This window comes from Capricornis sumatraensis, chromosome 8, assembly GCF_032405125.1.
Source record: "Capricornis sumatraensis isolate serow.1 chromosome 8, serow.2, whole genome shotgun sequence".
Lineage (NCBI taxonomy): Eukaryota > Metazoa > Chordata > Mammalia > Artiodactyla > Bovidae > Capricornis > Capricornis sumatraensis.
In genome coordinates, this window is record NC_091076.1 from 42,835,090 (window position 1) to 42,979,268 (window position 144,179).

General features: G+C 42.5%; 1 protein-coding gene across 1 annotated transcript; it reads right to left on the reverse strand.

Annotated features, from left to right (window-relative positions):
• Window positions 1-35,373: 35,373 nt before the first annotated feature.
• On the reverse strand, window positions 35,374-98,818 carry RAB38 (RAB38, member RAS oncogene family). The gene is made up of 3 exons (XM_068978890.1): window positions 98,617-98,818; window positions 73,241-73,521; window positions 35,374-35,526 (listed from the first exon to the last, which is right to left on the reverse strand). Exons 1-3 carry the CDS (start codon window positions 98,816-98,818, stop codon window positions 35,374-35,376), a joined length of 636 nt encoding a protein of 211 aa, XP_068834991.1.
• Between the last annotated feature and the right edge of the window lie 45,361 nt (window positions 98,819-144,179).

A 144,179-nucleotide genomic window follows, 5' to 3' on the forward strand; every position in this document is an offset into this window, starting at 1 on the left:
AATCCTAAAGTTGGAAAATGCGGTGCTGTCAGATCAAGACAGATAAACCCTTACTCACTGTATACACATTTTACGCCCTGGGCGAGTGTGCATGAAGTACCTAGGTGCTGCTGAGTCGTACTCACTTTGGACAACATATCATCTACACTTTGGGTGTTTTGTACTATTTTTTTAAATTATGTTAACTTTTACATGTGGAGGCATTGTCTGATCTTGTGAACTAGAAATAAAGCAATCAATATCTGAAGAACTGTTAGAACCTTCAGAAACCTCATATAAAAACAGTAAATTTGAAAGCTAGGATGTAAACTAGGATTGAGACAGAAAATTAGGGATTTCCAGATCCTCTGAACTGTCATTGTATTTAAGCTTCTGTTTTTTCCTTTTCATTTTTCAAAACAACTGTTTAGTTTTGACTGTGCTGGATCTTTGTCGCTGCCAGAGCATTCCTCTAGTTGCAGATACGACTACTCCCTAGTGGGGGCGCACAGGCTTCTAACTGCGGTGGCGTCTCTCGTCGCAGAGGACGGGCTCTAGGGCGCGTGGGCTTCAGTGTCTGCACGAGCCGGTTCTAGAGCACAGGCTCGGTCGCTGTGGGGCCAGGCACACCGTCTGCGGCAGGTGGGAATCTACCAGGACCAGAGACTGATCCTGTGTGTCCTGCCACCTCTGGCAGATGGATTCACTGAGCCACCAAGGAAGCCCTCTTCCTTTTTCATTTAACTAATATTTGAACAAAACCAAACACAGTGACACTTTTTATATTAAAAGTCAAGAATTTTGCTAAAGCTATTATAGAAATACATTGACCTAAATCAGTACTTTATATTATTATAAAGTGAAAGTTGCTCAGTGGTGTCTGACTCTTTGCGACGCCATGGGCTATACAGTCCATGGAATTCTCCAGGCCAGAATACTGGAATGGGTAGCTGTTCCCTTCTCCAGGGGATCTTCCCAACCCAGGGATCAAACCCAGGTCTCCCACATTACAGGCAGATTCTTTATCTCTGAGCCACAAGGGAAGCCCAAGAATACTGGAGTGGGTAGCCTATCCCTTCTCCAGCAGATCTTCCTGATCCAGGACTTATACTAGTATAAGTTTCCCCTAAAATGGCAAGTCAACCTTTTCAATCAGGCTGTGCTAAACAAAGTACTGCTGTCTGTATCAGGGAATTATAAAATCAATAAATTGAGGACACCGGTTGAAGTCAAAGCATCTTGAACTCTGGCACCAATTCATTCTATTTTTGATGAAATAGTCTCTTGAGTAGGGCACTAGGAGGCAACATGGACCCGAGCAATTTAAAAAAAGCTTTCCCAGAAATTAAAAGTATGACTGTTCTCCTGATGACAGGTAATACTTTCTTAAGTAATATCACCTAAGAAAAAGAGAGAGAGGGAGAAAATTTAAAAAACAAAAATAAAAACACTGAAGACTATCAAGAATGACATACTAGTCATCTCCCGTTACCGGACTTCAGGATATCAAGATGAGTAAAATGGGCTTGGCAGGTGGCCCTAGTGGTAGAGAACTCGCCTATCAATGCAGGAGACATAAGAGACGCAGGTTTGATCCCTGGGTCAGGAAGAGCCCCTGGAGGAGGGCATGGCAACCCACTCCAGTGTTCTTGCCTGGAAAATCCCAGGGACAGAGGGGCCTGGCGGGCTACAGTCCATGGAATCACAAAGAGTCAGACATGGCTGAAGCAACTTAGCAAGCACACGCTAAACACATTGGACAAAAATTCCACTTTCACTCTGAATGGAGAAAACTGAAAAAGAATGTTCCTCTCACCACCACCACCCCCACTCCACACACACACACACACACACACACACACACACACAAAAACCAACCGGGGGGGGGATAAAAAGCAATATACAAAATTACAGCTTCTCTTGAGCCCATCAGATAGCTGTGGTTTCAAGACAGTAAGACCTGGATTGAATTTCTAAGAGTGATAAGCTCCTTCAAGGAGAGACAGGACATGTGAACTGTGTCAGTATTTCTAGAACATGGGAGGAAGAAGTGGATGCTGTAAAACTGGTAAGAAAATGTCAACTAAATTTTAAATGATTTTTTTTAAAGGCCAAATATGGACTAGCATGAAAAGTTTTAAACAACTGGGAGCCCAAAAGACTCAGGAGGTGTTCTCAAGGACACATTTAGAATTCTCACGGGCCTTGACTAGATACTCGAAAGAAAAAAGGAGCTTAGAGGAAGAGAGTGGAGACAGTTGGTGACGGACAGGGAGGCCTGGTGTGCTGCAGTCCATGGGGTTGCAAAGAGTCGGACACAACTGAGCGACTGAACTGAGTGAAAACAGCCCTGCTCGGTGGTGTAGGCATGCAAGGCACGATTGATCCGGGCCACTGGAGGATAAGCACAAGACCTTTCCTGTCCTCCAGGACACACTCCCCATAGAAGGCAAAAACCTGTTATCATTGGGAGTGGGTAGAACGAACTTTGCATCCAGGTACACACACATATACATACAGCCCACCTGGACTCGGGCAGAGAGATATTATTCCCTGGAGAGGGATGGAAGCAAAATCCACCTGTCCATAGCAGAGGGATGGGAAATCCTCTCCTGCACAGAATCTGCCAAGACTTGCTGCTCCTGGGACAGTGGCAGAGGAAAAAACCCGTCTAACCTTGGGAAAGGGCAGGGAATTCTCTATGGCTGAGGATCCTGCACGGATAGAGAGCAGATCTTGGCTACCCCTGCAGGAACTGCAGAAAACCTTCTGCACCTAAGACAAGCCACAAATGAACAAATCCTAGGAAATGTACTGTATCATTAGGAAAGAAATTGTGAATGACACAACAGGCAGTTCATATTGTCAGACTCGTTCCCGTGGAAGGTAGTTTGGCTTAGTGGTTGAGAAAAAATTCAGTCTTGAATCTGTTTTCTCTTTCAATAGCTATATGAACTCTCAGTGTCTCAATTTGTAAAATGGGAATAATTGACCCACATCAAGGGGTATTGCTGAGGACATTAAAAGAGATTATGTATGGAAAATTCTTAGAATGCTTCCAGGTGTGTATAAATGTCAACAAAAATGGTAACTATTCCTGCAAATACAGATGAAAACAAAATGTTGATTTGTAAAAACAACTGAAAAGTCATTATGGTAATCGTCCGAATCCTGAATCTCTGGCTCAGTTTTCTGCAAGTTTATTCTGAGAGCTTTAAATATAGGCATTTTACCTGTTGAATTTTACTTCAGTGGTTTAGACTTGCATTTTTAAAAATGATTTATTTATTTTTGGTTGTGCTGGGCGTTCACTCCCCCATATGGGCTCAGCAGAGGCTACTGTCACTGCAGAGCACCGGCTCTAGGGTGCGTGGGCTTCAGTGCTTGGGGCTCAAAGGCTCCAGAGCGCAAGTTCAGTACTGATGGCACACAGGCTTGGGTTGCACTGCATTGTGGAATCTTCCTGGACCAGGATCGAACCCATGTCCCCGCATTGGCATATGGATTCTTTACCACTGGACCACCAGGCAAGTCCTGGAGTTGCATTTTGAGGTGCAGTCATCTAGCTAAGAGTGGGGCAGTACTCTCAACAAAAGAAACTAGAAAGAAAAACAATAAAGTATAGAAAATAGCTGTTAGAAAGTAGCAGAAAACTTCTGATGTGACTAGAACTGCAGGGACTGAATTTCTGGAAGGAAAATGCCCAATCACCTGGACTCACCCTCTGTCACTTTCTTCACCCTGGGGGACACTGTTGGTTCTGGGCACAGACAGGAAGCTCACAATTCAGGCTTTCAGTCTGTGGAGGGAGCAGCAAAACTGGCATAGTATTTTGAGGAGACTTGAGGGCCTTCAAACCAATTTCCGGCTTTCCCCTTGAGACTTGTGCTGAATCTCCAGCTACACGGGGCTGGAGCCAAGGCCCTCATGGAAAGATTCTGAAGAGCTGAGCAGGAGATTTCTCTAGTCTCAAACACAGAGATGACATTTCTGTACTCACAAGGAGGGGGAGTAAGGAATATATCAGCTCCCAGGTGAAAACCCGAGGGGAGTAGGGAGGACCGGGGATAAATTGTTCAACCTTATAGCAGCTGCAAAAACCCAGCCTTTCCTCAGAACGGGCCATGATTGGGTTAAGGCCCCCACCCTAACTGGCTAGAAAGAAAAGGGTGAAAGATAACATCATCTGAAGTCTCTGTATTTTTAATAAGCAATCAAAATTGTTTAAAAATTAATAAGACCAACAAAGGACAGTCTGCATAACTAAAAACAATGGAATAATTAAGTCAGCAGAAGCTGCTGGAGTGCAGTAATGAGAATTCACAATGATAAACATGACTAAGCAAGAGAAAATGCATGACAGAGAGATTAAAAATTTAGCTAAAAACTGATCTTATGGAAGATATTCAAATGAAAATTCTGCAATTGAAAAGTACAATATTAAAGTACAATACAATTTTGATATTGTACAAAAGTACAATATCAATTGAAAATGAAATCAAACTGATTGGATTAAACTGAAAATTTTAACATAGACCTAAGGAGACCCCTTCCATCTCATTTGTATGCAGTGAGATCCTGACGCTGGGTGTAGAGTGAATGATGATGCATTGACCTTTTCCCCTGTCACTGTCCTTCCTCCCAGCCTCTGCCACTCAGGTTCTGTTATTAATTCAAAAATAAATATGACAGTCTGTGCTATATACAGAGGCCCAAGCTGGGTGACCGCAGGTGGAAAGAGCAGCTGAGAGTTCGAGAGGAATGATTGCTAAGGCCTGGTCTGCACCCTCAGAGGAGACCACTGTATAATGAAGAACATTAGAAATTCAGGAGAGTGGCTTCTAGTCTGAGCTTCTTATTCACTAGCTGTGAGGCCTTAGGAAAGACTGTTTTCTCTAGACTTCAGTTTTGTTCCATGTAAAACAGGAGAGTGACCCAAATATCATGTCTAAGATTCCTTCCTGTTCTGAGATTTAAAGCACACTGAGCCAACCGGACAACATTCAGAAATCTCCAGATTAAGCACAGGAGAATCTATTCATGGTTTTCCTAAAGATGGTATCAAATCAGGTTTCTTGAGGTGTAACTTATATAAAACTAGTTTCACCCATTTTAAGTGCAATGTTTCATACTTCTTGACAAATATACATATAGTTATGTAACTGCTACTGCAATCAAGATATAGAACATCTCCAACAACCCCAGAAGTCCCCATGTCTCTTTGTAGGCAATGTCAGCCTTGGGTAACCACTGATCTGATTCATGTCAGTGTGGTTTCACATTTTCTTAAATATCATATAAATGGAATCATTACAGTGTTGTACTCTTCTGTGCCTGGATCCCTTCCTTCAACATAATGATTTTCAAATGTATTCATGTTGATGCATTTATCAACAGTTCACTCATTTTGTACATTGCTGAGTAGTGTTTCATTCTAAAGATTGAGGGCAGGAGGAGAAGGGGACGACAGAGGGTGAGATGGTTGGATGGCATCATCGACTCGATGGACATGGGTTTGGGTGGACTCCGGGAGTTGGTGATGGACAGGGAGGCCTGGCGTGCTGCGGTTCATGGGGTGGCAAAGAGTCGGACGCGACTGAGCGACTGACCTGAACTGAACTGAACTGTGCTTTGTTGATTGGTTTGTCAGTAGACAGATGACTGGGTTCCCAATCCTCAGTGGAGTCATCGTGCATGAAGTAACTATGGCCAGCAGTGCACGATTTTTCTACCTAGACATGTTGTTTTGAATTGGGGTAAATACCCTGATGTAAGATATCTGGTTCACATAACAGCTGTAATTTTTGCTTTATGAAAACTCTACTAACCTGCTTTCCAAAGTAGCTGTACCATTTTGCATCTCAACCAACACCAAATGAGAGTTACTGTTGCTCCATAGCCTCTCCAACACGTTCATGTGATTTTAATTAATGCTAATTAGCATTTTCTTAATAGCTACTGATGATCACTATCTTTTCATATCCTTACATGCCATGTGTAACCTTTGGTGAGATGAATGATCTTTTAAATCCTTTAGTTCAGTTTTCTAATTTTTAATTGAAATTTGTCCTGAGATCTTTATAGATTCACATAGAGTTGCAAGAAATAATGTAGAGTGATCCCTTGTAAAATTTGCTGTTTCAGATAAGAGTAGCAGCTTGCAAAGCTAAAGCACATATTACAATCAGCATATTGACATTGATATATCTACCCATCTTTTTCAGATTTCCCATGTTTTAGTGTGTATGTGTGTGCATTTGTGTGAAATTCTATACAGTTAGAACCTATACTGGTGTAGGTTTGTGTATCTGTCACTCATGTTAAGGTACTCAACAGCTCCAACACCACAAGGATCACTCCTGATGCCCTTTCCTAATCACACCTACCTCTCCCATCTCCTCCTCTCCCATGCCTATACTTGGCAATCCCTAATCTGTCCTCCATTTCTAAAATAACTTTCTAAAAGTTATATGATTGGAATCACATAGTGTGTAAGCTTTTGTGATTGACTTTTTCAACTAGTATGTTCCCTGAAGATTCATGTAAGCTGTTGGGTGTTTCAATAGTCTGTCCTTTTTTATTGCTGAATAGTATTCCATAGTAAGGCTTACCCACAGATTGGTTAAATGCTCACCTAAATGACATCTGGCTTGATTCTAGATTTTGACTATTGCAAATACAGTTGCTGTGAACATTCAAGTATATAGGAGCGCAGGTAGAGGAATTCCACTCCACTCTCCCATCAAGAGACACCAGGTGACCTTGCCTGATGAAACCCCTTCCACCTCCCCAGGCAGCATCAGCAGGGTTTCTATCACTACGTACAGCACTACATCTTATGGGTTGCTTTTAACTGTCTATTGTAGCAAAGACTTTTTTTAAATCACAAACTCGCCTTGCTTCCTCTTCATTCTTGCCTCACAGCCTTGGCAAAAATTACCTTGAAACAGAACATGGTCTAAAAGTAAAAGCTAAAACTCTAAGTAAACATTGAAAAGCATCTTTATGAACTTGGGTTATGCAAACATTACTTAGGCTACAAAACACATGAAACATAAAAGACAAAATTAGAAATTGGTCTTCAAATAAAATGAAAACGTTTGCTCTTCCCCAAACACTGACAACAAGCTGAAAAGGCAAGCTCTGTATTAGGTGAAAATATTTGCAATTCATAAAAGTAATAAAGGACTTATGTTCCGAGTATTTCAAGCATTTTTATGACTCCAAAGTCAGAATACAATGAAATATCAGGCCAAGTTAGGGCTGGCAAAAGGAAGAAGTAAAATGAAACAGTTACAGCAAGGACCCAATCCAGGCGGTCTCTTTCACTCTTGGCCCAACACTGTACTTTCCTGCTTAGAGAAAACATTTCCATGTTGAAAGGAACAGGCAACCATTGGAACTTGAGCTTGTTCCGTTAATCCCACTGATGCATCCAAGTGGTATATGGGCACCTTGGGGTCCATTTTCTCCCATATTCAGCTATCTCCTGGACTGGTTCTCTCTGTGACCCCCTAACCCAGAGAGAGGTGGGAAATATGGAGAATTACTTACAAAATGCTCCCTTTTCTAATCCATTAACTCCTTTTTTCTCTTCTTCCAACATTTCCCTGCAACAGCATCCCCTTAAGCCACAAGAGGGTGGTGGCCTCTGACAGGACGGAGTCTGGTTATGCAATGAGTACCAGCCCTAGGGGTCGTCCTCAGTAGGGGCTTAGGCCCTCAGGCTAAATCCAGGTGCTGGCATAGTCTTTTCAACAACTGATGCTTGAATGACTGGAATCCACATGCAAGAGAATGAAGCTGCATGGCATCCTCATATCATGCTCAAAAACTAACTAAAAATATATGATGGATCTAGACATAAGAGCTAAAAGTATAAACACTGTGGAAAAAATATAGGAATACATCATCAGGACCCTGCATTAGGCAAAGCCTTCTTAGCTATGAGATCAATCACACAGGAGAGAAAAGAAACGATGAACAAATCAGATGCCATCAGAATAAAAACCTTTTAGACTTCAAAGGATGCCATCAAGAAAATAAACAGATAACCCATAGGAGAAAATGTTTATAAATTTGATATGAGATTTTATATAGAATTATATAAAGAAATCTTTTACAATTAAATAATAAAAGGACAGTGGCTCAGATGGTAAAGAATCTGCCTGCAAAGTGGGAGATCTGTGTTTGATCCCTGGGTGGGGAAGATCTCCTGGAGAAGGAAATGGCAACCCACTCCAGTATTCTTGCCTGGAAAATCCCATGGACAGAAGAGCCTGGTGGGCTAAAGTCCAAGGGCTCCAAAAGAATCAGACACGACTGAGTGACTAACACTTTCAATGAAAAGACAAGGGGCCAATTTAACATGGGCAGACCATCTGAATAGATATTTATTTAAGGAAGGTATGCAATTGGCTAATAAAAATATGAAAAGATGCTTTTTATCGTTAGAAATCAGTTAAATCCAAACCAAAACCACAATGAGTTACCACTTCACATCCACTAGGGGAGCTATAATCAAAAACAGTGAGACAATAATAATTGTTGATAAGGATGTTGAAAAATTGGAAGTCTCATATATTCCTGGTGGGAATGTAAAGTGATACAACCATGTTGGAAGAGAATTTGGCAGTACCTCAAAAAGTTAAACATAAAGTTACTATATGAGCCAGAAATTCTACTCCTAGGGTATATATCCAAGAGAACTGGAAACTGATGTCCACAGAAAAACTTGTACATGAAGTGAAGAAGCCAGTCATAAAAGACCACATATTCTATGATTCAGTTTATTAAAAAATGTCTAGAATAGCCAAATCCAAGAGATAGAAGGATTTTCCCAGTGGCTCGGTAGTAAATTATTCCCTGAATCCCTCAGATGGAAAGATTCCCTGGAGAAAGGAAATGGCAAACCACTCCAGTGCTCTTGCCCAGGAAATCCCATGGAGCAGGAGCCTGGTAGGCTACAATCACTAAGGTTGCAAAACAGTCGGATATAACCTGAACAACTCAACAACAATGGAGATAGAAAGTAGATTAGTGATTGCTAGGAATCCCAGGGACGGGGGAGCTTGGTGGGCTGCCGTCTATGGGGTCGCACAGAGTTGGACACAACTGAAGCGACTTAGCAGCAGCAGCAGCAGAGAACAGGGAGGGGGTTATAAATTGAGAGTAACTGCTCATGGTAATGGGGTTTCTCTCAAGGGTAATGATAATGTTCTAAACCTGATTGTAGTCTTTGTCAAAAGACTGTATGCAAGACAGCAAAAGAGACACAAATGTATAGAACGGACTTTTGGACTCTGAGGGAGAGGGAGAGGGTGGGATGATTTGGGAGAATGGCATTGAAACATGTATACTATCATGTAAGAAACGAAGTGCCAGTCTATGTTCGATGCAGGATACAGGATGCTTGGGGTTGGTGCATGGGGATGATCCAGAGAGATGATATGGGGTGGGAGGTGGGAGGGAGATTCAGGACTGGGAGCTTGTATACACCCGTGGTGGATTCATGTCAATGTATGGCAAAACCAATACAGTATTGTAAAGTAAAATAAAGTAAAAAAAAAAAAAGATTTTGTGGATATACTGAAAAACATTTAAAGATACGGTTTAAAAAATATCAGCTGCAACCTTATACACTCACAGCCATTCTTCTTGCTGATTGAGACCCTTGCCAATTCTTACTTGGGTTATTATAACAACATCCTAATTTGTTTTCCACCTCCAGGGCTGATTTCAACCCATCTTCCATACAACTGCCAGACGTTTTATAAAATCTAGACCTGGTGGTCACTCCTTTGTTTAAAACCAATGGTGACTCCAACTGTTTACAACATGAGGCATCCTTACCATGGCTTCAGCAGACCCAACTCAACAGCTTCTGCTGCTGCTGCTGCTGCTGCTGCTGCTATGTCGCTTCAGTCGTGTCCAACTCTGTGCGACCCCATAGACGGCAGCCCACCAGGCTCCGTTGCTGGGATTCTCCAGGCAAGAACACTGGAGTGGGTTGCCATTTCCTTCTCCAATGCATGAAAGTGAAAGTGAAGTCGCTCAGTCGTGTCCGACTCTTAGCAACCCCATGGACTGCAGCCCAGCAGGCTCCTCCATCCATGGGATTTTCCAGGCAAGAGCACTGGAGCGGGGTGCCATTGCCTTCCCCAACAATAACTTCTACTAATATACTAGTTACACAGTAAGTGCGTGCCCTGCCAGTTAACTCTCCCCTCACAATTCACTTCATTTTGGTACACTTTCTGTCTCTGCCAGATGCCCTAACCTCTTTATTTGTCTTGAAAGACGTATTTGTCCTTCAAAGGACTCGCAGCTACCTTGTCTGAGAAGGTTCCTCCAACTCCCTCCACTCTTTCGCTACTGACTCCATGGCTGGTTGATCACATGGAACACAGTTTTAATGATCTGTTTTCCGTCCCTTCCACTGGTCAGAAGCCCGGGTAAGCAGACTCTTTCTCTCACACGTGTTTGCCTCTCCATCCCTGGCACAGTGAAGACTGAGTGCATGAGTGAATGAGTGAAGCCAGCTTGAGTGTTTATCCAACACTCCCCCATTCCTGGAGAGACACAAACTTCCAAAACTACTCTTCCTTTTTATTTAAAGATTTTATCCTGTGACTCGCCATGACTTTCTAATTCCACCTGTGTGATAATACTTTTCATGATTTAAATAGACACACAGATAGCTTTTTTAATAGCATGGACTTCATCTTCTTTAGGGTCTTCCCAGGGGACTCAGAGATGCAGGTTCAGTCGCTGGGTCAGGAAGATCCCCTGGAGAAAGAAATGTCAACCTGCTCCAGTATTCTTAGCTGGAAAATCCTATGGACAGAGAAGCCTGGCGGGCTACCATCCGTGGGGTTGCAATCAGCCGGACAGGACTGACCGTGTACACAGGCAGGCATACCTTTAACACATGCTCCTTACTGTGCCTCAACTCCTCATGTCTTCACTTTCCCCCTTACCCACTGAAACTCCATTGCTAATTACTGTCTGAATTCTCACATGCACTGTGATTTCCATTGTCCCTCTTTTCCTAAGTCGCACTTTCGCATTAAATTACAATGCAGGTTGAATCTAAATCTCTTCCTACTCTCACTGAACCTGTGTGGCATATGCGCCTGGGAAACAATACTGGATGACCTCATTTTAAATTTACAACCATCAACTTCAAATGAGTTCTCTGTGCTGGCAGGCTATTATGTTTTTTTGCTCAAGTCATCCTCCTCCCTTCTTTGACTATTTCACACCTTTTCATTTCTACTCAAACCTTCCTTCACTGCCTCCCTGACTGAAGCCAGCATCATCACTCCCTTGGATTATCATCACAGTGATCTACCTGCTCTCTCTGCTGTTGCCTCTGGTTTTATAACCTCTTCTCCATTCAGACCTCAGAGAGGTCTTCCTAAGATCTAATTAGATCATGCCACTCTTCTTCTCAATATTGTCTAATTACTCCCTATCTTATTCCAGTTAAAAGTCAAGGGAAAAAACACTGTATCATCTTCTCCCTTCCCAGTTCTTATCTCCTATGCTGTTCTTCTCCTTTGGCTCAATATCCTCAAGTCACACTGGCCTTTTTGAGATTTTTTTTTTTGGACACTCCAAATACGTGCAAATCTCAGTGCTTCTGCATTTCCTATTCTTTCCATCTGGAATTTTCTTCTCTCAGACATTTTCATGGCTTAGTTTTGCTTTGAAACCCTGCTTAAGTCTCTGCTCAACGGTTGCTGCATCGTAGAAGACTTCTTTGACTATTTTATGCAAACAGGACCCCAACAAAACATTCTCTCTCCCTCTTACATGTCCTTATTTTTCTCTGTGAAATTCATTAACACTGAACATCTTGTATATTTATTGGCACGTTGTTCACTATTAACCATTAGGGTGCAACCTCTAGAGAACAAAAGAAAAAACATGATCCATAGCAACTCAAAACTGCCGGCAACTTGTTGAATAAATAAATTGAGCTTGAAGAAAGGATTCTATTACAGTAACAATAATGAAGTAAAGAAAGAAAGTGAGGATAAAATGAAGGAAGGAAGCAAGATTTTCTTTTAAAACCTGTTTTTGTTTTTTTTTAAAGAGGTTCTGTACAGAGGAGAAATTATCTTATTTAGGGTAACATTCCAAAAATAACTTGATGCCACATTTTAAAATTTTTAAATTGAAAGAAAACATGTATACATAGAAAATAGTCTAGAAATATATGTATCTTAAAATATCACCAGAGTGTATCTTTCCGTAGTATGAATGTGGTGAAAATGGTTTTTTATTTAGCTTGCTGGGGAGGGGGTCTATTCTTTCGTCTGTTATTTTGTCTTTCTAAAAGAAAAAGCAGAATTTATACCTGTGAAAATTTTTAAACAGAAAAAATTCTTAAGAGTAAAATACAAGAAAGAAGACAGAAAGCTGGATCCCCATATTTTAGAAGTTCATTTGTCTACACAGAAACCTCAAACACAGCACAATCTAAGTCAAGACGGACTTGGTTTTACACATAAAGGAGTCTTTTCTTTCCATCCTTTTTCCCTTGGCCATGAAGTGGCTGTCATTCTGGAGGGGTCAGAGTGTTTCCAGTCCAGCTCCAGACGCACAGCTTGGGCAGACTCAGACAGTCAGCGGACCTTCAGCATCTCTCTGGTTGTGAGCTGGGAACGGGAGAAACACACCACTCCATCTGTGCCCCAGAGAGCTCATCAGCTTGGGGGAATGACGCCAAGTCTGAATTTGGAAAGAAAAGCAGTCTTTTACTGTGAGTAACGCATGTGCCTTGTTCTGCAGGAACACGGGGAAACGAGTGGCCAGCGGTGGGGACGGAGCCTCGGCAGGCACAGCCAGGATGCGATAGGGCTGCTGCGACCTCACAGTGCTGGGGGCCGCACGGTGGCCTCAGCTCTGTCTCTCGTGAAGGCGTGGCGGGGAGGTGATGAACGCCCCAGGACCAAATTTATTAAATCCTACACACAGCTTCGGAGTTCCTTCATGCTTTCACCTCCCCATTGGCTCTACATTCTCATAGCCAACCTCCATGTCCAAACCCGAAAAAATTCCTACACAAAGTGAAGCCTGGATAATTAGAAAAGGACCGATGAGGTTTCTGAAGGTGGAGGGTAAGTTCTGATTATGTTTCTGAATAGCTGATATCTTAATTATGTTCAAATATCAGAGCCTCAGTTTTCTTATCAGTAAAATAAGTGGTTGTCATACAATTCAGCAATTCCACTTCCTAGAATATAGCCTAAGGAAATGAAACACTAACTGCAAAAGATATCTGCACTTTCATTTCATAGCAACATTATTCATAACAGCCAAGACATGGAAACAATCTAAGTGTCTGCTGATGGCTCAATGAATAAAGAGGTTGTAGTATATATATATAATATATATTATTACTATATAATAATAATTATTACTGATGGAAGGAAATCAAAAGTACAAACTTCCAGATACAAGATAAACAAGCACTGGAGATATAATGTATAATATAGATGACTATAGTTAATACAATAATGTGATATAAAGGATTAAGAGGGTAGATCCTAACTTTTCTCATCACAGGGAAAATTTTTTTCTTTTTTATTGTATCTATATAAGATGCTGGATGTCAGTTAAACTCTTGTGGTCATCATTTGCTCGATTTGCTCAGTTACTTCATTTGTGTCCAACTCTGTGCAACCCCATAGACGGCAGCCCACCAGGCTCCACTGTCTCTGGGATTCTCCAGGCAAGAACACTGGAGTGGGTTGCCATTTATAGATATCACTCAGTCGTGTCCGATTCTTTGCGACCCCATGAATCGCAGCACGCCAGGCCTCCCTGTCCATCACCTACTCCCGGAGTTCACTCAGACTCACGTCCATCGAGTCAGTGATGCCACCAGCCATCTCATCCTCGGTCGTCCCCTTCTCCTCCTGCCCCCAATCCCTCCCAGCATCAGGGTCTTTTCCAATGAGTCAACTCTTCCCATGAGGTGGCCAAAGTACTGGAGCTTCAGCTTCAGCATGATTCCTTCCAAAGAAATCCCAGGGTTGATCTCCTTCAGAATGGACTGGTTGGATCTCCTTGCAGTCCAAGGGACTCTCAAGAATCTTCTCCAACACCACAGTTCAAAAGCATCAATTCTTCAGCACTCAGCCTTCTTCACAGTCCAACTCTCACATCCATACATGACCACAGGAAAAAGCATAGCCTTGACTAGACGGACCTTAGTCGGCAAAGTAATGTCTCTGCTTTCGAATATGCTATCTAGGTTGGTCATAACTTTTCTTCCAAGGAGTAAACGTCTTTTAATTTCATGGCTGCAATCACCATCTGAAGCAATTTTGGAGCCCAAAAAAATAAAGTCTGACACTGCTTCCACTGTTTCCCCATCTATTTCCCATGAAGTGATGGGACTGGATGCCATGATCTTCGTTTTCTGAATGTTGAGATTTAAGCCAACTTTTTCACTCTCCACTTGCACTTTCATCAAGAGGCTTTCGAGTTCCTCTTCACTTTCTGCCATAAGGGTGGTGTCAACATGGGATAGCTCCTTAGGCCCTCCTGTGCCTGCGCAGCCACTGCTCCTTGGACGTTGGGTTGCTCCTCCCACCCACCGCCCCTGGCCTCAGAAATATATATAAAAATGTATATAAATAAATGTATATAAAATATATATATAATAATTGGAATATTTTTCAACTATTTAAAAGGCAAGGGAATCCTACCATTTGAAACAACACAAATGAATCTTGAATCCTACCATTTGCAACACTAATCCTACCATTTACAACAACATGAATGGGCCTTTGAGGCAAAATTAAATATATCAAACAGGGAAAGACAAATACCATACAATCTCATTTATAGATGAAATCTAAAAAACAAAAACAAACAAACAAAAAAACCTCACCAAATTCATAGAAAAAGAGATCAAATTTATGGCTACCAGAGAGAGGGAGGTGGGGGTAAGAAAAATAGGAGGAAAGTAGTCAAAAATACAAACTTCCAGATATAAGATAAACAAGTGCTAGAGATATAATGTACGGTGTAGATGGCTATAGTCAATACTGCAATGGGATATAAAGGAAAGTCGTTAAGAGAGTAGATCCTAACTTTTCTCATCACAGGGAAAGTTTTTTTTTTCTCTTTTATTGTATCTATATAAGATGCTGGATGTTAATTAAACTTTTGTGGTCATCATTCCACAGCATATTAAATCAAACCATTATGCTGTACCCCTTAAACTTATACAATGATATATGTCAATTATTTCTCAAGAAGACTGGCAAAAAAACACAAGCCAAAATATTTAAATGTTAAAGCATTATTAAGCCTTCTAAATGATAATAGGTAAGACTGCCAACTTTAAGATGTTAAGATGTTGATATTTTGAATACTATTATGCTGAAATTGATTCTGGTGCTATTTATGTAAATAAATGAATAATGAGTTATTTATGTAAAAAAGAAATATTTGCTTGTGAACACTGAATATAGTGAAGATCCAAAAACATTGAACACAGTGTCACTGTAGCAATACTCCACTGCTCAGGACTCTCTTTTGTGAAGTCAGCCCCTCTACACAGCCATCAACTTGCCTTTCCATTTGATGTATCAAGGAGAATGGCTAAGCACCTTTGACATTTGCCCAGAGCCCCCTCTGAGCCAGTACAGACCAGTAATGTTAGAGAGGCAGGTAATACACATTACTCTATAATGTATGTTTTATATGTATGTATTTTTAATATGTAGGTATCACATATACTCATATTTGCAGTGCCTGCCTGACTTCTTATTGGAAATTTGGTACAAACCGGACAGAAGCACAATGAAAGATACTTCAACAGTTAGAGAGAGCAAGATGGACTAGAGAGGCTGTTGTGAAGGAGATAGGGCAGTGTACCAGAAAGACACCCTGCTGAGTCAGAACTGGATTTGAACCTATTTTTACTTTTGTGTGACCTTACGCAATGTATTAGCCTCTCTCAGCCTTGTTTCCTGTATTTGTCAAACATAAATTTAAATCTGCATTGCAAATTTGTGATGACAATTATGTAAACTAAGGTGAGTGGAATGGCCTGTACCCAATAGACACTCAGTGGCAGGAAATATCACTAGAGGAATGGTGGCGATATAGTTTTTAGCCATTATTCTCTATCTTACCTTGTTGCATGACCTCACATATGACACTGACCTCCCTGAACTTCAATTTCATTTGTAAAATGAATGGCTTGGGTAAAACCCTAAAGACATCGCCACTCTATGTTTTTAAAGCAACTTAGCTTTGGGGGACGATACAGAAAGAAAGTTATACTTTGTGCTTTTGCTAATGTCTTACAAAAGGGCCTCTGGGACGCACAGAAGAGTCAAACCCAGGGCCAGTGCTATTAATGTGCATTTCAGCTGACCTCGGTGGGCTGCTCCTATTAGAAGTCTGATTTAACAGTCAATGACTAAGGATATCCTATGTATTATGTTTATTCCTGACATCCCCACCATGTCCTAGAGAGAACAGACCCCTACATTGTGTAAAAACAGTCCATCTTCAACTTGTGTCTTCTTAACAGGCATGAAACCAAAAAAAAAAAAAGTAATAAAATAGATTTTTTGTAGAGAGGCTAGTTCTATCCTGAATCTTTTCATTGTTTTTGCTTTTAACTGAGCATAGAATGGAACAATAGAAATGAAAATGCTTCCCTACTTGTTTGTTTCAGATAAAGCTCTTTAATCATTTTTATTGGTTTTAATGATTATTAAAAGCCAAATAGAATTATAACTGATCTAAAAAATCAAATGCAATCTCAATAGAATAAGAAATTTGTCTATGTAATTTTCTCTTATGCAAACTGATTATGTGTAATATATTAAATTGGTATAAAATGAAAAATAGACTGGGATTAAAACAAAATCTGGTTTGTTATTAAATATTCAATGACTTTTATGCTCTAGAGTTCAAGGAAACCCTTTCCCTTGTTATATTATTTTGCTTTTCAGTTTTCACAGAATTCATTCCCTCTTGAGTCCCTCAAGTTGTTGTGTGTGTGTGTGACATTTCAGAAATCACATGAAGAGAAGGAGAAAGAGAACTTCAAACTGACACAGGAAATTCTGTTTAAATCATATTAACATTCCATTGCCTTCAGTTAGAATTGCCTAAGGAGAGGAAACGAAGCCAAAGTGTAAGCATACCTAAATTAAAACTCAGTACAGGGACATGTGGGCATGCACACACACACACACACACACACACACACACACACCTCACAAACTCGGAGCTCCCAGCTAGGAGGTTAATGAATGGGAGCATGTGTAAAGGTATGCCAGATGAGCCTCCTCCAGCACTTGCAGCGCTTGGCATCCTCTTAGAACAGGAGTGTTGGGCTCTAATCTCTCTAAATCGAAATACATGGTTGCCACAGAAGAGACCCTTGAACATAGTATCCAGTTATGACTTTTGCCTTGTGACAACTTGAATTTTAATTTGTATCAGAATAATAATAGCTAACATGTCCTTAGTTTAAGATTTCAGACACTCTGCTTCAAGTGTGTGTATGCTTAGTGCTTAGTAATGTCCAACTCTTGGTGACCCTATGGACTGTAGCCCTCCAGGCTCCTTTGTCCATGAGGATATTCCAAGCAAGAATACTAGAATGGGGTTGCCATGCCCTCCTCCAGGGGATCTTCTCAACCCAGAGATGGAACCCAGGTCTCCCACATTGCGGGAAGATTCTTTACCATCTGAGTCACCAGGGAACACCTGTTTCAAGTAAATCCTCTCATTCAATCCAGTTAGAAACTCCGTGATTAGGAATTTTACGCTTGCTGTTTTATTAGAAAGTATTTAATCCTGGCAACTTCTGATGGCGTCCCTTAACAATAAATCACACACGTCCCCTCCTCTCCACACAGACACAAATAAAAGAACTCATCCCACCCTCTATCTCAAATCCCCAAGAATGAGGATAGAATAATCTCATAGATGTTGTAAACTCTGAATTAAGGTCAAAGTAAAGCAGAGACATTACTTTGCCGACTAAGGTCCATCTAGTCAAGGCTATGGTTTTTCCAGTAGTCATGTATGGATGTGAGATTTGGACTGTGAAGAAGGCTGAGCGCCGAAGAATTGATGCTTTTGAATTGTGGTGTTGGAGAAGACTCTTGAGAGTCCCTTGGACTGCAAGGAGATCCAACCAGTCCATTCTGAAGGAGATCAGCCCTGGGATTTCTTTGGAAGGAATGATGCTAAAGCAGAAACTCAAGTACTTTGGCCACCTCATGCGAAGAGTTGACTCATTGGAAAAGACTCTGATGCTGGGAGGGATTGGGGGCAGGAGGAGAAGGGGACAACCCAGGATGAGATGGCTGGGTGGCATCACGGACTTGATGGACGTGAGTCTGAGTGAACTCCGGGAGTAGGTGATGGACAGGGAGGCCTGGCGTGCTGTGATTTATGGGGTCACAAAGAGTCGGACATGACTGAGCGACTGAACTGAACTGAACTGAAACTGAGAAGCATTTACGGAATGACTGTTTTCTAGGAGGCTAGCGACACGACTGAAGCGACTTAGCAGCAGCAGCAGCAGCAGCGTTCTTCTGGGGCTTCTGTCGTGGCTCAGTAAAGAATCTGCCTGCCAATTCAGGAGACTCAGGTTCAGTCCCTGGGTCTGGAATATCCCCTGGAGAAGGAAATGGCCACTCCTGTATTCTTGCCTGGGAAATCCCATGGACAGAGGAGACTGGCGGGCTGCATTCCAAGGGGTCACAAAAAGGTTGGACATGACTTAGCAACTAAATACAACACAACAAGCATTCTTCTGAGGGAACAAAGAAATGAAAGGGGATGGTGAGATGATGCATAACCTGGGGCGGGGGTGAACAAGAGATAGCATAAGAAAATACTTTAAAATGGCGTGTTAAAATTATAATGCATACCCCACTAACCCTTAATGTTTCATAATTTATGTTCCACTAATCTATCAAAGAACCTGGTTCCCTTTTTAATTAAAATAGAAGACTGAATATACTGAGGGGAAAATTGTCATGCCTGTATATATCTTGTTTTTAGAATTCTAGTTTGTGCTAAGTTAATGTATGAACAACCTCAGTAGTTTCACTTCACTTCAGTTCAGTCGTTCAGTTGTGTCCAACTCTTTGAGACCCCATGGATTGCAGCACGCCAGGCCTCCCGGTCTATCACCAGCTCCCGGAGTCCACCCAACTCATGTTCATTGAGTTGGTGATGCCATCCAGCCATCTCATGCTCCCTTCTCTTTTGTTTTCAATCTTTCCCAGCATCAGGGTCTTTTCCAATGAGTCAGCTCTTCGCATGAGGTGGCCAAAGTACTGGAGTTTCAGCTTTAGCATCATTCCTTCCAATGAACACTCAGGACTGATCTCCTTTAGGATGAACTGATTGGACCCCTTTGCAGTCCAAGGGACTCTCGAGAGTCTTCTCCAACACCACAGTTCAAAAGCATTAATTCTTCTGCACTCAGCTTTCTTCACAGTCCGACTCTCACATCCATACATGACTACTGGAAAAATCATAGCTTTGACTAGATGGACCTTTGTTGGCAAAGTAATGTTTCTGCTTTTTAATATGCTGTCTAGGTTGGTCATAACCTTATTTCCAAGGAGTAAGCATCCTAATTTCATGGCTGCAATCACCATCTGCAGTGATTTTGGAGCCCCTCAAAAATTAAGTCAGCCACTGTTTCCACGGTCTCCCCATCTATTTGCCATGAAGTTGGGACCGGATGCCATGATCTTAGTTTCCTGAATGTTGAGTTTTAAGCCAACTTTTTCACTCTCCTCTATCACTTTCATCAAAAGGCTCTTTAGTTCTTCTTTACTTTCTGCCAGTAGTTTGGGGAAGTATATTTTATTGCCATGGATTTAGAACAAACCAAAATAATTCAGCAGTCCAAATTGTAATGGCGCTTTTGGTACCATAGATGTACCATGATACTGACTATAAAACACAATGACAACTTATTAATTTTAGTAATATTATGGGCAAGCAGGTTTTGCAAGAGCCTGCAGATTTCACCAATTTAAGTAGACAAAATACTTCTTAGTAAACCCTGTTTTCTCCTAAATTTATTTTTATTTACTGCCATAATAGTTTGACTGATAGAGAACAAACTGATCTTTCTCAAGGGTATTGCAGGAGAGGGGGAGAGAAAAGACTTACATTTGAATTTAATCTGATCTCCAATAGAAAGTGACATTGCTGTAATCTGACATCATGTTTTCAGTGTCAGCAAAGCCTTCTCTTCTATTTATATATTTACTACCCATCCCCCAAACACATTGGAAGACCTTCTGCAGGGGATCTGCTGTGCTTGTGAATATAAATAGGAGCTATAATCATATCTTACTGTGTTCTTTGGATATTTCAAAATATCACTGATGAGAGTAGAAATTGGTACACACTTTCCAAAAGCAATTATAAGATTGCTTTAAAATTTTGCTTAACTTTTGATTCAGCAATTTCACTACTAGGAATTTATTCTAAAGAATTGATCATGGGTATGCATGAAAATTTATCTTTGTAGCACTGTTTAAAGGCATCAGTCAGTTCAGTCACAGCCCTGTCCAACTCTGTGACCCCATGGACTGCAGCATGCCAGGCCTCCCTGTCCATCACCAACTCCTGGAGCTTGCTCAAACTCACATCCATCGAGTTGGTGATGCCATCCAACCATCTCATCCTCTGTCGTCCGCTTCTACTCCTTCTTTCAATCTTTCCCATCATCAGAGGCTTTTCCAATGAGTTGGTTCTTTGCATCAGGTGGCCAAAGTACTGGAGCTTCAGCTTCAACATCAGTTCTTTCAATGAATATTCAAGGTTGATTTCTTTTAGAATTGACTGTGGGATCTCCTTGCAGTCCAAGGGACTCTTAAGAGTCTTCTCCAACATCACAGTTCAAAAGCATCAATTCTTTGGCACTCAGCTTTCTTCACCGTCCAATTCCCACATCCATACATGACTACTTGAAAAGCCATAGCTTTGAATAGACAGACCTTTGTTGGCAAAGTAATGTCTCTGCTCTTTAATATGCTATCTAGGTTGGTCATAGCTTTTCTTTCAAGGAGCAAGCGTCTTTTAATTTCATGGCTGCAATCACCATCTGCAGTGATTTGGGGCCCAAGAAAATAAAGTCTGTCACTGTTTCCATTGTTTCTCCATCTATTTGCCATGAAGGGATGGGACCAGATGCCATGATCTTAGTTCTTTGAATGTTGAGTTTTAAGCCAGCTTTTTCACTCTCCTCTTTCACTTTCATCAATAGACTCTTTAGTTCCTCTTCACTTTCTGTCATAAGGGTGCTGTCATCTGCATATCTGAGGTTGTTAAATATTTCTACCGGCAGTCTTGATTCCAGCTTGTGCAAAGGCATAGCTACTGACAGTAACTTAGATGTCCAGTATTAATGGTTTAGTTTTTAAAAAACACATTTCATATATATATACATATATTCAGTTCACTTCAGTTCAGTCGCTCAGTCGTGTCCGACTCTGTGACCCCATGGACCGCAGCCCGCCAGGCCTCCCTGTCCATCACCAACTCCCAGAGTTTACTCAAACTCATGTCCATTGAGTTGGTGATGGACACAGACATTCAGACAATAGCAGATGGCAACTAGCCATTTCTGCCACAGAGATGTTAAGTAGATTCTTCAAGAGCAGTGAGTATTGAGTCATAAGGCTGGAATATGAATGTAGGTAATATCATTTCGGGGAGAAGGGGAAGAAGGAGAATGGGATAACAGAGGATGAGTTGGTTGGATGGCATCACCAACTCAGTGGACATGAGTTTGAGCAAACTCTGGGAGTTAGTGAAGGACAGGGAAGCCTGGCGGGCTGCAGTTCATTGGATCACAAGGGTCAAACATAGACTGAGTGACCGAACAACAAATATCATTTTGGAAAGAAAGCATGTCTTGAACTTCAAGTGTACGAGTTAAGCCAAATGGGTGTGATGATGCTCCTTAGGTAGGCACCTAATGAGCATTTAGGGCACTATTTCTCCCCCTCCCTGAGCACACAACTGTTCAGTCAGTGTTACATTATCCCTCTCTTCTCTTTCCTTCTTTTAGTCTCACAAACACACATCAGATTCTGATACATCCTTCTCCTGGTACCCTCTCTACCTTCTATGTATCACTCCCATCTTCCAGTCCTTACCATCACAAATCCGTGAGGATTTTTAAATCTTCGGAGATGCCTATTATAAAAATATTAGATATTTTATTTTTCCAAATATAAAACAATTAGATGAAGTATTTTCCCCATTATCAGCATCTTTTTTGAGGTTTTAATGCCTTATCCATTCTCTCTTCTATCCTTGATGATGACTGATTTAGACAATCTAATATTTACTGAATATCTAAGTAGGTACTGAATACTAAATGGCAGGATCTAAGTTGCATTGATCATGTTGTTTAGTGCTTTATATAATATTTCTTTAAGCCCCATGGCATTCTTATTAGGTAAATATCATTACCTTATATGATACATAAGTTCATTAAGACTCTGAGAGGCATAACAACTTATACAAGGTTACTGCTAATAAGACAGAGCAAGCATTTGTTATCTTATGTAGCAGAGACAAGCCAATGTTCACTCTCCATTGTTTTTTTTCTCTGGTTCATTCCCAGCTGCTCTTACAAATAGATGGCATCTTCTAAGTTACGGTCAGTCCACTGTGAAAGTGAAAGTGAAGTCGCTCAGTCGTGTCCGACTCTTTGCGACCCGTGGACTGTAGCCCACCATGCTCCTCCATCCATGGGATTCTCCAGGCAAGAATACTGGAGTGGGTTGCCATTTCCTTCTCCAGGGAATATTCCTGACCCAGGGATCGAACCCAGCTCTCCCACATTGCAGGCAGACGCTTTAACCTCTGCACCACCAGGGAAGCTGTAGGCAAATGTGATATGATGATGTACAGGATTGGCTTGAAAGCATGGTCCTCTGTCGCCTATGTTTTTTTTCTTCCCATTTGCAGAAGCAAAAGACTTCCAGGAGATGGAGCTCCGCAATGGAAGAACTGTGGTTGAATTTCTGCTTATAGAAGAGTAACCTTGTAGAGTCTCTTGATCGTGATTTCAATGTCATGATCATTATTATTGTGAACCTGACTTAGAGTTCTTTGTTCTCACAATTATCATGACTGACCCTAATTAATACACTGTGCCCATCCTCAACATATCCTTGGTCCTCCAAATACACCCTCTTTCCCAGGCTTTTCGATTCTAGATCTGGATGCTGTAAACATCTCCCCTTTTTGCAGACAGCACAGTATATGACTTTGTCAGTGGAGGGTGCTAGAGGAATGCTGGAGGAAGAATGGGATTCTGTGCCTGGAATCGGTGCTTTTCTTCTCGCTTGTATGGTGCACTGCCAGAGGGCACCTTCCTTACCAGCAGAGAGAGTGGTTGGTTTTTTTTTTTCCAGAAAGCATTGGCAGTGATGGAGAGCAAGTAGTGGATGCCCTCTGGTGAGTTTCAGTGGTACCCCAGCAGGCAACTTCCCAGAGACCGGATTCTTGTTCACCAGCTCTGGCACGAGGTACCTCAGCGAACATCACCATCCTATAGGCCTCAGCAATACCTTCTCCATCAAGGTCTGAATCACACTGGAGTCGAGAGGTAGGGAGTGGGGAAACTGCCAAGTGTTTTCCTTCTTTGGATGCTCTTCCTAAAAGTGGAAGTTTTACCCTGAACCTTTGACTCAGTATTTTGGGGGGTTCTTTCTAATTTCTTTTTAATTAATCTCTTTCACTAATAATTCCTTATATTAGATATTCTCTGTTCAGTTACTGTATAAGTATAAGTATTAGTCGCTCAGTTGTGTCTGACTTTTCGACCTCGTGGATTAGAGCCTCTGTCCATGGAATTCTCATCTCTTTGCTGAACCTTAACTGATAAATTCACAAAATAAATATTCAATTTAAAAATTGGTGCCATCTAAACTATGGTGGTATGAAAATATGGTCACATCAGCCAGTCTTAAGCTTGACTGTTGGCTCTATCACTTGCTAACTGTGTGATCTGGGGAGAGGTTTTAAATATCTCTAACCTCTAAAGTTGGGTTGACTCTGATTTGTAAAATCGGGTTAATAATGACCTTGTGGGATTGTTAGGAAGATAAGGTAGCATACATACAGTAGTGGGCACAGTTAGTTACTAAATAAGTAGCATTTTAAATAATAATTTACTATGGTAGCTTTTTTATTTATTTATTTTTTGGGGGCTCCAAAACCACTGCAGATGGTGACTGCAACCATGAAATTAAAAGATGCTTGCTCCTTGGAAGAAAAGCTATGACCAACCTGGACAGCATATTAAAAAACAAGAGACATTACTTTACCAACAAAGGTCTGTCTAGTCAAAGCTATGGTTTTTCCAGTACTCATGTATGGATGTGAGAGTTGGACTCTAAAAAAAGCTGAGTGCCGAAGAATTGATGCTTTTGAACTGTGATGTTGGAGAAGACTCTTGAAAGTCCCTTGGACTGCAAGGAGATCCAACCAGTCCATCCTAAAGGAAATCAGTCTTGAATATTCACTGGAAGGACTGATGCTGAAGCTGAAACTCCAATACTTTGACCACCTGTTGTGAACAATCGACTCATTTGAAAAGACCCTGATGCTGGAAAAGATTGAAGGCGGGAGAAGGGGACGACAGAGGATTAGATAGTTGGATGGCATCACCAACATGAGTTTGAGTAGGCTCTGGAAGTTAGTGATGGACAGGGAAGCCTGGTGTGCTGCAGTCCATGGGGTCGCAGAGTCAGACACGACTGAGCGACTGATCTGAACTGATGGTAGCTTTTCAGTTCCTGTGACTTAGCATTAATTTATTTGTCATAGTCACGTGATTGTGTTCCTCCATAAACTCCCCATGGTTCTTTGTGTGCTATGTCCAAACAAAGCATTTCTGATTGTAACTTAATCTTTGTCCTCTCATTTTTTCCCTTAAAGGGGATACCTGAATATCACTTTTATTAAAGTTAACCAGAATTTGAGTCATTTATCAAATTCCTTCTCATGCTTCTTTGGGGAGGGTCCATGATCCCACACTATTTTGCACTTTCAAAAAATTTTTATTTTCCATGTTTTTTGGAGTCCTCTCAATGTTCTCTTTCTCTCTCTCTCTGTAAAATAGAGATTCCCAGAGCTCACATTATGGAATTTCAGTAATAACTGTCTCCTGATTCCTGATTTGCAAACTCCATCTGATTAAAGCATTTTTAAATTTAATTTTTTGTTGAAGTGTACATAGTTGATTTACAATGATTCAGGTGTACAACAAAGTGATTCAGTTATGTATATACATGTATAATAAATATATAATATATATACATTCTTTTTGAGATTCTTCTCCATTTTAGATTATTTCAACATATTGAATATAGTTCACTGTGTTATACAGTAGGTCCTTGTTAGTGTCCTTGTTAGTAGCATCTATCTGTTAATACAAATTCCAATTCAAATTAGAATTTTTTAAAAAGTGTTCTTATATTAATTTCAAAATATTAATTTAAATATTACAAGTGGTATATTATGCCTATTAGAACTCATCTACAGTAATTTCACAATGTCATCTATTCCCCAAAAACAGTTGTATGCTTTATTTCTAATCTATAGGCCCCTTGTCACTATTTACCTATTTACTTTGGGGATACTGACTGTTTAGTTACTATTAACATAAAACATTGTTCTTCCATCAGTCATGACTCTACCTATTTCCCTACTAGTAGAATATTTGAAGTAAAGCCTCCAATGCTTATAAAAATCTCCTTTTTACATGAGAGCTATTATTTCAAGTAAACTTTAGACACCTGAAGGAATCCTCATCTGCTTTTCGTGGGAATGTAAATTGGTGCAGCTAGTATGGAAAACAGTATGAAGATTCCTCAAAAAATTAAGAATAGAACTACTATGTGATTCTGGGTATTTATCCCGAGAATGTGAGAACAGTAATTTTAAAAGTTATCTTCTCCCCTATGCTTATTAGCACATTATCTACTGCAAGTAAGATATAGGAACTGCCTAGGTGCTCATCAGTGGGTGAATGAATAACGATGTGGTATGTGTGTGGGCGTATATATATATATGTATAAAATATAATACAAATCATCCATAGAAAAGAAGAAATCTTGCCATTTGCAACAGCATGGATAGACCTTGAAGTTATTACATTAAGTAAAATAAATCAGGTGGAGAAATAAGATCACAGTATGAGTTCACTCAGTTGTGAAATTTAAAATAATTAAAATAAAGGAACACAGCAAACACATAGATACAGAGAACAGAATAGCGATTATCAGAGGAGAAGGGGGATAGCTGGGTGGCATGGGTAAGGGGATCAACTGTATGATGACAAATGGAATCCAAACTTTTGGTAATGAGCATGCTATCGTGTAGAAGTAAAACTATAATATTCTATTCATAAAACTTATATAATGTCATAAACCAATAAAATTAGTTTAAATGAAAAAACATGGGCCGGTACACAGATATGTGACTACAAAGCCACTTTTAATTGTGTGGTTGTATTTTCAGTAGAGTCTGAGTTTCAAGTGGCAAAAGAGCAATTCAAAATGCCTCAAACAGATGAACAAAGAAACCAAAGAGGATTTTACTGCTTTGTGCGAATTGGCAAGCTAAAGTTTAAATCAGGGGTCATACACAGCTGGGCCAAGTCCTATCACTTCTCGCAGCCCTCCTCTCTCTCAGGCTGGCCTCCTCGTCTCTCTGTGTAAGGGAATGAAAGAAAGTGTGAGTCGCTCAGTCGTGTCTGACTCTTGCGTCCCCATGGACTGTAGCCCGCCAAGCTCCTCTGTCCATGGGATTCTCCAGGCAAGAGTACTAGAACAGTGGAGTGGGTAGCCATGCCGTTCTCCAGGGCACCGTCCAGATCCAGGGACTGAACCCAGGTCTCCTGCACTGCAGGCGGATTCTCTACCATCCGAGCCACTGTGGCTCATCTGTCATCGGTCGCATGTTACATGGGGTGAGAAAATGATGGCAATTTCCTGTGGCCCCCTTTCCTAAAGCACTGATGGAAAGTGGCAGGAGGCGCAGGAGAGGATTCTGCAGGTCGGTTGGATCACAGGCTCCTCTCTAGATCTGTTACTTTAGCCAGGAGGGATGAGGGCCTTTGATTTGGAGGACATAAAGGAAGGCGTGTTGACTAGAAATCCTGCCAGAATCACGTAATATATGTGGATATTATTTTTTATCATTCTCTTTTCTTATCCATAAAATGTGAAATCACTCTCCCCCCAGTAGGGTGGTAGTGATGATGAAATGACATTCTGTTTGAAAGTTACAGTACAGAACTGAGCAATAAATGATGACTATTAATAATTATTATAAGAGTGAAATAAAAACGAGGACTCTTTATGTAGCGGAAACAGAAACCATCTTCATGTCTTGAACTGTAATGGTATCTTTTGCCTGTCTCATTACTCTCCCCAAGGAAAGAGCAAATTCAAAGACCAGGGACCCATGACTTTTATTCCTCATGTTTCCATGACAACAACTATCACAGAGAAAGGAAAGAAACCAACATATATTAAGCACTCTGCATTTAAGTAGAGACCTTAACATGTGATCTACTTAAATGCACAGCAACTTGCTCAAGCAGTCATATGATAACTGTTCAATGAATGCAAACTGATTGATGTTACACATCTGGCATAAGGTAGCTTCTTAAAAGTTCAGCTGAAGATGAAACAGAACAATCACATTGTATTGTATTCGAAGTAATAGCAACTCTTTGATATTTCACATTAAAACAAAACTTTCATCAGGTTTCTCTAAGCTCTTTCGAAACAAAATTTTGTCCTAATAGAAAGCATAATCTAGGCCAACTGGAGCTTTGAATTTCAGGATTTTATGTCTACCATGACAGTTTCAGTGAGGATATCGCACTTGCATGCCGTGTGCTCATTCGTGTCTGACCCTTTGCTCCTCCTCTGTCCGTGGAATTTTCCAGGCAATAATACTAGAGTGGGTTGCCATTTCCTCCTCCAGGGGATCTTCTTGGCCCAGGGATCCAACCAGCGTTTCCTATGTCTCCTGAATTGCAGGTGAATTCTTTACCCACTGAGCCACTGGGGAAGTAGGTATATACTAAAGCCTGTGCCTGAATATTAACATTCTGAGAGGCTATCAGTTAGTTCAGTCGCTCAGTCGTGTCCGACTCTTTGCAATCCCAGGGACTGCAGCATGCCAGGCTTCCCTGTGCATCACCAATGCCCAGAGTTTACTCAAACTCATGTCTGTTGAGTCAGTGATGCCATCCAACCATCTCATCCTCTGTCATCCCCTTCTCCTCCTGCCTTCAGTCTTTCCCAACATCAGGATCTTTTCAAATGAGTCAGTTCTTTGCATCAGGTGGCCAAAGTGTTGGAGCTTCAGCTTCAGCATCAGTGTTTCCAATGAATATTCAGGACTGATTTCCTTTAGGATGGACTGGCTGGATCTTCTTGCAGTCCAAGGGACTCTCAAGAGTCTTCTCCAACATCACAGTTCAAAAATATCAGTTCTTCAGCTCTCAGCTTTCTTTATAGTCCAACTCTTACATCCATACATGACTACTGGAAAAACCATAGCCTTGACTAGACAGATCTTTGTTGGCAAAATAATGACTCTGTTTTTTAAAATGCTGTCTAGGTTGGTCATAACTTTTCTTCCAAGTAGTAAGCATCTTTTAGTTTGAGAAACTATCAGATTGAACAAAATAAGTGGGTTTGTTGAGATGGAAAATTCACTCATCAGTGCAGCGAAATACTGTTCATTTGCTCCTCAGAGGCATTTGCCCTCATCTTTGAGAGTTACTTTGACTAGTTCATCAGCACTTCTGACCTGTTTATTGGGATTTCTCGTGAGTACTGGGGAGTTGTGTGGTGCTTGGGGATCCCAGAAAGGCAAGAATATTTTTCAGACAGAAAAAAACTGAGATGCATCTAAATTTAAACCCATGTATAATGCTAGTTCCAACATCCCAGTGTGAGTCATGAATGGAGAAGTGATGAAAAAATAGGTCGATGACAATAGTGGTATAAAGGATTCCTAGGATTTCTTCCTGTGGAAAAACGCCAGGACTATGCTCCATAATGTCACTAATGTATTGCTGCGGGGGAAACAATAATCTCATACTGCTTTCTCCTATGGCCCTACTCTTTTTCTTGTCACAGTTGTATTCCTATGCGTTTGCATACTACACATTTCACCCATTTAAAGCATGATGGAATTAAGCTGCTGGGTTGGAGTCCTTGCTTTGCCGGTTGGTTTCTGTGTGAGCTTTGGCAAATTGCTCAATATCTGTGTACTTCAATATAAAATGAGGAGATGAATACTTTTGTGTAGCGTTGCCATGGGAATTGAATGGCATAACAAAGTTGCACATCAGTGATTGTCCTATAGTATGTGTTCTATAAATAAAAGTTGATACAGCAGTATAAAGCGGTATATGAGTGTTGATGACAGAATCAATCAAGAGCTGTGCAAATTGCAAGAAAATTGGCATCATTTACAGAGACAGACAGGCATCCCAGGTGGCGCTAGCGGTAAAGAACCCACCTACCAATGCAGGAGGCGTGAGACCCAGGTTCAAGCCTTGGGTAGGGAATGGCAGGAGGGCATGGCAGCCCACTCCAGTATTCATGCTCGGAGAATCCCTTGGACCGAGGAGCCTGGTGGGCTATGGTCCACAGGGTCACAAAGCGTTGGACACGACTGACTCGACTTACCATGCACTCACAGAGATAGGCGAGACTAAAAGTCTGTGCCATAGTGCTCGTCTTTAAGGAATGGGTAGGATTTCCACACAAAGAAATGAAAAGAATATTGCAGACAGCAGGAAGAGCTAGCTGAACACAGTAGTCTAAAGTGGCTGGATCCCAGTGTTCCAGGAAGAATGTATGTAGGCCCTTATATTCTGCTTCCTTAAATACGTTTGTAGCTGCAGCCTCTGCATTTAGAAACAAATCGTGTTTTCAGAAGAGATGTCTTGGTTTGGACATCTGACTTCTCTCTTGACTCATGGTGAATTATTTACATGTCTGTGTCTCCTAGCTGATCATAGCACTTTAAGATCTGAGACCATGACTTAGTTATTCACATGTCCACAACAGTGCCCAGCCAAGTGTGGGGATAGTCATTGTTCAATGAATATTCGTCAAGGGAGAGAAGGAGTCTATGAATATTCATTTTGCAGGCAGTATACATAACAATTTTCTGTGATGGATGAGGGTTGTTATACTTAGTTCTGATCTCACCATGCATATCTTAGATATCACGTTTCAGTGCATGTTTAGATACAAAAGCAGTGGGCTAGCGATTGCATGGAATAAGGGCTATTGTCTCGATGCTCAGACGTTTTAAGAGCCACTGCAACTATAACTCAATCAGACATGAAAAATCTCTGAACTGGGAGGTGATCTTTGGGAGCATTGATAGAGGAGCAGCGAGACTGGGAAGGAAAGGAAAAAACAGGGTGTGATAATGCTCAGGTTGCCACTGAGTGAAACTTGACTCAGCAGTGCTGAGGGTCTCTGAGTGAATACAGCGAGGCTCAGGTGTATCCTGCCTGAGGGGTGAGGAAGCTGAAGTATTTATCTACCAGTTTACATTAGTCTCAGATGAGGCTGCTCCTTAAAGGCATTAACTCTGTAGCACTCCCATCTGTCCAGCGTGTGAAACAAATATGCTTCATGCACCTAAAGACCATTTTAAGGTAGAATCGCGGGGATGTCAGGGGACCGCAATGGATTGTTCACCTCCCCTGGTTCTCTTGTTATTCAGTCGCTCAGTCATGTATGACTCTCTGCAACCCCATGGACTGCGGCATACAGGCTTCCCTGTCCTTCATTATCTCCCGGAGTTTGCTCAAACTCAAGTCCTTTGAACCCGTGAGGCCATTCAACCATCTCATCCTCTGTCGCCCCCTTCACCTGCCATCAGTCTTTCCTCTGCTATGGTCGACCATAGCCCACTGCATGCATTACCCAGGTTCACTCATGTTGCAGGTCAAGTTCATTCTGTCTTTTCACTGATTTTTTTTTTTTTTAGATCACTTGTTATAGTTCCAAGAGACCAAGAAAGAGAGAACTTAAAACAGGAAGCCTGTAGTCTCCTGCTGTAGTTAATCCTGAAGCCATAAGTGATATTCATCGTTTCCCTCCTGTATTGCTTCCATTCTGTAGACCAAGCTGCTTCTTGTCTGGTTCGTTGTGTGGTGCAGTGAGTCAGTTTTCGAGCCCTTAGAGGACGAGCCCCTGGTTGCCTGTCCTCATCAAGATGTTGTAGCTGCAATTGCCGTCTCGTTTCTCACCAGGGACGCATCAAGACGCAGGCCAGCGAGTCCCATGATTTCCAGACATACTCCGTCCTGCTCCATTATTTAGCAACAACTCCATGGCCTCGTCACAATCAGGATGAATTACCCTTGTCCATACAGTAACTGCCTTCTCTGACTGCTGGCCACTGGGCATAAGAGCCAAGAGCGATCAGGCTGCAGCCGAAGTCGTAGATTTCCTGTGTCCCCTGGTGGAACTATCAAGAGTTCTAACCCAGCAAAACCTGAAGTTATACAAAGGGAAAGACCACATTCTTTTACTTTTTTTCCCCAATTTATTTTATTGGAGCATAGTTGATTTCCAATGTTGTGTTAATTTCTGCCGTACAGCACAGTGATTCAGTTATAAATATATACATTCTTTTTTATACTCTTTTCCATTATGGCTAATCACAGGACATTGAATATAGTTCCCTGGGCTACACAGTAGGCCAGGAAGCCCACTTTCTTAAGTAGATTATTGAAAGTGATAGCAGAAGGCTTTGTTCCCCCTTTTGATGATAGCTACCTAGGACTCAGCACTACATATACAGTATCACTTAAGAGTACAACCACATTTTGAACCATGCAGTCTCAAGACTGGATTACGGGGAACGGGCACCACTGACCTTCTCACTGAAGTTGGCATCCCTCTTTTGGGGATATGCCTTATTGATTTGGGGGGACTTCTCTGGTGGCTCAGTGGTAAAGAACCCACCTGCAATGCAGGAGATGTGATTTTGATCCCTGGGTGGGGGAGATCCCCTGAAGAAGGAAGCAGCAACCCACTCCAGTCTTCTTGCTAGGAAATCCTATGGACAGAGGAGCCTGGTGGGCTATAGTCCATGAGGTCACAAAAGATTTGGGCATGACTTTCCCTGGTGGCATAGAGGTTAAAGCATCTGTCTGGAAAGCGGGAGACCCGGGTTCAATCCCTGGGTCGGGAAGATCCCCTGGAGGAAATGGCACCCCACTCCAGTACTCTTGCTTGGAGAATCCCATGGAGGGAGGAGCCTGGTAGGCTACAGTCCATGGGGTTGCAAAGAGTCAGACACGACTGAGCGACTTCACTTTCGCTTTAGTGACTAAACAACCTTATTCTTCTAGAGAAGCGAGTGTCATGTGGGCTCTCCCGGGGAACATAATCAGTTGGTAGTTTTTTTGACATTACAAAATAAATACATTATAACATGCCCACCTCTCCGAGACCTTGGAACTCTTCTCCAGTGCTTTGCCAAGGTGGTTCTGGCATAACCACATCATTTATTTTAGGCCAACATCATTTCCAAGCTTTTAAGGGCTATTCCAGTAGCATGTTGGGATCAGCTCCAGGTGTACTTGCCAGAATGTTAAAAATTAACTCACATAAGAGTGCTCTCAAACAAATAGATTGTTACCTGATCTTACGTTCTGTTCTCTCTGATCCAGTGTCTCCAGACCAGTTCTTCAGAATATCCTCCTGATTCCTAGAAGCAATCATTAGCCAGGTTCAATAGTTCATTTGATTAATAATCCATCTCATCTTGAAACATGGATCACACTTTTCCACTCAAGTCATACTGAGATTCGATCCTAGTTATTTGTCTAGGAGCAATGAAGGGCGGTGGGAGCAGAGCTTGAGAAGGGAAGTTCAGTTCAGTTCAGTTCAGTTGCTCAGTCGTGTCCGACTCTTTGCGACCCCATGAATCGCAGCACGCCAAGCAAACATCACCTTATAAAACATCCTGCTGAGGTGGGGTTTTAACGTGGTAACTGGCTGTTCTCCACGGGAGAGGGGTAAGGGCCTCTTTTTCTGGAGCAGAGTTTCAGAAGACTCCCTGGGTTCAAGCCTCTTAAGAGCATCTTCCCAAATGTTTCCTCACATGTTTCAGCATCCAACTCTTTCCCTATAAAAACCCTGATTTTAGTGGAGAAGCCTTGCTAGCTCTGTGAACTTGGCCTCCTTTATATTTTTCTTTTCCTAAAATCAAATCTTAGGCCTGATTTTCAGCATGGTCTATCCTGGAGCTGAAGGAAGTGAGGGTCACTTTGATCGTTGGTTGGAAGTCTTTAAATTTTTACACCAAATCTCGAGTCGAGTGTTGACTGACACAAGCCTGTAATTTTTTTTTTCCCCTTGTAGAGTTTCATGGAAGTTAATGAACTCTGCAATTGCATGTCTTTCCAACACAAGAGCAATATAAGATTTACTTTTGACTATATTCTATCTCAGTCCCCCTGATGAGACTGTTAGTAATTATGATGCTATAACTGGCCAGGGACTGGTTCCCCCATATTATCCACCAGTAAGGGGGTCCTTGCTACCACCTAGGTAGTGAGTCATCTGGTTCAAAAGCTGGTGTCAAGCCTCAGCTTCCTAAACCACTTCTGTCCCAACTAACTTGGGCAGGTTTTGGTTTCTACCATAAGACCCTGAAACAAGGACTTGAGTGAAAGTAGCTTATCTAGAAAGTGACCCAGGAAGCACTTGTGGAAGAGTGAGGCAGTGAGGAAAGAAGGAAATGAAGCTAATAAGGATGAAAGCCAATAAGGATGAAATAAATACCATAAAGGATGAGGCAGCTGGAAAGGTCTCCCCTATGGGAGCCAAGGGCTATTAATCCCACTGTGGGCGTCTAAGAGACTGCAGAGTGCATGCTCAGAACTGGTCTTTCTGAAAGAAAAAGAACCTAAGGTATTTATCCCCCAATCCTTGCTGTCATTGGTTGAGGGATGCTCTGGAGATATTAACTCACTGGCCTGCCTGCCTCATGGATCAAGAGTTCCAGGGGCCAGAGAATGCCCTTAGGGAAAGGATCACAAGCACAAATAATAGGAAGCAGTGTGGTTGGTATTTATGGAGACAATGAATGCCAAGATAATATGGGTAGGACACCCACAAAAAATCTGTTACCAAGTTCCTATGAGTATATTATCAACATCAATGAAAACTAATGCCCTTCAAGAGTAGTAGCTACCTGCAGCATACCTGCACCACAACCATCGTGTAAAGCAAGATATCAGCATGCGTGTTTCGATTGTTTCTCTGTATGTTGATTGGTTTGGCAGCTTTCCTGACCAGAATATATGAAAATATATTCCCCTGCTTAACCAAACGCTGCTTGCACTCTTGGCCAACATGCCAATATGAACTGTAGATACCGATGAGATGCATTACTCATCTCAGTTGTAACAGTTCCCTTCCTTTAAATGTGCCCCTCACATCCCCTTTTTGAAATTAAATTTTAGAAATGGGTCGAGAGAACAATGGACACACAGTCAAAAGGAAAAAAAAAAGTTCAGAATACTGAGAAACTTGAAGCACTTGCAGAAATAAGGAAACAGCATCTTTTCATGTTTTATTTTTCACTTGTGAAAATATATATAATATATATTACACATACGGAAGAGTCCCACAGCTCGGGTTAGAGAAAGCTAACAGAAAGGCACATACCAGGGGAGGTCTTTTCATAAAGTTTTCAGAGAAACCAACATTCAGGGCACGGCAGTTGACAATAAAAGCAATGAAAGCACAGGAAGCCTGTGTCCAAGACTCTGAAGAGCTAAATCAGAGACAACTCCGGGTCTGCTGGGAATGGAGGTCATCTCTGGAGAAAGGACAGCTTCTACTTAATAGGCCTGTCAGAGCAGCAGAGGATGTGCTGAGGTCTGAACAAAGACACCAGGGGCAGAGTGAAAGCCAGGGCTTAACTTGACAGCTAGTCTCTTCTTGTCCCCTTTCTCTTTCAGACCTGAGGCCCTGGCTGACCCAAAGAGGCAAATAATAGGGCCAACTCTGTTTGTGCAGAATTACAGTCAGCTACAAGGCAGAATTTTGTAACAGACTAAATATTTTAAAAGCTTGTAAACACTGCGCTGATGCTGTTGGGGTGGGGGGAAACATAAAAAGGAACATTTGCTATTTCTCTTGGAGGAAAGAAAGTTACAGGCATAGGCTTGCCCCAGGTGTATCCCCATCCTGACATTTATCCAAGACGGTAGGATTTGAGACGCAATTCATGAGATGATGGATTCTTCCCACCATACTCCAGCACAGCAGCCTACTAGGATTTGGAACAGCTGGAGCAGCTGAAAACCCTGGGTGATGTGAGATGTGGCTTGACGATGTCAGGCTGAATGGACTCCATCAGGTCACACTCATTGGCAAGTATATGTTTCACCAGGCATCTGGAGGCCTCATCGATGTTGATATTTTCCTAAGGGGAGAAAACAGCTTTCAGTATTCAGTATTCTAGAATAACACTAGAGCAGAGATTTATATGAAACAAAGGGCAGTATTTAAGTATCTCTTTCTAAACCCTGTCCCATGCATCCTCTTTCTATTCCCCTCGCTCTGTTTATTCCTTCTAAGAACTTTACATTTCAGTCTTTCACAAAAGTAAATATATAGATTTGTTTTGTAAATATTCATTAACACGTTTTTTGGTCATTCAAGCTCAACCCTGAGTTTACTTACTATGAAAGCTTATGGTAACTTTTCAAGTTCCACAAACAACAAACCTCTCCCATTTAACAGAGCCTTAATAAAAATTCCTCTGAGGGTTTCTAAATCTAAAACAAGGTGAAGTTCTTGTTGTTTTCTTGTTTGTTTGTGATGTTGTTGTTGGTCTTACTTGTTTTTATACCAGAATTCATTCACACCCCCAAATCAGTGGCTTAAAGCAACAAAGTCATAACTGTCACTCATCCCCCATGCATCAGAGGATACCTGGCTTTTCTGCCATCAACCTAGGCCAAGAGAAGTTCCATCTCTGTGCTTGCCATGTTTGCAGAAGCAGGGAGAAAAGAACATGGTGAATTGAGTACTGCCTCTTACTGCTTCTGGAGAAAAGTGAAAGGCAGACACAGCGTTTATCCTCCCATTTCATTGTCCCATGAAAGTCATGTGTTCACGCCCAACTCCAGAGCGGCCGGAGCAGTGCAGTCCTGCCATTGGACTGGAAGCTGGAGAGCCAGAATTCATGTCCCTGGGCTTCCCTTTCCTCATCTGTGTGACAGTCTTGATGATAATGCACGTGCTGCCTGCTCAGTCACAAATATAAAATGTGGGATATCATATCTGTTCACAGGTAAGACAGCTTAAATTTAGAGAGATTAAGAGACTCCTCCCAGCACCAAGATCATACAGCAGAAGGGTATGAGGGCCAGAATTCACAACCAGATGTTGCTGACATCAAAGCCTGGCTCTTAACAAGTTTTATTCCTTTTTCAACTTTTCAAAATCAAGAGCAATAACAAAAGTTCTTACTACCATGTTAGGACCAGTGGGTGCAAAATAAATCTTAGATCCTTTCTCTTTCATAAAGCAAGTTTTAAGCATTAAAAAGGGCCCTCCTGGATAAGTAATATAAGTTAGACTTAACAGTAGTATTTTTAAACCTCCATTCCTCTATTAACTTGCCAGTAAAATAGGGTTCTTTCATTTTAAAGCATAAATTGGCAAAATCTACTGATGAAGAGAGTGAAGTGTGGACAAATGATTGAAAATCCATCATCCTCATGAGAAAAACAACTAAAACTTAAGCCAAATTAGTGGCAGCCTAGCAGGCTCATTTTAGTAAAAGACAAGATGATGCCAGTGACATTGTGACTTTTAACACAGTAGCTGGTGGTGTCAGGACTAGGATGTGAGATTATGGAGGATGGGGCTCTAGACAAAGGAAGCCATCAGAGCCAAGGAGTGGCTGTGCCTGCTTTTAGATTGTACATGGGAACAGGGCAGCAATTCATGATGACTCACAGTCATTCAATATAAATTCCTTCTAAGTACGAGGCATACAAAGACAACACTAAAGTCTGTCCTTGCGAGAACTTATACTAGCAAGGTAAACAGCAGAGGTATGATAAGGTTGAAGGGGCGTCTGGAACCTGACTACTATGAGCCTTGAATGAGAACTTGGCCAGATAGAGCCACTGAGATTTCTTTGCAAGTGAAGTGTCAAAAAACACAATTCAATACAAATCCATTACTAGACAAAACAATATGGACACTTGGGTGGTTGTGGTTTAGTCACCAAGTCATGTCCAACTCTTGCAGCCCTTTTAACTGCAGCCCATCAGGCTTCTATATCCATAGAATTCTCCAGACAAGAATACTGAAGTGGGTTATCATTTCCTTCTCCAGGGGATCTTCCTGACCGAGGGATCAAACCCATGTCTCCCGCGTTGGCAGGTGGATTTCTTACCGGTAAGCCATCAGGGAAGCCCTGGACCCTTAGTACTCTTTTTAATTACTTAATTTATCAGTGAGCACTTGGGAAATGCTTATTATGTGTACCACGGTTGCCAGGGCACATCTATTTCAGATTGGAACCAATCAGAGGAAGCAAGGAAGAGGAGCAAGCAATATACTGACCACATGCACTCTACATAACTGCCCAGGATATAGTACCCATAGCACAAGCCTGAAGCCAAACATCGCAGCTCCCTTTCTGGTGGTGTGACCTTGGGAAAACTGTTTCAACCACTCCCCACCTTAGTTTCCTCATCTGTAAAGGAAATCTACTTTACAGATGATTGTAAGTTAATACATGTTAATACTTACAACATGCAAGACACTTAGAACAGTGAAGAGGACATAGCATACATTTAATAAATGTTATCTACATCTCAGTTCAGTCACTCAGTCGTGTCCCGCTCGTTGTGACCCCATGGACCTGCAGCACACCAGGCTTCCCTGTCCATCACCAACTCCCAGAGCGTACTCAAACTCATGTCCATCAAGTTGGTGATGGACTTTAGTTTGGAATCAGTCCTTCCAATGAACATTCAGGACTGATTTCCTTTAGAATGGACTGGTTTGATCTCCATGCAGTCCAAAGAACTCTCAAGAGTCTTCTCCAACACCACAGTTCAAAAGCATCAGTTCTTCAGTGCTCAGCTTTCTTTATAGTCCAACTCTCACATCCATACATGACTATTGGAAAAACCATAGCTTTGACTAGATGGACCTTTGTTGGTGAAGTAATGTCTCTGGTTTTCAATATGCTGTCTAGGCTGGTCATAACTTTTCTTCCAAGGAGTAAGTGTCTTTTTATTTTATGGCTGCAGTCACCATCTGCAGTGATTGTGGAGCCTAAATAAATAAATAAATAAAGTCTGTCACTGTTTCCACTGTTTCCCCATCTATTTGCCATGAAGTGATGGGACCAGCTGCCATGATCTTAGTTTTCTGAATGTTGAGTTTCAAGCCAACTCTTTCACTCTGCTCTTTCACTTTCATCAAGAGGCTCTTTAGTTCTTCTTCACTTTCTGCCATAAGGGTGGTGTCATCTGCATATCTGAGGTGACTGATATTTCTCCCGGCAATCTTGATTCCAGCTTGTGCTTCATCCAGCCCAGCATTTCTTATGATGTACTCTGCATATAAGTTAAATAAGCAGGGTGACAATATACAGCCTTCACGTACTCCTTTTCCAATTTGGAACCAGTCTGTTGTTCTATGTCTAGTTCTAACTGTTGCTTCTTGACCTGCATACAGATTTCTCAGGAGGCAGGTCAGGTGGTCTGGTATTTCCATCTCTTTCAGAATTTTCCACAGTTTGTTGTGATCTAAACAGTGAAAGGCTTTGGCATAACTGATAAAGCAGAAGTAGATGTTTTTCTGGAATTCTCTTGCTTTTTCGATGATCCAGCGAATGTTGGCAGTTTGATCTCTTGTTCCTCTGCCTTTTCTAAAATAAGCTTGAACATCTAGAAGTTCACGGTTCATGTACTGTTGAAGCCTAGCTTGGAGAATTTTGAGCATTACTTTGCAAACATGTGAGATGAGTACAATTGTGCAGTAGTTTGAACATTCTTGGGCATTGCCTTTCTTTGGGATTGGAATCAAAACCAAACTTTTCCAGTCCTGTGGCCACTGCTGAGTTTTCCAAATTTGCTGGCATATTGAGTGCAGCACTTTCACAGCTCATCTTTCAGGATTTGAAATAACTCAACTGGAATTCCATCACCTCCACTGGCTTTATTTGTAGTGATGCTTCCTAAGGCCCACTTGACTTCTCATTCCAGGATGTCTGGCTCTAGGTAGGTTATCACACCATCGTAGTTATCTGGGTCATGAAGATCTTTTTTGTATAGTTCTGTGTATTTTTGCCACCTCCTCGAAATAACTTCTGCTTCTGTTAGGTCCATACCATTTCTGTCCTTTATTGTGCTCATCTTTGCATGAAATGTTCCCTTGGTATCTCTAATTTTCTTGAAGAGATCTCTAGTCTTTCCCATTCTATTGTTTTCTTCTATTTCTTTGCACTGATCACTGAGGAAGGCTTCCTTATCTCTCCTTGCTATTCTTTGGAACTCTGCATTCAGATGGGTGAAAGTGAAAGTGAAGTCGCTCAGCCCTATCGGACTCTTTGTGACCCCGTGAACTATACAGTCCATGGAATTCTCCAGGCCAGAATACTGAAGTGGGTAGCCTTTCCCTTCTCCAGGGGATCTTCCCAACCAAGGGATCGGACCCAGGTCTCCTGCACTGCAGGTGAATTCACATGGGTATATCTTTCCTTTTCTCCTTTGCGTTTAGCTTCTCTTCTTTTCTCAGCTATTTATCTACATATTCTCCTCATTTAATCATCAGGAGAACATGATAATGTGTGTATTCTATTCCTTTACTTTGCAGCTGAGGAAACTGAGATTGAGAAGGGGGAGGTGGCTGGCCCAGAGCCAGATGTGAGTCTAAGGAGAACAGTAAACACTAATGTTTGCCATGATCTCTATAATATGCTAACTGCAAAAAGGCAAGCTGTATAGTGTTTAGGGCACAGCCTTATCTCAAGTCCCCCCAAGTATTTTCCCCAAATAAATAAAGGAGCGCAGTATAAACAGGGCATGCATTTCCAGCCTTAAAAGGGTAAGAAGTTGGAGTCAGGGCCTCAGGCAAGGCTGCTCTGTTCTGCTGGTCCTTCTGTCTTTCTGTTCACTCTTAAAGGCACAGCCAAAGTCTAGACTAGCAGAAGGGAGAGCAATACAGAACTAGCTTCCCTCTCCCTTTTCTGTGAAACATGAGCATGAACAACCAAACCCTGCCTGATAAAACTATAGGTTTGGACCTTTGGGGCAATTAGATTGTGATATAACTGACTGTGCTTCCTGGCAGCCAAGTAGACACAGCCAGGCCCACATTTTCTAGGTGATTGTCGAGAATCAGCTGTTGGTTTAAGTGCAAAATACTACGTGGGAATTTTTATTGACATTTCTTCTAGAGAGTTTTAACAACACTTTCAGGAGGATCTTTTGCAGTAAAGGTTAATTTATCCATCCTATGACTTCCAAGACACATACACTTAGACTGAATCTGGCTGTAATTTCTTTACATATTTGCAGTATGACAAGGTGGTCTACTGTGCTGACTACTTTAGGTAGATGTGTGCTCATCTTCACATTTCTGCTAAGCATCTTTTCATTTATATCAATAAGCTTAAGCTTAAGTAGGCTTAAGATGCCTGAGAAGTAGGCTTAAAATGCCCAACAAAGCATTTTAGTTAAAAAAAAAAAAATGGTGGTAGCTACCATAGTATTATTGTGTCCACTCTGTGCTGGGCATATAGCAGGTGCTTTACTTATGGACACATTGTTCACATCCAATCCTTACAAAAATCCATTAAAGAACTAACAGCCATATTTGAAAGGTAAGGAAACTTTCACCTTTACCAAGGTCAAGTAACTTAACTAGAACAGAGTAAGAGCTTGGCCAATCTGTCATTCTAACCAAATAGGCCTAACTCCATTTTCTATCCTGCTTCCATATATGACATGACCTTATCTCCAAGATTAGAACAGATATTAAAGTAGTTTTATTTCTAAATCAGCAGTACGCAATCCCGGCCGCATACTCATTCAGCGAGTTCAAGAAAATTTGTTGCTAGGGCCCTCCTTCCAGACATTGGTCTGGGATGAGGCCCAGCATGAGTATTTTTTTGTTTTTAAGATTTTCCACTTCTTTGAAATGTGCCTTCAGATTTCACACACACTCATATCATTAAGAGACACATATCATATCATTAAGAATGTTTTTAAAGATGCTCCTTTCATTTCAATCGTGAACTCTCTGGAAATAGCATTTAGTGCAGCGATTTTAAGCTGCAGTGATTTTGATTTTCCCAGAGAGAAAGGCATATAAATCTAACTATCTGAGGTCTTGGGTACGTGTCAGTTTTTTTAATTAGCTCTTTAGAACATCTGTCTGGTGGCAAATTACTTAATCTCTGACCCCCTGGTGCCAGAGAGCAAAAACATCCTAGCAGAAAACCTTCACTTCTGCCTCGTTAGAAGCTGGCAGAGAATTCATCCTCCTCTAATCTTTCCAAATACATCACCCTCCAACACACCAAGTGTACCAGGCGCTCTGAGGTTAGGGTACTAAATTCCTCAGCTCCGTGAAATTTTAATTAGAGCAGATGGCCCACCAGATAATAATGCCAGTGCAAGAAGTCTTACGCAGAACAAGTGCTTTGAAAATACTTTCTCTAAGAAGATCCAGCGCTTGTTTATGGAGTGCATAAGTGCCAAACCTTCTGCGAGCTCCCATTGACTGTAGGTCCAGTCTAATGTGGGGCAAGCGCAATTGACACCCGTATTTTTGTCCGTACAGTGCATTTTCTTCCCTCACCTCCCAGATCACTCCTCCCTTCCTTTGGGCAACTACTTCCTCCCACTGGCAGTCATGAGCTTCTCCTGAGACTCCTCTAAACTGAGCCCTACATCTCAGACCTTGTTCTCAGAAGCTGGAATTTCATGTAATCTTCACGACAAAGCCGAGATGGGAAGTATTGACGTTTTTTGATAGAACAGGAAAGTGAAGTTCAGAGCAGCTAAAGTGACATAGTCAAGGTCTCAGAGACAGTAAGGGACAAAATCTGGCTTTCAATCCAATCCTCAAAGGTTCTATATCTTCTCTTCTTCTCCTCATTGATGTCTTATAGTTCCCAGCCGACAGTTTGTAAGGGCCCAAGCGAGGGTCTACCTCAGTCCAGAGCCCATAGTTTTGCATTTTGCCACATGTTCTCAATGAGAGGAAGACAGATCTGAAAGTTAGCAGACTTTGGTCTAACTAATGGGCACTGGGAAGGACAGGTGGAATCATATTGTCACTGATTTCAACACAGGATAGAGTCCTATTGTCAGCATGGACATATGAAGGAAGAGAATATTCACAGATAAGATCAGCTCCAAAGACCGTGTCCCTCTGACAATAATTCCGCTATCCCCACCGTCACCCAAGTTCAGCCCCTGTCCCTCACGCACCAGATGTAAAAGTCCATCTCACACCCTCTTTCTCCCCACTTTCCTACTGTCCCAGGGCCTCCTACCTTACAGCCCTTTCTCCTTATCCCCCTCTCACCCCTCTCCCAGCACCTAGAGCCCCACTCCAGCCACGGAGCATCTCCAAGTTTATAGCAAACCACCCCAGATTAAAGAGAGAGGGAAATTAGACATCGCTAATTCAGGTGATGCACTAATTCAGCCTGACTTTGATGCATTAGGAAGTTAAGGCAACAGAGGAGGGAAGTGTCATGCCTGGCATGACACAGGCTACCTCTTAGTTCCCCAAGCAGTGCCACTGGTGAAAAATCCACCTGCCAATGCAAGAGACATAAGAGACACAGGTTTGTTCCCTGGATTGGGAAGATTTCCTGGAAATGGCACCCCACTCCAGTATTCTTACCTGGAAAATTCCATGGGCAGAGGAGCCTGGTGGGCCGGCTATAGACCACGGGGTTGCATAGAGTCCGACAGGACTGAGCATCCAAGCTGTTAGCTTGCACAGTAGTAAAGAATTTGCCTGCCAAGCAGGAAACATGAGTTCAATCCCTAGGGCAGGAAGATGCCCTGGAGAAGGAAATGGCAACCCACTCCGGTATTCTTGCCTGGAGAATCCCATGGACAGAGGACTCTGGCGGGTTGCAGTCCATGGGCTCACAAAGAGTCAGACATTTCTACCATGATTAAAGGCTTCCATTCTGACATCTCTATGTGCCAAGAAGAGGACTGAGACTAGAACATTGCTGTCCCAGGAAGTAATGGAAAGAGAATGAGGCTTGGAGTCAAACTTGGAAACTTGGTTGCCATTTACTGCGGGGCCAAGGGAAAGTCCAAAGCCTGAGCCTCCTTCGCTGAGTCTGTAAAATGAGGCTAATGACAACTACAGTTGATAAGGTGCCTGTTAGATTAAATGATACACACAGATGAAGCACCTAGACATCACATATATGCCCTCAGGTGAATACATGCTCCGTTTTTGAATCTGCCTCTCTTCACTTTCTCCCTTTAGGTCATTCTTCAGTGATCACTTTTCATAAGAAGTTGCCTCTAACTACCCCAGGCTGAGACAAGTGCCCCTCTATGTGGGCACCTATCACAGCACAGGAGGCTCCTGGGGGCTTACTGCTGTAGCCTAGTGTCTAGCACAGTGCCTGCAAGTAGTGGGCACTTGGAAGATACTGGGTAAGTGAAGGAACGAACGAATGCATGACCTAATCAAGAAGGCCCTTAGAACAGCAACAAGTTCAGGTTTTAACCTGAAGATAATTTCAGATGTGAGTTATTTCTGCAGGGGGTAAAAAGGAAAACATATGCACAACAGAATTTACTTCACAAGTCAAACTGCCTGTTCTTATCTTGTGTGCCAGCTACGATTTGACACAATTCTTTTTAGGTAAAATGAAGGAAGACTGACTGAACCAGTTTATAAAAATTGAGCTGAACTGCTAAAGGCTTTGCAGTCGAGTGGACCTATGTCAGAGTACTGACTTTTCTCTTTTAAAAATAACTCTTCATATCTTGTTGCTTCAAAAACTATTTCAGGTGACCTATGCTATTTAATAAGTAGGTGAACTTAGAAAAATACTTAATTTTTCTGGACCTTACCTACAATTTAGAGAGAATAACACCCACTTGACAGAATTAGCATGATTAGAAATATCTTATTTGGGGCAAAAAGTAGAAGGTGGGTAACATTATGTATTTTAATGACTCTATATTATGCAAAATTATTTTAATATCATCATCTCCTCTTAAGAACTTTTATGAAACTGAATGAAAGGTCAATTCTGGCTGAAGAATTTATTTAGTTTATCTTTTCTTTACATATGCTCCTTTTATCCAACCCTTAACTCACTTTTTAGTAGAGAGTTTGAAATCTTTACTTTTTTAGAAACTATTGTTGGAATGAAAAGTTGAGAGCTGAGAAAACTGAAATGTTGTAAAGCTGAGAATGATGCTGTGTTTGCAGGCCAAACTGAGGACGTAAACCCAGTAGCCTCTCGATAGCTCTGAGCGACTGCTCTGAAGATGGAAACGAGAAGCATGGATACTTAGGAGGTTTTGCAACTATACTCAGGTAGTCAGAACGTCAAGAAATTACAAGTCATGACCCACCTAGACAGCATATTCAAAAGCAGAGACATGACTTTGCCAACAAAGGTCCATCTAGTCAAGGCTATGGTTTTTCCAGTAGTCATGTATGGATGTGAGAGTTGGACTGTGAAGAAGGCTGAGTGCCGAAGAATTGACACTTTTGAACTGTGATGTTGGAGAAGACTCTTGAGAGTCCCTTGGACTGCGAGGAGATCCAACCAGTCCATTCTGAAGGAAATCAGCCCTGGGATTTCTTTGGAGGGAATGATGCTGAAGCTGAAACTCCAGTACTTTGGCCACCTCATGCGAAGAGTTGACTCATCGGAAAAGACCCTGATGCTGGGAGGGATTGGGGGCAGGAGGAGAAGGGGACGACAGAGGATGAGATGGCTGGATGGCATCACTGACTCGATGGACGTGAATCTGAGTGAACTCCGGGAGCTGATGATGGACAGAGAGTCCTGGCGTACTGCGATTCATGGGGTTGCAAAGAGTCGGACACGACTGAGCGACTGAACTGAACTGAAGGAAAACCAGATATCACAAGTAAAGGAACTTAGTGTTTTTTCTATGTATGGGAAAATGCAAGGGTCTGGGCTCAATGAAATTATTCCTTTGATATGCACATCAGCTGTCTGGGGCCAGTATCCTGGGCTTTTTCATCCTGAGTCTCCTCAAAGGTGGGTGCAGTAGCTGACTGCTAAATGGAGGGCATCCTGTTTCTACTCTGAGATCCCTCAGGGCCCACTGTGCAGATGGCTGCAATGTGATGGTTTGATGGCTGCAACATCCTTTGTTTAAAATAATGTTCTTTTATAGAAAACATATAGAAAGAAGTGAAAACATACAGAAACAAGTGTGTGCATGCTAAGTCGCTTCAGTCCTGTCCGACTCTTTGTGACCCTACGGACTGTAGCCCTCCAGGTTCCTTACTCCATGAGATTCTCAAGGGAAGAATACTGGAATGGGTTGCCATGCTCTCCTCCAGGGGGGCACAGAGGAGCTTTTAAATATCCTCTGTTTAGAATAATACTCTCTTGGGTGAGAACATATAGAGGAAAGGACTATGAGTAAAAGTGAATGTGTGGATAAAACTAAACAAATCCATCTTTCCATCCCCTTTTTATATTAGGAAGGTCATGATGCTAGCTAGCTACCAGCACTGTGGCCCCAACCCTAGAATCTATGTCTACTCTTTGCCACTAACCCCTGATGTCCAGCTGCTAAATTCCTCAGTCAGATATCAAGTCATTCTTAGCCTGGGCAACCTCGCTGAGGCAGTACTTTGCATGTGCTATATAATTTTTTCTCTTCCTGATGTGGAATAACATTATCCTTTTCCTCCTTCTTCACACTTGTAATAGGAAAAAAAAAAAAAAAAAGGAGGTGATACATCAATTTGAAGTTCCTATCATGTAATATTGAAAGATCATGTAACTAAATGAAATAATTCATTTTTCAGCAAATAATCATTGAGCACTCTCCAGGGACCAGGCACTATTCATCAAAGTCTACAGTCTGTGCTTTCTTACACGACAGAGTCAGCCAGGCTGCGACTATCTCATTAGCCCAGGCCTCTTCCGCCCCTGCTTTGAGATGAGGATGGTGATACGCTCCTTTCTCACAATCAGATTCTGACATTTCAGCCTGAGTCAGCCCTGTGTAATCGCCTCTCTTCTCTGATCACAGGCCTTCGTTTATTTCCCCACGGCAAGCGTCCTCCATGTTCCTGCCAGATTGTCTCCTGACCACTCTCATTAAAGTGTACTGATGGTCATGCCTCAATCCCATTCCCAGCTCAAACACTCTGAGTTGGCTCCCATTGCCTGCTCAGAATCAGTGCAGACCCTGATACTTGACCCTTGACACTTGACCCTTGACCCTTGAGGGCCAGCCAGCTCAGCCACGACTTGACTCTGCTGTCTCCTCTCCTCTGGTTCTCCTCACTTGGCTAAGTTCCAGTTGAGCTAAGCCATAGGCCATTCCCTCCGTGTGTTTTGCTTGGGTTATTCTTATTCCATCTGTATCTGCCAAACACGATTCATTTGGAAGAATATAGCTGCTGGTGTCTACTTGATTCACAAGGATTCCATTGCGTCCTGCTTTGAACTTTTGGATGAAATTCAAGTACGTTACCCTGTTTTAGAATCTTTTAGTTATTTTCAATGTGTATTACTTGTGCATGTATTTATTGAAGAGGAACAGTGTGGTAGAAAGACTTAGGACTATACTGGCTCCATCAGTGCTAGCTGGGTAACCTCAGAGAATCCAACATTGCATAAGAAGTTTTATATGAGAACGTTTGAAGGGACAAACATACTTCTTTGTCAGAGTAAGATATCTTAAAGCAGTTTTGCAGTTTTGTAAGGTGGTACAGGGGGAAATAAGCATCTGTGGTCAAATAATTTTAGACATGTTAAGTTAAAAATAATTCATAATGTTTCTTTATCACAGGATTCCTCAAGGCAGATTCAGGTTGGGAGGGGAGGCTTAGAAAGAAGTAAGCTGTTCCCCTTCCCCCCTCCTATCTCCAAGCAGAGAATGAGTGTGCAGGAGTCTGTGAACTTATCTGATCACAGAACACTGATCTCAGGCTCTGTCTCACAGGGCTGGTGTTCCTCTTTGCACACTTTGGCAACTTTTGATTGAGAGCAGTGGTAGAATAAATGGGAGTGGCTGTGGTGGCCTCTGTAGGGCTGGGTGGGTAGAGACACTTATTACCCGATTTTGTGTTATACTGGTGGCTTTTTTAACCCTTTCCTAGGGAGTGTTACCTCCATTTTTGCCTTTTTCCATTTTTCTGAGCTTCACCTGAAAAGAAGTACATGCTTTTGTTTGTTTGTTATTTGTTTTTATTTGACTGGGCCAGTTCTTAGTTGCAACACTCCAGCATCTTTCACTGTGGCACACAAACCCTTACTTGCAGCATGTGGGATCCAGTTCCCCGACCAGGAATCGAACCCAGGCTCCTTGCATTGGAGCATGGAGTCTTAGCCAATAGACCATTATGGAAATTCTGACGTGTTTTCTTTGGTTGGTTTGTTTTTACTTTTTGTTTTAACATGACTTTAACAGAGGAGGGTGAGATCACACTCGTAACAAAATTGTAAGCCACAGGCCTGGTTTGGAATGACGAGATCCTGAGATTATTCCCTCTGGTGAGTCTTCTCCGACCAGCGCCTCACCCCGTCCTGAGCAAGGCAGGGCTGGGTAGTTCTCTCAGGTGCATCCATAGCAGTTCCCTGTTGAAATTCTAGTCATGCACAATTGCAATGACTCAAAACTTTACCTTCTCACCAGATAGTAAAATTCTTCAGAGAGAAAATGGCCCTTTATGCACTTGGGAGTGTTACCAGCACCTTACATAGGGCCTATTGGCATGTATGTGCTCAACAAGTATCTTATGAATGGACTGGCCAGGGGAAGGGAAAGAAAAATGGACTGATACCAATTAAAAATCACAAAAAATACTGTGAGCTGCTCTATGTTGAAATCTATTACAGTGAAGTTCCCCTTAAACTCGGGATAGGTTTAGAAAAGAGAATTAAGGGCCCCTGGTCCTAGCCTTGATGATACTACAAATTAGCTCAGACATTATAAAAGGATCAAGCCTCCTCTCTGACATCAGTTTCATCAGGCACAGGAGGAGAGTATTTATACTCTGCCTTTTTCCAAACAGGACTGAAGATGACTCTTGAGACCATCTCCAGTGTTTGACTAGTGTAGTTAAATTCGTAAGAGTCCTAAGAATAATGCTTCCTTAATGGGAAACATTTCTCAAATTGAAAGTTTAAGTATGAGACGTTCATTTAACCAATCCTTACTAGCACAAGTGTGTTCCATCTACATGATTAGCCAGAAGTTTTTGGTTTGCAAAAATCAGAAACTCATTGAATTGCCTAGGTCCTCTGGAGGCTAGCTCCCAGGGGAAACAGAATTGGTGAAAGATTCAGTCCACACCAAGACCCTTATAAAATGCCCTTAGGCTCTCAAACACCAGCAGATCAGTTTGTTTTTCTCTGTCCAGCTGTTTTTTCCATATAAAGAGGGAGATAGACAGGAGTTCCCTGGAGGTCCTGTGATTAAGAAGCCCCCTTCAATGCAGATGCAGGGGAATGGGTGTGATCCCTAGTCAGGAACCACAGCCCACAAGCCTTAGGGCAATTAACCTCCGCTCAACCCTTCTCAGCTAGAGGAGCCTGCATACCTTAACTAAGACCCAGCATAGCCACACACACACACAAAAGAGGGAGATGGATGCCAGCAGCCTCTGGGCTTATATCCTTGCAGCTTTGTCACTAAAGAGAAAAAGCCTCCTTCCCTCAAACTCAGCTGGAGGAATCTTGGGGGAGAACGCTGATGAGTTTGGCTTCAGTCTTGCATTCACACTTGAGACTAAAGCGACTCTGTCCAGGAGAGAAGTGGTATTAGGAGTGAGCCCGATTTGGGTCATGTGAACACTTTGGGCTAAAGACTGTGATTTCAGAGATGGAATACATAGGAGATGGAGACTTACCTATGGACAACCTGTAGGGAGAGCTGAAAGGTAACACCTGGGGTAAAAGCACAAAACTGCCCACGAAAGAATCACTGCAAATATCAGGAAACCTTCAGTGGTATTTATTAACAACATTTGCAATCATCTATAGCAGTGCAGATATATGCATGAACTTTTTAAACAGATACAAGCAATGTATAATTTGTAAAAGAAATAGAAAACTATTTTTCCACAAGGTTGTATGCCGTCAGATACATATCTAGTGGCATCTGATAATTTCAACATATGCAGAATAAGTGGGAAATTGAGGCTCCCATATTGGACCAAAAAAAAAGAGAAAAATGAAGTTGAAACATAAATGACCTGACAAGAAATACCTCTTCAGAAAAGCATAAGTAGTTACTGAATACTTTCTTTCTGGAACAAAATAAAAGAGAGAGAACAAAAGAGGCTACTTGGAGCTTAAAACAACCCCAGTTCTGATTTTCTGTTTCTTTTTTTGATAGAAATCTACTGAATTAAATAGGTTCCAAAGGACAATAACTTTTCCAGATAAAAGATGCTTCTGTTTCAAAAGTAAACTTTAAAAATACTGACTTTATTCCTGAGAACCACTTAAGATGTATTACATGCTTTCTTGCATCGTAAAATATTGTTCAGAAGACCATTTAATTTGTTTTTCTTTTTTGCTAATCCTGTGTACCTTTTACTTCTTTTTTCCTTCCTCCTCCTGCTGGTATTATATATATGTAACTATAAGTCTGTATCTAACAAGCCAATTCTATGGGTTGACACTTTATGGATAAATACTGCTTAAAAGGGATAGGATGAAATTCTTTTTAATGTATACAAATTTCTGATTAGAAAGGAAACAGACCAAATCTTAACACTGAAATCTATTGGTAGTTTGATTACAAATCATTTTTATCTTCTGTTTCATAATTCTAGCTGTTTTCTAAGTTCTTCATACAGAGTGTATATTTTTGAACACTGACATTCAAAAGTGTAGCACAAAGAAAATACGAGTGATTAATTTTGAACCATGAATAGTGTAGGAAGTCCTAATATCTTTATTTCCCCCCTGAATCCCATACAGCAGGAAGGAAAGGGTACTTCTATAAATATTTCATGAACTTTAAAACAGAAATAGATGAGAATGAATGGAAAGTTATGTAGGTTTTCCTCACAGATGGAAAACTATCCATAAGAAAAAATAAGATCAGGACGCTCAGAAACAGGGATTCTAACTATACTGTCCCAAGTAACCCAGTGAAGAAGAAAGAGGAAAGAGGTCTTTAAAACAGACCAGTTTGGCTACAGGAATATCTCAGGTAAGATCAGGTTTAAAAATAACACATACAAAAGATAGAAGAAGGGAAGTGAACTCAGGAGCAGATTCACGGGTGCTCTGAACTCATCCAGATTGGGTCAGGAAGCTCAGACCGAGTCTAAAAACATGCCTGGAGAAAGTGCTAAAGCCAGAAAAACACAGTATTAGAGTTTATTCAGAGCAAAGTAGTATCACAAAGGGGCAGGCTAATGCTTGAAGAATATGGTATGGGACAAATAGATGACACAGAGAAGGCTAACACAAAAAAACTAACTCTGTTTTTTTCTGTAATAAAGACTTCAGATTGAATGCTCAGAAGACTGCTTTCTGCGTTATGTTTAGTATAATACCCACCATAATGTCCTATGGACTAGGTGGCTGTAGGTTGGAGGCAAAGTGAACTTGGTAAATTTAATTGTCTCAAATGGTGCTTGAGGACTATCAATTATTTGATTACACTAAACAAGAATAGTTTTTCATGTAGATGACACAAAGCTCAAACCTCTGATCTTATAAAGAATTAACCTCACTTTTTTTATTAGAAGTTTTGAGGAAGTCATAAAAGGCATACTTAGCAATTTTTTTTTTAGATACAAAGGTAAAAAGCAGACTGACATGATAAAATTGGGATTTTAGAGTGTTTTCATAGAAATATGAAAACATCTATCCATTGTTGGCAAGTATAAATTAGCTCATCATTTTGGAAAGTAGGTATGAAATTATGTAATAAGATCCATAAAAAGTCCATTCTTTTTGATTCAGTAATTCTACTAAATTCTACTTCACTGACAAAGGTCCATATAGTCAAAGTTACGGTTTTTCCAGTGGTCATGTACAGATGTGAGAGGTGTACTGTAAAGAAAGCTGAGCACCAAAGAATTGATGCTTTTGAACTGTGGTGTTGGAGAAGACTCTTAAGAGTCCCTTGGACTGCAAGACCAAACCAGTCAATCCTAAAGGAAATCAACCCTGAATATTCATTGGAAGGACTAATGCTGAAGCTGGAGCTCCAATGCTTTGGCCACCTAATCCAAAGAGCTGACTCATTGGGAAAGATCCTGATGCTGGGAAAGACTGAGGGCAATCGAAGAAGGGGGTGACAGAGGATGAGATGGTTGGATGACATCACTGATTCAATGGACATGAGTTTGAGCAAACTCCACAAGATGGTGATTGACAGGGAAGCCTGGCGTGCTGCAGTCCATGGGGTCATGAAGAGTTGTACATGACTGAGCAACTGAACAACAAGACTAAAAATAAAGTCTAATAAAATAATCTTAAATATATAAAATATTTTACATAAAAAGTACTCATCGTGACATTATTTACAATAGTGAAATCTACCCAAATGTAGGGTTTTTCTAGTAGTCATGTACAGATGTAAGAAAGCTGAGCGCTGAAGAACTGATGAGAATTAATTATGAGATATTATGGTGTATCCTTGGAGAAGGAAATGGCAACCCACTCCAGTACTCTTGCCTGGAGAATACCATGGAGGGAGGAGCCTGGTAGGGTCGCGAAGAGTTGGACACGACTGAGTAACTTCACTTTCACTATGGTGTATCCTTATGATGGAACATTATACAGTTATTAAACTATATTTGCAGAGAGTTTATCATAAAAATGTTCATAATTTAAGTTGCATATAATACGTTGTAGTTAAGAAATCTGACAATGTTAACAGTGATTAATCCTGTGTGGGAGCTTTTTTGTGATTTTTTTTCATTATTAACTTCCATTTGTCCTAAACTAGACAAGATTTGTTTTCTCCATTTGGCATTTCCATTCATGCCCTGGCTATTGTATTTACGCAGTATGCAACATCTCTTCTTCCTTTTTAATAAAATCCTAATTACAAGTAGATAGCGAAAACTTAATTTTCCTGGTTTCCTTGTGCTAAGGGTAGTTGTGGGTAATGAAATATAAGCAGAAGTCAACTGGGTGGGGCTTCCAGTTAAACTTGTTTTTTGACAGTCAAAAAGGATGGAGAGGGCACTCAGTTGTAACATGTCGTTTGCTCTTAAACTTTCCAGAAAACTTGTTTCTGCCTGGAAATCACTATGGCATGCAGAAATTTCAGAGCTGTCCATGAGAGTTCTACCTCCTGGGACACGTGACCACTGAGTGTAGACTGGACCTGTAAACATGGTGAAATAGTCACCCCTTTGGTTACGTTGCCTTATATAAGCCTCTGTCATAGCCAACTGGAAAGAAATTCTTCTTCCGCCGTGTTGTGAGAAGGCTGTGGCTGTGAACCCAAGTCAGCCTCTAGAACCTAAGAGCAACCACGGCCACCTGTCAGCTGTCACTGATTTTAGAGTCCCTTTCAAAGGTAGATGGACATGATCCTAAGGGAAACTGACATCTGACTTTGATAACCAAAGTAGTAGATTAAAAATGAAGCTGGAATCATAAATTGAAGCCTCAGAAAAGATTTAATAGACATTAATATAAAATACTACCAGGTGTGTGTGTTACTCACTCCAACTCTTTGTGAGCCCATGGACTGTAGCTGGCCAGACTCCTCTATCCATTGGATTCTCCAGGACTGGGTTGCCATTTCCTTCTCCAGGGGATCTCCCTGACCCAGGATTGAACCTAGCTCTCCTGCATTGAAGGCAGATTCTTTACCATCTGACCTATAGGAAAATCCTATAGCTAAAATGGAGAAGGAAATGGCAACCCACTCCAGTGTTCTTGCCTGGAGAATCCCAGGGATGGGGGAGCCTGCTGGGCTGCTGTCTCTGGGGTTGCACAGAGTCGGACACGACTGAAGCGACTTAGCACCATAGCTAAAATACCACACTTTGGTTCAAATTATCAATAGCTTAAAGCATAAGACCTTATTTGATGGTCTATTATTTGCAGAAAAAAAAAGGGTGGGGACGTTTAGATGACCATGGGTGCAGCATGTGTCGACAGTCTGATCCGGCTGTTAAAAGAAATCCAGCTCAGCTCAGTTCAGTCGCTCAGTCGTGTCCGACTCTGCGACCCCATGAACTGCAGCACACCAGGCCTCCCTGTCCATCACCAACTCCCGCGAGTCACTCAGACTCGCGTCCATCGAGTCAGTGATGCCATCCAGCCATCTCATCCTCTGTCGTCACCTTCTCCTCCTGCCCCCACTCCCTCCCAGCATCAGAGTCTTTTCCAATGAGTCAACTCTTCACATGAGGTGGCCAAAGTACTGGAGCTTCAGCTTTAGCATCATTCCTTCCAAAGAAATCCCAGGGTTGATCTCCTTCAGAATGGACTGGTTGGATCTCCTATGCTGTCTACGTTGGTCATAACTTTTCTTCCAAGAAGTAAGCGTCTTTTAATTTCATGGCTGCAGTCACCATCTGCAGTGATTTTGGAGCCCCCCTAGAAAAAGTCTGACACTGTTTCCCCATCTATTTCCCATGAAGTGATGGGACCAGATGCCATGATATTTGTTTTCTGAATGTTGAGCTTTAAGCCGACTTTTTCACTCTCCTCTTTCACTTTCATCAAGAGGCTTTTTAGTTCCTCTTCACTTTCTGCCATAAGGGTGGTGTCATCTGCATATCTGACGTTAGTGATATTTCTCCCGGCAATCTTGATTCCAGCTTGTGTTTCTTCCAGCCCAGCATTTCTCATGATGTACTCTGCATATCAGTGAAATAAGCAGGGTGACAATATACAGCCTCGACGCACTCCTTTTCCTATTTGGAACCAGTCTGTTGTTCCATCCAGTTCTAACTGTTGCTTCCTGACCTGCATACAGATTTCTCAAGAGGCAGGTTAGGTGGTCTAGTATTCCCATCTCTTTCAGAATCTTCCACAGTTTATTGTGATCCACACAGTCAAAGGCTTTGGCATAGTCAATAAAGCAGAAATATATGTTTTTCTGGAACTCTCCTGCTTTTTCCATGATCCAGCGGATGTTGGCAATTTGATCTCTGCTTCCTCTGCCTTTTCTAAAACCAGCTTGAACATCAGGAAGTTCATGGTTCATGTATTGTTGAAGCCTGGGTTGGAGAATTTTGAGCATTACTTTACTAGCGTGTGAGATGAATGCAATTATTCAGTAGTTTGAGCATTCTTTGGCATTGTCTTTCTTTGGGATTGGAATGAAAACTGACCTTTTCCAGTCCTGTGGCCACTGCTGAGTTTTCCAAATTTGCTGACATATTGAGTGCAGCACTTTCACAGCATCATCTCTCAGGATTTGAAATAGCTCAACTGGAATTCCATCACCTCCACTAGCTTTGTTCATAGTGATGCTTTCTAAGGCCCACTTGACTTCACATTCCAGGATGTCTGGCTCTAGATGAGTGATCACACCATCGTGATTATCCAGGTTGTGAAGATCTTTTTTGTACAGTTTTTCTGTGTATTCTTGCCACCTCTTCTTAATATCTTCTGCTTCTGTTAGGTCCAGACCATTTCTGTCCTTTATCGAGCCCATCTTTGCATGAAATGTTCCTTTGGTATCTCTAATTTTCTTGAAAAGATCTCTAGTCTTTCCCATTCTGTTGTTTTCCTCTATTTCTTTGCATTGATCGCTGAAGAAGGCTTTCTTATCTCTTCTTGCTATTCTTTGGAACTCTGCATTCACATGCTTATATATTTCCTTTTCTCCTTTGCTTTTCACTTCTCGTCTTTTCACAGCTATTTGTAAGGCCTCCCCAGACAGCCATTTTGCTTTTTTTCATTTCTTTTCCATGGGGATGGGCTTCATCCCTGTCTTAGCACAGGACAATACTATCTAAAATAGAAATGTGACTTAGGCAAGGTAAGTTAAATTTTCATCATGCTATGCTTCTACATCTGGTATGTTGACAACAGATCTGGTCACTACATTAATAAAAGGAAAAAGGCATATGGACAGATTAGAGAATAACCAGGTAGGGAAACCAGAATGGTAAAGGTTCTTAAAGCCATTTCACATCGTCTATAGGCAGGATTTTAACAAAGAGAAGTCTTACAAAAGAGTGAAAAAATATTTTTGTGCCAAGGATTTGTAGCCAGCTAAATACATAAGTTGGAGAAGGCAATGGCAACCCACTCCAGTACTCTTGCCTGGAAAATCCCATGGATGGAGGAACCTGGTAGGCTGCAGTCCATGAGGTTGCTAAGGGTTGGACACAACTGAGCAACCTCACTTTCACTTTTCACTTTCATGCATCGGAGAAGAAATGGCAACCCATTCCAGTGTTCTTGCCTGCAGAATCCCAGGGATGGGGGAGCCTGGTGGGCTGCTGTCTATGGGGTCGCACAGGGTCAGACACAACTGAAGCGACTTAGCAGCAGCAAATACATAAGTAGATGCTGGGAGCATTCTAAATTTTAAAGGACTACACAAATGTTAAATATCATTATTTTGAATGTTCTTGGCAAATAACAAAAGCAGACTTTCGATTTATGTGATGAACATAATTTACAACGTTTCTAAATACTTTGACCCTTTCAAGATCTAAAACAAATTTGCATAATTACTCTTAAAGTTAGATTTAAATATCTCCAGCCAGCCAAAACCTTAGCAGAAGGCATGCTTCAATCATATCCTAGACACCTCTGACCTGTGTTAGAACTACTGGTAACTTAAAAGAAAGTGCACGGAGGCTGGCATAGAGGGAGACCATCACTTAGTCATCTTACTTGTCTGCTTTGATTTTCAGACCCACCACCTAGCAGAGACACAGTGAATAAATCTAATTGTTGGTGATTTAGAAAGAGAAAGAGAGAGCACCAGTGCTGTGCAATCTGGTTCTGCTTTTTGTTTTTCTCTTGTCGAACATCTTCCCACTGTCTTACTGGGAGGAGTAGCGCAGGAAACCCCGGCTACCTAAACGTAACCGTGTTGTGCACTGAGAAGAGTCCACTGTTTTCCAATCTTAGCTCTTCTGTGAAATACACCATTCCTCTACCCCTTCCTCTCTTGGTGGCCTCATTTTCTTGTCAAAATGTTGGGCGTACCCAGAAATCAGGCCTTGGTCCCCTTATCGCGGCCTAGATGTTTCTCTTGAACTCCAGAATCATACACAACTGCATACTTGACAGGTCCTCTTAGATGTCTCCTAGATTTTAACATACGCAACACTGAATCCTTATAGCTTTCCCTAAGGCCCATCCACATCTCAGGACCCCCAGCTCAGACAGTGGCAACTTGACTTCTCCAGTTGCTCAGAACAAAATCTGTGGAGCCATCCCCAAACATCCTCTTTCTCTCATAACCTTCATCCAAATCATCAGTTAATCCTGTCTGCTGTATGTTCAAAAATACATGTCGGCACTTCCTTGGCGATCCAGTGATTAAGACTTCAAAGTTCCACTGCAGGAGGCATGGGTTTGATCCCTGGTTAGGGAACTAAGTTCCTGCATGTGTGGCCAAAAAGTTAAAAGATAAAATATATTTTTTAAAGCATATAGAGTTTGATTATTTTTCAGAATTTTTCTTCCCTAGATACACAATAGAGTCCTAGCTGATTTCCTGCTTCCAACCTTTCCTACTATAATCCAAGCTCAACATAACCACCAGAACAACTGTCTAAATCAAATCGTAGCACTGATCAAAGCAGATGTCTTCTCATCTCACTAAGAGCAAAACTCAAAGTTGTCATAATGCTTTAAAGACTGGACACATCGCCTCTTACTTCATCTCTCTCATCCTAGCAAAGCCCAGCTACCAGTTCCAGAGGCACCTCTGCCCATGCTAAACCCTCTTCCATGATCATTCCCCTCCCAGGAATCTAAACGACTCAATGCTGGCCCTCTTCCAAACCTTTAATTAAAAAAAAAAATACCTGAGTGAAACCTTCCCTAGTCACCTGTCTAAAACTGCTTTCCTCTCTGAATCCCCAAGCATACATGTACTCAAGCTCTAGGCTCCTTTCCTGTACAAACGAACCCCCTAGCACTTTGTTCTACAGGACAGACTTATTTATCTTTTAATTACCTGCAGCCACACTACAATGCAGGCTCTCAGAAGACAAGGACTTGGTCTGTTTCGCCCAGGCATAACCCTACAGTCTAACACAGTGTCTGTCACGTGGAGGAGAAGTACTCAGATTCTCTAAAGAATGAAGAAAGGAAACCATAAAATGAGGAGTTAGATGACAAGAAGATTTTGAAGTACTCTCCAAATCTAATTTTTCCTGGGTTTCCATGCAATGGTAGAAGACACAATGAGGTGATAATGGGGGTCTGAGTATGGGTTTCTATTACCGTGGTAACACAAGGCCTCTTGAGACTTTGATAATTTAAATTTACTGCCCATGTCTGTCCTTCTTTACAAAAATCTGCAACATGGAACTACATTTATAACCACATGAAACAGACAATGATACTTCTCTTTCCCAGAAACTCTTCCTTTTCAAAGGGACTCATCCTGGGAGACCTGCCACAATGAGCCCGTTGAGGCAGCATGTAAAATCAGGATTTACATACAATGTTTCAGAAACACACTGTACAAGCACTGCTAGGCACCCACTGCAGCCACCCCTCTCTTTCATTTTGGGAGCCCCAAAATGAAAGCTGAATGACTTGCCTCACGATTCACAAAGATCATGCTTACATTAGAGAATTCAGAGTGACCTAAGAATTAGAAAGGGTCTCGACAGAGTTTCCTTCCCTTGAAGCAACCTGTGACAGGCAAATTTATTCCCAAAAGATGGCTCCACTTCATTTAGTTCAAGGACGTGGATTTACTGCTCTCGATCTTTCTGTCCGTGGCTTTGCTACATTATTCCAGGAACAATCTCATTCCTTCAGATCACCCGTGGACACCCCTGGCTAACCTCATCCTTGAGCAGCACTCCCGCATGTTGGCTCAGTGAGCAGGCTGACTGGGGAGCAGCTGCCGTTGCTTCCCGCTTCTGTCTATTCTGACTATTGATCCCCCGCCTCCATCCCCTGTCCCAGCAGGTTCTCCCAAGGAATCAATACCTGACTAGTCAGCAAAGCAGAGATGAAACAAGGCCGTGGGAGGGCAACGCTGCCGCTCACAAACCTAAGGGTCCTCCAAGGATGGCACACAAGACACATTGAAGGAGGGAAAGGACCACAAAACGGGGAGAGACCAAAGCAACACTGAAAAAAGACAGGGAGACACACGGAGGAGGGAAGCAAACATGTCTCCACCACAAACCCCTCATGAAACAAGGAAGCAACCCCTTCCAGAAGTGTCTGACAATGGTGTGGAGAGAGGAGACAGAGCCTTTGCCCATGCTTTTAAGAGTAGAAAGGACGGAAAGAAAGTACCAGGTAGACCCAGAATCAATCAGACCTAGCTTAAATCCTACCTCTGCTACTCTTCTGGGTGAGTGTCTTAAATCCTGCTGGACTTTAGTTTCCACATTTCTCTATTGTTCTTTAACTTTTTTTTTTCTACCGGAGTGAAGCTGATTAACAATGTTGCGATAGTTCCAAGTGTATAGCAAAGTGATTCAGGTATACATGCGTACATGCATCCATTCTTTCTTAAATTCTTTACCCATTTAGGTTGTTACATAATATCAAGAGTTCTCTGAGCTATACAGTAAGATCTTGTTGGTTATCCATTTTTGATTATAAAAGCTTATTTTTAATCCGGAAGAGTAAGAATAGGAAATTTTAAATTCTTCCCAAAGCTTGCCATTTTTAAAAGTTTAATGTGCAGTATAACTTTCCAGATTTTCTAAGTATATATAGATTTCTATTTTTACATAGAAGAATTCACAGGGAACATACTAATTTTTAATCTGCTTTTTTTTTACTTGACAATATATTGAGGATATAACAGTGTGCACATATCAACCCCAAACTCCCTAGCTACCCCTTCCCTGCCCTTCTCCCCTGGGCATCATAAGTTCATTCTCTAAGTCTGAGAGTCTGTTTTGTAAATAAGTTCATTGGTATCATTTCTTTTTAGATTCTGCATATAGGGGATGTCATACTATTATTTTTAATAGTAAGTCTCCATGGTCTTATTGACAATTTTCTGATGGCTGATAAAGCTAGGTAACTGCAGTAGTGATACATTCTTACTTAGATATTTTAGGGTAAAGATAATATTTGTCTTTCTCTGTCTTGACTTACTCCACTTAGCATGATGATGGCTAGGTCTATCTATGTTGCTGCAAATGGGATTTCATTATTTTTATGACTAATATTCCATTGTGTATATAAACACCACATCTTCTTTATCCATTCATCTGTCAAGGGACACTTAAGGTTGCTTCCACGTCTTGGCTATTGTAAATAGTGCAATGTTGTAAATCAAGTATATTTCAACAGCAAAGTTTTTTTAAAAGATGAGAAACTCTCCTTGCTTTTTAAAACACCCAGGGATTTCTAAAGGTGGCTTCCTTATGCCCCTCTGCACAGACGTGTTAAAAAGAAGCTCCTCCCAGCAGTCTCCTTGGATCTTCCTTTGGGAACTCTCTTATCCTTGCTAACTCAGAACAAATATCAAGTAAGCTGCCTCATTCGCAGGTAGAGGTAACACCTTTTCCTCCAAGTGCTCTCACAGCCCTGTAGAGTCCGCTAGTATTTATGGAACTTCCTACTATATTATAATTATTCATTTGTATGATTTTTCTTCCAGGAGACTGGGAACGTCTTAATGGGAAGAAATTGTACCCTTCATCACCAGGGCCTCAGTGCCCAGAAGAGTGCCTGGATATACAACAGGTCTTCAAGGAATATATCAGAAATGAATGAAGCAGTGAGTGAGCAAGTGTAAAACAGCTTGTGCATATCAAAATCACCAAAGGACTGTTTTCCAAAAACATACATCCTCTGCCCCTCCGGATATTTCCAAGATTAGGGCCAAGGCACCTGCAGTGTATCTCAGCAAGCTCCTCGGGTATTCCTGATGTTCAGGAATCACTGGAGAGAGTTCTAGACTAGATCTGTTGTCTAGGCTTCGTTTCTTCAATGAAAATTGCTGAAAAACCTCTCTGCAACTCTGTTTTAGTTAAAAAAATAAAAGACAAATACCATAGTGTGTGTGGCTCAAATGACAATAGCTGAAACCAGTGAGAGGTACACGAGAACTTCAATGAGGAGGAAACTTCTCGATGCTGGTTCTGGGTATGAAGAAGGAATATGCTGGCTAATGACATCCACAGGCTGATGGTAGATTCTTGGGCAGTGTTAGTGGAATCACCAAGCTAAACACTCTGCAGTTGCTAGTTTGGGCCCAAGGCACTAGGGGGGACGGTCTCCCTCGGCTCCAGTTTTCGTCTCTACCCCCGCTTCACGCTGTGGGACGCTGCAACCTCCCTGCTGTGCAGTGTCTAGGGAGCTTTCGGGATGAAAGGAGTCACATCATGTGGTATGCTCCTGGGAAATACAGCAGTGAATTAATTTTTCTGCTTCTTCTTCACAGTTCTCTAAGGACAGAAATACCCCCACAACAGGCAGAAGAAAGAATAATACAGAAAAAAGAATCTTCTGAATAAGTGCTTGAAAAGCACTGCAGCAAAAAAAATTCTGTTTCAGCCAATAAACAGACCAAATAATCACTGACCAAGTGATCAATGTTCACTTGGAAGGGTAAACAGGAGGATTTCAAAGTGCAATGCAGGAGACATGTCCATAGAGAAAGAAGCTTAACATAATGTGGTAAGAGATAGGACAGACTACCTGAGAGTCAGTGGCAGATGATGCTTGAGCTGAGTCCTGAAGGGAGAGTGGAGGACAGGTGAATTAACTGTAGGAAGCATGTTCCAGGAAGCAGGAATTCCAAAATGTGAACAGACGACTTGATGCAGTTTAATATCACTAGGGGATAAACAGGTAGGAAGTAGCCAGGGATAGACTCAGAGAGGCAGAGAAGAGCATCACTATGGGTTTGTTTTTTTTTTTTTTTTGCTCAGGAATTTGGGCTTTCTGAAGGATAAGTAACCTGGTTACTTATGGGAGTATGGATCTTATTCTATGGGAGTATGGATCAAATGTCTGGGTGGATGTGAGGTCTCCCACGAAGATGATCTAATTTGCAGAAGAGCTAATAAATTCCGTTTCCAGCATGTTGGATTTGAAGAGTCATAGAGGTGAGACCTAAGCAGAGTCCAGAGGGACGTGGAAGTCTGAGGTTTGGAAGGAAGCCATGCTGGAGGTAGAGATGAAGGAAGAATGCTGATTCCAGAAGCTAAGTCTGGTATTTAATCATTCTTTGAGTCTGGGAACGGCAGCCATGGTTTACTACTGAAACTCAGAGACCAAATAAGACATATCTGTCACGGTCTGCACCCAGGCAACATTTTCATTCCCAAAGGCACTGGATTCTACTTGCTTTTCCCATCCTCCTTCACCTACACTTTTCCATACCCCTCACCTCTGCTGCAGATTAAGTTCCAGACAGGATAGAACCTCAGGAATATTCTTCCTCCTGGAAATCCTGAAAGATGGGCCTTTTTCCTTTAAAAGATTTTTATAGAAATCATTATGATGGACAGACAGGATACGATTTTTAAAAGTGAAAACATGGAAATCTTACAAAGATTTCAGATTTTCCCTGCCTCGAATTATGGTGCCCTGTCTTGGCACCAGGAAACTCATCAAGTTGTTCTGAACTCTTCTACTGTCCTTTAGAACAGAGCTGATATGTCCTTCCTTCAGTCTCCACTCTTCCTAATTAAGCGCATCATCTGCCAGCTTCCAGGTCCTGCTTCCACACCATGAAGGAGGGCAACACACTCCCAGGGGCAACATCTCTCAGTGCACGCAGAGATCCTCAAAGGGGATGGGTGGACAGTAACGAACCATCGACAGAGGGGTTGTGCAAAAATCCGAGGAGAGGGTTTTGTTTGACAAGGCTCCCTGTTCCCTTTCTGGGTCTGATATTCTACCCCAACATAAAATTCTTGCCCCAGCTGAATAGAACTTTTTCTCCAGGAGTCCCCTAATCCTAACACATTTTTCTAAAGATATAATTGGAAAGGAATTAAGCAATTGAAGGTGCCATGGGCTGCTTCTAGAACAAGCATCTGTGACTCAGTGGGCAGGATTGCCTAGGAAGCCTCTGAAACTGGGAGCAATTTTTGTACATATGTGTATTTTTTTAAGAGAGAGACCAGCCATTTATTGCATACTAATCTTCCAGGCATTTCGTACTTACTGTCATTGATTCTTATGACAGCTCCATTTTTCATATGAGAAATAGAGGCTCAGCATGATTAAGTGTTTGGCCCCAAACCACATAACTTTGGGTCCAAGGCGAGAGCCTGACCCCCATCTACATGGCCTCCATGCCCACACTCACCATACTCTGCCTTAGTGCCTCTCTCTGCTTCTCAGAGTCTTTTCCCAGGTTCAAAAATCCAGTGATCCTACAGCCTGGATCCAACAGAGGAAAAGGTGGATTTTCTGGGTTCAGAGAGACATGGTCTCTCAGAGACTCGTAGCCTGCCTCAGCCCTGTAGGCAACACCCATCATCCGGAAGGAGGGCTGAGCCACCCGGGGTGAGCTGGCCCAGCAGAGGGCCACCGCCCAGCGGCAGACATGTAGGCGGCAGAGACGGAGTCCCTTAAGGAAACATCTGTAGAGGCTGTAAGGTGTGGGTAGGAAGAGAACAATGATGTGGAAAGTCTGGAACTACCTAAGGCAAAGACCAGAGAAGGACATCTGAAGCAGAAGGAGCTGCATGAAAAAGCATGGAGATGAATACTGGGAATACTAAAATTCAGATATTAAAGTAGTAGGTGGGTGGCAAACAGAGAAAGCAAAACTCCGCCATGAGTCAGACTATGTCCCTTAGCATCAGCCCCTCAGGCAGAGAATCCTTAAAAGGCTACAGAAGCCTCAGCATTTTTTTTTAATTTTATTATATCTTTATTTATAAATTTATCTTTGTCATTATAAAAGCAACATAATCACACTAAAAGATGAAAACCAGAAACATGAAAACAAGATCACCCACAATCCTACAATCTAACAACTGTTACCACTGGGCAAGAATTATAACTTTTTTCATATAATTGCATACCTGGTAAACAGACAAAACTCAAAAGTCCACCCTACTTGATTTTCCTTAAGAGAAAACTGCCAATCAACAGGGACTTGTATTCAATTAGTATCTTTTCCTTAGAGGATTTAGAAAATTCTAATATAAAGCATGATCTAAAGGGTTTCTCAGGCTCAAGACTATTGAAATTTGGGGCCAAATCATTCTTTTGGGAAGTGTGTTTGAGGGTGTGTACTGTGCACTCTAGGATGTCTGTAAGACATGATGGGGAAACCCGAACGAACTTTTTGGCCAATGTGATATTTATTGATCAATCCCAGTCTCTAGCCAACCAAGTATCAGTTGCTCCATAAACAGTTATTATATAATAAGGCTAGATCGGAAAAGGCTATAAGACAGTGCAGGGTGGTGGCTGGGTGTACAATTAGCACATGTGGCTTGAAATCCCAGCTTTACAACCTACCAACTGTGAGATCTTCAGCAAGTCATTTATGTTCTCCAGTTTAAACTTTAATCCCTTCATCCATAAAACAAGAAGAATGAAAGGACTTACAAGAATCTTTTAAGGATGAGCTACTGCATGTAAAGCCACAAGCACAAAAGAGAAGCAGTTGCTGTAAGACATAGTGAGTAGAGGGTCAGATCAGACGATGAAGAGTTCAGGCTTTGAAAGCCACCAGGCTGCTGTTGCAACTACTCAGCTCTGCAGCTGTAGTAGGAAAGCAGCCACAGGTAACATGTGCGCCAATGAGCATGGCTGCGCTCTGCTAACCCTTCATTTACTATAGAGGGGCAGCCACATTTGGCCCGCAGGTCATAGCCGCTGACCTCTGCTTTCAGATGTCTAAATTTGAATCAAGGAGAACACTCTACAGAAGGTTCTTGAACTGGACTATGAAAACATCAGAGTGATTCCTTGGATAGGCTGAATTTTTAGCATCATGCGGTATAGCCTGCCTCAAGCCAGGTCTGGAGTCTATGACAACTGTCTAGGCATGAGACAGGAAGGGCCTGCACTGTGGGCAACACGAACGCGAACCCTGCAGGAGAGGGTGGCAAACGCTGCTCCTTGCCTCCCGAACACCCAGCTGCGGTAATAACCTCCGAGAGTCTGTCTGTATTTTCCTACAATGGCTTAGTCATAGTTGGAGCCCATCAGGTCAGTTCAGTTCAGTCGCTCAGTCATGTCCGACTCTGCAGCACGCCAGGCCTCCCTGTCCATCACCAACATCCGGAGTTCACTCAAACTCATGTCCATCGAGTCGGTGATGCCATCCAGACATCTCATCCTCTGTCATCCCCTTCTCCTCCTGCCCTCAATCCCTCCCAGCATCAGGGTCTTTTCCAATGAATCAACTCTTTGCATCAGGTGGCCAAAGTATTAGAGTTTCAGCTTCAGCATCAGTCCTTCCAGTGAACACCAGGACTAATCTTTGCAGTCCAAGGGACTCTCAAGAGTCTTCTACAACACCAGAGTTCAAAAGCATCAATTCTTCGGTGCTCAGCTTTCTTCACAGTCCAACTGTCACATCCATATATGACCACTGGAAAAACCATAGCCTTGACTAGATGGACCTTTGTTGGCAAAGTAATGTCTCTGCTTTTGAATATGCTATCTAGGTTGGTCATAACTTTCCTTTCAAGGAGTAAGCATCTTTTAATTTCATGGCTGCAATCACCATCTGCAGTGATTTTGGAGCCCAGAAAAATAAAGTCAGCCACTGTTTCCACTGTTTCCCCATCTATTCGCCATGAAGTGATGGGACCAGATGCCATGATCTTAGTTTTCTGAATGTTGAGCTTTAAGCCAACTTTTTCACTTTCAAGAGGCTTTTTAGTTTCTCTTCACTTTCTGCCATAAGGGTGGTGTCATCTGCATATCTGAGGATATTGATATTTCTCGGGGCAATCTTGATTCCAGCTTGTGCTTCTTCCCATATTACCTAGCAAATAATTAGCATAGACCTAGAAAACCTTTGGAGAATTAATTAGCTAAAGTTAAAAATTAAAATATTATTCTTAATTTATACTGACTCCTAAACAGATGAGTTGCTTGAATTTGAGACTCATACTTAAGCTACTCTCAGTTTCAAGCAATGATTCCATTTTTCATGCAGGGCATTAAGAATCTGTCAGAAATGATTCAAATAGTTGTACTACAGACTAGTGGTCACTGTATGAATTGATCATGACTCTTAACCATTGCCACCATTTCCTGTAAATGATACCTTCTAACTTTGCTCTGGTTTGGGATTTTCAGGTTGGGCCTGCCCTTTTATGTTCCTAAGTACAACCAGCTTTAAGCAGATTGGTTAAAAATGCCAGGTTAAACATGCTGTACCCCAGCCGAGTCAGGGGAGCCACAGCCACAGCTCCAAATAAAGTCTTTGGAGACAGATGCCTAAAATGTGGCATATCCACTTCCCATAGGGAATTCTGACATTTTAAGAACAGGAACCTAAAAGCATGCTCTGAGCCCAGGAAAGGTTTAATACACATTGTTCACAGCACAGACTTAAATAGTCATTCGATACAAATTGTGTTGAATCAATGAATGCACCAGTGACTATTAAGAATTTTTTCATGGATTGACATTTAAAATTTGGGAGTAAGCCAGAGATGGCTTACTACTGAATTGAAAAATAAAAGGATTTTTTAAGAATAATGTCCTATACTCAATTCATTAAAAAATGAATTAGAATAACCATCTACCCACACCCAAGCTCAACAATGCATTTCCGGTTTGTATAAATGCACTGTATTTCTAATTACATATTTTCTAAAAGCCTATAAAAATAAATGATGTGTGATCCTACCCTTCAAGCAGTTTCTAGAAAACGAGCCACTTAACTGCTGCTTATTTCAGCTTTCAGAGCAATTTAAAAATAATAATGATAATGAATAAAAGCTTACTAAACAATTAAATACAGGGATTTCCCTGGCAGTCCAGTGGTTATGAGTTGGCCTTCCAATGCAGGAGGTGAGGCTTTGATCCCTGGTCAGGGAGCTAAGATTCCACATGACTCAAGGTCAGAAAACCAAAAGGTAAAACAGAAGCAATATTGTAACAAATTCAAAAAAGTTTTAAAAAAATACGACGAAATACAGAAAACACTCCCTTTACAAGAGAATTCTAGGCCAGCATTTCCTTACTGTTGTTGCTCAGTCTTGTCTGACTCTGCGACCGCATGGACTACAGCACGCTAGGCTCCGCCATCCCCCACTATCTCCCAGAGTTTGCTCAGATCCATGTCCGTAGAGTCAGCGACGCTATCCAACCACCTCATTCTCTGCTGCCCTCTTCTCCTTTTGCCTTCAGTCTTTCCCTTTCACAGCATTTCCTTAAAGTGTTCAATTAGTTTGTTAGTGTTCTATGTGGCCAAAAATAATTTACAAATTATCTGATGCCTGAGAGAGTGTCCTTTTGGAGGAGATAATACAAAAAAATACCACTACAGTGTGGCACACTATCGTTTTAAAAATCCACACTAACTAGAGACATATCTTGATTTTGAGATCTTAATATAGGAAGGAACAAAAAGTGTCTGTTAGAATCAAAGAAGTAAGGTAATAACTGTATAGCTTTAGGGAAATTGCCTGGTCTCACCTCAGCGGTTTTTTTAAATTGTAATAACATTAATACTTACTCTATAGGCTCATGCCAGGATTGAATGAGTTTATACACATAAAAATTTCTACACAAAGTTAACATTCAGCAAACAGGAAGAACCTAGACATTGTTATTACTAGAGATTCAGCATGTGCATAAGATATCAAAGGCCTGAAAATTCCAACAGCAAAGGGGACAGTGAAGTTGGTTTTCTCAAATCCATTTGATCATGTATATTAATTTGAATTTTCAGTCACAAGACTCAGAAGCCAATGCTAGCTAAACATGAAATCATTTATTCAAGGCATGTTAGATTGCTTGCAGAATTACTTAGTAGGCTACAGAAACAGTAGTCTAGAAAAACCAGATTTAGCCTAAGCTTCCAGAAACTCAGATCCCATACAGAACAAGTGCGATGAGAACACTGCTACCAGCCACCACTGAACACTAGGTCCTGTAATCTGCAAAGCTCTGAGGAACTCAACTTGAATGCAGTTGTTCCTGGGACCGGATCTTGATTCTGCATCCAGCATAAGACTCAGCAAACCACACTCTCTCCCAAGAATGGAAGTCTGTTCTGCCACCACGTTCCCCAGAGGGGGCAAAAAAACGGGTTCTGCAATGTACCTTCATCCTCTAGTGGCTCACTTATGAATCAGTCTGTAGGTGGAATCTGGGTCATATGTCTGTTTTCTAGCTGCAAAGAAAGCAAAAGAAGAAAGTTTTATGGGCTCTCCCTGGGGAAGTGAGCCTTCCCTGGTGAGAAGCTCCCTAAAGATAACAAACGCGTTTTCAACAGTTACTGGAAACCCAAAACGCATGAAAAATAGGTGTTTCACTGCACCATGAAACCCCTATTTGTTTTTCAGTTGCTAAGTTGTGTCCGACTTTTTGTGACCCCATGAACTGCAGAATGCCATGCTTCCCTGTCCTTCACCATTACCCAGAGTTTGTTCAAACTCATGTCCATTGGGTTTGTGATGCCATTCAACCAGCTCATCCTCTGTTGCCCCCTTCTCCTCCTACCTTCAATCTTTCCCAATATCAGGGTCTTTTCCAATAAATAGGCTCTTTGCATCAGGTGGCCAAAGTACTGGAGTTTCAGCTTTAGCATCAGTCCTTCCAAAGAACACCCAGGGCTGATCTCCTTTAGAATGGACTGGTTGGATCTCCCTTCAGTCCAAGGGACTCTCAAGAGTCTTCTCCTCCCCCTAAAAGCTACTAATGTCTTATAGAGAATACTGCTGGGTATATTCCTTCCCTTAGCAGGCCACACATCAACATCTTGCTTTTTAGTTGTAGGGAAGAGACTAAAATTCAATAGAGTTTAATGTCAGAAAGTTTCTTCTAGGGTACCCATTGATCTTAGAATATTCTGAGATCGAGGGTGGGCCTAAAGGTCACCATAAATAGGACAGAAACAGACAAGGAAATCTGCCAGAGGTAGAGCACGCCGTGGAGGCTGCATGAACAGAAGACACTGCAGTTCTTTCTGAGACTGTTCTTGTGACCACTCGGGTAGATCCCACCCGCCCCATTATTTCCCATCTACATGGCATTTTCCTGGTGTCCTGCTTCTGAACACAACCTCACGGGAACCGCCAGAGCATAAAAGTAAGATGGAGCAGCCTGGGAAGGACTGAGATGTAGAAACAGACCCTTCTTCTGAGTGCCGCTTTTGTGAGCATCAGAGTCAGCTACAGATGATGACACCCACACGGGCAGGTGGGCTGTGGGAACAAGCGATTGAGACAAGGTGGGATGTGTGTGCGGTGAGATCAGATATAAAACATCCAGGGACCCCTGGGTCGCTTAATCTCATAGAAACTCTGAAAGGTAATTGGATCCGGCCATAGCGTGAATCCAAAGGAAGTCGCTTCGGAGATTCAGGCAGAAAGCATCAAGAAGGCGCCAGGTAAATGGAGCAGAAGGTCAGGGGGCTCCATCAGCCATTGATATGGGCCCAAAAGATAGGATTCTCAGTCTTGGGAATGCTCTAGCAAGAGCAGGCCAGGGCCCTCATTCTAAATATACAAATCTACCAAATCCTTGGAGAAGGAAATGGCAATCCACTCCAGTACTATTACCTGGAAAATCCCATGGACAGAGGAGCCTGGTAGGCTACAGCCCATGGGGTCGCAGAGTCAGACACGACTGAGTGACTTCACATTCACGTTCACCAAAGCATATTATAAATACCAGGCTTGGACACAAAAATGCATAAGAGCCATTATTAGAGATAAGGTATGATGTGGACAGTGCGATGCATCAGAGCTCCTGACCTACAGGTTGACCAATTAAATTAAATTACAGACCAGAAACGGAGGTGTTAAAAATAATTGTGCTAGGATCCTAGGCATAAATCAGGAATGTTCCAGAAAATGGGACATATGCTCACCCCAGTTATATGTTACCTGGCTGTAGTGAATCCCCAGGCAGAATTCAATTAAACATGGCTAAGAAAAGAAGATAATGCAAAGGGTGAAAACTAAAGAAAACCTGACTTAGGAGACTGCTTTTCTTTTCCTTCCTTTGCTTTTGGTATTTGAAGAGATGATGTGAAAAACCAAAGATGCTAGCAAACATTTACTTTTAATTTTTTTTTTCCCTCTCTTAATTCACAGCCAGAGGGTACTATGCTTATTCCAGCAATAGCACAAGGCCTGAAGATTCTTGCAGAAAGTTTCTTGAGAAGATTAAAGAGCAAGAGGTCAAATTTACTTTGGCAGTGGGGTCAGCAGCAGAAAGGAGGCTTGTCTAAAGAACAAGCTCCTCTAACATTCCGCTAGTTTCAGCTTCGGGCATGGCCAAACTGCTGATGATACCCACAGGATTTGTGCAAGAGGCGGCCGGGAGAACAAAGCCAGAGGCTGTGGACGTTAGCTCATTAGAAGTTTTGGAAACACTAAAAAAAAGAAAATCAGATGTTTATCACCAGACTGATAATGATGTGACCCAAGAGGACTCAAGTTGTTAGGAGAGACACTTTTCTAAGACAAAGATCTTTATGGGAAATGTTCCCCGGTCCCAAAGGTAATCAAAGAATGAACTGGTGGCTGCCTCTAAATGCTGCCATCTTAGATTCTGGCAGACAGTCTGAGCTGGGGCTCTGTTTTGTAAATGCTGAAATGCTATCCTCAGAAAGGAAGCAGAGCTTTATCAGAGATCTTAAAAATAAAAAGACTTTGTTTGACTAATCAAGGATGCAGTATTGTTCCTGCTGCAGGATTGTTCCTGCACACCTCGGTGTCCACTTTGAAAACCAGCCCGGCTCTGGGAAACCATTTTCATTATTTGGACATCCGGAAGGACAATTTCAACAGCAGTATGCTTGGAGGGAAGAGAGGTGTAGGTTCTGCCTTCTACAGTGAGGCCTTGTACCCTCTTGGTCACATTAGCCGTTCAATGCCCTTTAGCCTTGGGAAACTCCCTCCGCCCTCTCTCTGTACAAAGCTTCTCTTCAAAGTTTACACTTTCGGGGATTTGGAGGATTAGAAATCCAGCATTGAAGTCCATGTGGGTCAGCCAGGCCTTAAGTTAATTAACATCATGCCTTAAGTAGAGTTTGACACTGCAATCATTGTACAAGGAATGTTAGCGTGAAGTGAAAGAAAGTCCTTGTCCCACAAGACAATTCAGCCCTCCCCACAGATTCACAGGCCTTTTCCTTCCTTTTCTCTTATTTTTCTGTTGGTACTTATTGGCTGTCCGATATATATTGGATATATCCATATATTTTTACTTAGGTTTTGTTGTTATTGTTATACATGAAGTCAGGATCCTGTTTCATAAATTTCTCTGTTCCCAGTGCCTGGTATATAACAGGCATTCCATAACATTTGCTGAATGAGAGAATGATGGATCTAAATATATCCTTATATGAGTCATTCGATATAGATTGGCCTCCAGGTGTATTAATTGAGAAAAGGAGTTCTCCAAAATTCTGGTCTTTTACCCCTGTGCCTAGAGGCTTCTGGGCTGGAGACTCTTGGGAAAGAAAGGAATTTGAAGGAATATTCAAGGATCTGTGGAATGAAGTTGAGTATGGGGCTAAGGAATGGGTAAATGGATGCATTCACCCACATTTTGGAATTTTTTTAAAAGCCAGACTAACACCCAATAACCAGACTATTAAAAATGTCCTATTTCTGGGACTTCCCTGGCGGTGCAGCAGTTAAGACTGTCTCCAGCGCATGCGGCACAGGTTCGATCCCTGGACAGGGAACCGAGATTCCACCGCCACTCTGTGTGGGGGATGGTGGGCGGGTGGGGAGTGGGGGGGGGATAGTGTTTCTTCAGTGTCCATCACTTAATCACATTCGCGAGTACTACTTGGCTGACGTATCTTTACAAGAGTAAATTCTTGGAACAAATAAACAGACACGGTTCAGTGGGAGCCAGGAAATAGAAAAAAGGTACTGTGTCCCAAATCTAAGGGAAAAATCCTCAAAAATAATAAGGAAAACAAAGGGTTTTAAAAGGAAAAAGGGGGAAGCACGTACAAGCATGCTGAGGCCTCAAGAAGGAAAACAAGGAACCAAGAAGTAAAACTTTCTAAACATAAGGCCAGCTTAGAGGCAGCACTGGGAGAGGGCGGGCACTGAGACCCGCCCCCAAAGCCTGAACTAAGAGGTCAGATAAGAGGCATCGCCGCCTCGTCCTCCCGCTCTGGCGCCTCCCACCCCGAGCAGTTCAGTCTTCCTGCTCAAGCTTTCACTGTAGCGATAGTTTCACATCAGGTTTTTCTCTGTAATCTCTACAGCCATTACTTTAGCTCAAGGCTTTGTCGTTTTCTCATAAAGAATGCAGTAACTACCATGTCGATCTGTCTTTCCAGAGTCCCCAAGGACAAATCTGACCACTCTACCCTCTGATACAAGACCCTTCAGAAGCTCCTCCTCAGCCTGGTTCCTAGTGGCTCAGACGGTAAAGCGGCTGCCTGCCATGCGGGAGACCTAGGTTCAACCCCTGGGTCAGGAAGATCCCTGGAGAAAAAAGCGGCAACCCACTCCAGTATTCTTGCCTGGAAAACCCCATGGACGGAGGAACCTGGTGGGTTACAGTCCACGGGGTCGCAGAGTTGGACACAATTGAGTGACTTTACTTTCTTTAAGCCTATTTAAATGATGTCCTTTCAAGCTGTAGTTCCAAACCATGCGCTCAAAGGTTCACAGCAAGGCCTAGGTGTTAATTTCCCTCAGTGCAGAGACAATGCCTATCTTACTCAAAGATGAATCCCAAACAATTAGCACAGTGCCTGTGCTCAAGTATACAATATGTGTATTCCACAAATAAATAAGTAGAAAAATTGTGATTTACAACTAAGCAGAATGCAATCTTAGTAATATAAAACATACATATATATATGCACATAGAGAATATCAGAAAAACATATTAAACCATTTACTTTTAATTTATGATTTTTAAAATTTTTTTCAAAATCTATGATGAAGCTATTTTTCTCTCTGATACTGACACAGAGAGAAAGGGAGCAGAGTAAAAGTTGTGCCCCTGATACATTAGATAACAGCGTGGGGCACAGAGGGGAGTGTCAGCCTCTCACCAGCTCACACTGGATTCTGCGTCTTCCAGCCCTGACTCTGCCCACACTTCCTGCTACTCGCTGCCACCAGGAGGGTGAGCAGTGCCAAGCCACACTATGTTCCTTACAGGCATATTTGCCATCCACTCACTCTTTGCCCACTATTCCAACATTCCCAGTGTGCTTGTTCTGTGCTTTGGCCATCTTTTCATTTCTAGGGCAAAACACAGTTCCTGATACACAGTGAAACATTAAGTGTTGATGGAGTCAACTAATACTTGAGTAAAGCACTGACACTGAAGGTGAAGCTTGTTTCTTTCATTGACTAAAATCATCCTTACCTACCAGAGCTATTGTGAGGCCTAAATGAGAAAACACACAAAAATCCCACTGACATATCATAAGCACTCCATACATGAACGTAGTTATTGAATACTGTGATTACATACAGGTTGCTTTGCTGCCTTAGCCACAAACACCTTAAATTGTGGGTCACAGTTGCACCCATCCCCTTGAAATGAGAAAGAGCTTAAAGCAGTCTGAGAACTACAAATCGCTAAACAAACATATACTATCATTATGGTAATAATGATGATGATTATATGCCATTTTCTTTGTGAATCCTGCCTACAATAAGTTTATCCTTTAAGGTCACATTACCTTTGCCGATGTTTCAAACCATCCCACGAAACCATGCTCCTTGCAGAACTGGTCCATCTTGAGGCCATTGTTCAGGAGCACATCCTTCCCCTGGTCACATTTGTTGGCCAACAAAACCACTGAAACTGGTTTGCCGTTAGGGAGACTTAACTTTGAGTCCAAGTCATTCTTCCACTTTGTCACTGCTTCAAATGTAGCCGGCCTGGTGACATCGAAGACAATAAATGCACCCATAGCTTCTCGGTAATAGACCCGTGTCATGTTTCCAAATCTTTCTTGACCTATCACCAAAAAGAAACAGAAATCAAAAATTCATTTCTGTTGTAAACTGAATCATATATTGGACCCTAACAAGGCTTCCAGAATGAGCAGATCACTCCGTAAAGTGTTCCATTGCTTATCTATTAAAAAAAATGCACTAAATACACAACCAGGATACTCTTGTTTAGGGTGTTTTTTTTTTTTTTAATCCCAAGGGGATTCATTCATGCAATAAGTAATTATTGAAATATCCTTGGACCATGTAACACTCCAGGACTGTGCTAATACAGTATACCCCTAGCACATATGCCTACCTTGGTTTAATTAAAGTGAAACAAAATTTAAAATTCAGTTCCTCAATCACATTTCAAGTGTTCAATATGTGGTTGTGGCTACAGTATTAGACACCCCAATAGAGAACATTTTCATTATCATAGGATGCTCTATTGGACAGTACTGTCCTAAATATTTGGAATACAATGATTAAAACATGAAAATACCTCCCATCATGGAGTTTACATTTTAGTGGGACAATTAGTACTAATTAGATTAGCATGTTACAAAGGCATCCGCGGTCAACTCCTATTAAGGATAATAGGACATTTGCTAACCATCAGAAATATGATTTCCATAAATAATCATGAAGGTACAACTGATATTCCCATTTTAAAGTGAGACCAAGAGAGGCTAAGTAACTTCTTCAAATTATATAGATGCAAGCTTAAGAAGTTATAATCCAAAGTTGAGCTTTTTGAATCCAAAGCTCATAGTCCTTTACCAACAATGAATACCCTCAGTTACTAAACCATAGTCTTGTACTATCTCTCCCCTGGGTTCATGTACCAGGAGTGTCCCATTCAACTCAACTGAACAGAACACATGTTTATCCATCGATGCCAGTTTCTGAGCTACATGCTAGGAATACGACAGTGAACCAGATGACCTATACCCTTAACTAGTCTGCAATCTATCGGATAAGGCAAGCCTTCCGACATATAAATACATTGTTGTTGTTGTGAAAGTGGCTCAGTCATGTCCGACTCTTTGTGATCCCATGGATTATACAGTCCATGGAATTCTCCAGGCCAGAATACTGGAGTGTGCAGCCTTTCCCTTCTCCAGGGGATCTTCCCAGTGAACCCAGGTCTCCCACATTGCAGGTAGATTCTTTACCAGCTGAGCCACAAGGGAAGCCCATAAATACATACATAAATAAATGGATTGGTCTTATTTAGACCAATCAGCTAGAATCAGTTTTGTTCTGATTCTTCATTTTCTAAATGAATACTAGCAAGTTTCTTAAACACAGTAAGTTTAGCCTTCCTCATCTGCAAAACAGAAGTAATAATATGTACCTCACAGGGCTGTTACATGGATGAAAAGAACTGATGTATGTAAAGCACCCAGCAGTCCCTTGCAACTAGCTGGTACTTGAGCTTTCCCTCCCTTTCTCCAGCATGTTAAAAATTATAAAAGACAATATGACAAAGGTAGTGAAATCAGAGTTCTAGACCAGACTTTATGAAAGAACATTACAGGAATTTGAGCTGATCAACAAATATGGAAAAAACCCTATTGCTTGTAACTCTGTCCACAAGTAATTGCTGAAGATGGGAGATACTGAAGACTGGGTTTATGTTTTCTGAACCCCAAACTCCAGAAGTGTATGACCAGGCAGAGTTATTTTATTGTGACTTGGGAACTTCTTCGTGTTTAGAGTTTTATAACGTTTCAGAAATTAAAACAAAGTCAAGTGTGTATTGAATAAGCCAACTTCTCTTTTTAAAAAAAGGGCTGAAACTGGCATGTATCTGTAGGTCAATATACCTCTAAGGACACTTAACATTTGCATTCAAGGTTTTGTGACAGTGAGTTTTAATTCAAGTTACCAAATTCTTTCGTAGGTCATGTTCACACTGCCATTAGTACTGCGGATTGTAAGAGGAACTGATCCATAAGCACTTAATGAAAACACATGAAGGTCAAGGCTTCCTCACCTAGTGTGTGAGCCTGTGTCCTCAAGCACGTATCCCTGGAAAGAAGAGCACTTTGTCAGAGCCACATGACCGTCCTAAAATATCCCTCACTTGGGTTATACCAGCATTTAAAAAAAATTCCCCACAGTCATCTAGTCAATGAAAGAGAGGTATAACACTACTCATATGACCCAAAGGCCACAGATGAACTTTCATATTTCCGAAATGAGTTCTAAATTTCTTTTATTTCCGTTTTTTGTTGTTTTAGATCCTTATGCATACAGAGATTTCCTTTGATACTGATCAGGGTGGCCATGACATTTCAGGAAGACGGGGAAAAAGGCCCTCTGTGATCATTCGGAACTCTGAAGGCCTCTGGGCTTTTTCCGGATGTCTTATGATCCCTTTCAGAGAAATAATCAGATGAAGGGCAAAGTCATGGGTTATTCAATAATCTGCTTGTCCGGGGTTTTCATAGTACAATAAGGCAGCCTTTAAGAAGAAAGATTTTACATTTCAAATATATGGCAAAGGGTCTATACGATAAAAAAAAAAAAAAAGACATACTACACAGACCACGTAGACTTACACCTCTGTAGGGATTGTGTGTGTGTGTGTGTGAGTTTGTGAGGGTATGTGTGTCAGATCAGAAACCAGAAGAAGAAGGTTTGTTTCTAGAAAGAAAAGACCTTTGTATATGGAGGTCACTGGGCCAGGAGACTTGGCAAGTTTGTATTTTTGGCATTCCAGCAAGAGGTCACATTCAGACCAAGGGCTTTCCAGCACTCATTCTGTCGCGCCTTTGTCAGCTGACAGCCCTCTCTGCTGTTTCTTAAGAAAAGAATGAGAACCATGTGATGCTTAGTGAGTGCCTACATGTGAGCCCAGTAGAGACCTGATGAATCCATCACAGGTGATTTACTTTTCAAACAAAGACTATAATTCAAAAAAAAAAAAGCCACTGGGGTCAAATCACACATTTGACCCACATTTATTGAATAGACAGTATGGTCCAGGTTCTGTGCTTTGTGCTGCAGATACAGAATTTTTGTCCTCAAGGAACTTCTAAACCAAGAAGTGTCACACTAGAGGCCCAGATTGAAAATGAGTTGGTTCTCCACGTAGGTCCCCACACACTCCATAGCCATGTAGACGTGGCTCATGATTCAGTTTTCAGTCTAAAGGGGTGTTAAATGATAAAGCAATCAGCCGAATCACAAAGGTTAGTACAATGGCTGTGGCAATAGTTTGGATAACCTCCCACAGAAATCACTAAGTCGAAGGGTCAGAAGATGGCAGGTGGGAGTGGGGCAGGGGTGGCGGGGAGGCTTCATTTTAATCCCTTGTTACCTGTGCAGCCTTATACAACTATATTTCTCTCCCTGAGACTCAGTTTTCTCATCTGTAAAATGAATTTGTTCTGGCCAATCTCAAAGTCCGCTTGCTGTTTTCATGCCTGGAGAATCCCAGGGACGGGGGAGCCTGGTGGGCTGCTGTCTATGGGGTCACACAGAGTCAGACACAACTGAAGTGACTTAGCAGCAGCAGCAGCAGCTCTATGTTGGGCTTCCAAGGCAGTGCTAGTGGTAAAGAACCCACCTGCCAATGCAGGAGACCTAAGAGATGCGGGTTCGATCCCTGGGTCAGGAAGATCCCCTGGAGGAAGGCATGGCAACTCATTCCAGTATTCTTGCCTGGAGAATCCCATGGACAGAGGAGCCTGGCAGCTACAGTCCCTGGGATCACACAGAGTCAGATATGACTGAAGAGGCTTAGCACACATGCACAAAGCCCCATGATAACACCTTGAAATCAAGACCTGGTTCTCTCTTCCAACGGCCCACAATGGCCCGTTTGCTGTCATGGATTCAGCTAAAAACATACACCAGCAACACTGCTATAGTGTATATTTAATAATATTTTTCACTTGGTAATTATTTAATAATATTTTTCACTTGGTAATTATTTAATAGTATTATCTAAATGGTCTCAACATAACCAAGCAGTGAATCTTCTGCTGCTGCTGCTAAGTTGCTTCAGTTGTGTCTGACTCTGTGCGATCCCGGAGATGGCAGCCCACCAGGCTCCCCTATGCCTGTGAATCTTCTAGACAGGTATAAAAACAAGAGGATTTTCTAATAACCAACTAGCTGTGTGACCTCAAATGGGTCACTTCATCATTCAGAGTCTCAGTTACCTCACTGGTTAAAACAAGGAACTGAATTACACACCTACATTAAGTTCATTATCGCCTCTGGCCAACCCCCTTCGATCAGCCTCCCCCATATGAAGACATCCAGCTATCTGCCTCCCCCTCTTCCCGTGTTCCTGTGCTGGTTCCCAGAAACACCATCCACACCCCCACCAGAGTGGTCCCTACAGTCATCTCCCAGCTCCTTCCCCATCGCCACATACAAAGGGTCTCCCACGTCGCACCAACACTTCTAGTTCAAATGGGGCTCTTGACTTTGCCCCTCTGCTCCATCAGCAGTCTCTCTGCTCCAGTTCAAGCCCTCATCTGGACCTCTGAAAGCTCCTGAGGTTCTTGGCATCTCAGTTTTTATCACCCCCATTTCCCCTTAAGATAAATATAAATATAACTAACACAGGTCTTCAGACAGTTGCTGTTCTGGCAGCACAAGAAATCACCTGATGGGTGCATATAAAGGAAATGAAATCACTACCTTGAACAGGCACACTCATGTCCATTGACAGAGCAATGGACAAAGAAAATGTGGTTGGTCTTCCCTCAGTATATGCAGAACATTGGTTCCAGGACCCACTAAACATATGAAAATCCACAGGTGCTCAAGTCCCTTATAAAATGCACTCTGTCCTTTATAATCTGTGCATGTGGAATTTGCAGATACGGAGGACCAACTATATACATGTACAACAGAATATTAGTCATAAAAAAGAAGGAAATCCTATCTTTTGCAATAACATTAGTAATATGTTAGAGAAATAAGTCAGAGGAAGAAAAATACCATTTGATCTCACTTATATGAAGAAACTAAAAACTCTATAACAGCCAAAAATTCATAAAAACAAAGAGCAAAACGGTGGTTGTCAGGGGCTAGGGGATGGGAGAACTGGGGAGATGTTGGTTAAAGGTCCAAATTTCCAGTTATAAGATGAATAAATTCTGGCGATCTCAGGCACAGCACAGTGACTATAGTCAACAATACTGTATCACATAATGGAAAGTTGCTAAAAGAGCAAGTCTCAAATATTCTCAGCAAACACAAGAAGGTCATTAGGTGAGATGTGTGTTCTGTCATTTCAGTCATGTCCGACTCCTTGCGACCTATGGACTGTACCCTGACCGGCTTCTCCATCCATGGGATTCTCTAGGCAAGGATACTGGAGTGGGTTGCCGTGCTCTCCTCCAGGGGATATTCCCAAACCAGGAATTGAACTCCAGCATCTCCTGCATTGCAGGCAGATTCTTTAGCCACTGAGCCCCCTGGGAGGCCCTATGGGAGGTGATGGAGATGTTATTCACCTCACTGTGGTAATGATTTCAAAGTATACACATATATGAAATCATCATGTCGTACACCACTGAGTAAGCTTATATCTCAACAGAGGCTTTCCTGGTGGCTCAGACAGTAAAGAAAATGCCTGCAGTGCAAGGGACTTGATTCAATCCCTAGGTAGGGAAGATCCCCTGGAGAAGGCAATAACCACTCACTCCAGTATTCTTGCCTGGAAAATTCCATGGACAGAGGAGCCTGGCGGGTTATAGTCCACAGGGTCACAAAGAGTCAGACACGACTGAGCGGCTAACACATATCTCAGTAGGGCTGGGGGGACGAAAGAAATCACCCAAAGTATTCTCAGAACACCCGTCCCCAGGGCATCCTCCTCAGAGATTCTTACTGTACTGCTTTTGTGTGGGGCCTAGGAAACTGTTTTTTTAAGCCTTCCCTAGCTGAAGTCTTAAAACTTCTATTTCTATTAGAATCACTTTCAAAATACAAATATTACCATTATTCTCTGCCATTGTAGCCCTTCAGTGACTCTTCCATGCTTTAAAAAAAAACACTCGAATGAAGACTACACATTTGGAGACTGTCTCCAACCAGCCTTCCAAGCTCTTCTCCCGTCCCGTCCTTCCGAGTGCCCCACAACCAAGCCACACCGGATGATCTGTCCTTTCCAGAACACATCCTTCACAACTCTCTGGCTTTCCTGGCTTTTTCTTTTTTTTTCGCAGCTCTGTTCCCAAAGTCTGAATTCCTTCCACATCTCTCCTCTCACCTTCAATTACATCCCGTGTATCCTATTTCTGTGCCCTGAAACCTCACAGAACCCGCCAGCCGGAACTCTGGCTCCCTTTTTCACAACCCCACAGCATTTTCTTTATCCTGTTCCATCCACACTTACCATGCTCTGTCTTCATGCTTCTGTCTCCAACTTGGCATTGCAAAAACCTGGAGAGCAGGCTGGTCACATTTTACACTGTATATCTGAAGTTTATTCCTCTACTGTTTGGATATAGTTAAGAGTTCCAAGTATTGTGGTAGAAATGAACTGAAATTAAAATTCGTCCTTCCTCTAAAATACAGCATTATCTTGTTTTCATGAGCCAGCGCCACCTACTAATACACTTACTCTGTATTCTACTCTTGTTTTCAGTAAATAATCAATAGATGTTCATTGATGGAGAAAATTAACATTATTACAACAGGGTTACGTGCATATCTTTGCAATGAATTTCAGACTGGAATGTTGTGCTTTCACAGTAATTCTCATCTTAAGAAATAATCCCTTGGAATAAATTTATTCCAAATATAAATTTTGGGGGTCATGGCAAAATCAGTAGGATTAACAGTATACCACACCAAGGTACGCCCTTTATTTCTAGAGAGAAGTGGCATGAAAAGCAGGTAGATAAAACCAAAAGTAAATATGAACTTTGAGCAAGGATCTGGAGAAAAAAAAAAAAACTAGCCAGTTGCTGCGAAGATTAAATGGCCACTGAATTTCCTGTGGTATAAGCAGGTTTTGAAGGCTCAGGGAACCCCCCTGACAAGGATCAGTCAGGCTATTGCTGGAGAGCACGGTTCTCATCATTTTTCAAGAGCCCATCTGACCCTCTGGCAGCGGTTCTGGAACTTTTTCATCATTTCTCCTCACTTCTTTGCTCCACCAAATCAGTGACAGAACAGTGTCAATCAATCACCATTTTTCCAAGTCACTTAGGCTTCTATTCTAGAATTAACCTTGGGTAATTATCCCCTACAAAATTGCCAGCCTCTTTCCCTGCCCAGAGCCAAGTTTCTGCAGCCCCATGACAAACACTGTGCACCTAGTAGGTGGTCAGTAAGATCTCCTTGCTGAGTGAATAAATAACCTCCCTTCCAGCGATTACTTTCAGGCTTACCAAGTCTTTGAGAATCATCCTCTGTCATGTCACTGGCAATTATCACTTTCTTTCCACTCCCACTGAAATCACTTTACTTATGTCCTACCACTTTACTTCTTTCATTCATCTAAAAATTCTCAACGCCAATGAACTTCCAGGCACTAGAAACATGCAATGAAAAAAATCAGCAACTAACGGGGGGAAGAAACAAACAAACCATTAAAATTGTTGCCTTCCTGGCAGGTGGGTTCTTTACCACTGAGCCACCAGGGAAGTCCTCATGAAGTTTACATTCTAGTAAAAAGGGATCCACAGTGAACAAACAGTAAGATACATATAATATTACATTATCTGGTGAAAAGTGCTATGGAGAAAAGCAGGGACTTCCCGGTGGTTCAGTGGTTAAGAATCCACCTTGCAATGCAGAGGACATATGTGGGTTCCATCCCTGGTCAGGGAACTAAGATCCCACAGGTCACCTAAGCCCATGCGCCACAACTACTGAGCCTGCACTCTGCAACTAAGACCCAATGCAGCCAAATATATATTATTAAATAAATAAAGCAGCAGAGGAGAAATGAGTATGCTAGTGAAAGTTGCTCTGTCGTGTCTAACTCTTTGCAACCCGTGGACTATAGAGTCCATGGAATTCTCCAGGCCAGAATACTGGAGTGGGTAGCCTTTCCCTTCTCCAGGGGATCTTCCCAACCCAGGGAGCTAACCCAGGTCTCCTGCATTGCAGTCGGATTCTTTACCAGCTGAGCAACAAGAGGCCAGGGTAAAGAAAAGCAAGATGGATAAGGAAGGCTCAGTGAGAAGATACCATTTGAGTAAAGACCAAAAAGAAATAACGGAGCAAGCCATTAGGATGTTTAGGAGAAAAGGGCTTCAGACAGGAGGAGTGGCAAGTACAAAGATGCTGAGGCTCAGAAGTGTCTGCCATGCATGTGGAGAACATGGGGAGACTGTTGGCTGGAGAGAGCTGAGCAAGGAGAAGAAGAATGTGCAATGATCCTGGATCATAGGACCCAGACTGTTGACAGTTTCAGCCCATTATCCTGAGGCTACCCGCTATTCTGGATGAAAGAGGGAAGTACTGAAAGACTGCACAGATGAGAAACAAGCACCGATAGAAGTAAATGGGTCCCTATGGATGCTTCATTGAGGGATGACAGGCAGGAGTCAAGGTTGGAAGTGGGGAAACAACAGTCCAGGCGAGAGACAATGATGCTGACCAAAGGGTGGTGAGGGTGGTCTAGGCTGGCTGCTTTCCAGATATATTTGGAGACAGAGAAGATAGGTGAACTATAACTTTTGACAACCAGACATGACTACCAAGCTTTTGACCTGAATTACTGAAAGTGTGGAGCTGCCATTAGCTGAAATGGAGCAGGTTTCGGGAGGCACAGATTTCATGGAAGTTGATTGGGACTTTGAGATGTCTGTTATGCAGATGTGGTGAGTAGGCAGCTGGATATGTGAGTCTGAAATTCCAGGGCTGAGGTGGTCAGGACTGGAGATTTACTTGTATTTTAATTCCTGTACACCTCTGCCAGATTTACCATCCTAAGCCCTGTTGTCACTTTATAATTTGCTTAATTAAATCTACTGCTGCCCAAAGCAAGTGCCAAAATGGGAGATTGGGCTGCTCACATGTTATGTGACCCACACAAGATTTAAAGCAACTTGAACAATTTCCCAACAGTTGCAAATTGGAAGATAAATACAAATATTGGAATGTTTTGAAAATTCAGAATATGCAGAAATCTGGGGTCAATATTTTATGAATTACTCTGTCAAGTTCATTTGAGCTGATCAGTACCAAGCCCTCAGTGTTTTTCATCTGTTTATTTTTTATCATTATTGAGACTTAAATTTTTGAAAACTGTTTTAGGTTCACAGCAAAACTGAGTGAAAGGTATAGAGATTTCCCATACTTTCTGCCCCGATATATGTATAGCTTCCCTTGTGAGCAATATCACCCACCAGAGTGATGCACTAACAGTTATAATTGGTGAAGCTAAACTGACATATTATAATCCCCTCAAACCCCATGGTGCACCTTAAGGTGAATTTTTAGTGTTGTGTATTCTATGGCACTGGACAAACATTTAAGGACATGTATTCATCATTACAGTATCATCCAGGGTTCTTTCATTGCCCTGAATATCCTCTTGCTCCATTATTTCACCCCTCTCCCCACCCCAACTCTGGCAGCCACTGTTCTTTTCACTGTCTCCACAGCGTTGCCTTTCTCAGAATGTGATGGAGTTGGAATCACATACTGTACGGCCTCTTCAAGTTGGGTTCTTTCACCTTAGTAATATACGTTCCAGTTCCCTCCATGTCCTCTCATGGCTTCATAGCTCCCTTCTTTTTAGTGCTGAATCATATTCCATTATCTGGATGTATCAGTTTAACCATCCCCCCATGTGTGTGTTCAGTCTCATCTGACTCTTCTGTGACCCTGTGGACTGCAGCCTACCAGGCTCCTCTGTCCCTGGGATTTATCAGGCAAGAATACTGCAGTGACTTGCCATTTCCTTCTCCAGGGGATCATCCTGACTTAGGGATCAAACCCGAGTCTCCTGCATTGGCAGGCAGATTCTTTGCAGCTCAGCCCCCTGGGGGAGCCGCAACCATTCACCTACTGAAGGACATCTCTGTGGCTCCCGACTTTCTGCAGTTAGGAATACAGCTGCTATAAACATCTGTGTGTAGCTTTCGTGTGGACATAATTTTTCAACTCCTTTGGGTAAATACCAAGGGGCACAAATGCTGGATTATATGGTTCGCATATACTTAGTTTTGTAAGTAACTGCCAAACTGTCTTCCATAGCCAAGCACTCAAACTTACAGTCAAAAAAAAAAAAAAAAAGTGGCTAAGATACTATTCCTTTCTCATTGTTAGATAACACTGTCTTAAATGTAAATGTATGTATCTATATCCATTTTATTCAAATACTTATAACAAACTATTTGGAATTCAATGACATTTATATAATTTTATGTTAAAGTAAATCATTGCTATTGATCCACATTTTTTTAATAACGTAGGATCCCATGGTTGGTTCTTTGCCTCAAAATACTCTTCAACACATTCAGCCTCATTTCTATACAACTATCCAGCGGTACATGAAATTTTGCAGAGAAACAAAATGGGAGCCAGGATTCAGGGGAAGTTTCACGCCCAATTCCTAGGGAAACAGGGAGCAGAAGCGTGAGCGGTCCAGAAGTGAGAACAGATTTTTTCAGAGAAGACTTTGGGAAAGATGAACAAGTGATTGCCAGGTAGAGAAAATAGTTCATTTATTTTCCCCCTTGGGCTCCTGTGGTATTTTTAAGGTTGCACAGCGTGATCTACAAGTCAAAGGCTAATCCTCAGACTGTGGATTGCTGGGTGCAATCCAGCAATCTACGCCTTGATGGGCTCACTAAATTCTGCCTCTTGCTTTCATTCACCATTCCACGGCCTTCCCATCCTCACCGGAACATACACCATCTCTGACTCTCTGCCGAACTAAATCCTACCTATTCTTCAAGGTGGTACCAAATCCTACCTCCTTGGAGCTTTTTCTGACCACCTAGCCCCAGGCTCAGTTCGTTTCTGCCGGATATCAGACAGCGCTGACAATGCGCCGCTGGCTTGCCCGTCCAATCAGGCCCTGCCCCATACCACTTTCTACGTGCCGCAAACTCTGCAGACCGTGTGCCCAGTTACACTGTGGTCTCCTCAAGCCCGCTGTGGAATTCCTCGAATACTGATCCCTATTGATGCTTTAGAATTGTGATGCTGAAGAAGACTCCTGAGAGTCCCTTGGCCAGCAAGGAGATCAAACCAGTCAATCTTAAAGGAAATCAACCCTGAATATTCATTGGAAGGACTGAGGCTGAAGTGGAAACTCCAATACTTTGGCCACCTGATGGGAAGAGCCAACTCACTGGAAAAGATCCTGAGGCTGGGAAAGATTGAGGGCAGGAGGAGAAGGGGATGACAGAGGATGTGGTGGTTGGATGACATCACTGGCTCAATGGACATGAGTTTGAGCAAGCTCTGGGAGATAGTGAAGGACATGCAAGCCTGGCATGCTGCAGTCCATGGGGTTGCAAAGAGCTGGACATAGTGACTTAACGACAACAGTCTCTCTCTCGCCCATGTACTTTGAGAAGCTCTTAGTCTGTGCTCACAATGGACTTGTGAAACAGAATGGAGCTGGTAACATAAGTACTCTTCACACAATAAAGTAACAATGAATAATGATTTCTTATTGAGAGAGGGAGCCCCATCAGGGAGAGGAGTGGACAGAATAAAGCAACATCTCTAATCCAACTCATTGACCTTCCATGACTACTCAACTCCTGCTCACTCTTAAAATCCACTCTGGAAAAAAATTTGTCCCCAGTTCAGAACCGCCTCGCCACAGTTTCTTTAAAGATACTTTTATAAATAATTCACAGGGTCCAGGGATCCTGGACTCTAAGGGTTTCACTTTTAAATAATTCACAGATTCCTTCATAGATACAATTCCCAAAATGTGTGCCAAGATGCTCTGGGGTGCCTCAATGAAGTCACAGGATTGCAACTGGATAATTTTAAATTTCAAGGCAAGCAGTGGTGCTCAAGATCAATCAGACACCTTAGGAGCTACTAGCTAGAGGCAGTTCACAATTTTAACATTAGATTGTGCGACGTTCCCTTTGATGTGCTCATATCTTTTTGAAGCTGGCATTTTTGAAGTTTGTGTGATAAAAAGCAAGATCATGTGAAAATCAATAAGAAACAGGAAATGAGGGTGATGATGACCACTTGGACTCAGTTTTGAGATGCTATTCTATGGCCCAAAGCAATACATGCCCCTATAGTAAACAGTCATAGCTATTAGAAATGAAATAAAAATCATTTTCACTTAAATTCCCCATTTTCCCAAAGGACTATTAAATTATTAGGCTATAATACTTATGAAATTTTTTGGTGCTAATTACTTAACAAACTATAGTCAATATCTTAAAATAAGCTTTAATGAAAAATAATTTCAAAAATAATGTATGTGTATATGTATAACTGAGTCACTTTGCTCTGCACCTGAAACATTGTAAGTCAACTGTACTTCAATAAAATACATCTTACAAAAAATAATAAAAAATTAAAAATTGATGAATATATATTTTAAATTTTTAATTAAAAAATAACAGAGCTTTTAATTACTTCTGTTGGCCTAAAGACACCATGAAAAAATTATTTGTACTTTGATACTAAAGGTTCTGTGAACTGAGGAGTTTGAGAAACTCTATTGTAGCTTTTCGAGTCTAGTCTAGAGGATTCTTTTATTAAGTTTAAAATGCACAGACACACACACACCCCGTCTTCAACCACCATCAAGACTTTAATTTTTATTCCAATACCATCAAGCATCTTAGCTACTCTTATCTTTAATTTTCAAACTAGAGTCTATATCCCTTATGTACTGTGGTTTTCCTGTCTAAATATAGTATATTTAGATATTTCTTATTAAGTCAAACCAACCACATGATCTAAGCAATGATGTATGCAAAGAATTCAGCTCATTCAATTCTTAGCTCTATCCAAGGCATAAGGGTTAAAAATAATAATAAATATTCCTTTAAAATAAATACTATGCATTTTCAAAATGCAACTTAATCCTTGATATGTGAAAACTATCGCACTGTCATATTACCCCACAGGCAATAGTAGATGGAGCAGATAGAAAATAGCTACTACTTTGTAACCAGGCAAATCTCAGTTCATATCCCAGCGCTACCTCTTACGTTCTATGCACCTTTTTAAGAGTTTTGTGTGTTTATCTGTTTTTTAGCCCTTGTAAGCGTAGACCTCTATGATGAGGTTAGTAACAGAAACTATAAGATCAGTTCCTTGTGCGCAGTAAATAAAATGATGCATAAAAAATGTACAGTACCATGCCTGACACCCAATAAATGGTGGTATTAATAACACGTTATATTACAGGGGGAAACAGGCCTGTCAAAAAGTAATTTAAATCATTTGCTATCAAACTTCACCCTACAAATTAGGTTGAAATGTGTTTGAATCCCTCACACAATAGATAATTTCCTGATCTCCAATAGGCTGAGGTGGTATACAAGAAGCTAAGTTGTCCATTGTCCTTCCCGAGAGAGCACATTTACACAAGGCTGATGAGGAAGAAAGATTAAATAATGAATCAGGACAACACAGACTAGAAAACATAATGGTTCAGAGCAAAAAGTAATAATTGCGATTTCTCCCGGACATTTGAAATGATTGACTCCTCTCTTCCTGAACTCGCTTGCCTTTGCATCCAAAATCTCTTTTGCTTCACTCTCCTCCACGGTACTCTCTCTTTCTCCACATCTTGGCTAACTCCACAGTCATTTCATTAAGTCATGAGACAAATAATTGCAGCAAGCTCTGCTAAAAACTGGAAAGGATATCTGGAGAGGTACAACAGAAGTCTAATAAGTTGCTAAAAGGAGACAGGCCAGGAGGGAGTGGAGCTGTGTTGATTCGAGGGAGGAAGGAGTTACCACTGGAGGAGAGAATTAGGGAAGTCTTTGCATAGGCGGTCCCTTTCAGGCGGGTCTTAAACATCAGATAGGGTTTGGGTATGTGGAGATAAAGGGAAGGGCACGTGAATTAGTAAGAAGCACAGGAGCAGAGGTGCGGAGGAGAGAAATGCGAAGTGTGAATAAGGAAGAGGAAGTCCAAGGGGCCACGCATTGAGCCTGTAATGGAGCACGGGGGAAATTCAATCAGGCATGTCTTTTGAATCCAAACTGTGGGTGCCTTTGGTTCACCTCAATGCCATACCAACATTCTCTCTTCTTTATTGCTTTATTGTGAACTCTCAAAGCTGAGCACCTACTAAATTCATTTATTCGTGTGTCCCAGGACTAAGACAATGCCAAAACACCTGGTGTTTAAAAAGAACTTTTTAATTCCTCACATCTCATCCCTAATAAACCAGAGAAGCCAGCATTCTTGTTCCAGTTCTACCTCTGACTAGCTCTCTGAGCCTGAGAAATCAATAGGAACCCCCTTTTGGAGCACAGCTTCCTCAACTTTAAAATGCAGGATTTGTTCTGATGACCTACAGGTTTCAACTCTGTGAAAATCACCTTTACTACTTCATCTAATCTATTCAAAAATCATAAAAGGAAAATACAGCTTTGTCATTTGACCTCCAAATGAATGACATTTCACTTTGAATTAGGAAGATTTCGTTAAATGAAGAAGCACATTCTTAAGAATGCTCTTTAAGGTCACTCCCTAGTTTTTATGGTGAAAAATAAAATGGAATGCCACCTTAAGAAAAATGATTGCTGTATTTATCAATTCTAAAAGGCATGCATTTTTCTGTTAGTGCTGAGAAAATTACAAAGTCTTTGAAGCATGATAACCTTTTGTTTGTAAACAAAAAGTTTCTTTTGTTTATTGAAGAAATTTTTAGAGCAATGATGAAATAGTTGACTGAAGCTTTTTATTGAATAAAACTCACTAAACACAGACTAGAACCAAGTTCTAGGGTTATAATTGGGAAGAAAAAGCATCTCAATGCAGTGGTAGAGGACTTCTAATCTGGGGGAAGCATGGGATATTATGGGAGCAGATAAATAGTATCTTCCTCGGTCACCTGGACTCAAAAGAGACTTCCTGAAGGAAGTGAGATGGGTGATGACAAAAGGCCTATAGGAGCTATTTAAGAAAAGAAAGGGGAAAGTGCAGTTAGCCAGGGACAACTGTACAAGCCACAGCATAAAGGGAATGGTAGTTGACCTGAAGCCACAGTTAAGATATGCAGAATGGTCAAGAATCACAGGTACAGGAGATGGGACTAGGATGGGTAGCAATGACCAGATCAAGAAAGGCCTTGAACTTCATGCTAAAATGCTTAGCCTCTCATTCTGAAAGTGATGAGGACCCACTGAAGGCTGCCACACTGGAGAACACCTAACTGGAGACAGACACTGCGTTGCGAAGCTTCACCTCTGCGGATTGCAAGCCGATGGGCGGGAAAGCTTGAGCAAGGGATGAACTTTAGGGCCATGCTGCAGCAGTTCAGATGAGCTGTGAGGAAGACATGGGTACTGAAAGGAGGGATAAGAGAGAGCTATTTTCTACGATAGAAAAGATAGGACAGGATTAACACCTGAGAATAGAAAACTAACGGGAGTGGGGAATGGTGAAGTTTAAACCCTGACATATTTTCAGAGAGTAATTTAAGACCATATAACCTCTCAAGCAAGCTCTCAAACAACTGCAAAAAGTTAGTGGAACTCAATAATTTGGAATCCCAGGCTAGAGTCTCAGACTTGACCTTGTCAAGTTGATAGAGACTACTCTAATACACCCACCTAGAAGCTGAGGCTCTTCCCTTCACAGAATAAACCTATTTCCACCCAAGGAGCAGCAGGGCCACCATATCCATCCAGGAAGATCCATTCCAGAAGCAAAGAGAATACAATGTTAAAAAGATTCTCATTGGGTTGAAAGCTTTGCAGGGTTTTCCAAAGTTAATTTTCAGAAGAGGGAACAATCAAGTCTAAACATTCCACAAGACAGCTCTCCTCAAAATGTTTCAGTTGAGCAATGACTGTAGTATCAACCCCACTGGCCATTTAACACCAAACCCACTTTTACTGAGCAACTACAGCGTACCAGGCACCACGTTCTACTTACCCTTGGCCCAGTCTCCTCACTTATAAATCCGGAAATAAAATGACCTATTTGCCAGAATCATGGTGCTGCTTAAACTGCAAAGATTTAGTCTGATAAATTGATAAATGTACACAATGACCCCTCTTAACCGCTGGCAGAGCAAACGCACCCTTTTGTAATTTGTCAGCTGCTGCCTCTCTCCACCTCCTCCTATCCACAGTCCTCTCCTCCACACCATGGCGATGGCAGGGGCCACGATTTGACTTTCTTCAGCACCTGACATTTCTCCTTCAGAGGTTTATCAAAACCCTTAGTAATCATCTCCATGATTATATTTAAATAACTTTATGTCCCCTGTGGAATATCAGATTCCATACCAATGCCTACTTCATCCCCTCCTAAAAACCCTGTGCTTATCAAATGAATGAACAAATTTTCCCAGGCAGGATCTTACACTTCTCAAATTCTCATATTGTAAAATGACTTTTTAAGTTAAACACATTTTAAAAAAAATCTTAAGTATCATGTTGACCCTCAATGAGAGGGTCAAAACACAGGGTTTTAACTGTGTTCTGACAAGTCCACAATGAGACAGATCCCAGATTTCCTTTGGACCAGGTCAGGCCTCAAGGACTCCGCTTACTTCGGACCATCTAGGACCCCATGAACTTCTCCCTCAACAGCTCTAAAATTTAGAATCTGTCCTCTTTCTAGCTATCATTTCTCCAATCATCTCATCCCAAGGACTTTCATTCCTTTTGTCATAATATTTACAATCTGTTGGCAATGAAGAACCACCAAAGCGATAGTCTGGGACGATAAACGTGACCTTAGTCCACATAAGAACTGGAGGAGGAGGAGACTAGAACTAGCCAGGGAGTTATGATAGCGGGACAGGGGATAACAGTGCTGTGCCTGGTTTAGGGCAGGCGCTGGAGAGGCGCAATCACCATCTGACCTGGAGACAGAGAGCACATGAAGATCAAAAGAGGAGGAGAAAAGATGGCAGAGGTTTCAGGTCTTAGTAACTGGGTAAAAAGCAGTATAGCTCACTACACTATGAAGATCAATATGTGGAGAGCTATACCTGGTTAAGATTTACAAAGACATCATTTACTACTTTCATTAAGAGCGGTCACGTCTATATTCTTTGTTGTTGTGTCGTATTTTTGTTTTCTTTGGTACGTTCCACATTTGCTACATCGAGCATATTTTACTTTATTGCTGGAGGAAACGAGCAATCTTGCTTTTTCATTAAACTTGGCTATGACATATTGATCTTGCAATATGTCTGAGATGTCATAAAGGCAATGTCCAGTAGGAAGATGGAATTGTAAGTCTGAACCTCATGAGAAGGCAAGGTTATAAGCACAGTTTGGGAGTCACCAGTACAGAGTTTAAAGCCACAGGAATGCATGAGCTCCTCAGGAGAAGGAGACAGAATTAAAAAGGGCCAGAGGATGAACTTTTGTCTCAAGGTGTGTGGCCTTTAAGTCCCTCCCAGGGAGTCACTGGTGCTAGGAAAGAGCTCAGGAAATCACCCTAGCCAGAGGCTTTGTTTAGTCTGATCAGGCTTAATCTCAGAGCATGGAAGGATGTGGTGTGGACAGGACTCCTTCTGTATCACCAGAGAATTTTGGAGTCACGTTCACCAACACAATTTGCTCACCATTACAGCGTATTTGCTCTCACGCTATCATGCCCACTAAGCCATGAACTTGTTAAGGTCTTGCTCAAGTCTTCATTCTTGTTTCCCCAACCAGTACAGTGCCTAACAGATAGGGGTGTGTGTGTGTGTGTGTGTGTCTGTGTGTGTTAGTCGCTCAGTCGTGTCTGACTCTGTGTGACCCCATGGCCTGCAGCCCGCCAGGCTCCTCTGTCCATGGAATTCTCCAGGCAAGAATGCTGGAGCGGGTTGCCATGCCCTTCTCCAGGGGATCTTCCTGACCCCAGGGATGGAACCCGGGTCTCCAGCAATTGCAGGCAGATTCTTCACTGTCTGAGCCACCAGGGAAGCAGCAGGCATCTAGAAGACGCGTTTGCTGAAGAAACCAAACACACACACAGGAGCTGCTCCCCACATTCCCTCCTCTCAAGCATTTTAGCGCCCTTGGTCAGGCTCCTCTGTGCCCACCTGTCAGAACCAGTCCTCTAAAGCCTAGATTATCCCACAGGCCTAATGCCCATGTGTCTGTGATGCCCAGAGAGTCTAACGACCTCCTTGTAAGAAGCCCTGAGGTGCGTCCCCCACCCAGCCCTTACCTTGTGTCGAAAGTTCACTGTTCCCTTCAGCATACATATTATTTACTTGTAAGCACCTGGCACGTTAACCCACATGGTATTCAGAAACTCTATAATTAGCCAGGCTAGAAACTAGACAATAACTGCCCACTTGAACGTGGCCCAGACTTGCCATGCATTTTTATTTTTTTTGCCTGGCACGGCGGTTGCCAAATTTAGCACTCTCTACATTTTCAGATCCATTGCATTAATATTTCAGATGCTTCTAAAACGTCCCAGAGAATTTGTCTTTTAGAAATAGATATAAAAGGGCTTCCCTGGTGGCTCAGTGGTAAAGAATCCACTTGCCAATGTAGGAGACACGGGTTCAATCCCTGATCCGGGAAGATCCCACGTGCTGCAGGACCACTAGGCCCGGGGGCCACAGCCATCGAGCCTGTGCTCCAGGGCCCAGAAACCACAAGCACTGAAGCCCTGAGCTCTGCAGCCTGGCTGCACAACGAGAGAGGCCCACAGCGGTCCATGCCCTGCATGCAGAGCACAGCCTCTGCTCATCATAACTAGCGAAAGGCCGCACAGCAGCAAAGACCCAGCAGGCCGATAAATAATTTTAAACAAAGAAATAGATATTGAAGAGAAAGTGAAGTCACCCAGTCATTCCTGACTCTTTGCAACCCCGTGGACTCTAGCCTACCGGGCTCCTCCATCCATGGGATTTTCCAGGCAAGAATACTAGAGTAGGTTGCCATTTCCTTCTCCAGCAGATCGTCCTGACGCAGGCACTGAACCCAGGTCTCCCGCATTGTAGGCAGACGCTTTACCATCTGAGCCACCAGGGAAGTCTCAGTTGAAGTCTCTATTGAAGAGAGGTCAAGTCCAAAACCTCAGCTGAATTTTACGATGTGGAAGCACTTCACAGACACCAAAACAACGGAGCACTGTTTCCCAGATGACTCTCGGGGCCACTGGTGCTCTGGGCTCCTGCCTCTAGACACGGGTAACTCTAGACCCGGGCTGCCTCCCGCTGCCCCTCTGCCTGTTGGAGAGTTCATGTCCTCCAGGGCTTCGTCACACAGCTTAGGTGGGGAAAGTCAGTACAGATGTGCCCTGCGGGGAAATATTTTTCCTACGTGTTGGATTTTAACTATTTAGGGGAATGTACTACTTAGGAGAGTCTTGCAGTGAAACTTTCATGTGGGAGAGAAGGATTCTCTACATCACCTGCCAACTTTATTTTCTACTGTATTTGTTAAATCTGGGATTGAGTTTTCTGATGACCCACAGATCTGGTCATTTTTCTCAAATATATGCATCAAAGATGGAGTTAAACAGACCTCCTCTTCTTGCTCTCCTCTGCCACATGAGAGCTGTTGTGATCTTGGGTCTCTGATTCTTGATCTAATATAAAATAGGTTTGATACCACCTGCTCTGTCTATACCCTCAGCAACTCTGAGACGATCAAGCAGGAAAATGTATGTGAAAGAAGTTTGTGATAACAGTTAAAAAAAGAAGAGTAATAGCTAACATTCAGAATGAGTCAGGCACAGCTTTATGTGAATTAACCCATCTCATTCTTTTAATTCTAAGATGCAGGGTCTGCCATTGTCCCCAGGTTTTAGACAGGAAACAAAGGCACAGAAATTAAGGAATTTGCACAAGTCACAAAGCTAGTAAGTAAAGTTGGAATAAGCTGTTACATACTAACTGGGCATGTTAATACTGGAGTGGGTTGCCATGCCCTCCTCCAAGAAAACTTCCCAACCCAGGGATCAAACCCAGGGATCGAACCCAGGGATTGAACCCAGGTCTCTCGCATTGCAGGTGGATTCCTTACCATCTGAGCCACCAAGAAAGCCCATGAGTACTGGAGTGGGTAGCCTATCCCTGCTCCGGGGGATCTTCCTGACTCAGGAATTGAACCAGGGTCTCCTGCATTGCAGGCGGATTCTTTACCAGCTGAGCTACCAGAGAAGCAACTGGGCACAGTGAGACCGTATTAGAGCTAAAGCGACTGCAAGAGAGAACACCGTGCAGGAGATATCACAGGAAAACAATCGTCATTTTAAAGATGGGGATTTAGATCCAGCAAGGCTTGATGATTTGCTCCATGTCAAGCATTACCGTTTTCGAATAGCCATAGTCTATATTTATTAGACTACATCTGAAGTATTCTATTTCTGAACTGTGGAAGGTAGAGCAAAACTATTAGGAACCTAGGTGCTAGATCCAATGACCAAGTTTTAAGTTCCAGCACTACCACTTAACCAGCTATTTTACTGGGAAATTAAAAATTACGTATGCACAGACAATTGCAAGAATAAATGTCTAAAGATGTTAGCTATTATTACTATTACTGTCCCAATTCCAGTACCTGGTTCCCAAAGCACAGCAAGATTTGTAGACAAAATTGGGTTGTTCTCTTTGAAAGTGCTAATGGAGTCATCAAAGTAATCAATAGAATACTTCAGATGTATTCTAATATATTAATTATGGATTATGAATTATGGATATTCTAAAGCTGTAACACGACGTTGGGCAAATCGTGACACTTTGCTGGATCTCAGCTGCCCATCTTTCAAATGGCAATCGTTTTCTTTCCCTGTGATGTCACATGTTCATACGATGGTACCTCCTGCAGTCTCCGTCTGCTCTAATGTGGTCCCTCTGTGCCGTTAGTACTGAGCAGCTTATTCCAACTTTGCTTACTAGCTTTGTGACTTGTGCGAGTTACTTAATGGAATAGTCAAAGCATCAGGATTCGGAGAGGAGTAGTAAAAGAGTGTCTCAAGTGTGAACTTTTTCTTTTTTTGGATTATTCTATAAAATGAAAAAACCCTATAACTAAGAATCAAATTTTCAGAAATAAGATTTTCTTTCCTTTTATTTTTTGAAACTAGTGTTTTTGTAACTGGGTGGAAACTCTTGAGTGTTTTTTTTTTAATTTGTATTTATTTATGTATTTATGACTGTGCTCTGTCTTGGTTTCGGCTCAGGCTTCTCGCTGGCTTTAGTGAGCGGGGACTCCTCTCTAGTTGCGGTGTGAGGGCTTCTCACTGTGGTCTTCTCTTGTTGCAGAGCCTGGGCTCCAGGGCATGTGGGCTTCAGTATCTGGAGCACGAGGGCTCCAAAGCACAGGCTCAATAGTCGAGCACTCAGGCTTGAGCCCCACAGCATGTGGGATCTTCTCAGATCAGGGATCAAATCCATGTCTCGGGAGGATTGCAGGCTGATTCTTTACCATTGACCCATCAGGGAGGCCCAGAAATATATTTCTGTTCCTTTTCTTTCCACTCTCTGCACTGTGGTACCATCCAAAAACATATTAGCAATAAGGGAAAGAAGGCAAAGATAATCTATCTACTAAATAAGCAGTGCCCTTAAAGAGGAATTGTGTATAACCCCAGTGGGTCAGCTGTACACCAGGCCCTCACAGGGCTATGGTTATAAACAGCATGGCTTGATTCCAAATCAAACAGACCTGAGTCAAATTCAGCTCTTCCACTTACTAGTTGGGTGGCCTTTGGCAAAATTACTTAATTTCTCTGACTCTATCAAGAGTTTCCAAATCCAAAGCTAACTCAGATGCTCCTCTATGGTGGAATCACTGGGATTCAGAGTCTTCTATGGGGTTTGTGGGATTCATCTCAGTGATTTCAAGGTCTACGTCACAAGTTCCTAAAAGGTACTTTCTGCAGTCTTTTTCAGAAGCAGACTGGCCAGTCTAAGTGACAACAAGACAAAGATCACGGGAATTAGTTGAACAAATAGGACCCAACTTGGCCCTGAACCAAATGGATATTAAAACTCTAACTGAGCAAAAGATTCCCTTGATAGCAGATGGATGTGATATCCTCTCAGGACAGGGCAAGTTTCCTCTACTTCATCAACACCCCTAGCAAGCTCAAAATGAGTGTCACTACCCGTGCCTATAAGACACACACCAGAAGTGAGCAGCAAGGAGACAGGAAGCATTCCCCAAGGTTGGACCGACAGGCAGATCTAAAGACGCTCTAAGATACACTTAGCTGAGGGGGTCTGACTGGGCTGCTGAGGCTGGGTTCCATATGCACTTACTCTTCACAGAATTAGCTATGGAGCTTGAAATATGTCCATTGTACACTCCAATCATCCTTCCCCACAATGGCCCAGCTCCCCCCCAACCAGCTTTGCCTGCTGCCCAACTTCTAAGCTGGCTTCCTGGGTAGCTCAGTTGGTTAAAGAGTCTGCCTGCAGTGTGGGGGCTCCAGTTTGATCCTTGGGTCAGGAAGATCCCATACAGAAGGAAATGGCTACCTACTCCAGTATTCTTGCCTGGGAAATCCCCTGGACAGATAAGCCTGATGGGCTACAGTCCATGGCGTTGCAAAGAGTCAGACACAACTGAGTGACCACACCACCACCACCACCAAGAACTTCAAACCCAGCCCACAGGGCTCTTTGGGCTGGAGGCTGAAATGACAGGTTAGCACTGAACATCAAAGCTCTGGGAAAAATGAACTTCCCTACAGAGATGGTGCGTGCACACCACCATATCTATAGAGCTGACTTTTCCAAGGCTCCTTGGATTTCTTATATTCACAGACTTCTGTGACTATAGCCTCCACGGCAACTTCAGAACTGAAGGAGGTATTTCTAAGCTTGGGAATGAAATTGCTCAAGACAGCATGTTGTAATATGGATAAAGCTGGAAAATGGTACTGGGTGTTTTAGAACAGGTTATATTCGTTCATCAGGAATTATCATTTAATAAGATCTAATTAGCACACTTATATCATGTCCTTCTTGCCTAGCATTTACACATACTCAAAAAAACAAATAGCAAACAAAGCTAGTATAGCAACAATTCCTGCAGTTCTCCTAGGGAGTAAGTACTAATGAGTTCAGTTAGCATTTGTCAGTTTTCCTCTCGTTTTCTCCTTTGTTGGGAGAAAGCATTCTATTTACAGATAAGGAACAGAGACTAGGAAGTTAGGAAACTTACTTAAAATTGCCCAAGAAATATGGGGTGAAACAGGGATTCTGATGGAAGCATTTCGAGTGGGATTTAGGCTCTTCATCTCTAAACCCTAGTATACTTAGGACACTGAGACTCACAGACATTATGTAACATGTCTGAGGTCACATCCTCATTTGATTTTCACATAAAAAACTAAATTACAGCTACACCCGGATCCTAGAGATGTTGATGCAACATCAGAGGTGTTAGACACTAAAAACAGCAGCAGCAAAGTGCCCAGACTCACAGAGGATTTTCTTGATATAGAGCCCAATCAGATAGTGGCCAACGACATCTTCTGGTCTCTGTTAATCCTTGTGCTACTAGAGCAGTTAACGATGACACTAAAGGCATGAATCTGTTCAGATGCCGAGTTTTATCATAAGACCCGGCAGCTCCCGATTAAAGAGGCACTGGACTCCCCAGAATGAGAAATGCCCTTTGGAAAGCTTCCCACATATGTTCTCACTTCAAGCCATGAAGAAGTTTCCAGTCAAATGCACCTGCTAAAATGAACCTATTTTCTGAAAGAGAAGTGGCCAGTTTGGGTCCAACATTTGTAAAGATTCCTAGTGCCACAGACTGTGAAATAGACCCAGGTGAAGTGGATTGATTGTTTGAAGGGGTTCACAAGGAATCCCAGGGGACCTGAAAATTTCTTAACAGAAGGGTCCCCAAGTTGTCATTGTCTGACTGACTTCCAACTTAACGGGGAAGCGGCTGAGCTGAAGGGGTTTGTGGGGAGCAGGATGGTGAGCTCAGGGATCGGAAGGGAGGGGCTGGACACGCCGAGAATCTCGGTCCAGGGACTCTTTGCACCTCCACCTTAGACTGAAGCCCCAACTCCTGGTACAAACCCTGGGAATAAAATTCTGATTTCAAACATTGTAAGAGGCTCCTCATTTTCCAGACCTCTCAGTGAAAACTTTAGGAACAAATCAAGAAATCTGTGGCGAATGTCATAGAAAGGGGTTGCCCTGGTGGCTCACACGGTAAGAAATCCGCCTGCAACGCAAGAGACCTGGCTTCCATCACTGTGTTGGGAAGATCCCCTGGAGAAGGGAATGATTACCCGCCCCTGTATTCTTGCCTGGAGAATTCCATGTACAGAAGAGCCCGGTGGGCTAGAGTCCATGGGGTCGCAAAGAATAGACCCTTAGACAAAAGTGAGCCTAACAGGAATATATATACTCGATCTCCTTTTCATAGACGAGAGAGACAGAAGGGCAAACAGAAACAGTGAGAGATTTACCCCCAAAGCAGACACAGAAAGGTCCTTGGCTTTCTCCAAGCAGAGAACCTCCAGCTTTCTTGACTGAATGGTAGAAAAGGGGGTGTCGAAAGTTGAAATAAAGGGAGCAGTTAGGAACAGGAACTGGGCAACGCCTCTAGTCCGGAACTCTCCGGGTTCCCGCTGTGACCAGGTCTAGGGGCTTCCCCTCGGGGGTCCCGGCACCCGGCTGGAAAGGGCGGGCGGGACGCTCCGGGCGGCGTCACCCGGAGGACTGCCGGTGCCTGGAAAGTGAGCTGGGATCAAGAACCGAGTGCAATGCCGGAGGGTCTCCCTCTGGGTCCCGGGGAGGCCCGCGCTGAGCCCAGAGATCCCAGGGGAGGCTGTGGGAGGGAGAGAAAGCAGCCGCCGCAAAGCGCCAGGGGACGCACGAGAAGTTGCCGCGCGCTAGGGAGAAACTTTTTTTGTTTCCTTTGAAACCAAGTTTGCAGTCCACCCCGGAAAGTCTCTCGCGGCGCAGCGCCCGGGAGGCAGACCCGGTCTCCGCGGGGCCTCGAGCCGCTGCCCTGGCACGGGAGATGGTCTGCGAGGTGCCCCCGCCCCAGTTCCCGGCCCCGGGGCTCACCCGCGATGTCCCAGAGCTGCAGGCGCACCACGGTCTCCGGGTCCCAGTGGAGCACCTTGAGCGCGAAGTCCACGCCGATGGTGGCCCGGTAGTGCGAGGAGAAGTTCTGGTGCACGTAGCGCTTGATGATGCTGGTCTTGCCCACTCCCAGGTCGCCTATCACCAGTAACTTGTACAGGTGCTCCTTGTGCGGGACCTGCATGGTGGCGGCCCGCCCGCCGCGCGGTGCCAGCTGCGGACCCGGGAAGCGCCGCCGGGGGCCGGGCAGGACAGACTCGTGGAGCGCGAGTGCGGGCGCGAGGCGGCGGCGGGGCGGGACGGGGGCGAGGACGGAACTCCTCCCCGGCCGCTGCAGAAACGCCCAGACCCGAGCCCCGCGGGCTGACACCCCTGCTCACCCCGCCCGCGCGGCTCGGCGGGGGGGGACCCGAGCGATTCCTGGGCCCCAGGGACTGGGGAGGCTCACGCGCAGATGCCCTTTTGCAGAGGCTATTCGTTACAGCCTCTGACAGTTTCCGAAGTGCTTTTCTCGTCTGTAATCTTGGTCACAAAGCTGGAGGTGTGGGTTTCAGTTTTCAGGTTTGGCAAGTGAGAGTGTCTAAAAAGTTAAGTGAACTGCGGGGAGACAGACGGTAGGTAACCGGTCTGGCTGAACACGGGGCTCTTGAGGTCGTGGGCTGCGCCTCCGCCTCGCGGGGTAGACAGAATTTGGAGGCGAGGCAACGCGTATAACAGTTTCAGGAGGCCCACCATCTGGGTTTGGGTCCGGCACGCCTGGTTTTCGACGTGAGTGACCTCACACTAGTCATCTGAACTGCCCCAGCCTCTTCTTCCGTGATCTGGTAATGGTAATCCTTTGACGCATCAGCTTGATAGTGTGAACGCTGAGCGCCTTCACACCTATTCAACTATTGGTCTGAAATGAAGTGAAAGTCGCTTAGTCGTGTCCGACTCTATGCGAGCCCATGGACGGTACAGTCCATAAAATTCTCCAGGCCAGAATACTGGAGTGGGTACCCTTTCCCTTCTCCAGGGGATCTTCCCAACCAAGGGATCGAACCCAGGTCTCCTGTGTTGCAGGCGGATTCTTTACCAGCTGAGCCACAGGGGAAGCCCAATTAATGGTTTAACCAGGAGGATAGTTGGGCTGTAAGTGCTGAGGGCATCCATGGCTTAGTTTCCTCCTCTCCTCTACTAAAAGGTCTGAGCAGCGTTGAAAGACAATTTAGACAACTGGTCAGATTATGTTACATGATAATAAGAGCAAGCATCGATCCAGCACTTGGTATGTGCCAGGTTTTATACGCATGTCATCTAATCATCCCAGCAGTCCTAAAAATAGATAACGATTATTCTTCCCATTTTGAAGAAATGAGGAAAATAAGACCTAGACATTTTGGGTGTGCACACGCAGCCCTATAGGCTAGCTCACATATCCTGAAATATTCAGGTCAAGAATCAGTGTCTTGTGATACCTTCCAAGAATAATATCGGCTACAGTGATTACTCTCTTTTTTCATATCTCATGGCACTTTAAGCTAACTAAATAATAAGGAACATATTATAGTATCCTAGCCTCTAATATATATTTCTAATCCAGTAAAGAGCCTAGACATTTTAAGTAACGTATGTAGGGGCAAACAGCTTGTAATGAAAAAGCCAAATTCAAACTTAAGTCTTCCAGTACTAATTTGAGAAAACACAAATTGGCAGTATGAGTTCCTATGGACATTTAAAAAAAAGAATGAAAATATATTGTGAACAGATCTATGTGAATAAATTTAAAAATTTAAGCAACATGGGCAAACTCCTTGAAAAACACAATTAACAAAATTGACCCCCCTAAAACATGGAAAAGCTAAATCATTCACTCTATGTGGATTAGAGATTGGGTCTGCATTTAAAAATGAATTTAAAACATTGGTGGAGGCAAGGAGGGGGTGGCTGTCTGAGACATCACGTGAGCCAGCCGTCAACACTCTGCCTGATCCAACATCACAGGCCCCAGCGTGTTCTCCCAGCCGGGTCCGGCTGAATCATCCTCACCTCATCTCCTTTTCTCACCCGGGCCTGTTGGAACATCAGACATTTAGATTTACTGTGTGTAGCAGGCTGACCAAGATTCAGGACCTGGAGTTTATACAGTTGAGGGGAAGAGGGCTCTTTACACCAGAGAATGCAAAATTGAGGACTGGGTCCTGAGGTTTCGACTTTGCTTCGCTGCCTCTGCAAGGACAGTGGTCGGTCACAGTGAGCGAGCTCCCCACTGGGCAGGAAGTCCTGCAGCTAATTTCCAGAGTCACTCAGTTAGGTCTCATGACAGTTCTTCACAGCGGGAAGAAATGACTCTCAATTTACAATTTTTAAATCTTTTAGACTAAAGTGGCTTGAAAGGCTTCCCTGATAGGTCAGTAGGTAAAGAATCCACCTGCAATGCAGGAGACCTGGGTTCAATTCCTGGGTCGGGAAGATCCCCTGGAGAAGGGAAAGGCTACCAACACCAGTATTCTGGCCTGGAGAATTCCCTGGACCGTATAGTCCATGGGGGTCGCAAAGAGTTGGACACAACTGAGCGACTTTCACTTTTCACTTTCAAAGTGGCTTGACGAGAACCACGGTCTAGCAGTTCCCAGGCTGGAATTCTGAAAGACCCTGTGTAAAATGACAAGGTTCGGTTGCGAGATCTCTGCAGAGCACTGCTGACTCTAAAATAGTTTTCTGGGTCTTCTGGATGTATTCCGGCAAGTGACAGCCCAGCCTTCTAACCACCCCCCGCCATGGCACCATTACCCGAGAGGTGGAAAAAGGCTGTGCAAAGGCCTTTTCAAACTAAACCTTATGCCGTGGTTCTCTTCTAGTTTCCTGGCTGTGACTCTGTAAGCTGCTCAGCTGCTGTATATTTCTCCCCCAAGATAAGCACTCTCCAAGCACATTTTTTTGGAGGGCAAATGCGTCTGTGCTCCCTTGCTTTGCTTTGAACTTATTTCCTTTGCTCAGAAGTAGTTTGCAAATAGGGACCCAGGTAAGTGGGGATAGAATATAAACTCGAGTCAGGCTAGAGCTTCTTTAGATTGCAACGGTCTTAGCAAGCAGGCAGACCATCCTTGTCTCCCATCCTCCCACTACCCCCAGATCACAAGGCTTCCTGAGAGCCCATGTGCCTGACTGTCCACAAGGGTGCCCAGCTTTATCCTGGCAAGCCGTTCTCCCTCCAGAAAGGAGCGTGTGCTAACATGCTGTGAGTCGCCTCCTCCCAGCAGCTGCCCGGCACCATGAAACCTGCTTTCTGCAGTAAATCTCAGAGCATCTTTGGGGATGTTTTGACAATCTGACTACCCTCAGATTGCTAAACCACCGCACACCCTCTCCTGAAAAACAGTAAAACGGGTGACTCAAGTCTGTAAAAGGTGTAGGAAACCACAAAGGGCGCAGAATTCAAGGATGAATGGTGCCGTACACGGCACAGAGTCAGATTTCTCTAAGACTCTGCTCCCTTGCTGTCCAGTGTGGGAACAAATTATTGTACATATTAAGTGGAAAAACTAATTTAAATGATGGCTTTGCAAACACAAACTTGAAACCCTCACGATTCCCTCCCAGGCCTGCTATATTAGGGGAGCCCCTATGAAGTTACTTTATTTGCGTTGAACAATAAGAGAGCCACAGGAGTTATTCATTAGCTTATGTGGTTTTTAATTGCTGCTCTGAAGAAATATGCAAATGTCTGTAAGGTAGGGTGCCAAATATTCTGTTGTAGGACAGGTAAAGTGATTTTTCTTAGATTAACACAATCTTCAAAGACGTGGACTTTATTCCAAAAGGGCTGTTGGAGGAGACCATAAATTTTTATCATCCAAACTGGGACTCTTGAGAGTGAAAGGGGTCACTATTAATAATTATACCAAACCACAGGAACAAGCCAGGGATGTCCTAAAGAAAGTTCTTTCCTGAAGCAGAGGATTAGAGTTCTCAAATGAGATATACAGCTGAGAGTGGCATTTGAAAAATATCTCCTAAATCACTATTTTAATAAATAGTTTTGCCAAGTTAATGCTGCAGTTCATTTCTTTAATCTACTAGGCTGGTCTAAAACCTGTGTTAACTTGCAACGGGAGTTATGTCCAGTATTGATTCAGGGGTGCAGCAGTTGTCTAGAAATATGCCACACTCTTTGGGCTTCCCAGGTGGCACTAGTGATAAAGAATCCACCTGCAAAGGAGACACAAGAGACATGGGTTTGATCTCTGGGTGGGGAAGATTCTGTGGAGGACGAAATGACAGCCCACTCCAGTATTTCTTCCTGGAAAGACCCATGGACAGAGGAATCTTGCAGGCTACGGTCCATGGGGTTATAAAGAGTCAGATACAACTATGCAGGCACGCACTAGACATTCAGACTGCAAAGAAAAGGGGCTGGCTGCATATTTTACAAAGTCCTAAGTATGCAGGGAAATATCTAATAAAAGAGGGAAAAAATGTATGCTTCAAAGGTAAAAGGATGCTCATACTCATACTCATTCAACAACTCAAGCAAAAAGGCAATGAGCCCCTCATTTATAACAAGTGGGGACCCAGGGACTGGGAGGGTCTGACTCAGAGGGTAACTCAAGAAAGTTGCTGACACAGCATCAGGGTCAAATCAAGATATATTTTCATGTAAAACACTGTGACAGAATTTTTGAGGGTCAGGTTGAGGAGTTGGGTCTCATGTGTCTACGAGAATATTTAGAACATAAGCCCCTGTCATCAAACTGTAAGCATCCTGGTTGGAGTGTCAGTTGGCATGCACACGCGGCCCTCTGCTTCCTTCTCAGAGCCCTTTGCTGGCTTCTCCCCTTCTCTGCTGCCCACCACTCCAGAGGGCAGTTCTCCACCCTCAGGACCTGGACTTTCCTTGCTTGAGGACACTCCCGTGATGAAGGAGCAAAACCGGCTAGAGATTAAACTCAGCCATCAGACTGTCTTCTTCCATTTTACAGCCAAGGTCTACCACTAACCAGGCAGAGTGCCTTAGTAAAGTCATCTAACTTCTGTAGGCTTGTCCCCCCATGTATAACATGAGGATAGGGACTTCCCTGGTGATTGAGTGGTTAATAATCTGCCTTCCAAAGCAGGGGACATGGGTTCAATCCCTGGTGAGGGAACTAAGATCCCACACACCCAAGGGGCAATTAAGCCCACGGGCCACAGAGAGAATAGTCCTTGGGCTACAACCAAAGACCTGCACAGTCAAAAATTAAATAAACATTTACTTAAGAAATAAATTAATTAAATACAACGAGGATAATAATTTCTACCTCCTAAAGGAAATAATACAGTAAAATGCTCAGCTCATTGTGTGACCCAGGAGATTTGCTGAAAATGCTGTTCAGCTATCAAGTGTCTGCAGATGATCTCTGTATTTGTGCTAAAAACCCCAACCCCACTCCTGCCTTCTGCACCCTTGTTCCAACTGCCTTGTGGGCATTTCTTCCAGGCTTTCTGGAAGACATCTCAAATGCAACATGTGCAGAGCTGAAGTCATTATCTACCCCAACAGACTTGTTCCTTTTCCTGTATTCCTGGTTTTAGTCACTGGTTCCACCCTCCCCAAAGCCTACCAAGCCTGGAAACAGCCACACTCGACTCCTCCCTCTTTATTGCCACACATCCCAGCAGCCGGAGTCCTCTGATTCTATCTCAGGTCCCTCAGTACATTTCCTCTAGTCCATAAAGGTGCTGTTGGAACATAGAGGTGAAGACCTAGTCAATGTTATTGTGGTCAAAGGATTTTTAAGCATTATGCAAAAGGAAGAAATCATAAGAGGAAAAATATTTTGCAAATGCAAAATAGGGAAGATTTTTGCCTGCCCTTTAAGGCAGGCAAAAAGGGAATATACTTTATAATTTATATATAAAGAGCTCTTGTAAATTGTTTTAATATATCCAAATAGATAAAGAACAGGAATACAAATAAACAAATGAAGACAACTGACCACACAAAAAGTCAATAATAATGTAAAAAATTATTTTTCACAGTAATAGAATAGAAAAACAATAACAAGAAACCATTTTTCACTTTTCAAACTGACATATATGTTTTAATACTAAAAATATCTAATACCAGTGAGGATGCAAAGAACGGACGTTAGCATGATCCCGGTGGGATTATAATTTAAGAAAAAGCTGTTAGAGACAAATTGGGTTATATGTATCAAAAACATTAAAAATGCATGGGCCTCTTTACCTAGAAATTCTATTTGTAGGAATTTATGAACATCTATCATTAGAGAGAGAAGTTTATAAAAATTTAACTCCATGGATGCATATTACAATGTTTTTATCATAGAAAACAATTGGCCATTTTCTAAATGTGCATCAGGTGAAATATTACAATGTTATAAATATGTGATGACATATTATACAACCTTTATAAATGATGTTTAAGAAAAATACTGAATTAGCTGGAAAGATATTCACAATATTTTTCACAGTATTTTAAAATTGGAAAAAAATTACAAAATATATACCCAGTTTGTTCAACTATCAAGTGTCTGCTGATAAACTCTATATTTGTACTATATTTGAACTAACCCAGTTTGGCATAAAATACATAATTTCCATTATACATACACACAAACACACATAAAGATATAGAAAATCATATACCAACATGTTATCAGAGATGATTTCTAGATGACAAAATTACTGCTTTGCTTTGTTATGTATTTTTCTACTTTTCTATGTTTCTATTTTTACAGGAATTATTATTGTTTTCAAAAGAAGAAAACAAAATTAAGAAAAAAAATGAATGCACACTGAATGGATCTTAGAGGAGGATTCCCAGCAGTCATCACAATGACTTTTTCTAGGTCTCTCCAGGAAGTACAGAGTATCAGCGTTTTAAGTTTCGGTAATTTTGCAGCCAACTTTTTCTCATCTTGATTCCACTTATCTTATCAGTGCTGAGAGGTGTGCCTTTCCCAGAGAACCAAAGCTCCGTTTCCGGGGCAGCGAGGTCCCCATACTGTCCTGGAGAGATTGCTGCTGCAGCAGCTGGGCTGGCAGGCCAGACACTGACGGGAGCCTTCCCGCAAGGCGTGTAGGCCCGGAAGGAGACTGACGTCTTCCCGCAGGGGAACGGCCTCCCAAACCTCGTTGTCATTCTGCCCCCTTCCTGTTTGTGCCCCACTTTCCCACTCTGGGGCTTCCCTGGTGGCTCAGCTGGTAAAGAATCCACCTGCAGTGTGGGAGACCTGGATTCGATCCCTGAGTTGGGAAGATCCCCTGGGTGTGGCTACCCACTCCAGTATTCTGACCTGGAGAATCCTATGGACTGTGTAGTCCATGGGGTCGCAAAGAGTCGGACACGACTGAGCCACTTCAATTTTCCACTCTGACACCGATTCTCTGATGCTACCCTCCAGACTCTCTCCCATTCACCCCGTCCTCTTCACTTCAGCCCTTCCTGACGTCTCACCAAGTAGCGGTTTCCTAAGACTATCTCCCTGACTCCATTTTCTCTGCTTGCACCTGCCACTATTCCCAGATCAGTCCTCTTTGTAAAGCACAGGAAGCTCAACTTGGTGCTCTGTGATGACCTGGAAGGGTGGAATGGGTGGCGGTGGGAGAGAGCTCCAAGAGGGAGGGGATATGTGTATACACAGAGCTGATCCACTTTGCTGGAGAGCAGAAAGAACAACACTGTAAGGCAATTATACTCCAGAATATATATATATATATATATATAAAGTAAATAAATAAATGACTTCAGTAGGGGATTCTTCCACTCCCAATTTCTGAACTTATTTTATGTGTGAGAGGCAAACATTCTATCCTATTTAACCCTTTGTTGAGTTGTGTTTTCTGTCCTATGCAGCCAAAGAAAACTGCAAATGATAAGTCTTGAATAAGACAGGACAAGGTCGTCTCCCTCCCAAGCACGCTTATAAAACAGCAGTCTATATACATGCCGTCTCAGCATGTCCTATCGGCATTCTTTTTGTAGATTTCTTCTCACTCTATATCCTACCAATTCTATACCCTACCAGCACCTGGCAATAGCCCCTGCAATGCTCCAACTGTGGGCTCAAGACATTCTATCATTCGGGCTATGGCAGGACATTAAATGCCCTGATTGGCACAGATAGTAAATGCTTTAATGATGATGGAAAACATGAGCGATATGAAACCATGTCTTACGTTACTGCCAATCACTTTGGCCACTTTGGCCACCTGATGTGAAGAACTGACTCTCCAGAAAAGACCCTGATGCTGGGAAAGATTGAAGGTGGGAGGAGAAGGGGACGACAGAGGATGAGATGGTTGGATGGCATCACCGACTCAATGGACATGAGTTTGAGCAAGCTCTGGGAGTTGGTGATGGACAGGGAGGCCTGGTGGGCTGCAGTCCATGGGGCCACAAAGAGCCGGACATGACTGAGCAACCGAAATGAACTGAACTGAATTGAACTGAACTGAATCACTTAGAGTCCTGGGTGCTATACACTGCCTGTTTTTTTCTACAAGGAACTTAAACATTGCTACCAGCTTCTGCAGCAAGCAATGCGAAGGGGGCAGGGGCAGGGTGTCCAAAGACTGCTTGACTGCAAGTTTTAAGAATTGTGTTCCATTTGTGCCTCTGCTACCAACTCCCAAGTTAGTCTGGCCACTTCGTCTCACACACCTGGAACCTGCTTCGAACGGCTTCACCAAATTGTCCAGACTTTCTCAACAATAACCTGGCCATGTGCATTAAGAGTCTTAAATACAGGCATAATCATCCAACGGAGAGTAAATGCCATTTAAACATTTATTCCACTTGTAAGAATCCATCCTAAGGAAATAATCAGATAGTCTTTCAGGCGTTATGCACTAGCTATTTAATGCAGCACTATTTTTAGTAGCCATCTGAGTACCAATCAATAGAAAATTGGTTAAAAAGACAATGTCATATCCATAAAATTTAATATTTACAGCCATTAGACATAATGTTTATGTAGAATATTTAGAGCCATGCAATGTTTAGGATACAATATTATTCTGGAAAAAGCAAGATATAAAATCACATATGAAATATAAATGTGTACATATACATATATACATATGTATACCCAACCCTATTTTGCAAACATATGTGTGTGGTTATACATATAGCTGGAAGAAAATATGAGTGATAGACTTATTGGTGATTTTTCATCTTCATACTTTTCTAAATTCTCTATAATATACATATATTGACTTTAAAAGTGTTGAAAATTAATGTATGATTATCTTGGAACTCTCAGGATTTACTATTTATTTTTATTTATTTTGAGATTTTACATAATACACCTTTACTATTTATTTTTATTTATTTTGAGATTTTACATAATACACCTTTTTTTTAAGTAACTAAGTAGTTTCTGACACCCAGATACTCATGCACTTTATTTTCCAGGAGCATTGTTGCATTATTTCTTAGACAATTTTTTCCTACCTTTTTCTAACTAACTTTAGACCAGCATTATTAAGACTTTAAAAAATTACTGTTTTATTCTTTTTGCCTCATTATTCTACTTTCTGGAAGATTTCCTCAGCTTACTTTTCCAAGTCTTCCACTGAAAGTGTTTTATTAGTTGATTATTTTCTTAGCAGTTACTTGATTTCCAAGAAATGTTTAAATCTATTTACTTTTTAAAGAAATGTAATAGCTTCCTAAAACGTAACTATACAACTTGATCAATTAAGTTGATTTTTTTAATAACAATCTCATAGCAGCTTCCTAAAAATTATTGGAAAATTTACTACCCAACACTTCTCAACGCCTATTGCACCACACTGGAAGTGTTTAAATACCACTGAAATTGTAAGTTGCCTATAGATTTTCAAGTCCTAACGCGCCCAAGCCTTAACCACAACCTAGGTGTTTTGTGAAAGAGATAATAGATGGTCTGTGGGAAACAGGAATTCTTAAACTGCATTACTAAAGACCCTTTCATTGAGCTGAACTCAATTTGGGGCAAACTGGGAGACAGGACAAAATGACATGTTTCTGTTGTCCCCAGTAATTCCTGCCCCTACACCCTCTCTGCATCTAATGACCATCTTTATTTCAGAAAGTTGGTTTAGGAAGAACCAAAAGGAAAGACAGACAATGTCTCAGTGAGCAGAGAGGGGAGTTTGCTTTTGTCATTGTTCTTTCCAAAGGGGCGGGGAGGGGGGAACCAAACTCTCAGCTCTGGTCTGTATAGACTAAGTCTACCCACTAAAGGTGTTGGAATACCTTTCTGTCGATCAGGGTTTCAGTTCCAGATCTGTGCCAGCAGCAGAGTTCCTGAGTCAGAAGCCACACTGAGTGGCGCCCGCCTCCTTCAGTCAGTGCACCTTGGAGAAGAGATGCTTATCCTGACAGCTGGGATCATCTTCCCCAGGGAAGGCATGCTATTGCACAACGTGGCATATGGTATAGAGAGGGTCGGATGCCCCCAGACTTGTCCATTAGACTTCCTAAAGCTGGTAACCCCATAATAAATTCCCCCCAAAATGGTACCAGGACCTCCAGCAGTCTCAGGAAGATCAGGATCACGTGAAGCTAAAGCTCCAGGCCCCGTTAGACAAGTGTTTGCGGCAGTGGCAGCTGTCTTGCTGCTACTTCCTCCATCTGATGAAACAATTCTTCAGCCAAGCCTTTACCATTGACTCATTAAAGCCGAGTTCCTCCAAGGTGATTCAGTCTGGGCATATGGTCTTGATGAACACATCTTCCAACATGCTCAGCTGTTCTGAAATAAAGTTTGTGCATCTTCAGTGAGCACACATACCTTGGCTTTGCTGACTTGAGGTCCTTTGGGAATGCAATAATTCAATCAGCTGAATCCTCTGAACCAGTGACTCCTGAGTCACTGTGAGCACTTCAGTTTAAGGATCATTGTTGTTGTTTTACAGTTTGTTAATTCTCTTCCAGGTAGGAGAATTCGACATAGCCAGGAACTTTTCACGGGTCATTTTTCAAGCAGCTCCCTTGGAAAATACCCATCAGACAAGCAAGGTCCTGAAGCTTCCCCACCTCCAGCCCCACCAGGGTCATGGCCTCTCTGCTCCATCGCCCAGTCTTCCAGCTCCTGGTATGCAAAGCTGGCATTCTTTCCTGCTAAAACAGACTCCTGAGGCTCAGCCTGGGGGATTAGACAGCCCCTTGCCCTCTGAAGAAAAGGGCCAAATAAATAATAATTGAAGATGAAAGGGATTTTCACAGTTTCAACTAAGGCTAAGAAGATTACATGTATTCTAAGCCTAATCACAGTGGTGGCTTTATTGCATCTGGGTTCATGGTGAGGTCACAAGTCACAGCAAATAGCGGCCGTGGAAGAGTAAGAGTTACGTATCAGTGTGCAATGTCTGCTGTTTGCTAATTAGCTAGTGCTGCCTGGTATTTATTATACAAGAAGTTAGCAGAATGAGGAAAAACAAGATTTGGAACACTGGGCTGACAAGCATTATTAAAAGGGTTATAATTACAGGTCGGAGCAAAGGAAGGAGTGGTCATTTCGGCTGAGAAAAGGAAACATACATTACAGATCCTTGCTATTGTTGTTCAGCCACTAAGTCGTGCCTGACTCTTTGCAACCCCATGGACTGATCCTTGGGGCATACTAAATGTGGAGGTCAACAATAACTCTTAATTTTGCATACATGATTCTTCAAATTCCACCAAAAAGATAAATTCCTGGGTCAAGTCTCAGCTCTAAAATTCACTTGGAGTATGACCTTGAACTGTCATTGGATCTCCCTGAGCCTCAGATTCTTTAGCAGTAAAATGTGATGAATAGTATCATCCTCCCTGGTGTAAAAATCAAATCAGATGAATGACTAAACAACTGTTTAGGAAACTGAAGAGATCACTATACAAAAGTCAGTTATTACTTCTTCCTATTGCCCATACTATAAGAGGAAAAGCGCTCTGCTATAAGACTAAACACTGTAAAACTAGCTATGAGGTTTATCCTGTAGGGCTAAAAGAACTCTAAAGCTCATATATAAATCTAAAAAACAGAATTCAACTTCCCCTAAGACAGCATCACTAAGCACTGCCAACTAAAAGTGATATCCCAGCCCCTCTGAAAGTCTAAAACGCATGCTGCTTTTGCATCAGGAAGACCTGAGTTTGAATTGTGGCTCTATCATTCTCTACCTGATAATCACAGGAAATCACTGGAGCCAAACTGCCTGGGTTCATTCTGCTGCTGTCATTTGTTAGCTGTGTGACCATGGGCCAGATACATAACCTCTCTGCGCTTGGGTGTACTCCCTGTAAAATGGAGATAAAACTAGTACTCCCTAGTAGGGTTGTTCTGAGTACTAAGTAGAAGAATGTACAGTATGTAGAGTAGGTGCTCAAAAATCTAAACTCTTATTGCTTAATAAGAAATAGTTTTCTGAACTTCCCTTCACCAATCATCTGTAACATACTATTACCCATTTTACGAAGGAACATAATATAATTACCAAAAAGAAAATTTATTTTTGGAGAGTTACTAGGAAGTCATAAATGCTTCTGCTGATACATATATTGAACACTGAATTTTCACTTACCACTCCAAGACAAATAGTAGTTACATTCCTAAAGGTTCATTTTCAGGAAGTTTGGCAAGTATCAAAAGTAGAAAAAATAAACCAGCCATAATTTCATCATCTAACACAATTACTGCCAACATTATATTGTGTTATTTTATTATTTATTTCTATTCTTAAAATGTATATTTAATATGTAGGTATATAAATATAGTTATAACAAACTATATATGTACCTTGATTTCTTAATTCTACTTGTTTACATAATGAGGATTTCCCTCATTTCAAACATTATGAAATAAATTTTTTCCCCAAACAATCATAGATCGTTGTCCTTTAAAAGTGTATCTAAGATGAAGCTTAGCAAATTAGCACTTCTCAACCCAAATAGAGCTTGTTAAGTATAACATCATGAGCCTTAATGAGTTTTTTCTTGACTTTTATCGTATTGTGTAGGAAGTGATATATCACAGGAAATGGCATGTTAGGAAAATATTATTTCCTATTCAAGGGATAATAAAACATCTGGCTTTTAGAAAAATTAAATAAGGAGTAATAAAAATAGTCTTCTTGGGCTTTATAAAATTACCTTTCATATATTTTGGGAATTCATTCAAAATGTGAATTTCATAATAAAAAAATCAATGAGGCCTTTGAACATAATTTTTAGCACATGAAAATTTTCTACATCTAATTATACTTAGTATTTGGCACTCTTTATCTTGAGTGCCTCAAAGCATTTCACACATTTTACTAAAGACAAAGTTTTTTTAAATTACAGATTTAATGTGGGGTGACAGTCAACAAATGAATTCTACAAAAATATCCTTTTTAAGGTGCTACCTGTAATATATGATAATATATGATATACTCAAATTCTAGAGCACTAAAATGAATAATCTATTTCAAGATGAAGATATGGCAAATGGAATCAAACAAGCCTATTTATTTTCATTATTCACCTATTATAACTATTTATTAAAATGAAATAGATTGAAATAGTAATTTTTATCAAGTATGGTCAATTAGATAAATGAGTAGCTTTAAAAACTCTACTAAGTCCTCATGCTTTTCTGTCTTCCTTTAAAATATTTTGCTCCATCATCATTTTAACTTTTGATTATTATTTTGGCAGTCCAGTTGCTCTCTACAGTAACACCTCTGTGACATGTCTGGGAAGTAGCACTAGGCCATCAACCCGGTTGGACAGTGATGTGTTACTTTTGGAGTCAGAATAAAAAAAAACAACTACGCAGTATCTAGGAAGGAAAGAAAATCCATATCTCATAAGTGATATTTTTATCTATAGTCTTGATTAGATACTTAAAGGGCATATAATCTGTGCTGTTTGTGCTGATGACTATTTGTTGGAATTTCAGTTTAACCTTAGAGGATGGAAATTTAGCCATTAGCGTGTTTAACTGGAAAACACAGGTAGAAAATTAGGATGTTGGAAAAGAAGGAAGGAAAACAGAAAATGAGAAAGAGAAGAAGGGAAGGTGAAAGAAAGTAGAGGGAAGGTGAGAGAGAAGAAAGAAAGAGGAAAGAGGGAGAATTTACTATGCCCCACTCTGTGCCAAGCGCTCTAACACTGTATCATTTAGCTATTAATCTAACCTTGAAATAATGGTATTATCCACACGTTTACAACAAAGAAATTAAAGCACAGATAGGATAGCTTAATTTCACAATTAACACAATTTGTAAGTAATTAAGTTGGAGGTTAAACTCAATAGTATCTAATTTCAACACCTTATTTTCCCCGTATAATATCACAGCACCATTCTAGAAGCTGCCTAAATGCTCTATGAGCTTTTCTCCTTTCTGATCTGTGGAAGTTGCTCAGTCTAGCTTTTTTCCTAGCACAGTGCAGAGTCTGATACACAGTGGACATTCAGTAAATATTTGTTGACTGAATTGATGAATGAATGAATGATTCCCCAAAGCAGAAAAAGGAGATGGGAAAATGAGTTTCTCTACTTAATAAGGAAGCAAAGGGAGGCAGACATCAGTGAACTTCTCTGCTGACAAAGGAGACAAAAGGAAGCAGAAACCACGAAGTGAGAACTGTGCTCAGTTTTATTTTGGCCTTGAGAAGTAAGATTGTTTGAATTTAGTTTAAGACCTGAGTTCAGATTGGGTATTACCAAGAAGTGTGGCTAAGACTCAACTGATCTCTCAGCCGGGAAAAGCAAACAAACAAAAACCTGGAGTCGAGTTTGAACCAGTGACTAAGCTGTGGGTTTTCTTCTGCTCTTGAGAAGTTCAAAGATGTGGTCGTAGATTCTGAGAACTTGAGACGCCGTATGGACTTCCAGGTGGCTCAGGGGTAAAGAATCCGCCTGGCAAGCAGGAGATGCAGGTTCAATTCCTGAGTTGGGAATTGAGGTCGGGGTTGCTATTTCCTTCTCCTGGAAATGGCAGCTCACTCAAGTATTCTTGCCTGGGAAATTCCATGGACAGGGGAGCCTGATGGGCTATAGTCCCTGGGGTCACAAACGGGTCAGACATGACTTAGCAAGTAAACCACCACCAGTGGAGCATCACACATCGCATTTCTACTATGAGATTAACACGCAGATAAACATGAATTCCAAGTGTTCTTCAAACCTGGAATTAGCCAGCCTCCAAACTCTTGTGTTATGTATTTTGAAGCCTCATCCCATGGACCAAGATGAATCTCCCAGGATGAAAGCCTGATACATTAGGTGCTTCAATGGGAACCCAAACATTAGACATTCTGACTGCTTTACACAAATAGATAACAGGGAGGCATCACAGGGTGTTTGGTTTGTTAGTTGATGTTAATGGAAAATTCTTCTGGCAACTCAACTGTATTAATTACAATACTTGGCATAGCAAGTTGTAGAAAACCCCACTAAAACTCTTCAGCAATAAAAAGAATGTTAGCTAACATCATTGAAAAATCCAGTGCTATTAATACAATGAACTTGATTGAGTAGCTCAAGGATGTCAAGAAGGATTTCACTTTTCTGATCCTACTCTACCTTCCACCGTCTTGGTTTACGTGCAGAAACTGGTTAGCTGCTCACCAAAGTTTTTAGCTTTTTCTCCTGATGAGGAGGCAAGTGGACTGTATGATTTCCTAGCCTTCCTTACAATTACGTTTGGTCATGTGACTGTGTTGCAGCCAAGAAGAAGTGGCATAAATCTAACAGCTTGTGGAAGGAGAAAGCATGCAGAAGTGTGCACGGGCTGCACATGCCCATGAGCCGATATTAAAGGTATCTTCTCCTAAGCAACCTAAATGTCCACTGACAGAGGAGCCGATTAAAAAGATATGATACATATATACAATGGAATATTACTCAGCCGTTAAAAAAGAATGGAATAAGGCTATTTGCAGCAACATGGATGGACCGAGAGAGTGTCATACCGAGTAAAGTGAGTCAGAGGAGGAGAAATAACATATGACATCCCTTATATGTGGCATCTAAAAAGAAATGATACAGATAAACTTACAAAACAGAGACTCACAGACTCAAAGAATGATTTCATGGTTTCCAGAGGGAAAATGGGGGGAAGGAATAGTTAGGGAGTTTGGGACAGACATGTATACACTGCTGTATTTAAAACAGATAACCAACAAGGACCTATTGTACAGCCCATGGAACTCTGATCAATGTTATGTGCCAGCCTGGATGGGAGGGGAGTTTGGGAGAGACTAGATACGTGTGTATGTATAGCTGCATTTCCCTTCGATGTTCATCTCAAACTACCACAACATTGCTAATCAGCTATACCGCAATACAAAATAAAAAGTTTAAAGTTTGAAAAAAAATAAAATAAAGATATCTTGACCACACATGCCTCAGACACAGGCTCCAAAATTTCATGATCAGAAAAGAAGTATGAAATCTATGCACCCCCTGAGAAAGGACTGCTCCTCAGGACAGAATTTCGGCTGTCACCATACTATAAAAGAGAATAGCATTGAAACATGTATATTAACATATGTAAACTGGATCGCCAGTCCAGGTTCGATGCATGAGATAGGGCACTCAGGGCTGGTGCACTGGGATGACCCTGAGGGATGGGATGGGGAGGGAGGTGGGAGGGGGGTTCGGGTTGGGGAACACATGTACACCCACAGCTGATTCATGTCAATGCATGGCAAAAACCACTACAATATTGTAAAGTAATTAGCCTCCAATTAAAATAAATAAATTAATTTAAAAAAAAGATCAGGGAGGATAATTAACAAGGAAGCACCTCCCAGAGGGAGGAGCCAGGGCCTGCAGAGAGCAAAAGATGAAAATGTTCTTTGCAGAAACTAGAATAAAAGTCTAATCAAAGGACCTGCCCTATTTGTTAGGGGAGAGGGGCCTTCCCGTGTCTGCTGGCAGAGCGTTTATCAGTGCTATGGGCTACAGTAGAATCCAACTCTTTTCCTTTGTCTGAACGGACTCTGCTCCAATACTTCATGCTGGGTGGGCATGGGAGGCAAATAATTTATTTTTTGTTTGTTTGTTTCATATGCTGCAAGATAATTAGAGGTGCTATTCAGACTCAGTGGAGAAAAGCAAGCATCACTTGAAGATCATAATACCTGGATGACTGTCTTCTTTGACACAGAATAAGTGTCTTCTATTGCATGGAAGGAAGGATAAAATAGGCATTTGGTGTCCATAAAAATGCAACGTGGCAGAAACTGGCTAGACATTCACCAAAACCCATTTCCTTTTTTCTGTTTGACTATAAAGTCCCATTAGCCTTTCTGTTAGATGTGGCCATGTGATCCATGTCTAGCCAGGGAGACGTCACAGATGTGAGCAACCCCCCTTCAGACCTGACTCATAAAAATTACCCACATGTGACCCTTTGTGCATTTTTTCTTTCTGCGGCTTGACGGAAAAGAGCACAGAGATCCTGCAAGCTTTGTGTTGAGATCCAGGGAGCCAGGAGCTGTAAGGAGCTGGGGCGCTCCCACTTCTAACTGAGATGGAGTTAAGAGACTGGGTTTACCCTCCTTCCCAAAGCAGTCAATGAACAGGACGAGATATTTGAAACAGTGGTTTTCAAGGCATTGGTCATAGACTTTAGGCAGTGAAGAACAGTGGTCATTGAGAAGCTAAGCAAGATCAGCCCCGTCCTTCCAACCCTGGAGAGAGAGGTGCTGGGGCACGGCTCAGGGAGTGAGACCTCAGGCAGGGCGCAGCACACTGTCTGGAGGAGGAGTCAGAGACAGGACTCTGGGGGTACCTAGGCAGCTAGAGTTCACAGGATAAAGCATCATAAAGGATAGAGAGGCACAGAGAGAGAGCCCTTGGGAAGTGTGCAGAGGGTACCCCTTGAGTGTTCAGCACAGTACTGATCAGCAACTGTGAGGAAACTACTTGAGTCTGGAAAAAGAATGTTCTAGAAGGAACACTACCTGGAACTCACACAGGGCTGAAATTAGTGTCTCTTCTCGCCAGCTAAGGCTTCCCTGGTGCCTCAGAGGTTAAAGAATCTGCCCGCAATGTGGGAGACCTGGACTCAATCCCTGGGCAGGGAAGATCCCCTGGAGAGGAAAACAGCAACCCAATCCAGTACTCCTGCCTGGAAAACTCCACTGGAGGGCTATAGTCCACGGGGCTGCAAAGAGTCAGACACAGCTGACTGACTAACACACACACTCACCAGCTAGGCTGAAAACCCTCATAATTCATAGGAGTATTAAGTAGTTTTCAAAAGAGTCTTGTCTCAGCAGTTGGTCTAAATTAGCCTGAAACTAAAGGCTCTCTCATTGTTCCTAACAAATATTAAAAGTAAAAACTTAAAGAATAAAACTGTTTCTACCTAACATAAGACCACCCCAGAACAAAGCTCAACAATATTTATGTGCATGCATGCTCAGTCATGTCTGACTCTTTTCGACCCTATGGACTTTAGCTCATCAGGCACCTCTGTCCTTGGAATTTTCCAGGCAAGAATACTATGTGGGTTGCCATGCCCTCCTCCAGGGGATCTTTGTGACCCAGGGATTGAACCCGCCTCTCTTGCGTCTCCTGCATTGGCAGGTGGATTCTTTACCACCTGGGAAGCCTCAACAATGTTTATAGGGACAGAAAAATCTTGGGTGCTGGCAATTTTTGATTGGATGTCAGCAATAAAAAACTTAAACGATGTAAGTTAGGAACAAACCTGTACTGTATTTGAGCCATTTCTGTGTCTTTGTATGTTATACCTAATATAGCTTCCTATTGGGCCTGGTTACAAGATCTCATGATCCTATGACAGCAACCTGCATTAACTAAGGCTATCTCTTTCTTATTCATGTCCAATGAGACCGAGTGTCTTTTTCAGTAGCTTCCATAGAGAATTTTATTTCCCAAATCCTCTATTAACGTATCACATTAGTCTAAGTTGATTCATGGTACAATATCTAAGTGAATGATGGTTGATGCCACCACAGGCAACTGTGCGTGTTACACCTTGAACAGGGGCACTCAACCAACAAAAAAAAATGCAGGTGGAAACCAGCTTGTGCTCTGTTCACTAGACCATGCAATCTGGTGCTGGCCTGCATTCATCTAGAGAAGGGGGCACCTTTCTCTCATTCGCACAAAGCTGCCACATAGCCTTGTGTAGACCCTGATCTCTGCAATCAAGCAGAGAGACTCTAGTAGGAAAAGGGAAGAAAGCTGCATGCTAGCTAGGGATCGGGGGAACCAGAACATGAGACACGGTTGTTCGTATTTGCTGTATTTGCTATCATTGGCTATATTTCATTATATCTTTTCAAATATCCTAAATGAAAGGAATCTCACTTCTCTGAAATCTTATACAGTTTAATCTTGTAAAACTCTCTTGGAATGTTCAAGACTTTCTACCTTTAACTATAGCTAACTGCACACATGTGGGGCTTCCCAGGTGACTCAGTGGGTAAAGAGCCCACCTGCAATGCAGGAGATGTGAGTTTGATCCCTGGGTCTAAAAGATCCCCTGGAGGAGGGCATGGCAACCCACACAGTATTCTTGCCTGGAGAATTCCTGGACAAAGGAAAGCCCATAGGGTCACAGAGTTGGACACAGCTGAAGCGACTGAGCACGCACGCATGCACACATATACCAAGCCATGGATAAAATATAGAGAGAGCCAAGGATGGAGGACTCTGTGTCACACCTCTTGTAGGACCAAAGGACACAAGGAATTCTTTTGGCCAACACAGGAAAAGCTGGTATGAGGAAAAACAGTGTGAGCAAGTGTTATATTTTGAGTGGAAAATACTTAGGTGGCAAATGCTACTATGCCATCTTTCCTTTTCTCGAGACAAGAAATGAAAGTGATTTCTTCAGCATACAGTGTGTTGTACCCAACAATGACCAAGACTGAGAAAGTGCCTTGACGGATGCAGTACCCAAGCAGGTTTCATAGACACAGCAGTGACGTTTCATTAAATCTGGGAGACCAAACACAGAATAAAATAGACCATCTAGCAGCTGTCCCAACATTTTTTGGCACGAAGGACTGTGCTACCGTGGAAGACAATTCTTCCGTGGATGCAGTGAGGGTGGAGGATGTTTTCGGCATGATTCAAGTGCATTCCATTTATGATGCACTTTATTTCTGTTGTTACTATATCAGCTCCACCTCAGATCATCAGACCTTAGATCCTGGAGGCTGGGGACCCCTGAAGAGAACCAAATTAAAAATTAAATCTGTTCCCTGGTTTGTTTTTGGATGTATAATCAGTTTGGTGCTGTGACAGCTGAAAGTTGTCATAGCATCATGTTAACAGGTCATGTTGAACTCACACTGCTCTGTGCCTGAACAGTCAGTTCAAGTTGCAAGCAAATGCATTGGCCAGATCATTTGTGTCAGCTTACCAGCTTATACAAGTTCATTGGCAGTATGTATAGTCATAAATAAAAAATGAAGAAATGTTTAAAATGGTCCTTAAAATGTTCCAGTGTTGTACTCCATAATGCAACATTACTTTAATTGGGCCACTAAAATCATGTTTTGGTGGTTACAAAAATGTTCTATTAAAAATTAAATTAAAATGATAGGAATAACAATCAAAAAATAATCTGAGAAGTTCAAAAGAACAAAATCAAGTACACAGAAAGTAAAACAGACAGACAACCAACAAGGACCTACTGTATAGAGCAGCAAACTATACTCACTATTATATAATAACCTATAATATGAAAATGAATAGACATAAAAAACGGAATCATGTGCTGTACATGTGAAACTAACATGACATTGTAAGCCAACTATACTTCAAGAAAAAGTAAATAGAAAAAAACACAGAAAGTAAAACAGCAAATGAGCAAGTGCATATTTGTACGATTAAATTCAATCTTGGCCTTTAAATTTAAAAGATGACATCACCTATCCCATTCAGTCAATATCTTAATTTTAATAAAATGTTATATTTATATATGTTCTGTTGTTCAACCTTGCACCATTCTGTGCAACCCTATGGACTGTAGTTTGACAAGCGCCTCTGTCCATGGGATTCTCCTGGCAAGAGTACTAGAGCAGCCTGCCATTTCCTCCTCCAGGGGATCTTCCCGACCCAGGGATCGAACCTACATCTCTTGTGTCTCTTGCATTGCAGGTGGATTCTTTACCACTGAGCCACCTGGGAAGCCCACATGCATATAACTAATCTATAAATGTGTTTTGCTATTTTAGTTCTAAAAGAGCTAGTGAATTTAAAGCTGTTCTTAAGCATATTTTATTAATGCTATAATAAAAATAAGTTAAGACAATGCTAGAAATCCATGAAAATATTTTCCTATTAAGGGAGGTTTATACTTTACTCAATCCACTCCAGTATTCTTGCCTGGAGAATTGCATAGACAGAGGAGCCTGGTGGGCTACAGTCCATGGGGTCACAAAGAATTGGACAGGACTGAAGCAACTTAGCATGTATAACACATTTTTCACTCAAGTTTGAAAAGTAATCTTACATAGTATTTTTCCTTAAGTAAACATGTAGCTAGGGGGCTTGCTTTATATTTCTGAAATTCTCAAGCCTGCTGGGAAAAGTACCAGAAGAAATGGAATCCAGGAGAAAGAGGTTAGAAGAGAGTTATGAAATGGAAATATGCCACCCAGAAATTCCTTACCCCTCAGACAATAAGAAACCCTCTGTAAATGGAGACATGAGACGGCAACCCACTCCAGCGTTCTTGCCTGGAGAATCCCAGGGACGGGGGAGCCTGGTGGGCTGCCGTCTATGGGGTCGCACACGGACACGACTGACGCGACTTAGCAGCAGCAGCAGCAGCAGAGGCATCATTATGACTTTCATTCTATCCTAGACTTTAGGTGCTTTAAGGAAATTTTCTATGTGATTCTTCACTACCTTGTATTCTATTTTATTTCAAACGTGTGTTAATTTAAGTAAATTTCAAAATTAGTCAAAATTAAGGAAGTGGCAGATTAGTGCATAAACCAAACATATTTCAACTTAACAAAGTTTCTTAATTGTGTTCCAAGGGCAGTTACAATGCTAGGTGTCATGAAAATGAAATAATAAATCCTACCAAATAATCACTAATGGAAATAGACATAAATAAATGGCAAAATAGCATGAAAATTTTAAATACACATGTATACATATATATGGATTCCCTGGTGGCTCCGATAGTAAAGGATCACTGGCAATGCAGGAGACCTGGAGAAAGGCACAGCCAAGCAGTCCACCCTAAAGGAGATCAGTCCTGGTGTTCACTGGAAGGACTGATGCTGAAGCTGAAACTCCAGTACTTTGGCCACCTCATGCGAAGAGTTGACTCATTGGAAAAGACTCTGATGCTGGGAGGGATTGGGGGCAGGAGGAGAGGGGGACGACCGAAGATGAGATGGCTGGATGGCATCACGGACTCCATGGACATGAGTTTGGGTAAACTCCGGGAGTTGGTGATGGACAGGGAGGCCTGGTGTGCTACGATTCATGGGGTCGCAGAGAGTCGGACACGACTGAACGGCTGAACTGAACTGGACTGAACCACTCCAGTATTCTTGCCTGGAGAATCCCATGGACACAGGAGCCTGGTGAGCTACAGTCCATGGGGTCACAGAGTCAGACCTGACTGACTAACACTTTCACATACATGTATTTGTTTGAGATACACACACACACACACATATATACATATATATCAGGGGACAGACAGCTCAACTTCAGAATGGTAGCAAGAGTGTGTGAGAACAACAGGAACTAGGTTAGAATTTCAGGGAAAGGAGTGCCCTGGGAAAGTGAGCTGATGATCTCCATTCATTTTCCTGTTAAGGACATCTGCGCATTGTGACAGCAAGTTGAGGCCTGGGGTTAGCCCAAACCTATGGCCTCTGCCGAGGAAAGAGACATCAAGAAGCTTTCAGCAATCATGCAGGGCTGGTGTAAAACAAACTGGGAACTTGAGGGACTTCCGAGGCTACAGGGATCTTGCCCTCCGTTTCCAGTGTGCTGAAGAACTGCCCGCAGCACCAATTCTCTGACACCAGCTGGGTGCCCTACTGCTTGCTTGCTAAGTCACTTCAGTCATGTCTGACTCTTTGCGACACTATGGACTGCAGCCTGCCAAGCCCCTCTGTCCATGGGATTCTCCAGGCAAGAATGCTGGAGTGGGTTGCCGTGCTCTTCTCCACGGAGTCCTATAGTTCAGCTCAGTCCTGACACTATCTACTGGGAGATAGCATCAGATTCCACAGGTTAAGGACTCAGTCCCCAACCACCTTAATATCAAACAAATGACCTGATGAAAAAAAAAGAGTCGGAGGGCCTGGATAGACATTTCCAAAGAAGACATGCAGAGAGTCATCAGGCAGATGGAAAAATGCTTAACACTGTTAATCATCAGGGACGTGCAAACCAAAGCCATAGTGCGTTATCATCTGACCCCTATCAGAATGGCTATTATCAAAAAGACAAGAAACAACAAGCGCTGATGAGGATGTGGAGCAAAGGGAACACTCATACCCTGTTGTTTGGGGTGTAAATTGGTACAATCACTGTGGAAAACAGTATGGCGTTTCCTCAAAAAAGCTAAAAACAGAACTATCTTATGATCCAGGAATTCCACTTCTGGGTATTTACCTGAAGAAAATGAAACGTTAATTTAAAAAGACGCAAATAGCCCTATTCACCGCAGCACTATTTACAATAACCAAGATGGAACAACCTAAGTGTCTCTCCATAGATGCATGGGTAAAGAAGATGTGGTGTATATACATAGAATAGAATATTACTCAACCATCAAAAAGAATGACACCTTGCCATTTGCAGCAACATGAGCGGACCTGGAGGGTACTGTGCTAGGTGAACTAAGTCAGAAAGGGGAAAACTATAGAGTGCGATCGCACGTACACGTGGAATCTAAAACCAATACAAACACACAAAACAAAATAGGAACAGACTCCTAGAGAACAAACTAACGGTTGCCAGAGGGAGCGGGGCTGGGGAGTTGGAGGAAACAGGTGAAGGGGCTTAAGAGGTACAAACTTATAGCTGTAAAATAAGTAAGCCACAGGGATACATATACACACACACACATGTATATAATTGACTACGTAGGGAATACAGTCAATAATATTGTCAGAATTTTGTATGGTGACAGATGGCAACTGGTTTTACTGAGGTGATCATTTCATAAGGTTTAAAAATATTGAAACACTATTCTATACACTGGAAACTAATATAATATGGTATGTTAATTATAAACCAATTAAAAATGGGAAACAGGTTTATTAATAAATAGGGTTGGAAAAAATCTGAAGATGATGCCCAATACACTAAGGTCTAATTCTTCCTCTTTCTTTCCCAGTCAGAATGCAGATGAGTGAGCCATGACTTTGAGACAATCCACTCTGATTTATTTCTTAAAAGCAAATCATTCTTTGGATATTTTGCTTATTGTTAAGCCAATAATATGTTAAACCGATAATTTTCTCAGTATTGTCTCAGGTTAGAGAAACAACGCAATATATGTCAACACTCACTCCCCTAAAATTTCAAAGGAATTCAAACTACCTATGCAGGTCTTGCAATCAATGTGACTGAAAAGCCACAACCTCCCGAGATGAGGTTGAAGGATGAGAGAAATAGCGAAGGAAAACAGTTGAGAATGTTATAATATTTTTTCCTCACCACTTGCTCTTATATAAGGGAAAAGACGTTCTCTTTATTTCAGGCAGGTTGTGAAAGGTTTCAGGAAACCACTTATAGGGACTTCCCTGGTCGTCCATTGGTTAGGAATCCTCCTTGCAATTCAGGGGATGCAGGTTCCATCCCTGGCTGAGGAACTAAAATCCCACACGCCACAGAGCCATGACTGCTGAGCCCGCAGCCCACAGAGAGTCCAGGTACCGTGGTTATCCCACATGATGCAGGGAATCGCCGTGATTAAGACCTGAGGCAGTCAAAGAAATAATTAAAAAGACAAAACACCACTTATATAGTTTGGTCTGCGTCCCTTTTGGCTTGCCCTGTGGCTCAGCTGGTAAAGAACCCGCCTGCAACGCGGGAGACCTGGGTTCGATCCCTGGATAAGGAAGATCTGCTGGAGAAGGGAAAGGCTACCCACTCTGGTATTCTTGGGCTTCCTTGGTGGCTCAGCTGGTAAAGAATCCACCTGCAGTGCAGGAGACATGGGTTCGATCCTGAGTTGGGAAGATCCCCTGGAGGAGGGAAAGGCTACCCACTCCAGTATTCTGGCCTGGAGAACTCCATGGACTGTATAGTCCATGGGGTTGCAAAGAGTCAAACAGGACTGAGCGACTTTCACTTTCACTCTCATGCGTCCCTTTGAATAGCAGCAAGACCCTATGCTCCCTGTCCTTCTTGTTCTCTGCCTGCCTTTCGTCTGTGGGAAAACGTTAATCAAAGAATAAGTTGAATCAGAGAAGTGAGAACCTTCAGAAAAGAAAACAGTCAAAGGAGACCAAATAATACTAGTTTAGTCATTAAGTCAAGTCAAGAACCTCTAGTTCCTTCTCAAAGGCTATAGATGCTATTCTGAGCCATATCCTGTGAGCTTTCTTGTAGATACCGGAACCTCCATCAGGCCAAAAAGCTGATGATCAGGCTGTAGCCATGACATACGCTGTCACAATGCTGAGAAATGGCCTCAAGAAAAGGAAACAAACTGATCTTGAGCCTGAAGATTAACTGTATCTAACCAAGATAATGCTGATCAGACAACTGCATGACCAATTTCAGGATGACGGCCAGAGCTGACTGTGCTGTTTCTGCACGGAGCCCCCTCCCTCAGACTGTAAAAGCTCTTGCCCACTGACTGTCAGTGAAGGGGGTCAGCTTTTGGACAGGAGTCCACCCTTCCCCAGGATGCCAGCATCCAAAATAAAGCCAACTTTCCTTTCCACCAGTTTCGCCTCATTCTTGAGCAGCAAGCAGCCAGACCCCACTTTCTATTACACCTTGGAGTTTCCAAAGAAATGCCTGAGAAATCTAAACTGAATAGGCTGGGACTATTGTCCTAGTCTCAGAATGAAATGTGCTATCTACAGTGGGAAGAAGCTTAGTGTCCACTGGTGTCAGAAGATTTGTCAAGAAGCCAAGAAAGACTGTATAATAGGGAGCCAGTTTGAAGGATTCTTTTTTAAAAAAATAAACTGTCCAAGAGTCAGTCTCGTTATGAACACGTTTATTAGATGCATAAACATAAGGGTAAGGATCAGACTTCACTGCTGGTCCAGAGTTTAAGAATCTGCCCACCAGTGCAGGGCACACAGGTTCTACCCCCGGTCCAGGAAGATTCCATATGCCAGGGAGCAACCAAGTCTGTGCACCGCAGCTACTAAGCCCAAGCATCCTAGTACCCGTGCTCTGCAACGAGAGCAGCCACCACAGTGGGAAGCCCGCACACCAGCTGATGCAACTAGAGAAGACCCATGTGCAGCCACGAAGGCCCAGCGCAGCCAAAAGTCAATAAATAAAGGTAAAAGCAAAACAAAGGAGAGAGAGGGATCATTGAGACAGCTGAGATGAAGATGTTGCCAACATCAAGGGTGAGGAAATCAAACGTCCTCAACTGGGAAATCTGCAAGGAGCTCATGAATGTACTACATGAAGGGGAAAAAGGTTATTATCATCTACCATACCCAGAGAGCACTAGCTCCAGACTACGAGCATGCAGGTAAAACCTGATATGCCCTGAGTGTATCCTCTGGGTTCCCTCCCAGTGCCGATCCTCATCTCAGGAATCACCGCTAGTGAAGAGAAGCCCATCGTGTTTTCTGCCCCATACCTGGCTTCTCACCGTGATAGAGATGCAGGATTGAAAGAGGAATACTTTAGTTTCAAATGGATTTCAGAGTCAGTCTGGACATTTCAATTACTAGACTGAGATTGTTCTTGGAACTCAAGTGATGCTTTATTATCTGGGAGTGACTGGAATAGTTTTCAGGTGGAGCAGGTAACAGATAGCTTCATATAAGTCTTGCGGATCAATACCAGTCAAGGGGAGACTGTTGATGGGTCACAGACAAGCTAGAGGCTGATCAGTTCCATTTCCTCTTCCAGGGAACACAAGGAAAGTAACCCCCAGCTTCTGGTGTTGAGTTGAGGTCATGTGACTGGGATCTGGCCAATAAAAATGTGAATGGAGATATACTATTAAGTCACTGTTGCTATTTACTCCCTAAGTGTATTTGTCGCTCTGTTGTGCCCGCTTCTTTTGTGACCCCATGCACTGTAGCCCACCAGGCTCCTCTGTCCATGGGATTTCCCAGGCAAGAATACTGGAGTGGGTAGCCATTCCCTTCTCCAGGGGATCTTCCTGACCCAGGGATCAAACCTGGGTCTCCTGCATTGCAGGCAGACTGCTTACCATCTGAACCACCTGGTTTAGTTGCTAAGTGGTGTCCAGCTCTTTGCAACCCCATGGACTGCAGTGTGCTAGCTTCCTTGTCCTTCACTACCTCCTGGAGTTTGCTCAAATGCAGGTCCATTGAGTCAGTGACACTATCTACTCATCATCCTTTGTCATCCCCTCTCCTCTTGCCCTCAATCTTTCCCAGCATCAGGGTCTTTTCTAATGAGTCAGCTCTTCGCATCAGGTGGCCAAAGTATTGGAGCTTCAGCTTCAGTCCTTCCAGCGAATATTCAGTGTTGATTTCGTTTATGACTGATTAGTTTGATCACCGTGCAGTCCAAGGGACTCTCAAGAGTCTTCTCCAGCACCACAGTTGAAAAGCATTGATTTTTCAGTGCTCGTTCAGCCTTCTTATGGTCCAGCTCTCACATCCGTACGTGACTATATAGCTTTGACTATAGGGATCTTTGTCTGCAACGTGCTGTCTCTGCTTTCTACTACACTGTCTAGGTTGGTCGCAGCTTTCCTTCCAAGGAGCAGGCGTCTTTGTACTTCATGGCTGCAATTACTTTGCATATGTGCTCAGTTCTTCAGTTGTGTCTGATTCTTTGCGACCCCATGGACTGTAGCCTGCCAGTGTCCTCTGTCCATGGGATTCTCCAGGCAAGAATACTGGAGTGGGTGGTCACGCCCTCTCCTGTAGAAGATCTTCCCCACCCAGAGGGTGAGCCCATGTCTCCTGCATCAACTGCATTGCAGGTGGATTCTTTACCCACCGAGCCACCTGGAAGGCCCCTGCAGTCATTGTCCACAGTGACTATTATGTAACCCCAGCTGCAAACCACTCCAGTGACTGATTCCCAGTCTAACGCACTCATGACTGTGTGCCATGCAGGGAAGCATGCTGCGTGATGGGAAACCTGTTTCCCTGAGTCACTGCTTGGAAGCCAGCACTTCCTCAAGATCTCCAGCAGGTCACCTGACCCTAGGCAGACGGCAACATGAGTAAAAAATAAACCTTTTTTTTTTTTAAAAACCCACTGTGATTTGAGTTTGCTTTCCCCAGCAGCTAGAATTAATTACCCTGATGAATACACAGCACAACTATCTTTCCACAAAATTTTAATAATGTCAACAATTACATGCAATGTATTCACAACAGATCGTGATTAATCAGTGAATGGTAACAGTAAGGAGAGCATGATATTTCCTTGGAGAACCAAGTATCCAATAGTCTCTTCCGCTAAAGCCAGATTCGACTCACAAAATCTGCCCTTTGGTGGACAAGGCTAGGACTATGGCATCAGGCTGTCGTGTGGAGAGAGGAATGTGTGCATGCTAAGTCTGTTCAATCGAGTCTGACTCTGCAACCCCCTGAACTGTAGCCTGCCAGGGCCCTCTGTCCGTGCGATTCTCCAGGCAAGAATACTGGAGCTGGTAATTGTGCCCCCCTCCAGGGGGTCTGCCTGACCCAGGGATTGAGCCCAGGTCTCTTATGTCTCCTGCACTGCCAGGTGGGTTCTTCACCACCAGCCAACCGGGAAGCCCCAGAGACAGGAGTAGTGTGTACCAATCTGAGGTCTGCAGGAATAGGTAAGACCACCTGAGAATGTTAAACTCTAATGCCAAAGCTTAGTTATGCTTCGAAAGAACTTAAAGAGCAGCTGGGTGAGGATATTGATTCCAAAGTGAGGGGAACGGTCCTTCTCAAAGGAGAGCAGGGTGCTTGCCTGGATAGCCCTACTGCAGCAGGAACATAAGTGCAGGGAAAGGGGCATGGCTCACGGCGCTGGCAGCTTTCGGTGGTCACGGAGCAACCAGAGCTGGAAGGACCACGGGAAGGATGTCGCAGCTTCCAAGGGCAGCGGGAGGGAAACCAAGGCTTCAGGGACACGGGAAAGAAGGGGGAGCTTCCAAGGACAGCAATCAAGAGGCGGCAACAAAAGTAACAGATTCCAAAACAAAGGCCAGAGGCGGCGTTTTAATTAAGCATTTGCACAGTTATTTGAAGTAGAGGATTTATTTGGCAAAAACAGAACTATGTTCCGCAACATGGAACTGAACATCATTTTTCATCCAAAGTTAAAAGCACATTGTATTTCCTTCCTGACCACTTGCCCAGTCCCCATCTCTTGGAGACAGATAAGCTTCATCTAAATTATTTCATTGGATTGATGACTGTCATTTATAACTTTGTTGCTACTTCCGTCTTGGGTATTCCTTTGGAAAAGCTGTATGGATTCATGACATATTCTAATGTATTGTCTATAGATTATAAGATAAAGTCAAGCATGTATCTGCTGATACTTTTTAAGTTGACCTGTTTTTATACTTAGAAACGTCTCTTAATAGTAGGCTTCCCTGGTGGCTGAGATGGTAAAGAATCTGCCTGCAATGAAGGAGATCCCTATTCGATCCTTGGGTAGGGAAGACCCTCTGGAGAAAGAAATGGCAACCCACTCTGGTATTCTTGCCTGGGAAATTGCATGGACAGAGGAGCCTGGCAGGCTACAGTCCGTGGGGTCCCAGAGTCAGATATAACTGAGGGTCTATCACTCATGCTCAATCATAAAACAAGATTAACTCCTGGTTTCTCAGTGGGAAGAAGAAAGTACTAATTGAGAAGAATTTGGTTAAGCACAAATTTGAGCTGGGCCTGGAGAGGTGAGTAAGATCTGATGACACAAAGAAGATTGGTGTATTCTTGGAAAGAAGTGCCCAAAAATGACTGCAGACACAGGATCAGTGTGTTGCTCGGATGGAAAATGGACTAGTCATTTAACCAGATAGATTCTTCTTTTGGACCATGGATATTCAGAGTAAAAAAGATGAAAAAGTATATAGGAGAATTTTTAATAATGGATTAATAAGATAGCATAACTATTAGATGATTCCCAGGAAAGTGTATTGAGAGCTTGCTATGTGTCAGTTACTGTATTAGGTTGCTCATATTTCATCTAATTCTTATAATCCAGTGAGATATGAACTTTTATTAGTTCCATTTTATCGATGAGAAAACAGAGGCAGAGGAAAACAATGTAATTTGAACTCAAGTCATAAGCATAGTAAATATAACATCCAGTATTCAGACAGAAGTAGGCTGACTCATAAATATTCTTAACCACTATACTGTATTTTAAAAATGAGAGAAAATATTAGAGGCAGCGAGTAGTGAAAGAAATAACTTTGAAATCATAAAAACTGTGGCCCGAATCTTTTCTCTGTTATATGAAATCTTGGGCACATATGCAGAGTTCCAAAGAACAGCAAGGAGAGATAAGAAAGCCTTCCTCAGCAATCAATGCAAAGAAATAGAGGAAACAATAGCATGGGAAAGACTAGAGATCTCTTCAAGAAAATTAGATACCAAAGGAATATTTCATGCAAAGATGGGCACAATAAAGGACAGAAATGATATGGGCCTAACAAAAGCAGAAGATATTAAGAAGAGGTGGCAAGAATACACAGAAGTACTATACAAAAAAGATTTTCATGACCCAGATAATCACAATGGTGTGATCACTCACCTAGAGCCAGATATCCTGGAATGTGAAGTCAAGTGGCCATTAGGAAGCATCATTACAAACAAAGCTAGTGGAGGCTATGGAATTCCAGTTGATCTATTTCAAATCCTAAGAGATAATGCTGTGAAAGTACTGCATTCAATATGTCAGCAAATTTGGAAAACTCAGCAGTGGCCACAGGACTGGAAAAGGTCAGTTTTCATCCAATTCCAAAGAAAGGCAATGCCAAAGAATGCTCAAACTACCACACAATTGCACTCATCTCACACGCTAGTAAAGTAACGCTCAAAATTCTCCAAGCCAGGCTTCAGCAATACATGAACTGTGAACTTCCAGATGTTCAAGCTGGATTTAGAAAAGGCAGAGGAACCAAAGATCAAATTGCCAACATCAGCTGGATCATCGAAAAAGCAAGAGAGTTCCAGAAAAATATCTACTTCCGTTTTATTGACTATACCAAAGCCTTTGACTGTGTGGACCACAAGAAACTGTGGAAAATTCTGAAAGAGCTGGGAATACCAGACCACCTGACCTGCCTCTTGAGAAACCTATGTGCAGGTCAGGAAGCAACAGTTAGAACTGGACATGGAACAACAGACTGGTTCCAAATAGGAAAAGGAGTACATCAAGGCTGTATATTGTCACCATGCTTATTTAACTTATAGGCAGAGTACATCATGAGAAATGCTGGGCTGGATGAAGCACAAGCTGGAATCAAGGATGCTAGGAGAAATATCAATAACCTCAGATATGCATATGACACCACCCTTATGGCAGAAAGTGAAGAGGAACTAAAGAGCCCCTTGATGAAAGTGAAAGAGGAGAATGAAAAAGTTGGCTTATAGCTCAACATTCAGAAAACGAAGATCATGGTATCTGGTCCTATCACTTCATGGCAAATAGATGGGGAAACAGCAGCAGACTTTGTTTTTCGGGGCTCCAAAGTCACTGCAGAAGGTGATTGCAGCCATCAAATTAAAAGACGCTTACTCCTTGGAAGGAAAGTTATGCCATACCTGTTGCTGCTAAGTCGCTTCAGTCGTGTCCGACTCAGTGCGACCCCATAGACAGCAGCCTACCAGGCTCCCCCGTCCCTGGGATTCTCCAGGCAAGAACACTGGAGTGGGTTGCCATTTCCTTCTCCAGTGCATGAAAGTGCAAAGTGAAAGGGAAGTCGCTCAGTCATGTCTGACTGCAGAGCACCAGGCTCCTCCGTCCATGGGATTTTCCAGGCAAGAGTACTGCAGTGGGGTGCCAGTGCCTTCTTCGATGACATACCTAGACAGCATATCAAAAAGCAGAGACATTACCTTGCCAACAAAGGTCCATCTAGTCAAGGCTATCGTTTTTCCAGTAGTCATGTATGGATGTGAGAGATGGACTATAAAGAAAGCTGAGTGCCAAAGAATCGATGCATTTGAACTGTGGTGTTGGAAAAAACTCTTGAGAGTCCCTTGGACAGCAAGGAGATCCAACCAGTCCATCCTAAAGGAAATCAGTCCTGGGTGTTCATTGGAAGGACTGATGTTGAAGCTGAACTCCAATACTTTGGCCACCTGATGTGAAGAACTGACTCATTTGAAAAGATCCTGATGCTGGGAAAGATTGAAGGCAGGAGGAGAAGGGGATGACAGAGGATGAGATGGCTGGATGGCATCACCAACTCAATGGACATGAGTTTGAGTAAACTCCAGGAGTTGGTGATGGACAGGAAGGCCTGGTGTGCTGCAGTCCATGGGGTCGCAAAGAGTCAGTCACAACTGAGTGACTGAACTGAACTGAACTGGGCACATAAAACGTTCTGAATCTAAGTATTTTTTAATCAAGATAATATCATCTACCTTTATTTTTTAATTAAGGAGATCTCCTGTATACAGGGTAACGCGTACAGTACATAGAGCACAGTTAGGTGGTTCAATACACAGTAGCTCTTATAATAATGCAACGTCGTATGGGGTGGAAAGAAGACTATGTAATTTAAATTCAAGATACTTTTTAGTTTGCACTTGGTGAACAGAGATAAGCATGCCTAGAAATCGCCCAACAGATATTTGGTATTTAAAGTCAGTTTAATAAATAACAAGGCCCTAATGCACAGCGCAGGGAACTATATTCAATATCCTGCGATAAACCATAATGGGAAAGAGTATGAGAAATAATATATTTGTGTGTGAGGGAATCCCTGCTGTAAAGCAGAAATTAACACAATATTTAAACCAACTACACTTCAGTAGAGCTTTAAAAAAATTTAAAAAAAATGTCAATACAATCTGAATCTGATTTTGGGGTACTAGTAGGGCATTCAAGGGGCACTGCCTGATTACATTTACAGAAAAAAATGATTGGAGCTCGGGATAAAGGTGAGTGTTGAAACAACAGCCACCTGTATAATGTGCTAACTGAGTTTTTAACAGCAGATGAGCTTTGTGAGAAAGAGGTGTAAAGTGAGAACACTAGAAGCTGTTAGGTTGTGAGAGATGAAATGAATCTAGGAAAGAACGATTAGAGAAACAGTAATGTGTTTTGTTACACTTAAGTTAAAAAAGTGTTTGAACTTCCTAAAGAGAAATGGGACAATCTAACGAGGATTGTCTTATTTGGAATAACAAGTGTCAATATAAAAAGATTGCTGAAGATGAAATATTTGTCACATACAATCCACAATGTGAGTTCACATGTGGGTAATGCTTTTTAATGGTATTTTTAAATAAAAAGTTGCCTTTCTCTTTCCTTGAAAATAACTGGTAAATTAGAAATGTGGTTATTCATTTCTACTTGTTGTCATGCAAACGCTTTAAATAGCTTCTTGTGTTTCTATTGGACTTTTTTTCAGAATAGCAAAATGAAAAATAATTCTTTTCATGAAGAATTTAGCTTCCCAGGTGGCATAATGGTAAAGAATCCACTTGCCAATTCAGGAGACACAGGTTCGAACCCTGGATTGCAAAGATCCCCTGGAGAAGGCAACCCGCTGCAGAATTCTTGCCTGGGAAATCCCATAAACAGAGCAGGCTGGCAGGCGTCATTCCCCGGGGTCACAGAGTAAAACATGGTTTAGCGACTAAACAACAACCTACTCAAAAGGCAGGAAGAGATTCCTTTACTGCAAACTCAGTGGCCACAAGAACCTAACTCATTCAAGATGGAAGAACTAATTCAGTTCCTAGCTATTCACTTATAAGACTTTCCAAATTGTTATTTATGAAATAAGTTAAGGTTTTATCCAATGATTAATACAGCACAGGGATAAACTGATCCTTGGCGTTTGGAGCAAATCTTCCTTCTCTTTGAAGAGTATCACAGATTTTCAGGAGTTTGTTACCAAGGGAACACAGTAGAGGGAAAGGATATGCGTGCATATTAAGTTGCTTTAGTTGTGTCCGACTCTTTGCAGCCCTGTGGACTGCAGCTTACCAGGCTCCTCTGTCCATGGGACTCTCCAGGCAAGCCTACTGGAGTGTGTTGTCAAGCCCTCCTCCAGGGGATCTTCCTGACCCAGGAACTGAACTCATATCTCATTACGTTTCCTGCAGTGGCAGGTAGGTTCTTTACCACTAGCACCACCTGGGAAGCCCAGCCCACAGTACAGGTTTTCTTAAATCCTAGCTGTCTTCAGTTCAGTTCAATTTGGTTCAGTTGCTCAGTCATGTCCAACTCTTTGCGACCCCATGAATCACAGCACGCCACCTCCCCGTCCATCACCAACTCCCAGAGTTTACTCAAACTCATGTCCATCGAGTCAGTGATGCCATCCAGCCATCTCATCCTCTGTCGTCCCCTTCTCCTCCTGCCCCCAATCCCTCCCAGCATCAGAGTCTTTTCCAATGAGTCAACTCTTCGCATGAGGTGGACAACGTATTGGGGTTTCAGCTTCAACATCAGTCCTTCCAATGAACACCCAGGACTGATCTCCTTTAGGATGGACTGGATGGATCTCCTTGCTGTCCAAGGGACTCTCAAGAGTCTTCTCCGACACCACAATTCAAAAGCATCAACTTTTCGGCGCTCAGCTGTCTTCACTTACTGTTAATTCTTAGGAGAAAAGCTTAGAGAAATCTCTCTCTGTCATGTTTTGTATTATCATTCATATAGTTTTTCACAATGTATACCACCAAGAAGCTATCAATCATTGGATAAGAGATTCAGACTCTAGTTCATTTAAAAAAATTAATAAATAAAAGACTCCTTAGGAGACTCAGCCATGTTTTAATAACAATGAAATAAGAATAGAACTTACTGAATTCTAATGATGTATCGGTTACTGAACTAAATGGTTTATCACACACCTCAAGTTTGTAGGCATCATGATGTAAAGAAAAGAGCTCAGGTTTTAGGGTTCGGGTCAGGTAAGTCTGAGTTCAAAACTGACTTTTGACTCAAGTATCTGGATGCGTCGAGCAAGTTGCATAAACTCTATGAGTCTCAGTCCCTTATCTCTAAGAAAAGTACCAAGAATATCTGACAGGTGTTATATGTGTAAAATCTCTTCTAGAGCACTTGACACACAGTATGTGTTCAACAAATTTGCAAGCCTAACCACAGACACACAAAATTTATCCCCGCTTTGAATAACACTGTCCTAATATTCCTCACCATGAGGGCTTAGTTTCATAGAGGACAGACTATAAATGACTTTCAGTACACTGAAAGTTAGATTTGGGTGCACGTCAATGTTGACTCCAAAGACGGAAATTGCTGTCAATACTGTGCCTTGGTTACAGTTGGAAACCTGAGTCGGGTGACCTGCTGCTCGCCTTTGGACCCTCAGGGCGGCTACACAGGCATGGATTCATCTGTTCTACCCGCCCTCTCCATCTTTTTCACCCCCCAGCAGCTGCACTTTGAAGATCACTATCTACATTCTCTTCCTTAGCTCCTCTGACGTTCGAGACACTCATAAGACATATCACAACCCTTTCTGCCAGAGATGAACGAAGCCTTGAAATCAACGAGTTTTTTCACAAAACTTTTTGGAAAACCATCCTCTGATAAGCGTTAATAGGTTGTCTCCTGACTGGGGCTTCCATGAAATTAGGAATAACATTTCATGGGCATTTTTTAATGTTTTTGTTTTTGATATAGATCTGAGTATGTTTAGAACCTCTCAATAGTGTTTCAAAGTGTTCTGTGTATAGGTAGGCCTTGTACATCATTCATTAGCTATGTAGTTTTAATTGTTTTTCTAATCACTTTTTTGCTTTATATACCTAAAGGGCAAATTGATATTTGTAGGCCAAATTTACTAAATTCACTTGCTAACTCTTATACATGGTCTGGAGATCCTTTTGGATTTTCCACATCTATGATCATGTTATCCACAAATAATGACAGTATTTCTTCCTTTGCAGTTCTCACACCATTTGTCCTGACTGGATCTCCAGGACATCGTTAAACAGAAGAGATAAGAGTGGGCATCTTGACCTTGTTCCTGAGCTCATGGTGCAAACTTCAAAGATTTTACCTTTAATTGTGAAGTATACAGTAAAGGTTTGATAGGCGTTCTTTAGCATATTAAAGAAGTTTCTTTCTAGTTCTAACAGGCTAAGAGTTTATAACATGAATGAGTGAGGAGAGGTATCAATGCTTTTCTCTGAAACTACTGAGATTATCATACGATTTTCTCCTTTATGTTCTAACTATAGTGAATATTTCTTGAATATTGAAACAGTCTAAAACAAACGTACCTTAATCTCACTTGATTCAGTTACCAGCTAATACAGTTTAGGGTTTTTGAATCTACGTTCATGAGAGATATTAATCTGACATATTTCTTTCTTATAATGTTTGCATCAGATTTTGTTAACAAGATATACTGGCAATGTAAAATTGAAAGTATTCCTTCTTTTTTTATTCTCATAAAGTTTAGCAGAAGTTGGTGTTATTTTTTTGTTGAATGTTGGGAATAATTTACCACTGCAGGTAAGGAAAAAACAGTTAGAGCTGGACATGGAACAACAGACTGGTTCCAAATAGGAAAAGGAGTCCATCAAGGCTGTATATTGTCACCCTGCTTATTTAACTTCTATGCAGAGTACATCATGAGAAACACTGGGTTGGAAGAAGAATAAGCTGGAATCAAGATTGCTGGGAGAAATATCAATAACCTCAGATATGCAGATGACACCACCCTTATGGTAGAAAGTGAAGAGGATCTAAAGAGCCTCTTGATGAAAGTGAAAGAGGAGAATGGAAAAGTTGGCTTAAAGCTCAACATTCAGAAAATGAAGATCATGACATCTGGTCCCATCACTTCATGGGAAATAGTGTCAGACTTTATTTTTGGGGGCTCCAAAATCACTGCAGATGGTGACTGCAGCCATGAAATTAAGATGCTTACTCCTTGGAAGGAAAGTTATGACCAATCTAGACAGCATATTCAAAAGCAGAGACATTACTTTGCCAACAAAGGTCCGTCTAGTCAAGGCTTTGGTTTTTCCAGTGGTCACGTATGGATGTGAGAGTTGGACTGTGAAGAAAGCTGAGTGCAGAAGAATTGATGCTTCTGAACTGTGGTGTTGGAGAAGACTCTTGAGAGTCCCTTGGACTGCAAGGAGATCCAACCAGTCCATTCTAAAGGAGATCAGTCCTGGGTGTTCATTGGAAGGACTGATGCTAAAGCTGAAACTCCGATACTTTGGCCACCTCCTGTGAAGAGTTGACTCATTGGAAAAGACTCTGATGCTAGGAGGGATTGGGGGCAGGAGGAGAAGGGGACAACAGAGGATGAGATAGCTGGATGCCATCACTGATTCGATGGACATGAGTTTGGGTGAACTCCGGGAGTTGGTGATGGACAGGGAGGCCTGGCGTGCTGCGATTCATGGGATCACAAAGAGTCGGACACGACTGAGTGACTGAACTGAACTGAGCTAAACTGAAACATTATCTGTGCCCGGAGTTTCCTTTGTGGGAACGTTTTTATTATTACACATGTTTCTTTACTAGTATAGGACTATTCAATTTTTTTTTAATTTTAAAATCTTTAATTCTTACATGTGTTCCCAAACATGAACTCCCCTCCCACCTCCGTCCCCATAACATCTCTGTGGGTCATCCCTATGCACCAGCCCCAAGCATGTCTTGTGTATGTTACAATAAATTGAATTTTAAAGTAACTTACTCATTTCATCAAAATTTCACTATGTCTTAGCAAACAACTTCCAGTATTTTTATCATCTTAATTTCTCTCATAGCGATTAAAGATATCAGCAGTCTTGTTCCTGATGTTTGTGCTCACATTTAATCTTCGTAACAGTGCTACGTAATGAGTATTATTATTTCTCACCTTTACAAGAGAGTAGGAGTAAAGGGATCCTGAAGACCTAAGACGCTGTCAGTGTTTAATTAGCTGCAAAGCACGGAGCTAGGACTCAAAGCAAGATCTGTAGCCTCAAAAGCCCATACCCTTTACAAACACATCATACCCCCTTCAAACGTACACAGGAGTCATGGTTATACTGATTTCAGTCCTTGTAGAAAAAGAAAAGGCAGATAAGGGCAGGGCTTTTGGTGAAGCAAATGAGACAGGAACAAGATAAATTTACTTTCCTCTGTCTTCGAACACTCGTACGTTTGACATCGGTGCTGTGAATCACTTTCCACCTAACATGTGCAGTTACATGCTCTTCCATTTCTCTGAAGAGCTCCTCCCATCCTGTTAGAAAACGCTGAATTATCCTTTAAGCACCAGCCTCTATTCTGTGAAGGATTTTTCCTACTCTATTCTCCTACAATATTGTGTTTGCTTCAGTGCAGGATTCCTTAAGTCTCCCAATAAAATACATGTCTCTGTTATAGTACAATTGTAGTTACTGGAAAAAGAAACCCTTTATTATAGATCTTTTATTTATATATAATATCATGAATATGTTTATAAACGTCTGCCTCTCCTCCTGACTTACCAGTCTCTTGAGGGTAATAGCAACCGTATCTCTTGGATCTTTCTATGTCCCTTGGTCAACAAAGGAGGTGCATGGTGGAAACATTTGCATCATTTTATAGGACTAAGTATTTTGACATGCTTTTCTTACCTCCCCTATGAACTTTTCTCTCAAGGATTCTACCACAGTAGAACTTTGCTTGGAATGCACTAACTGTGGTCTCTATGTATGAAATCTCTCCAAAGTAAGAATACCTTACTCCCATCATTTGAAGCTGCAGTTCTAATACTGCTGTGCGTGCTGTGTGGTAAGTCACTTCAGTCGTGCCTGACTTTGTGATCCTGTAGGGCGTAGCCCGCTAGGCTCCTCTGTCCATGGGGTTCTCCAGGCAAGAATACGGGAGTGGGTCGTCACACCCTCTTCCAGGGGGTCTTCCTGACCCAGGGATAGAACCCTCATCTCTTATGTCTCCTGCATTGGCAGGTGGGTTCCTTACCACTAGTGCCACCCGGGAAGCACGGGCGCAGAAACTGGATCACATTTTATGTAAACACATTTTAGGTCTTTACATTTAATTAATTAATGTGTAAACACAGACATTCACAGACTCAATAGATGTCTGAGCTGTGCTGTGCTTAGTCGTGTCCGACTCTTTGCCACCCCATGGACTGTCGCCCACCAGGCTCCTCTGTCCATGGAGTTCTCCAGGCAAGAACACTGGAGGGGGTTGCTAAGGCCTCGTCCAGGGGATCTTCACAACCCAGGGATAGAACCTGGGTCGCCAGCACTGCAGGCAGAGTCTTTCTCAAAGTAAGTATTTTCCTTCTCCCCTTCTTCCTACCACTCCTCCCCATTCTCTCCTGTTTTACTAATTACGAACCTACTGAGTGATGGGCAACCCAGAGCTATCTGAAGCACCTCACCAAAGGCCCAAGAAAATCGGATAGAACTTAGAACTGCAATATGGGGCAATGCCACTAGGTGGAGCCCTATAAAACACACGGTCATCTCGGTTCAGTTCAGTCGCTCAGTCATGTCCGGCTCTTTGTGACCTCGTGGACTGCAGCACGCCAGGCCTCCCTGTCCATCACCAACTCCCGGAGTTGGTCTCTCGGGCCCTTATTAATCACTTTATCGCGTGCTCATGCAGGAAAAGACCAAAGACAAGCCAACCCGTTCATTTTCACAGAGGAGGCATCTGGGGGCCAATCAGGAAAAGAACTAAACTAGGTCACACATTCACCTTAGTGAAACCAGGCAGAGCCCTGTGAGGCCCTGCCAGATACAGAGCCCATTCCATGTACCCTGGCTCATCTGTAGAAAAGCCGTAGCCTCCAGACCTCCCCTAAATCACAAAAGAGGAGGTTCAAGCAGTTAATAATCAGGACAACACAGTCACAGAATCTTCAGTTCCTAGCTGAAGGACATAGATAACAGTGTCCGAGGCTCATCCCTGAGTTGCTTTGCAGATACTACAGCCGCCGCCAAAGGGAGAAAGCTAACTGCATGGTGCCCAGACTGTAACCATGACATCAGTGTCTCCATCTTGAGCAATACTGAGTCGACGGCTTGCACAATCCCAGGAACTGGCCTGAAGGAAAAGGGAGCAAACAGACCCTCGAGTTGAAGGCTGTGTGTGCGAACTAAGTAGCTTCAGTTGTGTCCGACTCTTTGTGACCCCATGGACTGCCGCCCACCAGGCTCCTCTGTCCAGGGGATTCTCCAGGCAACAATACTGGAGTGGGTTGCCATGCGCTCCTCCAGGGGGTCTTCCCTACCCAGGGATCAAACCAGCACCTCCTGAGTCTCCTGCATTGGCAGGCAGGTTCTTTACCACTAGCACCACGTAGGGACACACAGAGTTTCCAGGTGACTATTGGAGCTGACTGCTGTTCTGCCCATGGCCCCTGCCTGCACAGCCCTGAGACTTCCTGGCTTTTGCCTATGAAACCCTTTTCCCTCGAACTGGTAAGAGGGAGCTACTCTGGAGGACAGTAGTCTACCATTATCCCAGGTTGCCAGCTCCCTGCATAATGCATCTTACTTTTTTCATCAACCCTTGTCTCTCAAACGCTGACTTTTGAGCGATGAGCTGGGCTCTGACTCTGGCTAGTAACAGTAGTAGAAACCCCAAATCAGCACCCAAAGTCTGCGTTGTTGTGGGTCTTTGCGTTTGCCAGAGTGATCGTCTTGTCACGAGAGTTATAAATGGAAAACATGTTGCCGTTGTCCAGTCGCTAAGTCAGGTCTGGCTCTTTGTGATCCTGTGGACTGCATCACGCCAGGCTTCCCTGTTCTTCACCGTCTCCTGGAGTGTGGTCAAACTCGTGTCCATAGAATCAGTGATGCCATCCTACTATCTTATCCTCTCAATCTTTCCCAGCATCAAAGTATTTTCCAATGGGTCAGCTGTTCCCATCAGGTGGCCAAAGTATTGGAGCTTCAGCTTCAGCATCAGTCCTTCCAATGAGTATTCAGGGGTGATTTCCTTTAGGATTGACTCAAGGCTTGACTCAAGTCTTCTCCAGCACCACAGTTGAAAAGCATCAATTTTTCAGTGATCAGCCTTCTTCATGGTCCAACTCTCACATCCATACATGACTACTGGAAAAACCAAAGCTTTGACTAGATGGATCTTTGTTGGCAAAGTGATGTCTCTGCTTTTTACAGCTTAAATAAAAACATGATACACACAATCAATCTCCTCAGTGGCAAAGCAGAACAGTATTGGCATAACATTCATTAGCTTGTGTTCTGCAGTCATATTCTTTCAGCCAGAGGACGTGGGCTTCACGGTCAGTGCCTGCAACAGTGTGCATTAGAGTGAAGGTTTCTAGGCTTCTCTCCACTGGATAATCAAAGGGACCTTATTTTAGCATTCTGCTTCAGCTATGGAAAGGGATTTGGGCCATGTGTGGAAAGGACTGTCTGTAGCTCTTCCACTGACAAACTGTGTGATCTTAGAGAAAAGCTTCCTGCCTTCTGCTTCCATGGGGGAAGATGGCACAGACTGCTTTGCCTAATGGGCACAATCAGAACAAGAAGGTATGGGGATTTGGGATAAGAAGATTACAGGACAGAACTGATCATCATGGGTTGTCACCGGTAGCTTCTCTGCCCTTCCAATCCTGTCAGCTCCCTTTGCGCATGGTTGTCCTCATTCCACCACGCCTCTGTCCGAGAAAAGAACGTAACAGATAAGCCACAATTATGCACCGCGATCTGAGGAATGGGAATAATACGGCAGACAGGGTTGATTGTGACATTAGGGGAAAATGTGATGCAAACCTCTAGCAAAATCTCTGGCATATACAGAAGTGTTTAAAAAAAAACAAAAAAACAGTTGCTCTTTCTGTGTTGCCTCATTCCTCTCAGACGTGCTACATTTAAAGAAAACCTAAAGCGAGACTATCTTTTTATGTCTATAACAGAAGAGATCCGTCTTCTGACAGAGAGCTTTTGTGCAAGTTAAATATTTGTGCATAGCGTGTAATAGCTACTCTAATTAGAGATGCTCCATACCTCCACACATAAGGATTAATTAGACACTGGCATCTTCATTTTTAAAATTTGTAAATTGCAAGTAAAAAGTAAATTAGCAACTTCCTATAATATTCACAGAGGATAATATGCAAAGCAGGTTGGTGCTCTCACACTTTGTGTCATTCCATATTACAAAGAACATTTAGGAAACATTTTTATAATCTAGTAAAATTAAAATGTAAATCTAGTAGTCTAGTAAAACTGAAATAACAAAGCACTTAACTTATTCCAGGCCCTGTTTCAATTGTGATATATAAGGATTATTTTATCTATCCATTACAAGTAAAATTGTTAGTTAGGCAGAATTACCCCAATATTTCAAAAGAAAATGCCAAGACAATAACAAAAATAAATTGTGTTGCCGGTAAATGTCAGAGTTGGAATTTGATATTTCGTCTGTTTGGCTCCCGGACCTGTGCTCCTAACTACTATATACTTAGGCTCATTATTTGTTTCCTTGGACTCAAAGCTAAGAAAATTAACTATGGAAGAAGCTACTTGCATATAAAGGTTTATTTATAACAGTGATAAGTTAAAAGCAAGTGCATTAACTAGATTGGAGAATGGTTAATGTAGAAGGAGCTAAGAATCTTGAAGAAGCCAACTACTTCTCTTTCTACTCTAGGTAAGTCTGAGACCACTTTGTCTTCTCTCCATTTCCATTCTCAGAGTCTAGGGCTCTGACACCACACACACACACACACACACACACACACACACACACACGTGCGCACACACGCACACACACATATACACACAGAGAGAAATATTCCCACACTTCCTACGTTGTAAAATCAGCTCTCCTCCTCTTGGATCCCCTCTTGCTATGATATCTATCCTGGCAGTGAACCATCTCTCCCCGACCCCTCCCCTCCTTGACTTCTATACTTCTTTCCTCATACATTATACTCCAGTACTTTGAAAGCACATGCATCTCCCCAAACACACCAGAACGTTCAGTAATTCAGTGCCTCCCCGCAAGCCTCACCTCTAAAATCCCTTTCTTCTTCCTCATCCCAAACTACATATTCTTCAGGTGACCTCTCCCCATTAAGGCCCTCTCTACATCACACTCCCCCTCCCTACTAGTGAGAACCGGCCCCATAGGGCTAAAAAAAAAGAAGGAAAAAACCCAACCTAGTACTGAACACAAATTCTCGGGCTAGTCTTCTAGGAGAGCAGGTAAAGAACCAACTTGCTGAAATACGCTCTGCTTCTAACACAGTAAAACTGGCTGGAAACAGACGGAGGAAAACGTGCTGCGCTGTGCTTAGTCACTCTGTGGTGTCCGACTCTTTGCAAGCCCATGGACTGTAGCCCAGCAAGCTCCTATGTCCATGGGATTCTCTGGGCAAGAACACTGGAGTGGGTTGCCATGCTCTCCTCCAGGTGGAGCCAATATAGCTGGTGAAAATTTGGGCAGAATAAACCTGCTTGTCCAGTGGGTGACCTGCTGAAATTGAGACAGGATGGGACCTGGAGCCTGGGATGCTTTGCTGCACTGCCCACACCTGGACAAAGGTCTCCTCAAGTAACAAATACAAACTATAAGGGACTAAAGATAACTATCTGTATGGGCAGCTGGGGCAAATTACAGACAAGATACAAAAAAGACCAAAAAGCCCAACTCCCACTCCTGAACATCTGGGAGCAAAAGCAGGGTACCGAATGAGCCCCTGTACCACCACCACCTAGTCCAGTTCAGTTCAGTCGCTCAGTCGTGTCCAACTCTTTGCGACCCCATGAACTGCAGCATGCCAGGCCTCCCTGTCCATCACCAACTCCTGGACTTCACCCAGACTCATGTCCATTGAGTCGGTGATGCCATCTAGCCATCTCATCCTCTGTCCTCCCCTTCTCCTCCTGCCCCCAATCCCTCCCAGCATCAGTCTTTTCCAATGAGTCAACTCTTCACATCAGGTGGCCAGAGTATTGGAGTTTCAGCTTTAGCATCAGTGCTTCCAATGAACACCCAGGACTGATCTCCTTTAGGATGGGCTGGTTGGATCTCCTTGCAGTCCAAGGGACTCTCAAGAGTCTTCTCCAATACCACAGTTCAAAAGCATCAATTCTTTGGCGCTCAGCTTTCTTCACAGTCCAACTCTCACATCCATACATGACCACCGCCACCTAAGAGGAGGGCAAATCACCTTGGACATCCTTCCAGCCCACCCCCTGGACACACCCCTCCCCTAACCCCACGTAAGTCTTGGGGCCCATACAGGATGGAAAATAATTTCCAGACGCAGAGTATTTCAGAACAGAGGGAGTTCTTCAGGAGCAAAGAGCAGAGAGAATGGGGGTACTGCAAACATAGTGGGCTGACCTCCTGACAGACCAGGGAAAGCGGACCCCTTTTGTCGGTTGGTAGCACAGAGTCGGACACGACTGAGTGACTTCACTTCCACTTTTCACTTTCATGCATTGGAGAAGGAAATGGCAGTCCGCTCCAGTGTTCTTACCTGGAGAATCCCAGGGACGGGGGAGCCTGGTGGGCTGCCGTCAATGGGGTCACACAGAGTCGGACACGACTGAAGCGACTTAGCAGCACCAGCCACTTTTTATAGCCTCAAGACAAGGAAAATTCCTTCTAGCAAGGCAGCATCACGTGATTGATTAGGATGCTATACAGTGGCCATTTCACCCAGTATGGAGTTGGGGAGTAGCCAGTTTAGGTCAGGGCAGGGCTCGTGGCAACAGTTGCTCTGCGGCTCTGTCAGTTCCGGACGTTTTTGTCCGGAACTTGGGTACAGGGCTCCAACACATCTGTGACCTTGGTACAAGGCTCCACACTTGTGACCTTGATAGAGGGGTCCACAAAGGAACCAGCTATCTGTCCACCCCTTAAAGAGTGAGCGGGCAAGCAAGGGAACATGTTTGTTCTTGCTCCACCGCTGCAGCAGAGGCCTCAACAAAGCCTTGCCTGAATTTCTTGTCTGGCCTCTGATCAATTTCTATTGATTATGGAGGGAGGCCAAGAATCCTGGTTGGTAACAATAGCACAGCCCAACTTTCTGCCTCATGCTTCATACCAACACACTTGGAATTTGCACATGAAGACACAGGAAGTCTGGTTGGACCTGTGCATGAGATCTTAGCACTTGCGGTAAACAGTATGGAGGTGCCTCAAAAAGCTAAAAATAGAGCTACCATAGGGTCCCACAACCCCACTCCTGGGCATGTACCCAGAGAAAAACATGGTCTGAAAGGATACAGGCATCCCAACATTCATTGCAGCACTATTTACAACAGCCAAAACAGGGAAGCAACCTAAATGTCCATGGAC

Excerpts from the sequence above, each read along its gene's own strand:
- RAB38 (XM_068978890.1), bottom strand. The coding sequence starts at position 98,818 with ATGCAGGTCCCGCACAAGGAGCACCTGTACAAGTTACTGGTGATAGGC. Across the intron at positions 73,522-98,616 it reads GCAGCTCTGGGACATCGCGG|GTCAAGAAAGATTTGGAAAC; the intron begins GTGAGCCCCGGG and ends TTTTGGTGATAG. Across the intron at positions 35,527-73,240 it reads GGTTTGAAACATCGGCAAAG|GAAAATATCAACATCGATGA; the intron begins GTAATGTGACCT and ends TTCTCCCCTTAG.